General features: G+C 43.4%; 4 protein-coding genes and 2 long non-coding RNA genes across 9 annotated transcripts; 4 read left to right on the forward strand and 2 right to left on the reverse strand.

Annotated features, from left to right (window-relative positions):
- Positions 1 to 6,432: 6,432 nt before the first annotated feature.
- On the reverse strand, positions 6,433 to 17,949 carry LOC131512296 (uncharacterized). Its single transcript, XR_009262072.1, has 3 exons — positions 17,056 to 17,949; positions 10,691 to 10,917; positions 6,433 to 9,882 (listed from the first exon to the last, which is right to left on the reverse strand). It is a non-coding gene; the product is annotated as an uncharacterized LOC131512296 (long non-coding RNA).
- AHSG (alpha 2-HS glycoprotein) lies at positions 15,481 to 22,651 on the forward strand. Its single transcript, XM_058730780.1, has 7 exons — positions 15,481 to 15,784; positions 18,003 to 18,113; positions 18,486 to 18,570; positions 18,942 to 19,105; positions 19,953 to 20,054; positions 21,190 to 21,273; positions 21,929 to 22,651. Exons 1-7 carry the CDS (start codon positions 15,572 to 15,574, stop codon positions 22,253 to 22,255), a joined length of 1,086 nt encoding a protein of 361 aa, XP_058586763.1. The 5' UTR covers positions 15,481 to 15,571; the 3' UTR covers positions 22,256 to 22,651.
- Positions 22,652 to 51,386: 28,735 nt separating this feature from the next.
- Positions 51,387 to 62,868, forward strand: FETUB (fetuin B). The gene is made up of 7 exons (XM_058730784.1): positions 51,387 to 51,670; positions 52,007 to 52,120; positions 53,900 to 53,987; positions 56,157 to 56,320; positions 57,071 to 57,172; positions 61,163 to 61,246; positions 62,392 to 62,868. Exons 1-7 carry the CDS (start codon positions 51,446 to 51,448, stop codon positions 62,767 to 62,769), a joined length of 1,155 nt encoding a protein of 384 aa, XP_058586767.1. The 5' UTR covers positions 51,387 to 51,445; the 3' UTR covers positions 62,770 to 62,868.
- Positions 62,869 to 66,186: 3,318 nt separating this feature from the next.
- HRG (histidine rich glycoprotein) lies at positions 66,187 to 76,311 on the forward strand. 3 transcript variants are annotated; one of them, XM_058730782.1, is made up of 8 exons: positions 66,187 to 66,463; positions 68,379 to 68,495; positions 69,344 to 69,431; positions 70,073 to 70,239; positions 71,362 to 71,445; positions 73,453 to 73,554; positions 75,353 to 75,806; positions 75,867 to 76,311. In XM_058730782.1, the coding sequence occupies exons 1-8, from the start codon at positions 66,188 to 66,190 to the stop codon at positions 76,274 to 76,276; spliced, it is 1,698 nt and encodes a 565-aa protein (XP_058586765.1). In that variant the 5' UTR covers position 66,187; the 3' UTR covers positions 76,277 to 76,311. The 3 variants fall into 3 exon arrangements, with proteins under 3 accessions (XP_058586765.1, XP_058586766.1, XP_058586764.1); XM_058730783.1 differs by having other exon boundaries at positions 75,353 to 75,716; positions 75,807 to 76,311; XM_058730781.1 differs by having other exon boundaries at positions 66,188 to 66,463; positions 75,353 to 76,311.
- On the reverse strand, positions 67,962 to 68,442 carry LOC131512305 (uncharacterized). The gene is made up of 2 exons (XR_009262075.1): positions 68,354 to 68,442; positions 67,962 to 68,256 (listed from the first exon to the last, which is right to left on the reverse strand). It is a non-coding gene; the product is annotated as an uncharacterized LOC131512305 (long non-coding RNA).
- A 2,720-nt stretch (positions 76,312 to 79,031) lies between the features above and the next one.
- Positions 79,032 to 109,099, forward strand: KNG1 (kininogen 1). 2 transcript variants are annotated; one of them, XM_058730785.1, is made up of 11 exons: positions 79,034 to 79,430; positions 84,419 to 84,529; positions 85,524 to 85,608; positions 89,764 to 89,936; positions 90,819 to 90,926; positions 98,373 to 98,457; positions 99,324 to 99,496; positions 104,706 to 104,813; positions 104,930 to 105,016; positions 106,473 to 106,550; positions 108,869 to 109,099. In XM_058730785.1, exons 1-11 carry the CDS (start codon positions 79,236 to 79,238, stop codon positions 108,947 to 108,949), a joined length of 1,284 nt encoding a protein of 427 aa, XP_058586768.1. In that variant the 5' UTR covers positions 79,034 to 79,235; the 3' UTR covers positions 108,950 to 109,099. The 2 variants fall into 2 exon arrangements, with proteins under 2 accessions (XP_058586769.1, XP_058586768.1); XM_058730786.1 differs by lacking the exon at positions 106,473 to 106,550 and having other exon boundaries at positions 79,032 to 79,430.
- Positions 109,100 to 130,037: the final 20,938 nt, after the last annotated feature.

Below are 130,037 nucleotides of genomic sequence, written 5' to 3' on the forward strand. Positions count from 1 at the left end.
ATTGTCCCTGAGAAAATACATTTCCTCTCATTTCATTCGGGAATAATCTGATATGGATACCTTACTGTTTAAAAGTACTTTTCACATACATAATCTCTGTTGACCTCATGATTAAAAAGCCTTTGGTTTGTGTTAGGAATCAGGATTACCATTGGCCCTAAAAAATGCGTGTGACCTGTAGATTACTTTTGCCTCCCCAGGTGGCGTCTGATTCAGTGGCACATGACTTGAGTAGACTTGGTTTTTGAATCTCCTTCACTTTTCTGCAGCCCCGTCACACTACTTTTCATATACTTGTGGACTGCACAGTTCCATAGAGTGGGACAATTTCTGTTGTGTGTGCGGAGCTGCCTTCCAGCCATCCGTGTCGTTCCAGAAGCACTCCCTCCTTTGTCTCTTCAGCAGCCAGTGATACTATTTGCTTTTTCGTTGCATTTTGCCCCCGATTTACAAAAATGAGTGGAAAAGGGGAAAAAATGAAAACTTCATCAGCTCAGTACAGCTAACAAGGTGAGAAGCAGCAGCACACTTTGACAGGTACTATTTGGACCTGAGCACAACTGCATGTTCACTTGTGAAGGAAAAGGACAAAGTTAAGAGGCTTATTTGAAATGCTGGAGATCTTAGAATTCAAATGAAACCACATAAATACATATAAAGTTTAGTGGACTTTTGGTACATTTGATGTTCATTATGTACTGGGTTGTCCTAGTTGAGCATTTTTTAGGAATAAACATCAACATTTTACATTTTTAAAAATAACTTTTATTTATATTTTATTATTTTGTTATTAGTTTTTTTAAAAAATGTTATTTTGAGACAGCGCAAGCAGAGGAGGGGCAGAGAGAGATGGGGAGAGAGAATCTCAAGCAGGCTCCGCATTGTCAGTGCAGAGCTCGACGCAGGGCTCAAACTCAAGAACTGTGGGATGGTGACCTGAGCTGAAATCAAGAGTCGGACTCAACCAACTGAGCCACTCAGGCACTGCTCCCTTACACTTCTTAGCCCAAGAGAACTCCTGATCGTTATCTGCACTGGCTCATCCTCCTCTTTCTAAGATTTTTGCAAGAGTCGGTCACATGGTAAGAGCTAGAGTTAGTAGTCTTGGCTAGAAAGACCCCATAGAGATTGTGTTCTTGCTACAAATAATGTTAATGGGGCCTTGTCACACCTGTTAATCCATGGGCCAGACAGCCATGAATTGAGAAGCTAAAAAAGAATATTCTTTTATCATTTGACTCTGAGCTTTAGTTCACTTTGTCTGAAGCACCCTGTAATGTGGAATGATTTGTATCAAAGTTTCACAGATTTTCTTGTTACAAACCGTTGGAGCAGAATGGTGGAGGTAGAGATGTGGGGAGATCTTAAAACCAGGCTCCAAAGCCCGAGCTTTTAGCACTATGGTATAAATTTTTCCCAGACGTTAATGTCCCAAAATGTCCCTGAGACAGCTGGTTCCCTACCAAGTAGATAAGCGTCTATCCAGGAACGTTGCAGGGAGGGTTCTTAGGCTTGGGAGATTGTAGCAATCATATGTGTGCTGCCTTGAAACCAGAAGATTCTATGTATTACAGGGTTTTCAAGTGAAGAACACTGAAAACTGTCTTCTTAGCAAAAAATATTTATCGAGCGCTTGCTATGGGCCAGGTTCTGTTCAAGTACTTTATACAGATGAGCTCATTAATATGAAAGAGAGACTGTGACCTTCAGTGTCCAGGTGAGGAAGCCGAGTTACATCTCACAGCTTAAAAGTGGTGGGGCCAGCATTTGAACCCAAGCAGTCAGCTCCAGCATGCAGAGAACTTGATCAAAGGGGATGCAAACCCAAACTGTCACAAAATACCACACTGAGTTTTTCATTTCTCTGGTGGCCTTTGAAGCACAAACTTTAGGGTCTGAAGTTTCAAGCAGAGACCTTATCACTGTGGCTCACTTTCAGGAGGAACTGGCTTAACAGTAGCCATGGGCTATTAGCCAGGGGCATGTCATCCCTGGGATTTTGGTGCAGCATCTGAATCCAGAGTGATCATGGAATATCAGACTATCCGGCCAAACTCTGGCCAATTCCTAGAGTGCACAGATATCTTTTATTTAACTCTTGTTCTGGAAAGAGTTAAATTAATGACTGAGACTCAGGTCCAGAAAGAAGACACTTTGACTGATATGCCCCCACAGTTGCCCAGAAAGCAGTCTGTGAATCTGCAGTGTTCTAAGCAGTTTGCTCAAGTGCGATCGTGCTTCACCCCAAGTCTGCAGGTGTGAGTCCAAGTGTGGACTGCACAGTGAGACTTTGGATTCCCTGCCAATTAACAGCTCAGCTCTGTGACTCCAGACAAATAGCTTAACCTCTTTGAGCTTCAGTCTCCTCCCCTACCTCATATTACGACCATTAAACAACATGATGTATTTGAAACTTACCGCAGTACATGCTATGTAGCAAGCGCTCTTTAAATAGTAGTTATTGCTATGAGCTGAACGTGTCCTCCCCCCCAAAAATCCATCGGTTTTAGACCTAATCCCTAGTATGATGGTATTCAGAGGTGGGGCCCTTGGGAGATAATTAGGTCATGGAGGTGGAGCTCTCATGAATGGAATTAGTGCCCTTCTAAGAAGACATGAGAGAGAGACGATCCCTCCACCACAAGAGGACACAACGAGAAGACAGCCATCTGCAAATCAGGAAGCACGCCCTCACCAGACACTGGATCTGCCAGCACCTTGATCTTGAACTTCCCAGCCTTTAGAACTGTGAGCAATAAATGTTTGTTGTTTAAAGCGTCAGTCTATGGTAATTTGTCATAGTTGCCTAAGCTGACTAAAAGTTTTTATTGCTGTTCTGTAATATATGTGATTGAACTGTTTTTGAAGCAATTTGCATTTCTGGTAAAACGTATATGTTTTTTAAGTTTATTTATTTATCTTGAGAGAGAGAAACCGTGCACAAGCAGGGAAGGGGCAGAGAGAGAGAAAGAGAGAGAAAGAATCCCAAGAAGGCTCCCTGCTGCCAGCACAGAGTCCGACATGGGGCTTGGGCTCACAAACCGTGAGATCATGACCTGGGCCGAAATCAGAGTCAGATGCTTGACTGACTGAGCCACCCAGGTGCCCCAAACATCATATTTTTGGAACGCTAACAGGTTGTCTGTCCCCAGTGTCCAACAGGGTGAAACATTCATTGACCTGCACATGTGTGGATTTCTGGCCTTTGTGACAACCCTCTCCCCCCACATACACTCACTTTGGGAAAAAACCAAACAGGGCAACTGCCGAAGGATTTCTGCAGAGACGAAATGGAAACTGCCACTACTTTCTCAGTTGGCTCCAGGCACAGAAAAGACCGGAATGTGCCAGGAGGACATGTACTAAATATGAAAAGGGGGGAAAGGGAAAAGCAAAGCAACCCCAGAAACCCCTTAGTCTCAGGTGAACCAGTATGGTCGGTCGCCCTAAGGCCCAGCATTGAAGGGGCATCTTGCACAGAAGCCCCTACGGCCCATGTCATTTATGTCACGGGCCAGTGCAGAGGAGGACTGAAGGGGCTGGGAGGGCTAGGGCCAGGCTGCATCCTGAGAATGTTCCCTGAAGAAGGAATCCATGAGAAATGTGCATAGAGGCCCAGAGGAGCAGGGCCAAGGTGCAACTATTACATCGTATGCAAGGGCAGACCTTGGGATGCCACTCCCAGGCCTGTTCAAGATGGTCATGCATTTGAAAACAACATTCCACCTTTGACGATTATATAGGGAGACAGGGAGAAAGTTATTTTCTTTGGTAAAAGTTATATATTCACCTGAGCTATGACATTGTAGATAAAGGAATTATTGCATATACCAATGATATGATTAAATTGTAAACTTTGTGAACTTCGCTGTCTTTCATGTCACAGTTTTCCATTTCTTTTAATAAATAACTTTATCCGTTTATGCAAGAATATAGGCCACTTTTTTTTTAATATTTTTATTTATTTTTGAGACAGAGAGAGACAGAGCATGAGCAGGGGAGGGGCAGAGAGAGAGGGAGACACAGAATCCGAAGCAGGCTCCAGGCTCCGAGCTGTCAGCACAGAGCCCGACGCGGGGCTCAAACCCACGACCTGATCGTGACCTGAGCTGAAGTCGGATGCCTGACCGACTGAGCCACCCAGGCGCCCCGAATATAGGCCACTTCTATGGTGCCGGGCTTACAGTCATCTAAAAATCTCTTTTATATTATTTTTTCTGGTTGTATGTTGGTGCAATTCTCCCCCTTTTGATTGCTTTCTTCTCTTTTTATTTCTGTTTGTCTGGTTTTTGTTTGTTTGTTGTGGGGCTATTTGTTTTGTGGTCTCGAGCCAGGCATCTTCTTAAGACGTATATTAACGGTAATAAAATGCGTTAGCTGTTTCTGTGAATAGTGAGTGGTATTGTGTTTAGAATTGCCGCCTACTTCGTCTACTGACAGCAAGCCACGGCCAGCGAGCTGGTCTCAGAGGCCCAGTCACACCCCGAGTTTGCAGACGCAGATTACAAAAACTCTCCAGAGGGAAAGCCCAGCACCCGCGAGGCTTCTTTATTTCCACGGGAGGGCGCTGTGGCACTTCCTGAGGACTAAGGGGTTGCCTGCGAAAATTTGGACTGATGGCTGCCAGGTTTCCAGTTGGTTCGAGGGTCTTTTTAGCTCTCCGGCCCGGCCCCAACTGACCCCCAGGCAGGGGCCCTGTGTGCTCTTGTGAAGCCTGGGAAAAGCCCACTGGTGTCTGGTGTAGAGAGGGAGTGGGCAAAATTACGTTGAGGGAGAGAAAGAGCTGGATTGTGGAAGACTTCACGGACGTAATTTGGTGTAAAAACAATGAGGGCTAATTGCAGACTTTGTCAAAGGGAAACTGGAGAGGAAAACATTATTGATTACACATTTATTAAGCGGCTACCGTATACATGAACTTTGGAGGCCCTGGGAACCCAGTGATGGCCAGGGGCCAGCCGCTGCAGAAGGAACCCAGCCAGTGCAGGGTGGGGGTGCAGACTTGTTCCCTCCACAACACCCCCACGGACCCCTCAGCTCAGACTCTTTGCCAACACAGAGCTGCAGGGAGGCTTGCCAATCTAGTAGGGTATGGGCACGCAAGGAAGCACCTTGGGCCACCCCTGGTCCAGCGTTTGTTGAAGACGGTCCCGGTTCATGGGAAGACCCTTCCTAATGACATAATGACGCGCTGGATCCAGCGTGGAGCCATTTCCTCCACTCTTGGAGCATGGCCTCCATCACCTTCCCCCTCCCCATCCACACACCTTCTTTGGAGACGTTATGGTGCGCCTCTCCTGTGTGTGGCACAGAGCCAGACCCTGCCACTGCCTTTCATGGCACAAAAACTACCCCCTCGGCATCATGGCTATTCTCCTCACCCCAGCAGGGAAACTGGCCCCGGGGCGTTAGTGACACCACCAGAGCATTGGAGAGGAGGTAGAACTGAGGCCTGCAGGCACGTGTGGGTTACACTGCCACTCAGGGGCCGTTAGACCCCCTACCCTGCACCCTCCTGCTGTGCCTCAGGGTATCTGGTCAATAACTTTTCCCTGGACTTGTCTTTGAGCTCACGGACAGAGGACATATTGAATAACAAGCTGACTTTAGACCTACATTTTATTACATCAGAAAGTAAATCAACCTTGAACTGTTAGTTTTGGATTTTATACAAAAAGATAATGCTGCCACCCTCTCTCTCTCTCCAATCTCCCAAATTATGTGTGGTCTCTGTTGGTTTATACTTTCTGGGGTAACCGTTTCCTATTCCTTCTTAAATGCGATGCTCCCAAATTGCTTTCGTTGAACGTCACGTTCTCTGTTCTTGTCTCCAAATATACCCTCTATTAGTGATTTACAGTGAGTGGACATTGTTTTCTAACAGTGATCGAATGGGGGCGCGTGGGTGACTCGGTTGGTTAAACATCCAACTCTTGATTTCAGCTCAGGTCACAATCTCACAGTTTGTGAGTTCAAGCCCTGCATCGGGCTCTGAGCTGACAGTGAGGACTCCTTGGGATTCTCTCTCTCTCCCTCTCTCTCTGCCCCTCCCAGCTCTCTCTCTCTCTCTTTCTCCAAATAAACATTAAAAGATTAAAAAAAAAAAAAAAACAATGATCAAATGACATAGGTTCAATGACAGCAGTACCGCCTGCCCCCAGGCACTGCTGGCCCTCGTCCTGGCACCCCTAACTGCTGGACACTGCCCTCTCCCGCCTCAGCCATGGTTGTGGGGCACCTAGGGCCACAGTGACTTCTGTGCAGACAGTGGAGGAAGATCTCTTTGCTCTTCTGTGTTACAGGCTGTCAACAGGCATCAAAACAGAAATGCTTGAACTTCCTGAGGTCTTCTGGGGACAGCCTGTCTTCAGTTCTTTCTCATAATAGGGCTTAGATAATGAGTTCAAAGCAGGGCAAGGCAGGAGACAAATCTAAGTAACAGACAATATTTTATTGTTCCCTTTGACCACGGGGGAGGCTTTAGTACCAGGCAGGCCTTCCAGGCCTGGCTCTATTCCAGGGAGGTGGGTTCTGCCCCCGAAGGCCCCCCACCCCCTCTTGCAGATGGTGTCTTGGTGTCTGTCCAGCAGTCTTCAGACACACAGCAACACAGCCTAGGAGGAGGTCGAGGCTCTGGGACCACACAAAACCTCCTAGCCAGCTATGTAGCTCTGTCCCATTTAACTTAAGAGGGGAAGATCCAACTTTTATTTTTTTCCCAACTTTTAGAAACCACGCGACATTTGTTTTGGAAAAGAAAAATCACAATCATACATACATACACATATGAAAAATTAAAGCATGTTGACCAAGCAGCGAACTTTAGTACTTATGCAAATCAAGTTGCAATACAACAGAATGTATATTGGCATTGTCATTCATGATCCATGTGTCAACAGAAATAAAGTTTCAAATGCAAATTTTAGGACAGTAAGCTCGAGGAAGAGACTGTGAGATGTTCAAAAGAAAATTACATTTTTCCTTGCATGTTGTCCTTCATCTGTGTCGCCAGGGTATGACTATAGGTAATTTTCTAAGTGCCAACACCTGCTGGACCACTCTAGGCTTCTGGGTGGGGCAACCCACCACTATGGAATGAAATGGGGGGCCCATGGCCACGTGGGGTAGTGGGCAGAGGACAAGATGTGGACCCTGGTGAGAATTCAGCTTCCAACATCTGCCTGCTATGCAAATCCCTACACAAAATTTGCATTTAAAAGACAGAGAGGAGGCACTTAAGGGGATTCCAGATTGAATTTTTTCCTGGTCTATATTTGATCTATTATTTTACTTACTTAAGTATTTTTTTTAATGTTTCTTTATTTTGAGAGAAAGAGAGTGTGAGCGGGGGTGGGGAGAGCAGAAAGAGAGGGAGAGAAAGAATCCCAAGCACTGACAGTGCAGAGCCTGATGCAGGGCTTGAACCCACAAACCGTAGGATCATAACCTGAGCTGAAATCAAGAGTTGGATGCTCAACCAATTGAACCACCCAGACGCCCCTTATTTAAGTATTTTTATTTTTATTTCAATAGCCATACTTCTTAATTAAGAATTTCTATATGATGGGGCACCTGGGCAGCTTAGTCAGTTGAGGTCTGACTCTTGATTTCAGCTCAGTTTATGATCCCAGGGTCGTGGGATCAAGCCCTGCATCTGGCTCTGTGCTGAGCGTGGAGCCTGCTTAAGATTCTCTCTCTCTCTCTCTCTCTCTCTCTCTCTGCCTCTCTCCCCTGCTCAAGTGCACTCTCCCTCTCTCCAAAACAAAAAAATTATACAATTTTTTTTAAATTTTAAAAAGAGCCCCCATTTATTGATAGTTCACCGTGTACCACCCGAGGTGGAGAATTTGCAAATGTTCTCACTAAATCCTTAGCACATATCTACTAGCCAGGTTTTATTGCCCATATTTCACAGATGAAGAAACTAAGGCATAGCAAGATGAAATCTCTAGTTAGGTCACATAGCTAATAAATAGTGGCACCAGGGGTCAGTTCCGACTCCGAGTGTGGGGCTCCTACTCATGCTAAGCTGCTCCCATTCCTTCCTCCCTACCCATCCCGTCCCTCTCCATCTTACTTACCCTTACCTTCCTGCTAATATGCATCCTCACGCTGCCTCAGTCTCCATTAGAATCTGAGTCCTGGAGGCTCAATTGTTGCTTAATGTGCTGAATGATGTGGCTGCCTGTTGCACAATCCCAGCATGGAAAGAGAAAATTGCCCACATTACCTGCCCTGGCCCTGTGATTGGCACCCTCTCTATTTCAAGCTGTCGCCTTCTAATGTTCTAACAAGAACGCCAGAAGCAATGACGTTCCACATCCCTACATGTTTTCTAGAGATCACGTAACAAGTAGTGAAGACATGCTACCAGCTGAGAGCCTTGTTAGATTCAAGACGAATGGAGACTTGGTCCCCTCTTACTGGTCTTCCACTAACTAGCCTCATACATGTTCCCTCTCCACTTTTAAGAAGTCTAATCTATGGAGAAGAATGTTCTCTCTGTTTTTTAGTCTCATTGTAACTCCTTTTGAGAGTCCAGGTAAGTCTTTGGAAACCAGTAGAAATCCTCCTGTCCTATGAGTGGCAAGTGGCCTATGTCACTATCAACTAATTCCTGAATTGCCCTTCACCTGTGCATGTACAAGTTTGCCTCCACTCAGATCCCTGTGACCCCCAGTGACAAGATGATTCATCCTATTTCTAACCACCGGTGCTAGACTTGCCTATTCAATAAGATGATGAGGTGGTCTCAAAACTAAGACACCTGAGAAGTACCTGAAGAAAGAGATAACAGAGGTCAGAGAAGGGTAGCATGATACAACATGGATATCCCTAAATACCTACAGGCCAACATATAGACCAGAGAATTGACTTAGGCTATGTAGATCTTGAGGGGGAGAATCTGGGCCCATTTGTGAGGTTACAAGGTAGGCAGGTCTTGACTTGATGTGAAGGAAAGAGTGATTTAGCAATAGAATGGACTGCCAGCATGGTGGAGAGATTCCTGTATGTAAATGTCTTCAAGTAAACACCACACACACTGGAGGGGGGCCTCTGAGCTGAGTGGGAAGTTGCCCTAATGCCTCTCGGACAGCAATTGTGCATAGGGGCCCAATCTGCGCTGGGCAGGAGGCAGGTCCTAGGGACACAAGATTAAAAATAACATAGACACTGTTGTCCCATGAGACCCTTTCCAATTCGGGGCATTGTGTTCCTGTGGATTTAACGTCAGCTGAGGGCAGGAACCACAGCTTACACTTTTCTTGTGTGTTTATAATAACCAACATAGTGCTGTACAGCCAGACCCAATGTGACCATCTGAGGACAATCTTCCTTCTTGTCTGAAAGTGCCACTCACCTTGTTTTGAAGACATCAAAAGTTGATTACAGAGACCAGCAGGACAGATGGATGTGATTTTCTACATTGACTCTCATGCTCCTGGAAAACATTTAACCAGAAATAATGTAATGACTTACCTTTTATTTACCTTCTAAACCTGAAGTCAAGATAATTTCAACACCCACTGAGTCATCGCTAAAGTCAATAGGTCAAAGTCTCCTCTGCAAAATTGATTTCCAGGTATTTTCCACTGACTGAAATTATGTGAATAAATTAATTTATTTATTCTTTTAATTGTTAACCAAGCTCAATACATTTTTCTATTTTTTCACCTTTCTTCAACTATAGCACACAGCCATGTTTTCTATTATTAAGAATAATGATTTGCTCACTTAAAGGCAATGCACAGCAGTCAACCTTCTCAGCTTTCTTTGGGCCCTCTGGTCTTTTGGTTTGGGGTTAATAGAGAAAAAAATGATTGGGCTAAATCTAGGCTCCATCGCTGTGTGATGTGGTCAAGTTGCAGAACCTCTCTGAGCCTGTAAAGGAGGAAAGATGAGAATAATAAAGCTCCTGTGGAGTTATGAAGAAAACACAGTGATTTCCACAGAATAAGGAATCACTAACACGAGCTCCGGTGGTGACATTTTCCTGAGGAGGAGCTATTCCAGCCTCAAAAATCCTGATCTCCCCATTCTTTCTTTAACCCTATGGTGGTTCTAGCTTTTGCGAGACTGGACGTTTGCGTGGGTGTCAAGGCCACAGGGAATGGTAAGAACGGTAGGAAGTTTTCCCTCAAACAAAAGATAGTTTCTTTTGTGATCATGAAAAGCTAACCTCAAGGATTACTGTGTTCTTGAGGCAGATTTCACACATAGCATCACCAGCCAGAACGATTAAAGAACTTTCCTTGAAAGAGTAGAAAGATTTCTGTCCTGGGTTTAGATAAGGCCTCTTCTCCAGGGCTGGGACTAAAGTGTGACACAGGAGAGGCCTAGGGTACAACACTGAAGGAGATGCAACCCTGAGGATGAGCGACTCCTTAAATTTTACACCTTCACCCTGGCCCTTGCCCCGCCCTAGTCCAGGATTACTCTTCCCCCATCGATCCCCTCAAATGCAGTTTCTTTTTGGGGTTTAGATCTGCAGATCCAGGTCATGGTTATGGGTGAAGCTTGTGGAACTCTTTCCCCACCCAAAGAAAGGGAGTAATTAATCACCGCTGGTCGCTGTGACTTAATTTTTGCCACGCTGAGTTCAGCCCCACATCTCCCAATTTTAGTGTGTTGGCACTGAGTACAAAGGGCTTTTTCCAAATTATTTCCAGGGCAACTGGTGCTAAGTTACCTTCACAGAAAACCCGATTGGTCCTTGGACAAGGGTAGTTTGTATTCCATTGACCGATGTTTTGGATTAGAGAAATAAATTCCAATCTGTCATCACAAGACAAACATTATGATGATTTTGTATAATAATCTAGAGTTCTTAGCTGATGAGACGTTGCTGGGCCACGTGAGTCAAGGTGAGCTCCTTTACGGCAGATGGTGTCTTCTCATCACTCTACATCCAGGCACCTGACATCACAGATATTGGGTGTTCGATAAACGTTTGTTCCATGCCCATATGAATGAAGAAACACCAGGCTTACCAGAAATTAATACTCGGCCTTCTCTGGGCCGAGGCCCTTTAAGTACCAAAAAAGGGCAGAGCCAGAAATCCAGCCCAGCAATTAAAGCACCAACCCCTGCCACTTCCTCCCTGCGAAAACCAATTGTCCCTCTGCCTGCTGCTGACGTACACTTGTCGTGTTCTGTTGCGTGAGAGAATGGGTTGCTAGCTCTCACCTCAGTTCTCAAAGCGTGACTCGGTATTACACCCCCTTCTAGTTCTATCCTTCCCCTCTGAGGCCTGTGTCTGCTGGCAGGGCCCCGACACAGGCAAACCCCGGCAACTCTGACCCCATGATCCTTCTTCTTGTCTTGGCTCTTGATTGGTAACTATGAATGCAATATCTGCCTTGGATTGGTTCAAATGCATCACTGCCCTGGTGGGGAGCCCTACCAACAACTGCAGAGGACCTGGTGCCATTTTCAGCTGCCATCTTGAGAACCCTGCCATCAGCCACACGGGGGGGCTCCATCCAGCAAGCTCTGCCCAGAGCCCTGCTGCCATGTCTGGCAGGCTGTTGACCTTCTACTGGCCCTTAGGCTCTTGGGCCCGTTCTCCTCAACCAGCTTTCGCAAACCTCTGATAACCTCAGCACACTCAGACATGGCTTAAATGGAAAGAGTATTGTCTTAGTACAGTGATGTGGGCCTTACAGATAAATGCACAGATAAGTAGTTAAAACAATGAGACGAATGACCAGAAAGTGGCGGCGTAAATGCCCATCCCCAATTGGCATGCAAAAATGTTGGAGCCAGGTGGATGAAACGAACCCAAGATCACTTATAAGTGCATGCACCTGGCATGTGAAAACCTTCCCAAGTTTGAAATTTGTGCCATGAGACACAGTGGATACCTGTAGCCCTCCCTTTGACACCCTTGGCTACAAATTTCTTAGAAAACATACCAAGATATCATCTATTTTCATTTTCATTTTCATTGTCAGTAGGTAAATGGCAACACTTCTATCTAAGGAAATTGAAAAAAAAAATCAGGGACCATTTTATTCGGCTTGACTCTAAAGTATTTCAGTTTGTAAGCATTGGGGCGCCTGGGGGGCTCAGTTGGTTGAGCATCCAACTTTGGCTCAGGTCATGATCTCATGGTTCGTGGGTTCAAGCCCCGCATCAAGCTCTGTGCTGACAGCTAGGGGCCTGGAGCCTGTTTCAGATTCTGTGTCTCCCTCGCTCTCTGCCCCTCCCCCACTCGCACTCTGTCTCCCTCTGTCTCAAAAATAAATAAACGTTAAAAAAAATTTAAAGTATTTCAGTGTGTAAGTATTAGACATATGGAGTAGTTGCGATAAAACCAAAGATACTCATAAAATACGTTTAAAAAGGGTTCTGATGATTTTTCCCATTGCTGAGTTCCTGTAAAAGTCAGCATGGAAACAGTAGCCGAGGAAATGAGACAACACCCGACCTGACCTACCAGTCAAATGGTGGAGATATAAATCGGCATGGTCTTTCTAATAGGCAATTTGGGCATAAAAACTGAGAGCTTTAAAATTGTCCAAATTATTTGAACCAGTGATTTCACTGGTTAAGAATCCATCCTGCAAAAAGAACTAGAAAGCCAAAGATTCCTAAATAAAAAAGTTCATTGAAGCTTTCTCTGTGATAGTAATCAACTGAGAACAAAGTAAAAAAATACCCAACAATAAGCGAATGGTTACACTGTGATACACACGATGGAATCACAGGCACTCATTATGTTTTCTAAGTGTGTTTAATGATGTGGGAATATATTCAAATTGTAATGTTAAATGAAAAAATTAAGATAAAGTTCCATATGCACTATGATCTATATTATATTATTATATATAAAATAATTACATATAATTCTTGGCATAGAAAAAAAGAGACAAGATGGAAATGCCCCAAAACATTGCCACTGTTAAAAAAGAAAGAAAGAAAAAGAAACATTGAGCTATGTATCTCTGGATGATGAGATTATGGATGAGTTTTGATAGGATTGATAGGGTGCTAGGTGAGATATTAGTTGCTCTTTATTACATGCTTTCTTTTTCTACCATCAGTGAACCAAACCCATCCCTAGTGCTTTAGAAATTGTCACCCATGGAAGATCTAAGAACCAAGATACCAAAAGAAGTGCTCCAAATGCAAGAAAAAATGATCAAACTGAACATTTTTTTTTCTCCCTCCTCCCCACCCTCAGGTTGGGATGAGAGCTGAACCACCCCCGAACAGCGTGGAAATCCCAAATCAGAGACCCTGAACCTCATTTCAGGGGTGGGAGGCAGGGAAGGGGTGCATGGGTAGCACAAGGAGACATCACATCACGGAAGGAGTCCTGCCTAGCAGGATGGCACCAGAGCAGTGGTGGGGACATGACTGCAGTATCTAGATGGATGGGCTTAAAGGCAGCCTCGGGAAGCCCGCTACACCCTGGGTGGCCTCAATAGCCAAATTTTCCAAAGCTTAAAGAAGGGGGTAGTACTTAGCTGAAAAAAGGCCTCTGGTTTAGGAAGGGTCCCAGGGCAGAGACAAAGGGACGCCTGATCACAGGATGCAGGAGGGACATCTTGCTAAGGACGAGATGAGGCCAGCAGGACATTAGCTAGCTCGTGGGTGGACAGGCCAGCTGGCTGTGCCTGAGGACCAGATGAGATGGGTCACCTGGCCGAAGGGGCCAGCGCAGACCCTTACAGCACAGGCAAAGGTGGACACCCCTCTCTGCCCTTAACTAAAGGGTATTGTATAAGTCTGCCCCTCCCGACTCAGGCTTCCTCCTAACCCCGGGGGGCCAGAAGCAGCATAAGGGGCAAACCTAAATGGGACTGGGCTGCAACTAAGCAGCTGAGAAATAAGGCCACCTATAACTGACCGGGTTAAATTTCACAAAAGGGGGCTCAGACTCAGAAATTCCAGTGTGTGTGTGTGTGGGGGGGGGGGATACATTTAGATTTTATACACTCGAGCTTCTGACATATGAACTACGTACTCACTGCATATATTTTTCTGGCTTCCCAGTTTTTAGTGATGGCCGCATTTTGTATCTTGAAAGATTATTGAAAAGAAAAGCACTGCGCCCACACAGAGGTGCTCATGAGTCAAAGCCCTGAAGGAAATAGGGCAGAAGGTGGATGAAAGGTCACCCTTGGTCCTGAGGATCAACTTGCCAGATGACCAGAGCTTGTGTTGTGTCTCTAAGAGCCAGGACGCCGTTCTCGGAGAGAACATGGAGTCCCGACCACAGCTTCTGAGCGTTTGTCATGAAGATTCTACAGGATGGTGTGAGCACTTGGGAGGGAGTGTGCCAAAAGTCCTTACGGTTGCCTTCTTGGCCATGTCATATATCCCCCTTACTTACCTCCAAGCTCCCAGAAAATTGATATGGATAAGCTTCCTTGTAGAAGGTCTCCTTCTTTTTTTTTTCCCCCCAAGAAAATGAAGTGTTGTCCTCTGAAACACTACTCAGACAACTGGGTAAATCTGTCTACCACATAATGGTGACCTCTAAATATGTGAAGAACAGGTAGGTCTTCATGTTAGGGCTTCTTTGCTCCAGGCTAAACCCAGACAGGTCTCTCTGCGATATTTTCCAAGCCTCTCACTGCCGTGCCCACCCTCCACTGGGATTGGCAAGGGCCACTTACGAGCAGGGCCTGGAACACACACTGTGGCCCTGGGCTCTGGCCATCAGGACCTTAATTTGGCTAAGGCTGCGAAGGGCATCATGGAAGTGTTTGTATTCTTAGCTGCCCCCAAAGCAGCTCAGCCTGCAGCGTGGGACTCAAGCCCAGAGCTTGGCCAAGGAAGTTTCTGTTAGACCAGGGCTCCCCTCCTCACACTTGTGAACTGGCCGAGGCGCCAATGGCATCCAGCTACCCAGGGCCCAGGCCGTGCGTTCTGAAAGGGCAGCCCACCCCGCCCTGCTGCAGGGAACCCTCCTCTCACCCCTGTTCCACACTTCAGGCAGAAATCTTTCCCTTCCTCCCTTCTTTTCTTCAAGGACCTTACCCAAGGTCTCAGCATCTCCCAAAGCTCTCCCTGCTCACTCTAGATCACCTGTATCTTTGCTACATCTGTGGGCCTCGTTCTCCCTCCAGGAGGAGATAAGTCTCTTTCATATTAGACGACTTTATCACTTTGCTGCCGGGCCCTACTTTCCCCTCACGGGCCCCATGCCGTGCTCAGATCTCAGTAGAGGGCACTTCCTCTGCTGAACCCACAGTACTCCAGGGCTGGCTGTGCCGGCCCCTCCTCACCTTGCCTTGGTGCACACCTCCTCCCCTCTGTGTTCCAAGCTGACTCCGGAGCATCTCCCCACCCCCTTCCCCCAGCAGCATTGACTTTGGCAGATTTCTTGGGGACCAGAGATGTCCTAACCTGTTTGCTTTTCCGGGGCTGATGTTTGCAAGGGTTTACTTGGAACCAGAACAGAAATCATCCCACGTCCTTATGCAATTCCCCCGGCAGGTTCTGACAGATAAATAAAGCCTTTGGCCCTCCATTGGTCTACTTTTCAGAGCAGAGCCCCTGGGTTGGTCCTGAGGCTTCCAGCCATCTGCCCACCTGCTAGGGTCCCTCTGGAGCAGCCATGAAGTCCCTCGCCCTGCTCCTTTGCCTTGCTCAGCTCTGGGGCTGCCATGCTGCCCCGCATATACCAGGTCTGGTTTATAGGGAACTGGACTGTGATGACCCAGAAACAGAGCAAGCAGCCCTGGTGGCCGTGGACTACATAAATAACCACGTTCTTCAGGGCTACAAGCACACCTTGAACCAGATTGACAAAGTGAAGGTGTGGCCTCGGGTAAGTGAGCCTTCTGTGTCTGAGCCGAAAGAACCCATGTATGGAGCTCAGCTGGGAGTCTCAAAGATCACATCTCCCAACACAATGAAACTGCAGAGGGTCAAACTCTCTGATTTCTTCTCAGGAGTGGGGGAGGGGGCAAGTGGGGGAGCGAGACATTCTGAGCTGTGGTCATGGGTCTCAGAGGGTGCTGGATGGGGGTGAGGAGGTGTGTGGGACAAGAAGGGCTTCGAGGAATATTTTGAACAGCACATGTAGAAAGTGCGGCTTGCCAGAAAATTCGATGCACAAGATGCAGGATTTTGGCTGATTGGAAATCACTTCTCTTTCTTTGCTTCGGTTTCTCTGGATGAAGACTGACAATGAATGAAACTAGCATTTGACAGCCATCTACTGTGCGCCAGGCCCCTTCCCATACACGATCTCCTTACTCCCTCCCAGCCCCCCATCCTGTGTGGTAGGTATTGTCCTTGTCTTACATGAGAGAAACCCGAGCCTCTGACAGTAGGGCATTTTGTTGTTGTTCAGGATCATATAACTTGTAAACATTGGGCTGGGATTTGATTCTGAACCCATGTTCCTTCCTCTACATGAGTTACCTCCCAAAGAGAGGTGCCCACCTCTCAGAAAGAAATCTTGGCACGAATGGCGTTTACCTCTTTACAAGCTAGGCAAGTAATCGATGCAGTCTGAAGCCAGTGACAATAAAGATTAAGCTGGAAAATATGGCTTGTGGAACAGTCGAGAGATTTGGGGCAATGGGGAAAAGGTATATGTCTACTGCCTATTTTGAATTAGATTTTATATCTGATGAAGGATGATTCTTGCAGCAAACAATTGAATACAAGCCTTTCACGGGCAAGAACCAGTGTCACGTGCCATGAGAGATATTAAGCTGAACCATAAGAAATTTCTACTTTTGTATATTAAAACCAGTCAAATATTGGCATTTTAATGGTTCAGCCTAACATAAAAGTGAGAAAGACATAGCGCCTACAAGATATTTACAACCCAAAGGAGGGAATAAAGTAAGTATCTGGATGTCGGGACTAACCTCTGATCTCACGGTGGGACAAATATTTGACATCAGGATGGATTTTAGGAGGGCTGCAAATGTACTGACGCCCAGTGGTGGTTCAGAGGAAACACCCATGAGGTCAGGGGAAATAACACACAACATAAGCATTTGAGGGAAAAGTAAGGAACGGAGGTTGCAATCTTCACTAAAGGCAGAGCTTGACAGGTGCTTTCCTAGAGAAACCCAGGAGTACCTGCTTCTATTCCTGCAGCTGCGAGTGTCTTCAGGACGTTTAATTTGGGCACATCTGCACATCATAAAACACAGCTTCTCCTTGGCAAAGAGATCCCTAGGTTTCAGGTAGTAGCGAGTCAGGCAGAACTAAATGAGAGGCAATCAGAGCTGGGCTAAAAGAAAAAAAAAAAACATACTTGTATATTCTGGATTTTCCAGCCTTTGCAGAAAGGATACAGAAACAGATGAACTGGCAAGAATAACCACAAGGAGTTTCAGGGCTCCCCTATCTGCCTTCCTTGCTATTCCTTCTAGACGGTACCACCAACTCACAGCTTCCGCAGTCTCAGAGGGAGGCTCGCGCTTCCCCTTCGTCTCCAGCAGGGGACAGTAGAGGGCAGCAACTAGGCAAGCCCAATGACAAACCGCCAAGGACAATTTTTCCTTTAGGAAGGAAAAGAAAATGGAGAAGGAGGGAAATTAGATGATGAGAGGGAAAGCAGAAAGAAGCAGAGGGAGGGATGGAGCAGATACAGGAGAGACCATTAAGGTAAGATATTATCCTACACCACCTTTGCCACTGGATTGAGAAAAAACGAAAGCTGATTTTTTTCAAAGCGCCGATCGAAGCGTGAAATTTTCAAAGCGAAGTATCAGTGCTCACGTTAGCTTCCAAGTAGAGCTCAGGGTGATGACTGTGGTTCCATCAACCCGTCCAAGGCCACGGTCCCTTCTTCCTTGCAAACACCGTCTGAGCTCGCACAGCCGACAGAAGTAGACCTGAGAAGCCCTGGTCCCTGTCCTGCCCACAGGCCAGGTCAGAGCTCGGTGGAGGTGCAGACTAACAGTAGCAATGACCTGTCCCTCGCCTCTACAACAGGCGTTACTTCCAGCCCGCTGGGTGCTCACGCTCTCGCCCACGCAACGGGATCAGGCTGCTCACTGCTTCATTCTGTGTCTCCGCAGCGGCCAATGGGGGAGGTGTTTGAGCTCGAATTAGACATGCTGGAAACCACGTGCTACATACGGGACCCCACCCCCGTGGAAAACTGCACCGTGAGACAACTGATGGAGCATGTGAGTGCCCCGTTTAGAGTGACTGCAGGTGGTGCCCCAGCCAGGTCCCTGGTGGTTCTGCAAAGTGCAGGCCCCGTGTTGCCCAGCTCCCCAGCCTGCCTTCATGGCTAGCCAGCGTGCAGTCGCTAAAATTACCATTGGATGCTGCCTTCCCTGGGGCTGATTTTTACAACAGTTCAGCCCTCTTGTTGTAGCCCTTCCCCCACACCAGTGAACACCGTATGTCAGGGTCACCCGGTCAAGGCGATTTCATGAGGCTCATCTTTGACAACCACGTCTGAGGGAGCGCCCCACACCCCAGCCCCGGGATCCCAGTGGAAAATGAAAGGCCAGCCCTCCTTCTGAGGCTTCACTGTGGGTTTATTTCTCCAGGCTGTGGAAGGGGACTGTGATTTCCAGGTGCTGAAACAGGATGGCCAGTTTACCGTGTTGTTTGCAAAATGTGATTCCAGTCCAGGTAGAGATGATGATGATGATGATTGTTCTTATTTTTACCTTGTGGAGTGAGGAAAGGACCTGCGTTGTTTTCAGTGTAACTAGTTTGAGCTTCCTTGTTGGTGAGGAAAAGAAGGGGCCAAATCTCCTGGGATCTGGAATTGTAAAACTGTTTTTTTAAGGAGCTGTTGTCACTGGAGGTGGAAATTGCCCCTTGGCGAGAGGGGCTCCTGCTGAAATGTCAGCATGACAGGAGCCACCTGAAGGTTTAGTAAGAAGCAGAGAAAACACCTGAAGCCATTTGGAGCATGTCCTAGGCCTTGCAAAATAAGCAGAGCTGGGGTGAACGCTTTGGAGAATTACAACCCAGATTCGATTTCTCTCTGGGCCTAGACTCTGCGGAGGACGTGCTCAAGGTGTGCCCACAGTGCCCCCTGCTGGCCCCGCTGAACGACACCAAGGTAGTGCACGCAGTAGAGGTTGCCCTGACCGCGTTCAACACTCAGAGCAATGGCTCCTATTTTCAGCTTGTGGAAGTCTCCCGGGCTCAACTTGTGGTAAGACTGAGGCCCTCGGACAGACGGGGTGGTTTGGTGGCACTTGAATGTAGGTGGTGAAACAGCGGGGAGGGACGGAGCAGGTGCAGAGGCAGTGACAGGAAGGCAAGGTGGGTGGTGAGAAAAAGGAGAGAAAGTATCCTTAGGAGTATGAGCGATATGAGGACACCGGGTGTCCCGAGGACCCAAAGAACCCTCGGTACGTCACCCCTGCTGAGTCACTCTGACAGCCGCTGTCTGCCCTGGCTTCCTCAATACTAGCTAACACCAGGGCTCGCTGTGCAGCGAGTGGGAGTTTCGACATTATCCAGAAGCACTCGCTCTAAATTCCCAGGGCGCCACGTCTTTATCACGCCTGGCCACCCATCAGCCACGGCCCTCTCCTAGCTGAGACTTAGAAAGGTGGGCATGTAGTGGCAGGATCCCACAATGCCTTTTGGATCATGGAAACACACTGAACCACGCAGTGGACCGTTCAGCACACCGGAGCGCCACAGAATTCTGGTATTTGAGAAATGTGGCCTCCCGGCTGCCAGCCGTGGCATCCTTGGCAATACATGACAGGTATAGGTGGGGAGGCTAATTAACCGGAATCTGTGGTTCTCCCAACACCCCCACCCCAGACTACACCAAATAGCGTTATTTTAGCAGTGTGAGCGTCCCACGGTAACCGTCCTGGGTAAGCCACCGGGGCCATGTTTCCCGGCCACGCGGTGGGGTCTACGCCAATGTTGTTCCCGGGAGTGTGCAACCGCATAGCCCTGGCTGCTTCCCTCCGGCCTCTCCTTCCCTGCCTTTTCTGGTTGAGTCACGTGGCCTCACATGCATTTTCATTTGTTCCCATCAGCCTCTTCCGCCTTCCACGTACGTGGAGTTTGCGGTGGCTGCCACTGACTGTGTTGCTGCAGAGGTCACGGATCCAGCTAAGTGCAACCTGCTGGCAGAAAAGGTGAGCAGGCCGGGGGCCCGGGGATGGCCGAACTGGTTGTAGCACAGAGGATCCTGGGAGCAATTGGTGTTGGGGGGCTGGGGAGAAAGAGGTCACAGTGAAGAATACCCGCTCCCTGGGGGGCTGGGTCATGCCAGGCCCTCCTCTGTAACGTGGCCTTCCCCCTCACCAGCTGTCATCAAGTCATCTCACCCACTGGAGGTCCCTGGAGGTAGGAGAAAGGCAGAGGCTGTTTCCTAATGAGGCCGGGTCATGCCCAGCTGCCAGGAGTGTGTTGTAGATTTTCTAGATACACCTCTGATACACCTTTCAAGTCCACAATGCGGTAATGTCCACCTCTAGGAATTTATCGTAAAGAGATCACCAGAGATGTTCGCCAGGAATAGACCTAAAAAGATGATTCATCACGGATTCAAAATGACCCCCAAAAGACTCAAATGTCCAACAGGAGGGGATCATAGAACAACATGTAAATAGAAAATTATACAGATCTTAAAAAAATACGTTTTGAAAGAATAATGAATGATAGAAGAAAGTGTTATTATAGTGAGTGAAAAACGGGAGACAAAATGACATAGTCACAATGATCCTAATTTTTTAAAGTTTATTTATTTATTTTGAGAGAGAAAGAGAGAGAGAGAGTGGAGGAAGGACAGAGAGAGAGAGACGGAGAGAGAATCCCAAGCGTTGACTGTGCAGGGCCTGACGCAGGGCTCAATCCCACGAACTGTGAGATCATGCCCTGGGCATGATCTGGAAATCAAGAGTCAGATGCTTAACCTACCGAGCCGTTCAGGCGCTTCACAATGATCCTAATTTTTAAGTGATTTTTTAATATATCTAAAAATAAGTAGAGAATACATATATGTTAACAGAAGTTCTCCTGGGTCACCACTCCTTCTGGGATTACGGGTGATCTCTTACAATCTCAGAGCATACCTGTATTTCCAACCTTCTGCTTAGAGTTACGTACTGCCTATCTTCTAGAGACAGAAACTAGACTACTTCAGGGGAAAAAATGTTAAAAGATTAAGCATTAGTTGTTTCCCCTCTGACTTGGAGTGTCAGTGAAACTTGGGGGGAGAAAATCCGCTTTTTAAGCCAGTTCCAATAGCTTCTCTCTTTCTTTGGGCAGCAATATGGCTTCTGTAAGGCAACACTCACTGAGAAGGTGGGTGGGGAAGATGTTGCAGTGACCTGCACCGTGTTCCAGACACAGGTAAGGGCATCATGGATATACCTGCCCTCATCTTCAGAATACAGTGATGCCTTAACAGTTACGCAGTGTGTTAGTAATTACAGGGCATTTGCTGCCCTGCCCTTCTGAGCCCCACAGTATAAGTAGCTGTGGGGTATATGTAATCATCAACAAATGAAAGCGTGTTTTAGCCACGCCTCCCCCTCCCAGGAGCTAGTGGCTGCAGGGTAGAGCCCATCCTAGGTAGCGGTTGACACATGAGCCTTTCTATTTGCAGGGGGTGGGGGTGGTATTCTGAGCCGGACAGAAGAGGTGGCCAGATATGCCTGGAAGCTCCCAGTGGCTGCAGGTGTAGATGATAAGGAGGGGGACACCACTGGGAAAAGCTGTAAGGCAGGATGCTTTTGCTTGTGGGGTGGATGTGTGAGTCCACTGATCCCAAGATAATTGGTGAGAAAGGGGCTGGCTACCAGAGGCCAGTTACCTCTCCCTTGTGGCCCTGATGACAATCCTTTGCCCCTAGGTAGTTCTTTTTTTTTTTTTTTTTTTTTGCCAGATTCCTTGCAAATGAAAATTATTACTTTGAGAGAATTGGGTGGGATTCCATCCAGAAGCGTGGGGGGCCTTGCTTGGGAGGAGAAAGGTAGCTAACATATAGAAATGGTCCTCTCTCCAGCCTGTGCTCCCGCAACCCCAACCAGATGGCACTGAAGCGTCCCCTGTGGCAGACTCAGCTGTACCTGCACCTCCTCCGGCTGACCCCCCTGCAGCTGCCCTGGTGGTGGGACCTGTGGTGGTGGCAGCCCCCCAGGCACCCCTGCCGGGACACCGGACCCACTACGACTTGCGCCATTCCTTCATGGGTGTGGCCTCAGTGGAGTCAGCCTCAGGAGAAGCATTCCACGTGGGCAAAGTACCCAACGTGGCGCAGCCTAGCGTTCCTGTCGCTGCTGGTCCAGTGGTCCGTCCTTGCCCAGGGAGAATCAGACACTTCAAGATCTAGATGTCAGAGATGAAAAGATTTGGCCCAGGAACATAGCCACCATTATTGTCCAAGTCTGGGTATGGGTGGGGCCTCGTTTGCTATCAAAGCAGGTGCTACACTGGTCTAGATGAATATCAAGTCTTCAATCCCAACTCCTCTTCATTTTTCAGAGGATGGAAGTGGGGGCGGGGGGGAGGGGGTGGTGGCAGTTCTGTGTCATGGAAGGTATAAGGCTGGCAACTTGATCGTCATTGTTTTGACGCTTGGCCACTACCATTGTGTTCTCTGCCTTCTTTGACCTCACAAAAATGATTGAAACTGTGACTTTGAGAGGTGCTCTTGTCAGCCTAATATTAGCTTATAAATAAAAGTGACTGAAGGACCTTCCTTATTAGAGAAGGTTCTAAGCTGAAATGTGGTCATGATTATTGCCTATTCCCTCCAGGCTCACATGTGTGGTCTGTCTTCAAAACAAACACATCATGAATGTCCCTAAGCAAAATCAAAATGAAAACAGAAATAAAATGGAACAAAAATCAGCCATATTACTATGCACAAGAAAAATGATGAGACCAGGATCTGCTCACAGGTCATAGAACATGCTCATTTCCTTATGAGAAAATCATTCTTTTCATTTCATAAGAGTCAGAAAATGTTGCTAAAGGAGGACCCAGAGCCTGAACTTTGTACAAACCAACTATTGGTTTTCCCCAATATCCAGGTAAGGGGTGATCTGCAATTAACACAGGAGCCTCACTTTAAACATATCTCTTCATTATTTATTTATTTTTTTTGAGAGAGAGAGAAAAGGAGAAAGCACACACAAGCAGGGGAATGGAAGAAGGAAAGGGAGAGAGAGAATCTTAAGCAGGCTCCATGCTGAGCACAGAGCTTGACATGAGGCTGAAACTCATGACTGAGATCATGACCTGACCCGAAATCAAGAGTCAGACGCTTAACCAACTGAGCCACCCAGGCTCCCCTATCTCTTCATTTATGTTTAAAATAACTGTTGATGGTACTGTATCCACTTCATTCTGTGATAGAGGACTGGTCTTTCGAGCCAATCCATTCTAAGACTTCAAGTTAAAGCTCTGGTTTATAGTATGAATACAGGAGGGATACCTGGACAGGTAAATCCAGTGAATGTTTGTAGATACTATCCAAGTGCTCAGATTGCATAAAGGAATTAACAGTGCATATAATAGAATGGTGTCTAGACAATTTCAACATTTTGTCTACCACCATTAGGTGGTTCTGCACCACCTAAATAATAGGCCCATCCAGACATAATTTTAAAGGGGAGATTATACTTCAATAAAAGGTGCTAAGGACAAAAAAACAAAGAGTTGAGTTGCTTCCCTTGAACCAGGAGACTGGATCAAGGGCTGATACCATATTACTCTTGCCTAGAGGTTTTGCCAATATTCCAGTAACCAGAAGGAATGGCCAGGAAGGCAGGAAAACCACTACGTATTTCAGAAGCCTGGGAAGATGAGGAAGTTATGGTCAACTGGGCTGAATGCTGCAGAAAGAGCAACAAGAATGAGGACTGAGAAAAATCCACAGGTTAGTTGATGATTTGGAGGTCATGGTGACCCCTGGCAGATGTGGTTTCATTAGGAGGATGAGTGTCAAAGCCTGCCTGCAGAGGGTTGGCTGGTGGGATATGATCAGGAAATAGAGGGGCACGTGCATTCTCCTCTTTCAAGCAGTTTGATGGTGAAGAGTGGGAGAGATAGGATGTAATCCAAAAATATAACTGGGTCGAGGGAAGATTTCCTTTTCAGGAATGAGGATTTTTAAGCATATTTAGGGCACACTATGGGAAGACAGGGAAGAAGAAAGACAGAGATGATGGGGCAGGGTGCCAGGAGAGAGATTTAGTAGAGAGCTGGGAACAGGAGGGTTCGAACAAGTCTGCCAAGGAGTCTGGTCCTTCCTTAAGGGAGCTTGCAAGAGGATCCTGAAAAGGCACCTTTCACTCAGTACCAAAAGAGACTCATGCGCTTTCCGCCCTTGCTACACAGGTATTGCTATGAGGGAGCACATGGAGAACTAGTGTTTTCCAGGGCAGGTGGTTGATACCCAACCCAGCATAAGTGAAAGGGGAATGTTACTGCGCTGGGTGCTAGGAATTCAGATGGATGAGTCCTACCTAAGGCACAGCCGGGTCCAGTGGTTCAAAAGATACCATCTCTCCCCCGCCTCCATGACGCTTTCAGTCATAGCTGGGATGGCTCCTGTCAGCCTCACACCTACAACAGCATCAGTGCCTAAGCCTGAAGAAAGAGAGAGGGCTAAAGGAGGAACTCTTCGGGGGAATAGTAGGCACAAAGGCCTAGAGGCAGGAAATAGGTCTATGTGGCCCTGGATGAGAAAGGAGGCTGGACTGAAGCAGTTAAGAAGAGGAAGAGGGCTTTAGAAGATGAGGGTGAAGAAGTGGATGGGGCCAGATCATGAACAGCTTTGAAGTCCCCAGAAGGAGTCGGAGTGTTGTTGTCAGTGCAATGGTAAACCACTTAAGGTTTGAAGTAGGGCAGTGACATAATCTGATTTATGTTAAAAGACCCCCCCAGGCTCTGTGGCCCTCAACCTGGAGCTGGGTGAGGTGGAGCTGAGGGGTGTCACCTTTCCCCCAGAGGGACATTTGGAAGTCAATGGACGCATTCACCTGGGGTGCTACCGGACAGAGGCCAAAGATGCTACACATTCTGAAATGGACAGGTCAGCCCCAATAATGAATCATGTTGTTAGATGCTGTAGGGAAAAATAGATTGTAGCTGGGCCAGAGCAGCCACAGGATAGGGAAGGACTGGAGCTTTCTAGGGCAGAAATAAGTGTGTACCTCAATGTAAGGTGGTGGACAGGAGAGGTGAAACTAGGATATAATTTTCAGGTAGAAATCCTTGGAGCGCCTCATGGATTTGATATGGGGGTAAGAAAGGGGGTGTGTGAAAGATAACTCCTGGATCTGTGGCTTTGCAAACTGGGTAGATGGTGGTGCCATTCACTGAGGCAGAGGGAACTGGTTCATTTCATGTGAGTTACCTCCTCTCTATGCTTTCCTCTCTGTCCTGAAATTGTGCCCTTGATTTTTCTGTGTCAGGCTAATAATGCCTCAATCTCATGGCTCTCAAGGAAGCAGTGAATCTGACAGACCTGAGTGACCTGGGCCAAGCTGCCTTACCTTTCACCCATCACTGTCCTCGTCCTACAACCAAGTGTATACAGCAGCCTGGCAGGGTGATAGGATTCAATGAGATGCTGGAAGTATATGCTTAGAGCCTTCTTGACATGTTCTAGGTTCTCAATAAGTGTCCTCCCTCTCTGCTTCCTCTTGCCCGTCCTCTGAATTTGGTGGCTTCCGAAGATTATGTTCTTGACCTTCTCTTAAATGTGTACTCTCCCCTTGGCAAGTCTCATGATTTTAAACTCTCAGTCTTGCATAGGTAACATCTCACTTTACAGCTCCAGTATAGGTCTCTTTTTTGAATTCCAACACTGCACTTCCAAATGTCTCCAGGATTTCCTCACTTGAATTTATCAGGAACAATTTCTTACGTGATTTATTTTATCTAACGGATGCATACCTGAAGATTCAGCGTTACTGAAAACGTGCATATTCCAGAAAAAATTTCTTCGCAAAAATAAACATAATTTAGAGAGGATGAGTTATGGAGCTATTAAGTCTCCTGCCCTGATAGCACATTTCTTGCATTAATGATGCTGTCTATATTCTCTCTTTATATATCATCTTTAATATGTTGCAGAGTGCTCACTTCTAAATTAATAGCACTACATGTGTCTCCCTTCCTTGCCTTCTTGGTGGCTTTTTAATCACATCTAACTCATGTTCCAAGGTTATTGAATTTCAGGTATATTTTTCAGTACTGTGCCACTACCACTAATTGACAATATTTGGCGAGGGTTAGGATGATAGTAAGATTGAGAGCCATAATAATGGCAAACATTAGAATAATTGACTAGCAGTCATCAAAATCTCCCATCAAAATTTTGCTGCTCATGAAAAAAAGGGTGCTAGGTATCTCTTCCATGGGGCAGTCATAGAGCAATGTCATAAACAAGGTTTACCGGTACTTACTTTAAAAATACTCAATCTTTGGCTAATTTTTAAAATTTGAGGAATTCAACGTTGAAAAAAAAAAAATTTAAAGGGGCACCTGGGTGGCGCAGTCGGTTAAGCGTCCGACTTCAGCCAGGTCACGATCTCGCGGTCTGTGGGTTTGAGCCCCGCGTCAGGCTCTGGGCTGATGGCTCGGAGCCTGGAGCCTCCTTCGGATTCTGTGTCTCCCTCTCTTTCTGCCCCTCCCCTGCTCATGCTCTGTCTCTCTCTCTCAAAAATAAACATTAAAAATTTTTTTTTTATTTGCATGGCTCAAGATCATACAGCATGACTATCATAAAATATAACTATTTTGTATGTGCAAACCTCAACTGGCCTGTTTATCTTCCAAACTGACTCCCATCCCTGAATCTTTCCCTTTTTGGTTCGTAATACCCGGTCACCCAACATTTAAAATTTTATTCATCACAGGGTAAATTCTATTGTTTTAGTCTCTAAGACTCAATGCAAGAATATGTAGCCTATATAATATAGCATTTTTCCATTGTTTCTCAGTTAATTGTTTGCATAAAATATTGCTGGTACCAGCATATACTGCCCTTCCAGCCTCTAGCCCTTTCCCTACCCCCCGACCCAGGTCCCCAAACCCCCAAGCACCACTAGGAAAATGTGAAATACATGCTGATGTAACTAGCATTCTTATCACTAGAGATACAGAGAAAACATGAAATGTCCGTTCAGTAGGTGGTGACCCTGACCCTCCTTTCATGGCCTTCCAGAGTTAAGAGTGTTTGCAGCGTTTATCACAGCATTATTTGAAAGAGCAAAAATTGTAAACAAGATAAATTTTGGGGAGTGATGACTGACCAAATTTCGTTACATCCATTCCGTGGACTGCTACACAGAAATTTAAAATCACGTTACAGAAACGTAGCAATTCATATAGGAAAATATTCAGAATATATTTTCAAATGACAAGGTCCTAACTTTGTATAAGCATATTCATATACACACACACATCCAGGCATGAAAACTACACTGCACAGAAAGGAAAATACTAAAATATTGACAGTGATTTATATCTGAGTTGTGAAATAATGAGGAGTTGTTTGTCTTTATTGTATTAATATTTTCTGTATTTCCTAAACTTTCTATAATGCTCATGTATTAGTTTTATGGAAAAAGATTTTTATTTTGTTTGCTTAGAATGGGGGTTATTAACAAACTTCTTCTATGGTCAGATAGTAAATGTTTTAGGCTTCGTGAGCCCATATGGTGTCTCCCTCACCTCCTTGACTCTGCTGTTGTAGCAAGAAGTAGCCATGGACGATACATAAACACATGGGTAGGACTGTGTCCCAGTAAAGCTTTATTTACACAGTTAACAGTGAGCTGCATCTGGCCTTCAGGTAGTAGTTTGTCAAAGTGTCCTAGAACAGTGGAAATAAGGAGAAATGGAATTGGGAGGAAAATGGTGGTCATAGAGCAAGGTGGTTCCGTGTTGGATACTGGTCTCTGGAGTAAGAGTGGTCAAGTAAGAAAGAAGCTAGACTGTTGCCATAGGGATGATGCATTTGTCTGAACAACAGCAGAGGGAGGGTGGAGGGCAGATGTGTAAGCCTGGAGCGAAACACTTTACAGCTGAGAGGGAGTGACCAGAAGGTCAGAAGAGGGCAATAACCGGAAGGGGAGACTGATACAACCATGTGTCATGACCTTCAAAGAAACAGGTTTTATGCAAGCATAGAGGCCTAAACTTCTTGGAAATAGCACTGGCAAATGGGGAGGAAGCCAGTGTTACTAGGTGTCAGCATCTGGTCAAAAGTTCTTAGGGAGAAGTTGTATCCTGGGGGAAAGCCAAGCTTGACTTGAGCCCAGGAAATGACTAGGTTAATAAGATGGGCAGGTTTATTAACTAGGGAAAGGGGTTTCAGAAGGCACAGTGGAAAGAAAGATTTGGGCAAAAGAGGGATGCTTGGTGGTATATCAGTTTGCAGGCGAGGACAAAGAGAGCACGAAGAAGAGGAAGGACGCTGGTGAGAGAGGACAGAGTAAAAGGGGTTTTGCTGGAAGCACGAGCGGCCTGCAGGGATTTATGTAGGGAATGAGTAGGCAGAAGCCTGTGTGGATTGTAGTTTGGTGATTCAAGGGCAGCCAATGGTGTTAATTCATTCCCGGGCCCTCAATACAGGAAACAACAGTAACCTCTGCAGGATGCGAGGCTTTTTCCTAACTAGGTCTCATCATCCCCCCCTTCCCCGAGTGTCACCTTACCCAAAGTCATTCAAGATGACATTGCCGTTGACGTTGCGTTGGTCCCCACTTAGAAGAGCCCAGATGTAACTGGACTGGGCAGTAATGTTTTTCTCATCTCTAGCGCATCCTCCATTGTATTCCTTTTTATGTTTTTCACCTCCTCTTGGTGCATTGCCTGGAGGAAGAGTGCAATGAGTAAATAAAAAAAGAATGACTTCCTCCTAACTGATCTCTCCAGCTCTTCTCCTTCCAGCTGCCTCCTACTGGGCTGTCAGATGCACAAGGCCCAGATCATGGTACTATCCTACAAAGGGAGGATTCATACGATCACAGGTCTCCTAAGTAGGGGGTCGAACCCCAGGGAATGCACAAGATAAATCACTGGCTTGTGGGGGAAAGCACCAGAAATCCATTTCTCCAGTTTTTAATATTTTACTATATTTGTTGGCTGCATACATCTGATCATGTGACAATGAGTTTTCCTTTTAAAAAATAGCCTTTGGGTACCGGGGTGGCTTACTCAGTTAAGCGTCTGACTTCGGCTCCAGTCACGAGCTCATGGTTCATGGGTTTGAGCCCCATGTTGGGCTTTATGCTGACAGCTCAGAGCCTGGAACCTGCTTCGGATTCTGTGTCTCCCTCTCTCTCTGCCCCACCCCTGCTTGTGCTCTGTCTCTGCCTGTCTCTCAAAAATGAACAAACGTTAAAAAAAATTTTTTTAATAAATAAATAAATAAATAAATAAATAAATAAAAATAGCCTTTATGTTTTGGAGCAGTTTTAGGGTCACAGCAAGACGGAGCAGGAAGTACAGAAATTTTTCACATACCTCTGTCCTGCGCAGGCACATCCTCCCCCATTATCAGCACCCCTGACTAGAGTGTTATGTTTGCTATCATCAATGAACCTACATTGTTATCACCCCAGTCCACAGTTCATAGTAGGGTTCACTCTTGGTGTCCTACATTCTGTAGGTTTGGACATGTGTATAATGACAAGTGTCTACCATTATGGTATCATACAGAGAAGTCCTAAAAGTTCCTCTGTGCTCTGACTCTTCATCCCTCTCCCTACTCCATCCCCTGGCAACCACTGATCCTTTTACTATCTCCACAGTTTCGCTTTCTCTAAAATGTCATATTATTGGAATCATACAGTATGTAGCCTTTTCGCATGGCCTTTCTTCACTTCATAATATGCAGGTACACTTCCTCCATGTTTTTTTTAGGCTTGGTGCCTCAGTTTCTTTTGGTGCTGAGTAATATTCCGTTTCTGGATATATCACAGTTTATTTGTCCATTCACCAATGGAAGGACATCTTGGTTGCTTCCAAGTTCTGGAAATTGTGAAGAAAGCTGCTATAAAGATCCATGTGCAGGTTTTTGTGTGGACATAAGTTTTCATTTCATTTGGGTAAATACCAAGGAACACAACTACTGGATTATTTGTATGGTAAGAGGATGTTGAGTTTTGTAAGAAACTGCCAAACTGTCTTCCAAAGTGACTGCCATTTTGCATTCCCACCAGGAATGAATGAACACTCCTTTTTCTCTCCACTCTCACCAGCATTTGGAGTTGTCAATAGTTTGGATTTGGGCCATTCCCAGAGGGGTGTAGTAGTGTCTCGTTGTTGGTTTAATTTGCTTTTCCCTGATGACATATGATGTGAAGCACCTTTTTATGTGCTTACTTGACATCTGTATCTCTTCTTTGTTGAGGTTCAGGTCTTTTATCCATTTTTAAATCATGTTGCTTATTTGATTGTTGAGGGTTTTTTTAACTTTATTTATTTTGAGAGAGAGAGAGAGAGTGGGGGAGGGGCAGAGAGAGGGAGGGAGAGAGAGAAACCCAAGCAGGCTCCACGCTGTCAGTGTAGAGCCGACTCGGGGCTCAATCTCATGCACCATGAGATCATGACCTGCGCCGAAACCAAGAGTCAGACACTTAACCCACTGAGCCACCCAGGCGCCCCAAAAAGAAATCTATTTTTATTTTTACTTACAAAGAAAGAAATTAAGCTTTGCTAATATTTAACATATTAATTATTGATATAAACATATGTACTAAATAGTCATATGCATATTGGGGATGCATATTCAAACCGTTTGTTACTAATAGGGTGCATGATTTAAAAATTAAAAATCCCTACTACATGGAATAAAGTCTAGATTCATTACCTTAGCATTCAAGTCCTTACAAAATCGGCTCCCACCCCTTCTAATATCCTGTCTCCTGTACAGACTATGCTCTAACCAAATTCAGCTACTAGATCTCGTCTGAACACGCCCTGGGATTTCTTGGTCATGTGCAACTCACGCTACTCCCTGTCTTCTCCCCAACGCCCCCAAACCATATGTGTAAGTGCTATTCCAAGACCCATCTCAAATACCCTCTTCTTCAAAAAGCCTTCCCTAAGCCCCAGCTGTAAAACCCTGCCCTTTTCTGGACCTGTTTTATGGCACAGAGCCCTTTCTATTCTATTTTGTGGCCATTCGTTTGCATGTCTCAGATTGTCTGGTTCATTTTAATTCACCCTCTTATTCTTGAGCCTGCATAGAACATTGCCTTGTTCTTAGAAAGGCTCAAATAAAATCTTTGTTGAGATGAGACATGGTAAGTGACATCACTTCCCTCCCACGTCTTGACCCTCAACAGACTGAGACTCCCAGTTTCCAGATAAAATAAATGTTCCCAAGTGAAAGTTCCCTCCATTTCCCTCTGGTACATCTCCAGAGTTGCCTGTTCTTACCTCCTCTCTTGCTCAAAGTAAATGTCTTTCCCCTCTCTCAAACTCCTCTGCCCACCCAATCCCCAGGTCCCCATCTCTGATTACTGTCCTTCCTGGCATCTTTTCTCTCCCAACATCAGCCTCACCCTTTCCACTGACCACAAATACTCTCAGATAATCCCCATCCTAAAAACCTACTCCCTTCTCTCAAGCCACTTCCCTATCCCTCCCCTTCCCTTTTACCACCAAACCTCCTTTTAACAAATGCTTACTTACATTTTTTTTTTTAATGTAGGGGTACCTGGGTGGCTCAGTCGGTTAAGCATCTGGCTTTGGCTCAGGTCATGATCTCGCAGTGTGAGTTCGAGCCCCACATCGGGCTCTGTGCTGACAGCTCAGAGCCTGGAGCCTGCTTCAGATCCTGTGTCTCCCTCTCTCTCTGCCCCTCTCCCACTCATACTCTGTCTCTCTTTCTCTCAAAAAAAATATTTAAAATGTTACACGTTCACTAAAGAAAATTTGGAAAATACTGGGAAACTGAAAGAGTAAAAATAATGTCTCCTGTATATAGTCCTGTATCTCAGATACAGATACTGTAACATTTTTCTGTACTATGTTCATGCTATCCACCCCACGCAGAGGTGCTTTATAAACACCATGTGATTACCCTGTAGTTGCAGTGGTCTAGCCAGTCTTTGTAATTTAACATTGTAACATAAACATTTTTCTTTGTTACCACGTTTTTCTGTGTTATAGGGTTCACAGATGTAATTTGTAATAACTAAGTCAGTAGTTCAGCAAATGGATTTACCATAGTTTACTTAATCCTTCTCTCTCCTTGAACACTTAGGTGGTTTCCACCCTTTCACAGTTATAAGCGGCCTGACAATAAACATTAGTATGCATAAAATCTTCCAATATTTATGAATACTTTCTAAAGGTAGAGTTTTAGAAGTAGAATACTCCAAAATATGATTATTTTAAGGTTACTGACATTTATTGCCGAGTTGTTTTCCAAATAGATTTTACCCATCTGCACCCCCAAGACACGAGAGCGCCCACTTACTGAACTTTTGCCATCACTCACCATGATTGCTGTTTCTCCCACAAAGTGCTAACTTATATCTGCCTTAGTAAATAAAAGATAATTTATTATATTCCTATCAAGTCTCAATCCACTATACTTTGACTATACTATTGGTGTGAACCAATAGAATGAAATTACTCTGGAAAAGAAGTTGCCAACAACCTCCTTATTTGCCAAAACCATGGATGCCCTGGTTTGTTTTTCCTTCTTTCACTGTTTAATCTGTGTGTGAGGTTGTCATCTGCCTCCCATTTAGAGTTTGTCTTCTGTCTCCATCTCCTTGAGCTATCTCCAAAGTGTTAGCACCCCGGGACTTTTCTCTCAACTCTTCCTATCTTGTATGCTCTGCCTGGCGAGTTCATCCACAGGGTCAAGTGACTGAGTGGCCTTATTCCAAGGTTTCCCACTTCTGCTCTCTTTCTAACCTCTCCTCTCTAATGGGCCTGTACCACCACAAACATACTCAAATCTTTCCCACGTTTTAAAAAGCTCGTTCTCAATCCTGTATTCCTCTTTCTCATATGTTGCTTCTTTTTTTCTATGTACAGCCAAGCCTTTAAAGACAATGGTCCTGTCTCAACTTCTTGAACTCCCGTCTATTATTTTACTGAAAGGTGGCTTTCACCCCCATCACCCCACTGAAACTGCCATCAACAATGGGTGCGAGGGACCTCCTGGGTGCTGAATCCAGTGGACACATATTTAGCCCTTTATTTGGTTTAAGCTCCTAATGGCATCTGATCCTCTGACCCCCCTTTCTTTTCTGAATTTAATCCTCCCTTATTGATGGAATCCAGCTTTCTCCTCTGTGGCTTCTCAGTCTCAGACTTCTGTGTTATTTTTTTGTTTGTTTTGTTTTGTTTTCAGTTCATCTTCCTCTGCTCCTTCCCTAAATATTAGTATTTCCAGAATTCCAACCCAATTCTTACCTTATTACCTTATCTGCCTTCCCAGAGTGAACTCACCCACTCCCATGGTTTTACCTTCTATGGGGTTCTGATGATGGTACTGTTCATCCCCCACAAGCTGCAGGCATGTATCCAACACCTATTACAAATCTCTCTACTTAGAGACTTGTCAAGCCTTCCCAATTTAGCAGTCCCAAACTCAGGTCTCCAGTCCTCCCTCCCCAATCCGCCCCCCCCCATGCAAAATCCCTCCACACAGTCACCTCACCTGAAACCTCTGGGCTCATTCCTGACCCCCTTTCCTCCTCCTCACTGCCATATTTGTTGGGTTGCCAAGTCTTGATTTCCTACGTCTTTAATATAGCTTAGACCCATCCCTTCTCCTCTGTGTGCACTGTCACTTCTGTCTCTACAGCAGTGTCATCTCCAATAGATCTCTTTTTGTTCATGATTGTATCGGTCAGGGTTCAGCCAGAGGAGCAGAGACAGTGGGAGGTATTACAGGGAATTGGTTTGTGCAATTATGTCCCCCCTTCTTGTGGGGGCTGAATAAACAGTCCATGTAAGACTGTGTTCATATCTGCTCCTGGAGCCTGAAGTCCACAGGGCAGGTGTTCAAGAATAGAAGATCAATTGTCAAATGGGGGGATGGAAAGCAGGATGGAACCCACAAGCATGAACCCCATTAGGATGGATGGACATCCGAGTTATTCTTTTGCCTCTGACGGTGACACGGGCATCCTGAAGAAGCTGGATCACTGCTACCTTGAATGATCTTTATGAGAACCAAGTTCTTAAAACCCTTTTAAATTAGGAAACGGCTTAATCCAGTAATTCCATTTCTAGGCATTTGTACTAAGAAAATAATTAAGGGTGTGAACAAAGATTTACTCACAAGAATGTTAATTGTAGCATGTATATAACAGCAGCAAATTGGAAACAATCTGCATATCCATCAAAGAGAATTGGTTTGAATAATAGAATCAACTGCCAATGTTAAAAATTAAGTTGTGCAAATGGGCTTATCTGTACGTTAAAATGTTCATGATTTATTACTGGACTTCAAAAGCAAGCTACAATATAGTAACTCAGTATTATGTTATCTGTCTATAAAATGTGTATTCTATGTATATAGAAGAAAATCTAGAAAGATATCCATCAACTATTAGCATGCAGTAGGATATTGTCATCTTTTTAACTTTTCGCTCTTTTGAATTCCTCTATAGTGCACATGAATTGCTTTGTTCATATTCTTTTGATGAGAAAAGGGTTTAAATAACTTGTGAGTTCTCTAAGCCCTTGACTCAACTCCATTAAAAGGCATAAATGCATTTGAGCCAAAAAAAAAAAAAAAGGAAGAGGAGAAGGAAGAGGAGAAGGAGGAGGAGGAGGTGGAGACAAAGGAGAAAGATGCAAAGAAGGAGAGGAAAGAGAAGGAGAAGAAGGAGAAGGAAGAGAAGGAGAAGAAGGAAGAGAAGAACCAAGTATTAAGACTTTAAATTGGCAGAGCATGCATCCACATGCATGATCTCATTTAGTCTTGGAAAATATACATGTTGTCCCCATTTTTAGTGAAGAGAGAACTGAGTATGGGAGAAAATAGATTGTACCTGTGCCCCAAATCATGCAGCTATCATGCAGCTAGTGACAGATTCCATCCAACAGACCTACCCAACTATAAGCCCTGGGCCTTTCTACCATATTGCACAGCAGAGGCCCCACTTGGGAGCACCCATCCCTGAAGCCAGTGACCACACTGAAGGTTGAAAATGAAATTGCTCCAGAGGTCATTGTCCTTTGATAAAAGCCCATCAGAGGCCAGGGGACCTTGTATTAACAGAAGCTGGATTGAAGCTGTGGGGTGTATATTGGTTTTTCCCTGTAGTTAATGGATTAATATTCTGAGTATTTACTCAACCAGATTCATGATGAAGGAGAACAACAAACACCACCCACTCACTGAGGAAAGCACTGGCTTGGAGGGTTTGGGATTCAATTCCTGGCTGGATACATGATCTTGGGAAAGTCATCTAATTTCTCAGGATTGTGGTACGTCATTGAAAGAGAATGGTGGGTAGCCTGCTCAATATCTGAGAACACTTCAATTCTGTGAGATATATATATATGTATATATATATATATACATATATATATAATTATCACACAACATGTAGGAAGGTCATCTTCCTATAGGAAGGGAGACAGGAACAAACATTTCCAGTGTGTCTTAAAGACCCCAGTTTCACCAAACATCACAGAGAGATTTTCCTATTCTTATTTTCAAGAGGAGGAAACTGGTTCTTTAAAAAAAGTTACAGGGACAATTTCTTAAGCTTTTGAGCAGCTTCCTGCATAGAACTTCATACGCTTTCTTCCTCTCCCCACCCTTTCCTTGTTCTTTTTAAGAATCTGTGATTGTGATAGCTTCGAAGTTTTCAAGAAAAGTAGTGAAGGACAAATTAATGCTTTTGCTGCCAGAGTGGCAAAGGGCTAACACATCTTTTTCCTCTGATGGTCCCACCGAGGTCTCTGCCCAGCTCAGCTACACATCCTTTAGCCTGGTTGAGGGCATGCAAGACAGAGCCTTGAAAGGGACATACCTCAAGGCTAATTAATTATTTACTTATTTCCCAGAAATAAACTCTGAGTTCTGCAGACTATTGTCTCCTCCCAGGGATCTCTAACATTCTCTATATTCTCTATATGCTTTGAGGACCTGGATCCTGAGAGCTCATCAGTACTGCCACTGGCACTGCTCAGAATCCCCCAAGATTTCTCAGCTGCATTTTGAAAGAGAAGGAAACTTAACCAAGTCTTTGAACACTGCAAAATGGCAAGGTGATGCTCATAATTTAAAAAGAAAGAAAACGACTTCAGAAATGTTGTTCCCCGTTCAGTCCCTAGCTGGAAGGTATTGGTGCAGTGGAGAAGGGGTGGGAAATGTAAAAAAGAAAAAAAAAAAAAAGTGGACCCGTTCCCTCCAGATTCAGGGTAGAAGTTTTCAGTCTTCCCTCCTTCTCTGCTAACCCACCCCTGTATTCTCATCCCTCTTCCCTGCTGTCTTCTCTGCCCCCTCTCTCCCACCCACGCTTACTCTCACAGCACCAACAGGAACTGCTCAGTTGAGCGAGTTCATGGTAATTACCAGCAAGGGGCATAATTGAGGTGTTCCATCCTGGAGGACAGAACCCTCCTCCCTGCCTCCAATGTGGTGGTGAGATAGCTGGCTGCCTGTCCTCCTCTGTGCTCCCATAGCATTGTGTCATCATGTGTGAGAGACAGACACACACAGAGACAGACGGAGGGAGTCAGTCTTCATTAGGTGCAGATTCTGGATTTGCGAGTCCACCTACTTCCTAATCCTCATTTGTACCCCCAAATTCATACCCATCCTATTTTCAGGGTCACCCCTCGGCGTGTGCACAGTGATGAACAAGCTGGGTCTCCTGAGGCAGCTGGAGGTCCTGGCTGATGTCAGACAAGGTGACTGCTCCTTGGTGCTGCTCTCGTGCTGTAACTCAGTGTACTTTTCACCGTCTATTTAGTGCCCCGTTTTTCACAATGTTGTGCTTTTTGTTGATTCTGCTGCTTGACACGGCCCCCGAGCATAGTGCCGGTGTGCTCTGTAGTGTTCCTAAGAACAAGAAGGCCGGAAATGCATGTGTTAGGTAAGCATCATGCAGGCAGGAGTCATCGTGTCCATGAGTGCAATGTTAGTGAACTAAGTGTATATGAAATAAGACGTCTTTAAACAGAAATCTGCGAAAACAAGGTTATATATTATTGATCAGTTGATGAAAGTGTTGTGACCAGAGGCTTACTGGCCACACACACACACACACACACACAGACACACAGACACACACACACACACACACACACACACACACACGAGGTACTGTATTTTCTCCTTACAAATGTCTGTTCTCCTATAGGCTATGTGTGCTTTAGGGATTGCGCCTCTGTCTTATTCACATCTCCCTCTCCCCTGCTATTTAGTACCTGGACTAAACTCCTCAGGAGGAGTTTGATGAATGAAGCACAAATGACCATCTTCTAAAGCTGTTTGAACCACACTGGAAAATCCCCAGTTCACTGGACCCCTCCCACAGGCCTGAATCCCCGTGTGGGTAGTTTCCGTAAGGTGATTCACGTGGGAAGCATTGAGATAAACTCATTTGTAACATAACCAAATGAATAAAGCCAATGCCACCTTCATTGTTTTAATTTTGTGCCCTGTATACTGCCATGGCACAGATTAATTATGGCATGAGAAAGCCTGGGTTCTCTTGGCCTCACTGGCCCTGGGAAAGTAAACACTGTCAACTTATATATACGATGGGATGGCATCGTGTAAAGAATGAGTCCTTCTTACAAAAGAATGAGTCTTTTTCCATAGAAAATTATAGAAATGAAGTAGGACTCTGACATCCAGTCTGTAAAATCCCAACAGAGGTAGTGTGAACATTCTGTTCTTGACTCCTGCCCTAAACTCAGGCCTGGTGGCCTTATCGACCCTTGGGGCTTCTACTACCAACTCCAAGAGGCTATCTTTCAGTGCTCTTGCTCAGTTGGCAAACTCTGAGCAGTTGCCGTCTGGCAAATGTCACCTGGATATCCTGCCAGCATATTTAACCCAACATTTATTCCAAAATTCAGCTCCTCATCACTTTCCCATCTTTCCATCGAAGCTATTCTTCCTTCTCATACATCTTGTCTTTGGCAGTCCTTCCTCATGTTCTCCACAGATCACACCTCTGCAGCCATTTCTGGCCCTCCTTCGCCCTTGTCTCCATCGGCTGCTGGCTAAGGCCCTTCACACAGCCTGCACGTTGAATGAATGAACAAACTAAGGGAATCAGTGACTCAGTCCTAGGTTTAAACTGTTGAAACCTTTCCTCCTCGATAGTATCAGGATCTAAAGAGCATGAGGCAGAGATTATAAGAAGCAATGGTAAGGAGGAAGGCTCAGGGCCCAAGGCTGGTCAGCACAAGCAGCATCAGGCTTCTTGACCCAAGGCTCCAGAACTGGCGCAGGGATCCCTTGTGTGGCAAGTGACTTGGTAGAAAAATGCACATAAGCAAGCGTGCAGTGCTGGTGGGAGTGTGACCTGGGCACCTTGGGAATCCACGTGTAATGCTGTTGTTGGGAATGTTGTCTCAAGGTACAAGACTTCAGTCGTCTCATTGGGAGAGCGCTCGGGTTTCCTGTTACTTAGTGCTTAGTCAGCTACGGCTGCTCTCACAAATACCAGAGACTGAGTGGCTTAAACAGCAGGAGCTCACTTCTCACAGTTCTGCATGCCAGACGCCCAAGATCAGGGTTCCAGCGCAGTTGGATTCTTGAGGAGGACTCTCCCTGGTTTGTAGACACTCCCCTCCTGGTTGCATCCTCCCATGACTGAGAGAGTGAGAGAACTTTGGTCTCTTAAACCTCTTCGAAGGGCACCAATCCCATCTTGAAGGCTACACCCCATGATGTCATCCAAACCCAATCACCTCCAGAGTCCCTACCTCCAAACAATCCTGTTGCTGCTCAAGTTGGGGATTAGGGCCTCAGTATATGGATTGTGAAGGGACACACACCTTCAGTCCACAGCCTCTGGGCATTTATGCTAAGGACAGTAATTTCCTGCTTCCTAGTCATTACTTGGTATTTGTGTAGTTAGCAAATTTTAATCTTTATTGTATTTCTTGCCTTCAAAATTGCAGAAGAATTACAAAGTACCATATGCCCTTTGTCCAGATTTACCAACTGTTGGTATTTCATTATTTTGATTTTTTTTTTGATGTTTCTCTCTGCCCCCCACCCCGCCTCAACACAATCTAAAAACTTCAGGTCTGTTTTCTAAGAACAAGCACATTTTCTCACATAATCACAGCATAGTTCTCAAATTCAGAAAACTTAACAGATACAAACGATTATATAACTTACATTCCATATGCAAAAAATTGCTATGTCAGTGGAATTCTTTAGAGCAATCTTTCCTCCTTATCCCGAGATTCAGTCCAAGGTCACATTGGAAGCACACATTGCATTTAGTTCTAACTTTTTAAAATTATTTTTATTATATTTTATTAAATAATCTCTATACCCAACGTGGGGCTCAAACTCACAACCCCTAGATCAAGAGTTGCATGTTCCACTAACTGAGCCAGCCAGGCACACCAGCTATAAATTCTTTTTAATCTCCTTTAGTCTAGAAAGAACAGTTCTTGAGGCTTTCTTTGTGTTTCCCGAATTGTCATTTTGGAAGAGTACAAGCTAGTTGTTCTGTAGAATGCCCTCCAGGTTTGGGTTTACCTAATCTTTGCTCACAATAGATTTAGTTTATGCTTTCCCCTTCCCCCAGGAATACCAGAGAAGGGATGTTGTGTCCTCAGTGTATCACATCAGAAAACATATGGTATCTACTGGTCCCATTATTGGGGATGTCAATTCTGATCCCTCGGTTAAGGTGATGTCTTCCACGTTTCCCTGCTGTATAATTATAATTTCCCCTTATAATTAATAAGTAGCTTATTAATTAATAAGTAGTCTGTAGGGAGATACTTTAAGATTGTATGGATAATCTATTCCATGTAAAAATTTTCACTTGATAGTTTAATATACACTGATGGTTCTCCCCTCAGTTCATTATTGCAACAATGGTTACCATGTTGATTTTCCGACCCCATGGTTTCATCTATTTTTAGTCATTGTCATTTTATTGTAAACAAAAGTTGCACCTTTTTCCTTATTTAGTTAGTACTAGTATGGGATCTCTATTTCATTCTGTAGATTGTAATTCACTACCCTCATCATTTGTTGTAACGCTCAGGTAGTGCCAGATTTCTTGCAAATGCCTTCTTTTCAGAGGCAGTCTGTCATTCTTGAGGGCTTCCTTACTTTTCCACTTTCCCTGGGATCAACCATTACTTTGAGGAGCTTTGCTTGCTCCTAGTGGGGAATACTACTTAGAAAGCAAGACCCGAGCACTGCATGGGCTGAGTGCTCTCGCTTCCAGGACTTCACAGTGGATGAAGTTGCAAAGAATAGTCATTTCATCGGGTCCAGCTTGCACTCATGCAGTCTACATAAAATTATGAATCTCGGGCCTCCTGGGTGGCTCAGTCAGTTAAGCGTCCAACTTCTGCTCAGGTCATGATCTTGCAGTTTGTGAGTACAAGCCCCACGACAAGCTCTGTACTGACTTGAGCCTGGAGCCTGCTTCCAATTCTGTGTCTCCCTTTCTCTCTGCCCCTCCCCACTTGTGCTCTGTCTCTTTCTCTCTCTCAAAAATAAGTAAACATTAAAAAAAATTAAAAAAATAAAATTATGAAATTTGTACTGCTCCCTCTATCACGGATCCAAACTCAGAATGTTCCTTGTCTTTCCCTATTCTTACTCTCCTCCTGGGGGAGAACCCTTGTTGCCAAACAGCAAAACATTTGCTCAATACTGAAACACACAAAATAGTTTCAGGAACTGCTACATCCATTCCGTTAAGGAAAACCAAACCTACTAAGTAAAGTTCAAGATTTGTCTGTGTTTCTTTTTTCTTTACACTAATGATATGTAATTAAATAATTGTGTTCAAAAGTTGCTTGGATTTCTCCACTTTTCCCCTTTCACTGTGTCTGGTATTCATTTGAAACACAGACACATGTGTTTCAATTTGTACTCGTTTTTCGATTTTCGTTTTCTGCCCCCAGCTTTATTGAATTAATTTTATTGTTTGGAATAATTAAAATATTAGCATGATTCAAAAAGTCAAACTCTACAAAAAGGAATATTTAGAAAACGGTACTGGCAATTTTGAGTAATTTATTTTTTGCCTCATTATATTTAAAATTCTCTTTTAATTATTACCAGATATGTCTCTCTTCAATAGGATTTGGTGAACACCCTGGAACACCCCTCCTTCTTGTTCCACTCAACTTTAGCCACCCTATATCCCTTTTCTTTCCAACTTCATCGAGATATAATTGACATATAACCTTATAGTAACGTAAGGTATACAATCTGATGACTTGGTATTTGTGTATATTTAGAAATGATCACCACAATAAGGTTAGTTAGCACATCCATTGCCTCACATACTTACCTGTGGGTTTTTTTGTTTTTTCCTTTTGGTGGGCGGCATTGGGTTGGTGAGAACATTCAAGATCTACTCTCTTGGGGCGCCTGGGTGGCTCAGACAGTTAAGCGGCCAACTTCGGCTCAGGTCATGATCTCTCGGTCCGTGAGTTCGAGCCCTGCGTCAGGCTCTGTGCTGACAGCTCAGAGCCTGGAGCCTGTTTCAGATTCTGTGTCTCCCTCTCTCTGACCCTCCCCTGTTCATGCTCTGTCTCTCCCTGTCTCAAAAATAAATAAAACGTTAAAAAAATTAAAAAAAAAAGATCTACTCTCTTAACTTTAAGCACATAATACGGTATCGTTGACTAGAGTCACCATGCTATACATTAGATCCTCAGAATTTATTCATCTTATAACTGGAAGTTCATACCCTTCGATCACCTTTGCTCATTTTCGCCACCCTCAAACCCATATCCTTTTATTTCTTCATCAGAATCTCCTTAACCTCAACCATTCAAGCCAAATCCAGAAAACAAACAACTGAATCATAGCTGAGCTTCCACTGAAAGAAAATGTGCCAGAGCGGCCACCCCTCCATGAGAATGTGTCCTGTGGTCAAGTTCTGGTTCTGTTAATCTGGCAGGTGTTACCACACATGGGATATCGGAAAGGGCACATGATTTGGGGTGATACAGTCATCAGATAGGGATAGAAAGATCTTCCAACAGAGTCTGAGGATGGAGTGTAAGACCTGCCCCTCAACAGTGCTGGCATGAACCAAGCACTCAGCGGTATCAATGCCCCTTCCCTTCTTTGGTGAGAGTGTGAGTGGTCCTGGTCAGGGTGGAGTCTGCAATCAAGCCATCCACGGGGAGTGAGACCCATGAGAACCAGCACTTCTGGGTAAAGGAAGCCATCTGCAGAGTGGCCGCACCCTCCAAGCTGGCTTGTAAAGGTGTTGGTGAGGTAATTTGGGAAGTCCCAGGTCCGAGCAAGGTGCTGGGCGGCTCCTCAGAGAGAAACTGTGCCTAATTAAAGATGAGCCTTCTGCCCCCAGCTCTAATTCTGGAACCAGGGTGTGTGCTTGGCAGTGGAAGCCAGCTAATGAAGGCTGCGGCTCAGCCAAGTGTATGGTTGCCTAGCATTCTGAAGTGACAATGAAGTCTGTTCGCAGGATACAAAAGGGTGATCAGAGGGGAGAAACTTGTCAGTGTTGGTCCAGCCTGCTGGGGAGATGCTGGAAAGGCATCCCTCTCCAGTGTAAATTAACCAGTGGGCTTCTGATTTTTACATAAGCTGCTTGTGCGTAGGGTCAGTGTGGGTCAGCCTCTAGATCTCAGTGACTCTGGATCCTTAGGAAAGCCTGAATGTGTGATCTGCTCTGTTGACATGTGCTTGACATCTCTTCATAAACCAGCACTGCTCCCTCCAACCTCATTCACAACCGTGAGTAGGAGATGCGGGTTTGGAGATCCTACCTGTGTTTCCTGAGGGTGCCTTCTTACCTTTTAGAATCTCCTTGGTGAGGAACGCCTGGGTGGCTCAGTTGGTTAAGCATCTGACTCTTAATTTCAGCTCAGATTGTGATCTCACACTTCATGAGATGGAACGCCAAGTTGGGCTCTGCAGTGTCAGTACAGAGCCTGCTTGGGACTCTCTCTCTCTTCCTCTCTCTCTGCCCACCCCCGGTCTCTCTAAATACATAAATAAATAAACTTAAAAAAAAATCTCTTTGTGAGGTGTCGAAGGAAAACTGTATGCCAGGCACTTTATTTGTGTGTTGGAACCCACCTGACCCTCTACATCCCTCCTGTGGATTAACTGTGGCCTCAATTTATCAGTGAGGAGGTTGAGATTCAGAGAGGGGGAGGAACCCCTCTTTGGCCACACATCTGATGAATGGTAGAGCTGGGATTCCAACCCAGGCTTGTTTGGGCCCAGATGTCCTCTTGGCTACAACACCATAGGGGTTCTTAGAAGACATCTCACTCATGACACTGTAAGGCAGATTTGCCCTAAGAATATTTTTGATACTAGGAAACGTACCCCAAACATTCTGAATTTTTTTCAAACATTACCTAAATATGATTGATAAAAGTAAGGGAGAGGAAGATGCTCCCGATGTAGGGTTCTTTGGGAGCTGGACTGCTAAAAGGTAGCTCGAGGCTATTGGGTGGGGTGGTGGGGCAAACTATGTAACTCACATTTTATTTTTATTTATTTTTTCAATATATGAAGTTTATTGTCAAATTGGTTTCCATACAACACCCAGTGCTCGTCCCAAAAGGTGCCCTCCTCAGTACCCATCACCCACCCTCCCCTCCCTCCCACCCCCCATCAACCCTCAGTTTGTTCTCAGTTTTTAAGAGTCTCTTATGCTTTGGCTGTCTTCCACTCTAACCTCTTTTTTTTTTTTCCCTTCCCCTCCCCCATGGGTTTCTGTTAAGTTTCTCAGGATCCACATAAGAGTGAAACCATATGGTATCTGTCTTTCTCTGTATGGCTTATTGTGGTTTATATACACAATGGAGTACTACGTGGCAATGTAACTCACATTTTAAAATTTTTACTGATTCCTGCTCCCACTTCCTGGGGCTCCCTTCATGCCTTGTCTATCAGGAGTACTTTTCTTCATTCTTCCCGCCCCAGACAGAATGTTACCTCCTCCGGGAAGTCTTTCTTGACTTCCCCAGCAGAGCTAGTCTCTCCCCCTGTTGCTTTCCTAGTATCCACTCAGGAGGGCTTTCCTTTCTGAAGCCATATTGGCTAGATGCAAACCCTAACCGCAAGGCTTTGGGCAACCCACTACATCTCTCTCTTCCTCAGTTTTCCTTGTCTGAATAATGAGAATAATAGTAGCACCTACCGCCCTGGGTTGGTCGTGGACTTTAAGTGACAGAAGGAATGCACACTGTTTAGCACAGGGCTGGGCACATACCGAGAACTCATTAGTGTCGTCTGTTATTTATAATGCTGGGCGTTGGCAGGATACGGAATATGCTGGAAGGATATTCCAGGCCTTCTCAAGCCAAGACTTGGTACCTGTCTAACTCTCCAGAGACCCAATCCCATGCACCACGCCTCTCCCAGCTCTGCAGCAAATAATGTCCTGCCTGTCTGACTGCTTCCTGCTCCAGAACAACAATCCTGAATCACACCTGTGTTGGGAGGCGGGCGGATGAGGAGGAGACGTGGTACCGGCCCCTCCTGGCTCAAGGCAAAGCAGCCCTGTTTCCTCTAACCCGACTCACCTGTTTCTCCTATCCTAGCCTACTTGCTGGTGACTCTGTTCAGGTGGATCTGGAAAAGGCGGCCAGCAGAGTCGAGTGGGATCCTCACTGAATGAGACAAGGTGGGGACACAAGGAACTTCATGGCACTGCGAGCAGACGTTGTCCCCTGGCGCCCTATGTGCCAGTGCTTGACAGACACCTTGCTCACACTTCCCTGTCCCTTCCCAGTCCCGTCCTGAGGACAGCCTCAGGAGGTGGATGATCCAGCCGCCTTCCTTTGACAGGGAAGAGCCTGTATGGCCTCATCACGTGGCCACATCGGACCACTGGGCACCTTAAATGAGGTATGCTGCAGTGTGGAACCAAGAGGGAAATTTATCTCCTTGCTCACTGTTGTATTCATTTCAGATTCAAATGATAACGTCTGGACCACATTGGGTGAAGCAAAATATTACCATTAATTTTATCGGTTTCTTTTTACTTTTCAAACATGGCCATTAGAAAATTTAAACTGCCATGTGTGAGTGGGGTTGTGTCTGCGGAGAAGCACTGGATTAGGCGATTGCCCTAAACCAGAGCCGAGATGCAGAGCCCGGCCGAAGGTATGCTCAGCCTTGCCTTTCACTCTTAAGCTGCAACCAAACTTCTCCGCTGACACTAAACTCGTCCCCACACGCGATGGGAACCAAACACAAATATACCTGGGCGGGGGGGTGCTCCTGGGGACACCAAACACGTTCCCTTCTTTCTCCAAGTGGGTGCAACGTTGTGTGCGCGTGCGCACGTGTGCACTGGGCGTGGGGCTGTTTCGCGGAGAAAGGAACTAAATGCTACGCACACGCAGTGTCTGCGTGTCCCGGGCCCTCCACCGTGCAAAAGGCAGAGGTGGAACTGAAGCCCAGGTCTGTCTGACTCCAAAGACTGGCCTCTTCCCTGCTGTAAAATCCTAATCTGAAAGCCTCCCTCCAGTCTTGTTTTTTTTTCTCTTGCAAGAAAGTACCTCTGATATGTGTATGGGTTTTTCTTAACAGAAAGTTTAAGATGATATTTATGTTTTGCAGTTTCGATCAGTAGTAACTTCCTGAACCCCAAGCAGAAGCTGAAAGAAACAAAGCAAGAGTGCTGACCAGGGTATTACTGACTTTCCAGCCCACCTCCCAATCATTAGCTGTGTTTTCTTTATTGTTTTATGCATGTCCACATAAGTTTATTCTTTTAATTCTTTTAAGTTTTTATTTTAATTCCAGTTAAAATACAGTGTAATATTAGTTTCAGGTGTACAATGTAGTAATTCAACACTTCCATACGTCACCCGTGCTGTCCTTAATCCCCATCACCTATTTCACCTCCCCCATTCTGTCTGGTAACCATCTCTGTAATTAACAGTCTGTTTCTCGGTTTGTCTCTATTTTTTTCTCTTTGCATGTTTGTTTCTTAAATTCCATATATGAGTGTAATCATATGGCATTTGTCTTTCTCTGACTTATTTTGCTTAGCATTATATGCTTTAGCTGTATCCATGTTGTTGCAAATGGCAAGATTCCGTGCTTTTTTAAGGCCAATATTTCACATATATGTATCTGTGTGTGTGTGTGTGTGTGTGTGTGTGTGCCCCACAACTTTTTTATACATTCATCAGTTGATGGACACTTGGGCTATTGTATCTTGGCTATTGTAAATAATGCTACTATATACATAGGTAGGGGTACATGTATTCCTTTGAATTAGTGTTCCCGTATTCTTTGGGTAAATACCCAGTAGTGTGATTGCTGAATCACAAGGTAGTTCTATTATTAACTTTTTGAGGAACCTCCATACTGTTTTCCACAGTGGCTGTACCAGTTTGCATTCCCAACAACAGTGCATGAGGGTTCCTTTTTCTCCACATCCTTGCCAACGCCTGTTGATTCTTGTGTTGTTGATTTTAGCCATTCTGACAGGTTTGAGGTGATTTTGATTTGCATTACCCTGATGATGGGTGATGTTGAGCATCTTGTCATGTGTCTTGTGGCCACCTGTATATTTTCTTTGGAGAAATGTCTATTCATGTCTTCTGCCCATTTTTTAATTGGATTATTTGTTTTAGGAGTGTTGAGTTTTTTTAAGTTCTTTGTATATTTTGGATACTAAGCCTTTATTGGATATGTCATTTGCAAATATATTCCCCCATTCTGTAAGTTGCCTTTTAGTTTTGTTGATTGTTTCCTTTGCTGTGCAGAAGCTTTTTATTTTGATGAAGTTTCAATAGTTTGTTTTTGCTTTTGTTTCCCTTGCCTCAGGAGACATATCTAAAAAGGAGCTGCTACAGCCGATGTCAAAGAGGTTACTGCCTGTGTTCTCTTCTAGGATTTTTATGGTTTCAAGTCTCACATTTAGTTCTTTAATCCACTTTGAATTTATTTTTGTGTATTGTATAAGACAGTGGCCCAGTTTCATTCTTTTGCATGCAGCTGTCCAGTTTTCCCAACACCATTTGTTGAAGAGACTGTCCTTTCCCCATTGGTTATTCTTTCCTGCTTTGTTGAAGATTAATTGACCATATAATTGTGAGTTTATTTCTGGGTTTTCCATTCTGTTCCATTGATCGCTGTATATTTTATGCCGGTACCATACTATTTTGATTACTACAGTTTTGTACTATAACTTGAAGTCCAGAATTGTGTTGCCTCCAGCTTTGCTTTTCTTTTTCAAGGTTGTTTTGGCTATGTAGGGTCTTTTGTGGTTCCATATGAATTTTAGGATTCTTTGTTATAGCTCTGTGAAGAATGCTTTTGGTATTTTCATTGGAATTGCATGAAATGTGTAGATTGCTTTGGGTGCTATAGCCACTTTAACAATATTTGTTCTTCCAACCCCCTGAGCATGAAATGTCTTTCCATTTTTCTGCGTCTTCTTCAGTTTCTTTCATCAATGCTTATAGTTTTCAGAGTATAGGTCTTTCAGCTCTTTGGTTAGGTTTATTCCTAGGTATCTTATTATTTTTGGTGCAACTGTAAATAAGATTGTTTTCTTAATTTCTCTTTCTACTGCTTCATTATTGGTATAGAAATGCAGCAGATTTCTGTACATTGATTTTGTATCCTGCAACTGTACTGAATTTAACAGTTCTAGCAGTTTTTTGGTCTTTTGGGGTTTTCTACATAGAGTATCATGTCATCTGCAAATAGTGAAAGTTTTACCTCTTCCTTACTGATTTGGATTCCTTTTATTTCTTTTTGTTGTCTGATTGCTGTGGCTGGGACTTCCAGTATTATGTTGAATAAAAGTGGTGAGAGTAGACATCCTTGTCTTGTTCCTGACCTTAGGGAAAGAGTTCTTAGTTTTCCCCATTGAGGATGATGTTAGCTGTGGGTTTTGTTGAAGTATGTTCCCTCGAAACTTACTTTCTTAAGGGTTTTTTGTTTTTTTTTTATCATGAATGGATGTTGTACTTTGTCAAATGCTTTTTCTGGATCTATTGAAATGATCATATGGTTCTTCTCCTTTCCCTTATTAATGTGATGTATCATGGTGATTCATTTGGGAATACTGAACCACTTTTGCAACTTGGGGGAAAAAAATCCCATTTGATTGTGATGAATGATTTTTTAAAAATATATTGTTGAATTTAGTTTGCTAACATTTTGTTGAGGATTTTTGCATCTATGTTCATCAGGGATATTGGCTGTAGTTCTCTTTTTTTGTAGTGTCTTTATCTGGTTTTTGGTATCAGGGTAATACTGGCCTCATAGAATGAATTTGGAAGATTTCCTTCCTTTTCTATTTTTTGGAATAGTTTGGGAATGGATTTTAACTCTTCCTTAAATATGTGGTAGAATTTGCCTGTGAAGTTGTCTGGTCCTAGACTTCTGTTTGCTGAGTTTTGGTTGTTGATTCAATTTCTTTGCTACTAACCAGTCTGTTCAAATTTTCTATTTCTTCCTATTTCACTTTTTGTAGATTATATGTTTCTAGGAACTTATCTATTTCTTCAAGGTTGTCAAATTTGTTGGCATACAACTCTTCATAAAATTCTCTTATAATTGTTTGCATTTCTCTGATGTTGGTTGTTTCTTCTCACTCTCATCTGTGATTTTATTTCTTTGGGTCCTTTCTCTTTTCTTTTTTATAAGCCTGGCTGGAGGTTTATCAATTTTATTAATTTCTTTCAAAGAACCAGCTCCCAGTTTCATTGATCTCTTCTATTGTTTTCTGTGTTTTTTTTTTAAATGTTTATTTTAAAAAATTTTTTAAATGTTTATTTTTAAGAGAGAGAGAGAGAGGAGGAGGACAGAGGATCTGAAGTGGGCTCTGTATTGACAGTAGAGAGCCTGATGTGGGGCTCAAACTCACAAACCATGAGATTAGGACCTGAGATGAGGTGAAGTCTGATACTTAACCGACTGAGCCACCCAGGCGCCCTGAACTGTTCTATTGTTTTTTTCGTTTCCACATCATTTATTTCTGCCCTAATTCTTTTTTTTTTTTTTTTAATTTTTTTTTCAACGTTTTTTATTTATTTTTGGGACAGAGAGAGACAGAGCATGAACGGGGGAGGGGCAGAGAGAGAGGGAGACACAGAATCGGAAACAGGCTCCAGGCTCCGAGCCATCAGCCCAGAGCCTGATGCGGGGCTCGAACTCACGGACCGCGAGATCGTGACCTGGCTGAAGTCAGACGCTTAACCGACTGCGCCACCCAGGCGCCCCTTTTTTTTTTTTTTAATTTTTATTTTATTTTATTTTATTTTATTTTATTTTATTTTATTTTATTATTTTTTTTTTCCTAATTCTTTATTATATATTCCCTTCCTTCTGCTGTCTTTAGGCTTTATTTGCTGTTCCTTTTCTACATCGTTTAGGTGTAAGTTCAGGTTTTTTATTTGAGATTTTTCTTGCTTCTTGATGTAAGCCTGTATTGCTGTATGCTTCCCTTTTAGGACCACTTTTGCTGCATCACAGAGGTTTTGGACCATTGTTGTTTCATTTGTTTCCATCTACTTTTTATTTCTTCTTTTATTTCCTGGTTGACCCACTCATTGTTTAGTAGCATGTTCTTTAACCTCCATGTATTTGTGGTCTTTCCAGATTTTTTCTTGTGGTCGAATTGAAGTTTTATAGTGTTGTGGTCAGAAAATCCTTCTTGATTGTCTCCTTCTGTTTAGATGATCTGTCCATTGATGTAAGTGGGGTATTAAAGTCTTCTGCTATTATTGCATTGTTATTGATTAGTTACTTTCTATTTGTTGTTAACTGTTTTATATATTTGGGTGCTCCCATGTTACATGCATAAATATTTACAATTATTATATTTTCTTGTTGGGTTATCCCCTTTATTATTATATAGTGTCCTTCTTTGTCTCTTTGTTTTAAAGTCTTTGTTTTAAAGTCTATTTTGTCTGATGTAAGTATTGCCACTCTGGCCTCCTTTTGACACCCATCTGCATGATAGATGTTTCTCCATCCCCTCACTTCGAATCTGCAGGTGTCTTTAGGTCTAAAATAAGTTTCTTGTAGGCAGCTTACAGATGGGTCTGTTTTGTTTTGTTTTTTTTTATATCCATTCTGTCACCCCATGTCTTTTGATTGGAGCATTTAATCCATTTATGCTCAAAGTTATTATTGATAGATATGTATTTGTTGCCATTTTATTACTTGTTCGGTGGTTGTTTCTCTGATCCTTTCTTGTCTTTTTCTCATGTCTTGCTGATTTTCTCTAGTAATATATTTGGATTTCATTCTCTTTATTCTTTGCATGTTTATTAGTGGTTTTTGGTATACGGTTACCATTATTTTGTACATAACCTCTTCTGCAAATAGCAGTCTATATTCAATTGCTGGTCATTCAAGTTTGAACCCCTTCTCTCCTCCTCACATCTTAGGTATATGTTGTTATAGTTTATATCCTTTTTCTTGTGTGAGTCTCTTGACTGTTTTTTTTTTTTTTTTGCAGGAATGTTCATTTTTACTGCTTCCATGTTTCCTATGTTTATACTGTCATTTTTGGTTTCTCCTTTTTACTCAAAGAGTCCCCTTTAATATCTCTTGCAGGGATGGTTTAATGGTCATGAACTCCTTTAGTTTTAGTTTGGGAAATTCTTTATCTCTCCTTCTATTCTGAGTGATTACCTATCTCTTCTTAACCACAGTGTGTAACGAGTTTGCTTCCATACAGATCCATATCCAGAGAGGTGGGCTTGAAATATGATGCAAGAACTATTGATGTACCATCCACTTCTTTTTTGTTTTCTTTGCTTAAATGCAGTATTTGTTTTAGAAAACTTAAATAAGGTTAAATAGAACACTTTCTAGCCACATCCCAAATTGCTTTAGGAATGTCACTGGTGCTTCATGTAGGTGATGTGATCTAACAAGAATGGTGAATATGGGAGGTCACGAAGGAAATCTGAACTCACTGAGTACCATTGAGATCAAACCCCGGGTTCCATACCGGGGATAACTATTAGTGTAGCCCAGAACATCAGCTGGAGGGCAAGTGCTAGGGGAGAAGGGGGAAGATGACAGTCCACATATTCTGATTCAGGTGGACCCTGGACACAAACCAGAATTCATTCATGACGTCCTACAAGCCTTGACCCAAGTATTTATTATGGCTTCTTAGGAAAAGGTTAGGAAACAAGTTTGTTTACATGACCCATGACTGTGAGGTTGCTCAGGAGTCCAAGGTTAGAAACATTGGTAAATCCCAGGCAAAGTACTGACTCAGGGAAGTCCACCCTTAGAATTCAAGGAGATAAAATGGGACACTGTGTTTCAAATCTGATTACCAGTTCAAAGTGTGATTACAAAGAGAGCACTATAAACAGCCCCGTCCCTGTAGCTCTACCCATACTGGGCCTTGTTCCCCACAGAATGGGTCTGCTCTTACCGGTGGTGCTCTGTGCACTGGCTGCATGCTGCGGGGCTAGATCTCCACCCCTGCCGCCCCTCAGATTCTGGCCTCCCATCGCCCGCAGCTGCAATGATTCAGGTATTCTGGAATTGGCAGGCTTTGCCCTGCAGGACATCAACAGGGACCGAAAGGATGGCTACGTGCTGAGCCTCAACCGAGTGAGCGACGTCCGAGAACACAGACAGGCAAGTGACAGTCCCCTGTCCAGGGCATGTGCTTGCACAAGCTGAGGAGAACAACCAGGGAGGGGGGACCCAGGGACACATATTGCCAGGTACTTTCCGAATTGGAAACCCTGCTAAGAACGCTCCCCTCTCCTCTGCCAGGGTATGCTCCACACCCCTATTGTTATTGTGCTAATAGTTATCGTACTCTGACCCTTCTCTACTGTCCCACGGGTTGTCAAAAATCTTCACAAACATCACAGACTTTGGCTGTACCATAACAGAGACTCTTTGGCCAGTCTTTAGGGGTTTCTGCTTCACGTGGGACACAATGCATTTCTCAACCCCCTCCAACAGGTTAACAGCCTGGGATCTCTGTTCTATTTCACACTGGACGTGTTAGAGACTGACTGCCATGTACTCAGCAGGAAGGCATGGAAGGACTGTGGGGTGAGGACCCTTCATGAATCGGTAAGTGCTCGTGTCCAGGAGCTCTGGAGAAGCTAGGTGTCCTCTGAGCTGAATGAAGATTGCTCGCTATGTGCCACTCTTTAATGTTCTTCATTATAATCTCTTGGGCACAATGCCCATGTCGTTATTCCTGCGCTGTAGACCAAAGAGCATCTAATTGAAGCAGTTTCTGTGAGTCCCAGTGGGAGCCATAGCCCCAGAATTGATGTTGCCATCAAATTGTTTCCTACCTCCAAGACCCTCCTGTAGTCTCTGAGCTAGTGTTCAAATTGTGAGAAAAAAGATCAGAGATACAGTGCTGTGGACATGGATCTAAGGAAGACTGTAGAAGCAATGGAGGGAGAGCTTCTTTGTTGGTTTTATTTTGCTTTTGTTTCAGTGAACACTGATATGAGACATGGGGCTGGGGAGAGGGAGGGTTTACAGTATGAGAGCTCCCAGAGGTGCCATGGAAGGATTTCCTGGATTCCTAGAACCTAAAGGGCCTCAGAATCCATCCTTTCAAAGGAGACTGTTGAAGAGGCTTGAAAATAACATAGCTTTCTTTTGATTCTCAATTATCCTGAGGTTATTTCCATTAACCGATATGAAACTATATTTTGAGGGCAGGACTGTGTTTGGAAGTAAAGTACTTTTCTAATCATTTAACCAAATTTGTCAAATTGCACCTATCTGATTTTGATGAGCAAAGAGTGTGTTTACCCTGTTATGAATTATATTTGTTAAGGTGACACTAGCTGCTGTAATACATGCCCTAAAATGGGTTACCTGGGTGGCTCAGTCGGTTAAACACCTGACTTCAGCTCAGGTTACAATCTCACAGTTTGTGGGTTCGAGCCCTGCATTCGGGCTCTGTGCTGACCGCTCAGAGCCTGGAGCCTGCTTTGGATTCTGTGTTTCCCTCTCCCTCTGCCCCTCTCCCACTCATGCTCTGTCTCTCTCTCAAAAAAATGAATAAACGTTAAAAAAACTTTTTATAATACATACCCTAAAAAGTATATACCGATTCCAACGTGATAGCGGTTTATTTCTCACTCATGTAAAGTTCAAAATAGAAATTCCTGATGAAGAGGACACCCAAGTTCCTTCCACATTGTGGCTCCAGACTGCCACCTTCAACTTGTGGTTTCTGTGACTGCCATGGTCATCTGGATAAGGCTATGGAAAGAGCATGGTGGGCAGGCCACGCATGGCAGAGCTTCATGGCCCATGTGGAAATTGTTACAGCCACTTCTCACCTTCCTGTGGTTGCAACTCAATTATACACAGTCACACCTAATCTGGAAGGAGGCTGGGAGATGGGGTCCAGCTGCGTCTCAGAAGAAGGTTAAACTGTTTGTTGATTTGCTGGTGATTTCTCACACTCAAAACTGCCAAAATTGATCTTTGTTTTTCATTATTGAAAAATAAAGCATCCAGTCTAATTTGGGGGCTATGTTTTTATTATTATTTATTTATATATATTTTATTTTACTTTTATCTTCAACTTAGTTAACACACAGTGTGGTCTTGACTTCAGGAGTAGAACCCAGTGATTCATCTCTTACATATCACACGCAGTGGTCATCCCAAAAAGTGCCCTCCTTAATGTCTGTCACCCATTTAAGCCACCCTCCCCACACACCGCCTCCAGCAACCCTCAGTTTGTTCTCTGTGTTTAAGAGTCTCTTACTGTTTGCCTTCCTCTCTGTTTTGATCTTATTTTTCCTTCCCTTCTGGGAAATATTTTTAAAAGTCAGTTTTTTCTACGACGTCATAAAATGTGTTTGTCTGTTCCAGGTTTATGGTCAATGCAAAGCATTATTTTACGTTAACAGGCCAGGAAGAGTTCTCTATGTACTTGCTTACAACTGTACTCTTCGCCCAGGTAAGAGAGCCCTCTGAATTTGTTCATTTTAATAAAATATGGAAAAAGAGCATGAAATAGGGCTATGCCTAGAGTATACAGGGTTCTCCCACCCTTATTTCCTATTCATACAAAGGCCACATTCTTCTATCCAGTATTTGCCTCTCCCGTGAAGTCCAACTTGCACTGCTCCTCTTCCCATGATGAATCTTCTTAAATCACCTGCAATCACTTATTAGTGAGGACTGCATTAAACCCTGAATTTTCAGTCTGATGTAAACGGCATAATCTCTATGCAGGTCCCCAGGCTCCCTCTCTAGCTCTCTCTGCTATTATTTCCCTGACCACAACCACTCTGCACTTCTTGTAGCTGGATCCTTCACTATTTTCTGAACACACATTGCACTCTCCAATCTCCACATCTGCCTGTCCCTCCTCCTCCACGGAGGATGCCCTTGCCTGATACCTTCTGCCCTTAGAACTTACACCCATTCTTTGCGGACCCCTGCCAATGCCACTTATTCTACCATGTTCTCTATTCAAGAAAAGAAAGCTTCTCTCCTGTTCTCATTCCTATAAAACTTGAGCCTAGGCGCTCCTGGAACACAACATACTGCCTTGATTTGATTCTCCTATCTTACATCACATAGAACAGGTAATCCTTCTTCCTTCCTGCCAAAGCCCTCCCTGGGTTCCTATCAGGTGTAAGGAGTCCATAGTATTGTTGAATAAATGAACTGAGAATGGGGCTGAAACTAATGACATTTCAAATACGCATATGCATTTATTCTGGATCCTTCTTTGGAAAGCAAGCATCCAAGGTATGGGAAAATAGGATATGGCTACTTGTCAAACCACTATGCGCCTGTGACTCCCCGGGTGGGTCTTGTTCAAATGCAGATTTAGATTCTATAGATCTGGGGTATGGCCTGAAAGTCTGCATTTCTAACAAGCTCTAGGAGATAACAATGTTGCTGGTTCCTTTGGGAGATAAGACAACAGAGCAAATAGTTTCTTAGCCATGGTTTAAGCTTCCTGGTTGTGAAGATGAGTCTTACGTAAATAAGAGAACAGCTAACAAGGCAGATGGGAACTGAAAATGGAAGTCATAGGTGCCAGAGGTATGGGAGGTCAGGAAGTGACACATGGGGGTGGTGCCAGGAGCAACAAACTGAGGAAACTGCCTCACAATATGCCCAGATGCATGCAAATGAACACGCAATTGATCAAAACAATGCGTTTGCTCTACAAAAATAACTCCCAGAAAAGTTCTCTTACCTGACATTCATATGAGTTTTGCCACCTCCAGGTCCTCCCAATCAGAAATTCTGGCTACACCTTAAGCCTGATTATTCTATCCAGTCCACAGTGATTTGACCAATATTTGTTTCTGGCTCATTTGTATTTTTTAAAAATTTTTTAATGTTCTTATTTATTTTTGAGAGAGACAGACAGAGCATGAGTGGGGAAGGGGCAGAGAGAGAGAGAGAGAGAGAGGGAGACACAGAATCCAAAGCAGATCCCAGGCTCTGATCTGTTAGCACAGACCCCGACATGGGGCTTGAACTCACAGACTGTGAGACCATGACCTGAGCTGAAGCCCGACGCTTAACTGACTGAGCCACCCAGACTTCCCCTCACTTGTATTTTCTTATCTGGGAGGGTGTGCTTCTACCTTCCATATGTCATTCACTCATCTGTTCATTCAACAAGCATTTGGTAATAAGCACTTACAATGCAATAGACCTTGTGTTAGGTGTTGGGGACTTAAAGGTGGATTAGACGTGACAGTGATGAAATCCTAACATTTTAAGACACTCAGTCTGCCTGACAGAGGCAACGATGGTGGAAGATACTAAACTAACTGGGAAAAAGGTTTTACATCAAAATAAACACATATATTATGTATTTTTGAACAAAATTCCTAGGGTAAAAACCTTTGAGGTGAAAAAAAATCTTGCTTTAATTTTTGTGAATAATGAAAGTAATACACACTCATGGCAGAAAACCCACAGTTGACAGCTTTCTTTCCAGATAATGCCTTTTCTAGTCCATCCTTGTCAAAACGATTATCTTTTTGTTTTGTTTTTTTTTTTTTTTTCAATCTCTGTCTCTTGCGGTCGTACGATTTGTGGGATTAAAACTCACTAAGAAATTTTATTTTTCAACTTCTCTCTTTGGCGTCAACAGTTTCTCGAAGAAGTATTCACATGACGTGCCCTGACTGCCCCAGCCCCTTTAAGTTGTCAAATCCCAAGGTTCTGGAAACTGCTGCCGAGTCCCTTGCAAAATACAACAAAGAGAGCGCATCAAAGCAATACTCTCTCTTCCAAGTCACGCGGGCTTCTGGCCAGGTGAGGTTGAAGAGCTGTTATGCCAGCAATGTGTCTCATAACACTTGCTGTCCATGCTTAAGCTGAGACGTGGATATCAAGGCACTCCTTTTAGTTCGCACTGGAAAGCCTTTTCTTCATTCTCTACCTCAGTAGGCCTGATGCACAATTCAATCATGTGTCAGTTTCTGAAACTGCCATGGGATTTCCACCAGAGTCGTGGGACTGCATGTCACCTCATTCGCCTTAAGGCTATAAGGGAAATGGATTCCTAGTCTCCTTGGCAATTCTACGTAGGCTCACTATTGGCTGCTACGTGCGCATATTTGATTGACTGCTACGTGCGCGTATTTGATTGACCACGGACCGTTTAGCAAGTCAGTTTGTGCTGCATCTTAAGGTCCGGAGTGGATTATGAGCTCCACAGAGTAGGGAAAATGGCGGCTCATTTGTATTTGGATCATGTTGAATGAATTATATAGACAAAAAACTAAAAACAAATCTCCAGTGAGGAAAAATAAGCTCACCTAAGGGAAGGTTTTTAGAGCCCTTTCAAATCCTTAAGAAGGGAAGAAAGTATGTTATGTTCTTTAAGGAACAAAATCGCAGTACTTGCTTTGATCTTGATGGGGATACAGGGTCAACAGGAGGCCTGTGTTGACAATGATGCTGAGGATGTACAGTTCCCATAAATAAAATGCTGCCAAACCCAAACCATTTCTCCATGTGGTAAGATTTGATTTTTATTTCCCAACTCTTGTCTCATACCAGTGGGTGTTTGGCTTTGCCTTCTTTGTGGAGTACTTAATCAAAGAGTCACCGTGTACCAAACAGGAGGCCAGCAGCTGTGCACTTCAGCCCCCTGACTCTGTGGTAAGTATTCCTGAACATCTTCAGAAATGATTTAGGATTTGCATTCACAAGTCATCTCTATATGTACTTATTGAGCATAAATTATTGCATGAGGTGTTACAATCCATAAGATGCTTTTCTTCCCCTCAAGGAACAATTGATAATGCTGTTTAATTCTTCTTATATGTTGCTGAATTCAGTTACCAGTGTTTCTTACAGGATTATCCTTTTATAATCATAAGAGACATTAATTTATAGTTTTCTTGTATTGTCTCTGCCTGATTTCCTAAGAGTTTAATATTGGCTTCATAGAATGAGTTGGGCAATTTTCCCTCCTCTTTGATTTTATTTTGGAACAGTTTGTGAAGGATTGGTGTTAATTCTTCTTTAAACGTTCATTAGAATTCACCAGTGAAGCCATCTGGGCCTGAGCTTTTCTCTGTGAGAACTTCTTGTTTTTGTTTGATTAATAACTCAGTCTCTTTACTTGTTATAGGTCTATTCAGATTTTCTGTTTCTTCTTGAGTAAGTTTTGGTAGTCTGTGTCTTCCTAGGAATTTGTACATTTCCTCTATGTTACTTCCTTTCTCAGCATACAGGACGATGTTCATAGTATTCGCTTCTTATTTCTGAAATATTAGATTTAATATCCCCTATTTAATCCCAATTTTAGTAATTTGAGTCATTTTTTTTCTTGGTCAGTCTAGCTAAAGTTTTGTCAATTTCGTTTATCTTTTCAAAGAATCAACTTTCAGTTTCAGTTTTTGGTTTTTTTTAATCATCTAGTTCATTTATTTCCTTCCTGCTCTTTATTATGGCCTTCTTATTGCTTACTTTGGGATTAGTTCTTTTTTTTTTTTCTAGTTTCTTAAGATGGAAAGTTATGTAAATGATTTGCTATCAATTTTTTTCTTTAAAAAATTTTTTTTCATGTTTATTCATTTTTGAGAGAGAGAGAGAGAGAGAGAGAGAATGAACACGAACAGGGGAGGGGCAGAGAGAGAGGGAGACACAGAATTGGAAGCGGGTTCCAGACCCTGAGCTGTTGGCACAGAGTCCGACATGGGGCTTAAACCCACAAACCATGAGATCATGACCTAAGCAGAAGTCGGATGCATAACTGAACCAACCAGGTGCGCCTCATTTTTTTCTTTTTTAAAAATAACATTTACATCTGCAAATTTTCTTCTACGCAATGTTTTAGCTGCATCTAAATTGCGTATGTTTTGTTTTGGTTTACATTCATCTTAAACTATTTTCTAATTTTCTTTGTGATCTCTTCTTTGACCAATTGGTTATATAGGATTATGTTGTCTAATATTTGCAAAACTCCTCAGTTTTTTCTGTTATCTACTTCTAATTTTATTCCATTGTATTTTGAGAATATACTTGATTTGATTTCAATTCTTTTAAGCTTATCAAAGTTTGTTTTATAATTTAACATAAGGTATATCCTGGAAAATGTTCCTTGCACACTTGAGGAGAGTGTATACTTTGTGCTTGTTATTAGGTGGAGCATTCTGTAATGGTTGGTTTATAGTGTTTTTCAAGTCTTCTATTTCCTCGTTGATGGTCTGCATAGTTGTTCTATCCATTATTGAAAGTGAGGTTTCCAGCCATTATTGTTGACTTGTCTTTATCTCCCTCAAATTCTGTCAGTTTTTGCTTATGTTCTTTGGGGCTTTGTTGTTAGGTACATAAATATTTATAGTTGTTGTGTCTTCCTAATAAATTGAACTTTTTAGCATTATAAAGTGTTTTTCTTTGTCTCTACTAACAATTTTTGTCTTAAAATCAATTTTGTCTGATATTTGTATAGCCATCCCAGCTCTCTTTTGGTTATTGTTTGCATTATTTTTATTTTTTTCCATCTTTTAACTTTCAACCAATGTGTGTCTTTGAATCTAAAGTGTATGTCTCAAAAGCCTCGTGTAATCAGCCAGGTGAATTTTCTCAAGGAATAATTGGGAAAACATCTTCATCCTATTCTGTAGGGTCTGTCTTTCTCACTTGTCAATAACATCTGGGGCAGATCGCATAATTTTCTGTTCATTTTCTGTAATAAGAACACTTTCACTTAGGTAATTGAGATTCACTCTGGGGTATGAATAAAATCTGTTCAATCAGTTCTGAACTAAAACTTCTATCTTCTACCCAATGCAAAGCTTTTTTCTCTCTCTGTAGCTTCAGCCTGACTTAGAGCTTAGGACCTGATGTGAGAAAGGGGTCAGGTCTATTCTCTCAACTTTTCTTCCCCTTTCATAATCTTTTGTTTAATTCTGGCTCATCCAACTTCCAAGAAGAATGAGAGACAATAAGAGAAAAAAGTACAAAGTCTTTTTTATATAGCTGAAGTTGTAGTTTTCTCTTGATCTCCATAAAGCAAGTTCCAGACCTGCTTCTCTCAGGCGATACAGGTGTGGGTTTGTACAGAGGTCCTTTCTTGGCAGGATGATGTATTCTCTAGCTGACCCCTTGGAACCACCCCTTCTCAGATTCAGCCCCCACAGGTTTTTACTATTAAATGCCCCTTCTCTGGAAGATTGTCCCTTGAGTAGGTACTTTCAAAAGAGCCCTACCTATGACATTTGCTTAGCCCATGGAACCCTCACACATTTTTACTGTTCCAAACAGTGTGAACATCCTTCTCTTTTCTCTCTTTCTCCTTACCCTACCATAGTAGGATCTTGCTTTAGCCAAGATCCTGCCTTCAGAATGCTCTGAGAGAGAAGCAGATACCAATATTCATAGCCCATATGTCCCCAAACTCTAGGGTTCACAGGTTAAGCATGCCCACAAACTCCCTCTTAGTGGTCCACTCTAGTTAGAGCACCAGGTAGGACTATGAATTAGAGTAACTCAGCAAATCTTAGAGTGGGAGTGACCAGGCTCTGCTTGGTACAGGTAACTGCAGTGTCTCCAGAAGGTTCTCATAGAGCCCATCCCCTATATGGTTTGGTGATGAATTGGAGAAGGAAGAAGCTGAAGTACCATTCTCCAAGGACTTCCTACATTAATAAATTTTCCCATCTTAAGGAATTTCAAATCTTCTCTTTGCGTATTCTGGAAATGAGTGATAGAGTAATATTCAGGCAAGCCATTTAGACACATTTTAGTAAATTCCATGTGAATATTCTTAAAAGTTCTTTAGAAATCGAGGCAACATTTTATTAAAATATTCTATTTGTGCTCGAATATATGTACACTGTATGACTCTAAAATTCCTCTTCTAGGAATTTACCCAAAGGGAGTAACTAAGAATTTGTTAAGTAATGCAGAGGAATATTAGGTAGCGATTATAAAGAAAATCACAGAAGACTATTCAGTGCCATGAAAGGATTTTCACAATATATTATTAAATGACAAAAGAGAGTTATAAAATAAAATATGTAACATAATCCTGTTTATCTAGAAGAAAATATGTATGCAAAGGAAAAAAGGTCAGAAGAAACCAAATCATTGTAGGAAACAGTTAACTTCCATGCAGTCACAGGTCCTTTAATTTTCTTTTTGTTTATCCATATTCTAAATAACTATTATTACATTTATATTAAGGAAATGAAATTATTTCATTTCTAAATTTTAAAAAAGTCAAAGGAACTAAGAGGAAGTTTATGTGAGAAGAGAAAACTCGGGTGGAACATACATAAAAGGCTACCATTACATGAGAGATGAAAACAGGTTTTCAAAATGACTCAAGGGTAGAAGTAAGTCCAAGAGGTAGATGTTCTATAGACACAGATTTCTGCTCAATACAAAGAATTTTCTAATTGGGTTTGTTCCTCAAGAAATCCTTAGTTTCACATCACTGGAGGCGATTTAGCCTAGTTTGGGTGATTATTTGGTAAAAATGATCTAGTGAGAACTGGCTCAGAGTCTGCCCATAACATGATAAGAACATAAAACTGTTGATTGCCTGTGTGTCTACACAAGCAGAAAGCTAATGGATTTCCATTTATAGTCATTGATAATCATAATACTCACAGGACATTGTGTTTTCTCTGTCTTTAGCCTGTTGGTCTTTGCAAAGGTACACTGACTGAAAGAGAATTACAAAAGTTTGTCTCCGTGACTTGTGACTTCTTTGAACCACAGGTATTTTTCAGTCTAATTGTTTGTCTTCCTGTGAAGAGAGCAGATCATCTAAATCCTATGGGCCCCTACCCCACCCTCTCCTTTCCATTTCCTAAAATCTGTGATCACCACTGTATTCAGGCTGCCCCAAGGCCACACCCTGAGGGTGGCTAAAGACCTATCACACTATTTTTTTTAGTCACAAAGAGGTCCTATACAATAAGTAAGACTCCTTCAGAAACAGGAACATCCCAGCTCAGATGGCTCAGGCTTCTGAACACCAAAATCCAGTGGATTTCTGACACTGAAATCCAGTGTCCTGAAGAGCCTTACCCTGAACTGCAGGTAGAAGTTGTTTCACTGGAAATATCCAGTCCCTTTCCAAAAGTATTTATTGAGTGTTTACTATAAGGCAGCCAGCTGTAGTTGAGAGGATGATTGACACAGGACACCTGGTCCCTGTCCTTTCTGCCACCTGCGAGCTGTGTGACCCTGGGCAAGTTCTTACCTGTCTGAGTCTTGGTTGCCTTGTGTGTAGAATGGGGTTGCAACACCCACCTCATTCGGATCCCTATGGGAAACCCTAAGAGGAATTGGAGGAACGGCCCTGTACATGGCCTGGCAATGAATAAGCAATCAATAAGATGGCTGGGGCTATACTTACTACTGAGAGCAGAGTGGTGGTTCACCAGGGACTTGGAAGAGACCATTTAACCTCCCTGAACCACTGTTTAGCTCTGAATTTGTGAGGCTTGCAGTCAAGCTTCTGTTATCTGGTTTTGCTTTTTAATCCTGAAGTTCATCCCTCTAGCTGGTCTCCCTTTGTTTTTGTTTTTCTTAATTTTTTATTTTATTTTAGAGAGCTGTGGGGAGTAGGTGAGGGAGGGGCCAAGGGAGAGAGAGAGACAGAGACAGAGAAAGAGAATTTCAAGCAGGCTCCACTCTCAGCACTGAGCCCAATGCAGGGCTGATTCCATGACCCTGGGATCATGACCTGAGCCGAAATCAAGAGTTTGACACTCAACCAACTGAGCCACCCAGTAACCCTAGCCAGTATCTCTTTGAAACGTTCCATCAGAAAGTCTCAGAACAGCTTAGTTCCGTACCAGGTATGGCAGGAGGTTTTCCAGGGAATGTTCCCTTATTTGAAAATGTTCTTATTTCAGGTTCCCGCCCCTGGAGGAGAAAACCCTGCAGCTAACCAGGGACCTGCGGAACTCCCCACAGTGGAAGAGTCCCAGCAGAAAATCATAGCCCCTACTAACTCGCCCTCCAAAGCCGTGCCTAAAGGATCTGTCCAGTACCTCCCCGACTTGGATGATGAGAAGCCTGAGGATACTCAGGAAAACAGCCCTGTTGAGGCCTTCCCTGTGCAGCTGGAGCTCACCACAGATCCCCTGGGAGAAAGTCTGGATGTTTCCTTCCTCTTCTTGGACCCTGAGGAGAAGAAGGTGGTTGTCCTGCCATTCCCCAAGAAGGAACAACGCTCTGCTGAGTGCCCAGGACCAGCCCAGCAGGCCAACCCTCTTGTTCTCCCACCTTGAGAACCACGTAGAGTTCTCATGCCTCAGGTGAAGGCATGGTCCCCTGTAGGAGAAGTCAGATGTACAGAGTGACTCATAAAGTATATCTTTTTGACTCTTCTCGGTTTCATAATGTTATCTGGAAGTGGGAATTATGAGGCTACACTCTACTTGTACACTGGGCTGCATCCCTTCTGAACCATCCAAGGCCTCATATCATGTTCAGATGCCACTGTGCCTCTCATGTCTTCAGCCTCTCCTTCTGCAATCTTACTGACTTTTACCTAAATCTCTGATACAGGGCCTGCTATACTTAGGTATGCCCTCTTCCATCTGGGCAAGAGCACACTGATTCTTTTGATCAAAATGAGATAAAAATTGAAGGGTATCAAGAAACTGGGATTCATCAGAGTTTCATTCTCCCTTTATTCCATAATTATTTCAGCAGCAAGTATTGGTCAGATATTGTCTGCATAGCCTTCGGCCTGAGGGTGGAATCTTGTTTCTTTCTTACCTGTTTGAATAGTCTCCACTCCCCAGAACTTGATAGACTCACTTACCTTCACTGTTGGAATACAGAGTCTGTGGCCTATGGCTGAGCCTGGAGGGAAGCAAACACTGCTCCAAAGATGGGAAGCTTTCTGATTCCATTAATAGTTTTGCTCAGAGTGGAAATCAAGGGCCCAACAACATTCATTCTCAATTTTTTCACTTAAGAAATAATACATGTAGGGTAGGGGTGCCTGGGTGGTTCCAAGTTACCCAGTTACCCAGTCGGTTCAGTCGGTTAAGCGTCCAACTTTTGACTTCAGCTCAGGTCATGATCTCACAGTTGATGAGATCAAGTCTTGCATCAGTTTCTGCACCGACAGCACCAAGCCTGATTGGGATTCTCTCTCTCCCTCTCTATCTGCCCCTCCCCAGCTCATTCTCTCTCTCTCAAAATAAATAAACTTAAAAATATGTATATAAAATATACACATATATGTATATTATGTGTGTATATACGTTTACACAAATATATGTAACACCTGCATATACATATACACACATATCTTTTGAAGTTTGACAGGCGTTAATGGGTTGAATTGTTTCCCCAGCATTCACATACTGAAGTCCTAACCCCCAGTACTCAGAACGTGATTATATTTGGATATAGATCTTTAAAAAGGTAACTTTGTTAAAATGAAATCATTAGGGCGGGCCCCAGTCCAACATGACAGGTATCCTTGTAGGAAGAGATCAGGACACAGATGAGCATACAAGCAAAACCATGTGGGGACACAGAGAAAATGTGACCAAGGAGAGCTAGGCCTCAGAAGAGACTAACCTTGACCTTGGACTTCTAGGCTCCAGGATTGTGAGAAGATCAATTTCTGTCATTTAAACCACTCAGTTTATGGTACTTTTTTATGGAAGCCCTAGCAAAGCTAACACAACAAAGAATTTGCAGAGTAACAGTTGTCTTCCATCCCGGCAGGTGTTTCTTGGAGAGTCACCTCTGTGCCTTGACAGCATTTGTTTAAGAGCAGTAGACAATATTCACATGCTGTTACTCTTAGCTGCATCCTTTAGGAAGGAAAAACGATTAAGTAGAGGCATCATTTGGAGTCTTAGACCCTGTCTCAATCAGGGTCTAGCAAGAAATACAATGTATCACCAGCATTGGATAACTCTTTAAGGTTCAGTGAAGGTGGGGGGAAAGGATGTCCGCTGCTTTCGTGAGCATGCCTTAATCTCAGCAAAACTACTGTAGGAAAAGCTTATCCTCATTGTGGGGGCCTTTCCACGTCCTGCCTTTCCCTCCACCAGCATTTAGCTCCCTGAGGGCACTCCATACTGGGGGTGGCCAGTACAGCAAGAATAGAAGCCTTAATGAAGGAGCTCGGCTCATTGAAACATACGTTTTTGTGTTCATCGATAGACTTCCCCCAGCCCCACCACAGGTTAGAGCCCCTTAGTAACACGTTGGCCAGATTCCAGACTATTTCTGTCATTCTACATTTCATTGAAGAGGTCCTGTTTCGGTATTCAAAAGCTAGGGTCGCTAACATTAAAAGTTCAATGTCAAGCATAACTCACAACGGGTTTTTAGTATCTTGCTGAACCAACCTGGGACTCTGGGAAGTGAGGCCTTGCTTTTCACATACCCTCTCCCTTCCCTCTCTCTCTCTTTCAACTCTTTCTCTCTATTCAGGATCTGTTTAGAGCCCAGTGGTTCTCAACCGTGAATGCACATTGGAATCACCTGGAAGTTTTCAAAGCACCAGTACCTGGGTCCATTCCAAGAGATCCTGATTTAATTGCTCCGGGGAGAGGCCTGAACACAAGGATTTTTAAAAGCCCCTCAGGTGATTCAATTATGAGAACTATTACTATGGCCTTTACGGACATTCCCTGCAGAGGGAGCAGAGAGTGGGGAGCTTCTGTTTAAGGGACTAGTCTCAGGAGGGAACCTCAGCTAAGTCCCTCTGGTCCTTTCTGATGTTGGTCAGCTGCTGGTAAGAAGAGTGCATACAGCTACATTGTTTCTCTGGAGGGATGGGGGCGCGATATCAGCTTAAGGCCATTCTGAGTCCCTCCCAGGTATAGCCCACCCAACCCCTTCTCAGAGATGGGCATCCAATTGCTTGACTACTACCCTCACGACCATTCTCTTCCACATGAACCAGTTCTCTTTAGCACGCTTAGGGGGCCACTGAGAACCGTGAATGACAAGTTGGGGCGTCCCCAACTTCTTCTCAGACACACCAGTGGTAATAATAACAAGACTACGTAGCATCATGCATTCAGTACCTGAATCTGTGCCAAGACGTGTCGTGGTTCCTTTATCTGTGTTTTCTATTTAAGTATCACACGATCCAGCCAAAAGGGATGAATCCCCATTTTGTAAATGAGAAAATTAAGAATCAGAGAGGTTTTATAGCTTACCCAGCATCACACACTAAGAGTAACAGGGCAGGTTTGAACTTCAGATCTGACTCCAAAGTAACAGCTGTTTAATCCTTCCATCTTATTCAGAATTCAGTTCCTTTTATGGTATTAGGAGTTTAACGTGTTACCTCCCTTAAATAATGCAGCTGCATTCTACTGAGGACATTGGGGACATAATCCGAACAGGGGAGCGATGGGGAGATTTCTGGCGGCGATCGGCAGGCAGAGGAAGGAAACCTGCTTTACTTCCAATCCCACCCACACACCAAGGTAAACAGTGCCTATGCACCAAAACACGCTCTGCCTCTATTACTACTAGAAAAATCCAGATTTTGTGCAGATCACAAGTCCACCCACCCACCAGTGGCGTGTCTCGACTTTCTGTCCCCAGGACCCACTAATCATTTACAGCCTGTTGGCAGGTATTTTAACCAGGGGTCAAGGTGACTCTCCCCGGTTACACAACAGAAATACATAAACACTTTGTTTAATCAATTGTGTGTGCATGTGTGTGTATCTTCAGAAAGTCTGTATAAAATTCTCTGCTGGGACATACTGTAGCAAGGGATGGTTTCCACGTTTTAACAAGATGAGAGCCTTCACCACAGCCCTGCTTCTCATCCCCTTCTTCACGCTGCAGAATTCCTGCGCTCTGCGTCCCACAGACTGCGACGCTACTGAGCCCTTGGCCAGGAAAGTGCTAGACCTGATCAATAAAGGACGGTGGAAAGGCTACCTTTTCCAGTTGCTGCGGGTCGCTGATGCCCATTTGGACAAAGTGGTGAGGAACTGCCTGTGGTAGAGCTGAGTTGGGAGACCAGGCCCCAGGGGCAAATGTGGTGTCGGGCCCCACGCTTACTGCCTTGCACAATGAAATGTCTCTGGGTAGGGTTTCTGGTTTCGTTTCTGCTGCTCCTCCACACTGTTGGGTTTTTTTTTTTTTTTTTTGGGGGGGGGTGTGCCTTCAAACTAACATTTGCTATTAATATCTCCTTAATTATGAATCAGTCTGTAAGTACTTATAAGCATGTATGCTGAGCCAACTCAAACAGTAAGTACCAGGAGAGAAGAATTAGAATAAGGTGTCGGCAGGACCCTCAAGGAAATAATCATCAGCTCACGTACACACACAGGCAAACTGTTAAGACGGGACACATTCTAGCAATCAAGTGGTATAGACGCAGAAGTAACCTAATGGAAGGAGAGCTTTTAAAATTGGTTGGGAGAAGGATGTAGACAGGGAATGAGGAAGGAGAGTGTCAGGGAATAATTGAATGCAGCGGGAATGGAGTGTTCTGGAAGTTTTTTGTGGGCCTTGGAGCAGTTAGCAGGTCAGAAGACTGACTGTAGGCTTATCGTGAAGCAAAGAGAGCCTACTGTTTTCACTTAATAAGATTATATGCTTGTTTGGAGTGGATCTGAGGCCTTGAAAGAGATTAACGGAAGAAGGGCTCTCTCCCCACCCCACCCCACCCCCAAAAAACCTACCCTTTGGTGAAACCACTGAAATCTAGGAGGACAGACTATGGGGCCCCACAGAAGCAGAGAAATTTCCACTTGTTGCTGGTATGAGAGGCACCACAGGTTGCAGAGAACAAGAGGGGTTTCAGGAATTTAGGGTCCAACCGGCAATTTAGTGACCGTGAGTCCCGTTCCAGGCTCTCTGTGACACATGCAGGCACAGGACAAATTGGCACAGTGCTGCCTCTGAGTGACAGCAGGAGGGTGCGTGGGTGGGTGAGGAAGGGGGGGGGGCGGTGTGCCTGGGGAGATGGACACAGGAGACATGAACTAGGAAGCCATTTGTGCTCAGGAAAGAGGCAATGAGGACCAGCCCCAGGCAATGGAAATCAGAGCAGGGAGAATGAAGAAAAGACATGAGACATTTCAAAGACAGGCCGTTGAACACCTGGCTCCTGGAAAGTAAAAGCAAAGGAAAGAAATCAAGGTCACCCTCACATTTCTAAGCCAGAGACTACGGCAATAAGTCATTAATGACGCCTCGGACAACAGGCAGGGGAAGTTGAGAGAGAGAGACAGCTTGTAGGAGAAGACAGTGTGTTTAAGCTTTGGGCAGGTTGAAATCAAGGCAAAACAATCCAAGTTCAGGAATAGAGCTGGGCAAGAGGACACAACTGCACATACAGATCGGAGGCTGTCATCACTTATAATTCTGGGCCTGCACCTTCAACACCTCCACCCAAACCCACACTGCTGCTCAGTGGTTGCTTTTTAAAGCTCGTGGGCAGAAGCAACATCATGACCAGTGAAAAAGAACATTTGGAAGTAACTCTTTGAAGCTATTTATTCAAAAGAAGTAGATCAAATGACACAAAGGTAGGACATCTGTGATGATTTGGAGAGAAGCAGGAATTCTCTTTAAGAAATAAAGAGATTGCGGGTCGCCTGGGTGGCTCAGTTGGTTGAGCGTCCGACTTCAGCTCAGGTCATGATCTCGCGGTTCGTGAGTTCGAGCCCCGTGTCGGGCTCTGTGCTGACAGCTCAGAGCCTGGAACCTGCTTCGGATTCTGTGTCTCCCTCTCTCTCTGCCCCTTCCCCACTCATGCCCTGTCTCTCTCTGTCTCTCAAAGATGAATAAATGTTAAAAAATAAAAAGAAATAAAGAGATTGCTTTTATTGAAAAAGCACTAGGCTCCCACATGCTACTCACATGTTGTTCTTCTGGTATTCCTCAGGAATCTGCAGCTGTCTATTATTTAGTCTTAGATGTGAAAGAATCAGACTGCCCAGCCCTATCCAGGAAACACTGGGATGACTGTGACCCAGCTCTTTCTAAGCGTTTATCTGAGATTGTAAGTAAACAGGGTACTTTGAACTTGTATCATTCTAGACTTCTGTCTATTTTGTTTACTCAGGGCAGCAGCATGCCTGCGCTAACAGAGTGAACAAGGAAGGGCAGATCCTGCCTCTTGACTCGTGAAGACTATGTTGACCTTGAGTAAAGTCTCTTGGGAGTCATTCCTGGGATTCCCAGTTCAGGCTGAGTCACTGGGGATTGTGGTGCCTTGGGATAACATGCCCAGCTGTGAGACCTTGGGAAAATCACCTCATGTGTCTAGACTTTTGCCTCCTCAGCTGTAAAATAACAGGAGGGGTTTGGGGTACCTGGACTTTAAGGGTTCAGGCCCTGAGAGTCCGTGTGTCTGAGAACATATGAACCTGTGACTGTGCCCTATGAAGACTGGCCTCGTTGGCAGGAATAGCCATGGGGAGTAAGTGTAGTTGCCTTGAGGAACAGGGTCTCGTTCTCCATATTGCACGTGGGTACTCAGATGCCAGGTTCTCCGCCACAGGAAGAGAGCAAGAAGACGAATAAGCACGTATATCAAATTTCAGTTCTAGAAAATAAGACGTTTACCTACCAAGGAGTTTCAGCACTGTTTTCCCTTGAAAATGTTTGGGATATGGCCGTGATCTGTTTAAACAGTTTCTCCCTGGCTCTCGTGAGGGTTTTAGATGTATATAGCACCCAGCCCACAGAAACAGACTAAGAAAATACAGGTTTTGAGAGAGGACTTGGTGAGAGAAAACTAAGGTGGATTCTCAGTGGATAGTAGGAGTATGTGACATCACTTTTTGTCCCCTCACATTCAACCCGACAAAGGCAGTGTGCGATGACATAATTCCCTCTTTCTTACAGGTGATCGGACAGTGTAAGGTAATAGCTACATATTTGAATGAATCTCAGGATCTTAGACTGAATGATTTTAACTGCACCACAAGTTCTGGTATGGTCATATGTTCAAATGCTAATTAATTCTAAATTAATGTAGAATTCAATCATACTGTGGTATTCACCATATAATACTAAGATGCACATATCAGGAATGGCCCCCGCCCTCAGAAAATCAATTATTATTTGCTCTCTGTGGAAGGAAAAGCAGAGGGTTTTCTTCTGTTATTGGTATACCTTCCTTTAAAGAAATTCAATATATAAGATTTTCAATATGATTCAATATACAAAAATTCAACAGTCAAGCAACCCCTTTAAGAGGTCACCTTGAAGAAAGGGTGATCTGTATCTTCTCTCTCTGGGCAAAAACTATGTTAATGATGCCTCTCCCTCCTGGGTGAGACAGGAGGAGTTTAGTGAAATATGAACACTTTGTGAGTGATGGGAGAGGTGTCTGAATGGAGTCACAACAGAGACATAAGCATCAGAAGGATCTGGTTTTAAGTTCAGCCCTGCTGTTGATGGGCTGATTTGATCTTGAGCAAATTACTTTGCTTCTCCAACCCTCAATGTACCCATCTGTAAAACGGAAGCTATTGTTTTTCTTGCCAACGTGCTTATACATATGAAGTCCCAGTATTGACATTGCTATTTCCGACCCTCTGGTAATGGAAGGTTGCCATCTTCTTTCTCCAGTCTCTTCGGCACTGGCCAATACCAAAGACAGCCCTGTACTCTTTGACTTCTTTGAGGACACTCAGTCTTATAGAGACCAAGCCAACAAAGCCTTTGAGAAGTACAAAAGAGAGAATGGAGATTTTGCCTTTTTCAGAGTGGACCGAGTGGAGAGAGTTGCCAGAGCGGTGAGTGTCCCCTCACGTCAGCTGGCGTCTGAGGGCCCAGCTCCGGCCTGGCAGGCGCAGACCCAGGGGCCCTGGCCCTCTCCACTGGCCTCACGTGTTGCGCTACTTTCAAACTGAGGTCTCTGTTGCAGCTTTCCTGCGATTTTTTTAATTTTTGGAGTTGTGGGGAGTATGAATAGCTACTGAATGGAATGGAAGGAATGGAAGGAATATAGCACAATTACTAAAGGGAATGTCTTGGATCCATATGCATTGGGAAGAGTTTCTAAGGGGAAAAGCAAGTTAGAGACAACACTTAGACTCTGAGCCCATTTATGTTAATTAGATATATGGGTACATGGGTGACATATTTAGGAAAAGGCTACGAGAAACCCATCAAACAGGTGGTAGTGGTACCTTTGGGAAGAAGAGATCAGGTACAGGAAAGGTGATTTTTCACTATGCTTGATTGTGTCTATATTATTTGCCCTTTTCAATGAAACAGTATTTTTTGAGAGAGAGAGAGAGAGAGAGAGAGACTGAGACAGAGAGAGAGAGAGAGAGAGAGAGAGAGAGAGAGAAAGCAAACCCATGCTTGCTCACACTTTAGCAGGGAAGGGGCAGGCTCCACACCCAGCTTGGCGCTCAATCTCATGAGATCATGACCTGAGCCTGAAATCAAGAGTTGGACGCCCAACCAACTGAGCCACCCAGGCACCCCTTTAAAAATATATTTTATTGGGGCACCTGGGTGGCTCAGTCAGTTAAGTGTCCGACTTCGTCTCAGGTCATGATCTCACAGTTTGTGAGTTCGAGCCCCGCGTCGGGCTCTGTGCTGACAGCTCAGAGCCTGGAGCCTGCTTCACATTCTGTGTCTCCCTCTCTCTCTGCCCCTTCCCTGCTCATGCTGTGTCTCTCTCTGTCTCAAAAATAAATAAACATTAAAAAAAATTTTTTTAATAAAAATATATTTTATTTCTGATAAATTTTTTTAAAGGCAGTGGTCATAAGAAAAATAGCACATGTTGGTGATTTTGAATCCCCACGGTGCTTTATAGCATATTGGAGAGCAGGTATCTACTGCTTTTTTTTTCTTTTTTAATTTTTATGTTCCTGAAACTGCTTTGATCCAATTTGTTCTAGAGAGGAGGGGAAAGAACCAATTACTACGTGGACTTCTCTGTGAGGAACTGCTCCAGTAGCCACCATTTTCCCAGGCACTATAATGTGAGTATAATACATGTCTGTGAAATACTAGGTAACATTTAGAGACCACCTACTATGTGCCAGGAACCTGTCCAAGTGCTTTACACATACGTTATTAACCCCCCAACCACTCAATAAGGTAGATCTTATTTTTATCTCTGACTTAGAGATGGAGAAACTGAGGCACAGAGGAGTTGAGTGAATCATGAGACTGTGATTTTACAATATACACCACACTTAAACTTAACACTGAGGTCTTTTCTAACCCGTTAGGATTAAAGACTTAGCTAAAACTAATAACTGGCTTATATTAAGAGCCTACACATCAGTGGGTGCCTGTGTTCTCTTCATCTCATTTATTCCTCACAGTGGCCCCATGTGACAAATGTGGAGGTAACTGAGGATCAGCAAAGTGTCTTTCCCAGTGTTCCTAACCAAGCTGAGATTAGAATCCAGTTCTCCTAAGGCTCAATGCAGTGGGCTTTTTTCTCCTAATCACTTATAAATGGATACTCCTGTATCTGCTGAAATATCTTATTAATAATACTCAGCATTTGTGTGTAGTTTACATGCATACTATTGCTTCATTGGATCCCTGTAACAACCCTGCTGAGGAGAAGCAAATGCCTGCCTCCATTTTCCTGGGACAGAACAGCCTAGAAGTTTAACCACTTTTTTTAAAATTTTTTTTAAAGTTTTTATTTATTTTTGACAGAGAGAGAGAGACAGACAGAGTATGAGTGGGGGAGGGGCAGAGAGAGAGGGAGACACAGAATCCAAAGCAGGCTCCAGGCTCCGAGCTGTCAGCACAGAGCCTGATGTGGGGCTCGAACTCACGAACCGTGAGATCATGACTTGAGCCGAAGTCGGACGCTCAATGGACTGAGCCACCCAGGCACCCCTAGAAGGTTAACCACTTAACCTCAGGGCACTTAGCTAGAAAATGTTAGGACACAGAATTTTAACAATGGCCTTCTGATTTCAAGGCCAGGATAATCCTGAGGTTTAACAACAGGCTCTCTAGGGTCAAAAGCAAGGAAGCATTCATTCATTAGTTCCTTTTCTGGCTGTTCAACATTCCTGCCTGAAGCAGTTCTAGAATCTTGCTTAGTGGCCACCAGAAAAGACACCTCCCTCTCCCAATCCCTTCTTAACAAATTCTTAACAATCTTGTTGTGGGTGATGCCATGCAGAAACATGGCAGCTGGAAAAGAGGGGTCTCAATGTTAAGTGTTTTGCAGCATAATCTCATTTAATGAAGCCCTCCCACATCCTGAAGATAGTATTGTGCCCATTTTACAAAGACTGGATTTTAGAAATTTTAAGTAATTTGCCTAAACTCACACAACTAATAAATGGTGAAGCCAGAATTAACATAGGTCTGTCTGACTGCAAAACTATTCTCAGACCTCAGTGATTATCCGTCTCTTCTAGAAAAGCATTTCTTCTTGTCCTAGTCTACCTTTGACAGCTGGGTTTAGGAGACTCTAGGGCATAGGGGTGCAAGCCAGCGGTAGCCTCTGTACTCCCAGTAAGGCCAGCGGATGGTTACTTTGACAGGGTCCCGCAAGCCATTTTCATACTGGTTACTTCCTTTCCAATACTTTCCTTCAAGGGGCTGGATAAAGTTGTACACAAATCCCTCTTCTACACCACTCTTAATTCTCTCTAGGCACAGGCAATTTGGGTCTTCGGTGCAGAAGGGTTGGCCTAAGGCAGGGCATCAATGATGTAGTTTCCTCACTGACCCCCGTGGGAAAGCTCAGCACTGGTCACCACTCAGGGAAGAAAACCACAGCAACTTGAAGTGAGACACTTTGGAACCTGCACTTTCTTCTAGGAAAGATTATTAAATAATTAGTGGAGAAATTTGATAATAGTACCCTGATTATTCTAAAGCTCCTTTTCTTTCCCAAATGTCTGAAAGTTTACAACTATAGCTGGGAACCTTCATACCAGCTGCACAGAAATAGACACTCACACGAATACACACATACACACCCTAACAGGCTTCTCTCTTCTTTATAGGCCTTTGGATTCTGCAGAGCAGATTTGTCCTATGATGTAGGAGTCTCAGACTTGGAAACCCCAAATGACATTGCCATAAACTGTGAAGTCTTCAACTTGGAGGTGGGTTGCCTAAGGAGTCCTTATCAGAAGCAGGCCAGACTAAGAAATATTTTCAGACACAGAGTGTATTTTGTTGTTATAGCTCTGGGGGTGGAGGGGAGAAAGAGAAAGAGAGAAGCAGAGAGGTGAGAGGTGGCTGAAAAGAAATACGGAGAGAATAGGTCCCTGGGGAAGGGGTACTATTGCTGGTATGACACAAAAAGCATAAAAAAATTCCAAGAACTGGGGAGAGGTAAGATTCGTAAAGTAAAAATCATAACCAATTCAGTCACCCTTTAATGAATATGAAAATGGCCCTTATGGTTAAGGCACCAGTGCTGAGACTTAATAATTTCTTGGGGCGCCTGGGTGGCTCAGTCGGTTAAGCGGCTGATTTCGGCTCAGGTCATGATCTCGCGGTCCGTGAGTTCGAGCCCTGCGTCGGGCTCTGTGCTGACAGCTCGGAGCCTGGAGCCAGTTTCAGATTCTGTGTCTCCTTCTCTCTGACCCTCCCTCATTCATGCTCTGTCTCTCTCTGTCTCAAAAATAAATAAATGTCAAAAAAAAACCTTAAATAAATAAATAAAAATAATTTCTAACTTTTATTATTAAGCATAGAGCCTAAGGGGACTGAATTAGCCTCAAACATATTATATAAAGATACATAAACTGAGGCACAAAGCAATATTTCACATCTGTCCCAGAAGGCTTTGTTCTTTACCAAGGCATTCATTACAGTGCTTTTCACATCAGCAAAAAACCTGAAAATAATCCAAATATCCATATGCCAGACCAAAAAACAAAATGGGGGAGGGGCGTGACAGTTTTGTCACCATGAACATGGGTCCACAGCTTTAAAACAATTTTTTTTTAATGTTTATTCTTTGAGAGAAAGAGCACGAGCAGGGGAGGGGAAGAGAGAGGGAGACACAGAATCTGAAGCAGGCTCCAGGCTCCGAGCTGTCAGCACAGAGCCTGACGTGGGGCTCGACCTCATGAACTGTGAGATCATGACCTGAGCTGAAGTCAGATGCTTAACTGACTGAGCCATCCAGGCATCGCATCCACAGATTTTTTTTAAATTAAAATCTGAACAAGGAGGAGAGGGAAGAGGTGAAGTACTCATCCTTTAAGACTAAGAGATGCTTATACCATAAAGCCTCAGAACTCTGTTGAGGATATTAAGTATAAGGCACTAGTTTTCCAGATGTTGATCTACAGATGAATACCATCTAGAATATAATTTCACCATTTTATGCTGAAATGAGAAAAATGGGGATAATAAATACTGTTTCCTAATACAGCATTTATTCCATCTGAAGAACCACTCTTTACTCTGAGATTATCTTTCTGACTCTTGTGTTATCAAAATATTACTATTGTGAAATAATGATGACGGTAGATGATAGTCTTTGTATTTCAAGTGTCAACTTGGGGGGATAAAAGCTTGAGAATACTGTTTTGCTATCCTATTTTTAAAAGTGGATTTGTGGAATACAAAAGTCTGCAGGGGCGCCTGGGTGGCTCAGTCGGTTGAGCGTCCGACTTCGGCTCAGGTCATGATCTCGCGGTCCGTGAGTTCGAGCCCCGCGTCTGGCTCTGTGCTGACAGCTCAGAGCCTGGAGCCTGTTTCAGATTCTGTGTCTCCCTCTCTCTGTGACCCTCCCCGTTCATGCTCTGTCTCTCTCTGTCTCAAAAATAAATAAAAACGTTAAAAAAAAAACAACAAAAGTCTGCAGGCCCTAGACCTAAATCAAGTTGTGCATCTAACTTCTTTTGTGTTCTGTAATAATATTCACTTTTCTGTATCCTTTAATAGGATGGTAGAAACATCAGTGGCATACAACAGCATTTCGGCCATCCCCTCCACTCTGGGGGGCATGAGCATTCTCTTGCTGGCAAGCCTCCATTTAAGCCTGATGAATTTAGAGATCACGACCATCCCCACAAGCCACATGAACTTGGATGTCTTCCTCCTCTAGAAGACAAAAATCAATCAGACAGACCACCATTTCAGGCAGAAGCCCCCCAAGTTTTGCCCATTCCAGAGTTAAAATGTCATCATCCCCATTTTGGCACCAATAGGACCCACGGACACCCTCATAATCATAGTTCCAGTAAGCACCATCCCCATGGACCCCCTCCTCATGGGCATCACCCCCATGGACACCATCCTCATGGACCTCCTCCTCATGGGCATCACCCCCATGGACACCATCCCCATGGACCCCCTCCTCATGGGCATCACCCCCATGGACACCATCCTCATGGACCTCCTCCTCATGGGCATCACCCCCATAGACATCACCCCCATGGACACCATCCCCATGGACACCATCCCCATGGCCATGATTTCCTTGACCATGGACCTTGTGACCCACCACCGCATAGTGAGGATCCCCAAGATCACCATCACCACCATCATGGCCCACCATCTAGGCACTCAGAAAAAAGAAGTCCAGGTAAGAGACACTTTCCCTTCCACTGGAGACAAATTGGATATATTTACCGACTCTCTCCACTAAAGAAAGGTGAAGTTCTTCCTCTTCCGGAAGCCAATTTTCCTAGCTTCTCATTGCCAGACCACAGCAATGCTCTAAACCCAAAGATTCAGCCCTTCCCTCAGTCAGCCTCTGAATCATGCCCAGGGATATTCCAGAGTGAGTTTTCACACGTCTTGAAGTTTTTTGCATATACGCTTCCAAAGTCTGATTTCCTCGACGGGGAAAAATTAATGTTCTGAATTAGAACCATAAATAAAAAAAATGTGACCAACAATGAATGTGAAATTCAAGTTATTTTAATCTCACTTTCATACTCAGGGTGGGGCAAAATGTGGGTAGGGGAGGAGATAGCATGAGAAGAGAGAGACAAATGGAAAGGAAAGATCTCAGTGCTATAAGTCACTGGCTCCCAAATCCTTGTAACAAATCTCCAATCCTCTTTCTTCCCTGGACTTAATTCTTTTAATTCTAGAGTCTTTCCTCTATGAGTACTTATGCTATAGCTGGTGTTACCATAAATTCAAGTGCACAAGAAACATCACTTTATTTTCAGAACAAAGTAATTTTCATTTCATGCCACCATCCTAGTAGGCTAATTAGGAAATTTTAAAAAATGTTTATTTACTTTTGAGAGGGATGGGGGGAGAGAGAGAGAGAGAGAGAGAGAGAGAGAGAGAGAACACAGTGGGGGAGGGGCAGAGAGAGGGAGATACAGAATTTGAAACAGGCTCCAGGCTCTGAGCTGTCAGTGGAGAGCCTGACACGGGGCTTGAACTCACAAACCATGAGATCATGACCTGAGCTGAAGTCAGATACTTAACCAACAAAGCCACCCAGGCACCCCAAAATATCACCTTATTTTCAGAACAAATTAATTTCTGTTTCAGTCTGCCATCCTAGTAGGCTAATAGGAAACTTAACCTCAGTCCTTCTTGGACTCCCCTGACCCCACTACTCTCCACACAAAGTCGTGCCACAGTTCTCGAATTTCATGTAGTGCCCAGGTGTTTGGGTGGTGGGCACAAGAAGGAGGTCTGATTCTTCATCATTGGTTCACCAGTTCTCTCCTGCTGAGGAATTCCTCCAAGCCTGTTCCCATCCCTCTCTGGGTCTAGTTTATCTCATACTGCTGTATCAAACTGAGGATATAAGGGTCTCTGCAAGACTGCTAATGAACATGACTGCCAAGAGATACTGTATGGCTGTTCTCTCCCTGGAATCTTGCTGCCTTCCAGGTTGCATGCTCAGAAAGCAGGACAGAGGTGTTCTCTGCTTCAGGAATTCCAGGGCCCTCTGTTTTTCTCCTATCTTCTCCCTGGGCTAGGGAGGCTCTAGTTTCGGGTAACTTCTCTTTATTCATTTTGGTGCCGGAGGACTCTTGTTTTCCGCACTCAAGTCCTCTTTCTTTTCCTTTCTTCCCAACTCAGGGCTCAAGCATTTAGATACAGGCTAGTAAGACTTCAGGCTTGGGGCGCCTGGGTGGCTTAGTTGGTTTAAGCGTCCAACGCTTGATTTCAGCTCAGGTCATGATCTCATGGTTCGTGAGATCCAGCCAGCATCTGGCTCTGTGCTGACAGCATGGAGCCTGCTTGGGATTCTCTCTCTCCCTCTCTCTTTGCCCCTCTCCCCCTTAAAATAAATAAATAAACATTTAAAAAATAAATAAACATATTTTTTTAAAGGGCTCTCTTCCTGACTTACTGAAGCAGTTTCAGCTGTGTAGTAATGGCAGAAGGTAGGTTGGTGTGTGTGTGTTGGGGCAGGACGTGTATAGTAAAAAAACAAACTAAGGCTGAAAGAAACATGGGTAAGTTCTTAGGTTGAGAAGAAGGAGGGGCCCACAAAGATGCTGAGGCTGGGAAAGTGAGGACATTTCTAATGGTGCACAATCCAGGAGTAGTTGGAATCAGAATTTGGAGTTGATCGGAAAGTTTCCTTAGGCTTGATGAGTAGACATCCATATCCACCATATCAGAAACAAGAAGCAAGGTGGCCACCTGGCCACCTAGATGCCTCAGTCAGTTGAGTGACCAACTCTTGATATTGGCTCAGGCCATGATTTCACAGTTTGTGGGATCGAGCCCCGTGTTGTCCCCTTATCCAGCTGTGTGTTGGGCTATGCTCTACCAGTGTGGAGCCTACTTGGGATTCTTTCCCTCCCTCTCTCTGCCCCTTTTCTGCCCATGCACTCGCTCTCTCTCAAAATAAATAAACTTTAAAAAAAGAAATAGCGGGGCATCTGGGTGGCACGGTCCATTGTGTGTCCTACTTCATCTCAGTTCATGATCTTGCAGTCCCTGAGTTCGAGCCCCGTGTCGGGTTCTGTGCTAAGAGCTCAGAGCCTGGAGCCTGCTTCAGATCCTGTGTCTCCCTCTCTCTCTGCCCCTCCCCTGCTTGCACTCTGTCTCCCTCTCTCTCTCAAAAATAAACATTAAAAAATTTTTAAAAAACAAGCCAGGATAGGGGACACAGGACTTCACTCAATTCATCTCTTCTTGTGCTTCTCTCCTGTCTCCTCCACCCTTGGGAGCATTCTTCTTTCCGAAACCAATGCAACTGAGTGGAGACCTGACCAGAAACCAGATAGGATACACATATTTTATTTTAAGTTTTGCCAGTGTGCTGGTATGAGACTTATCCCCATGTGCATGGGCTCCTCAGACATGCCATGTGATTGGTAGCAACATGCTTTTTGGCAGCTAGAAATCTTGCAAAGAAACTATTGAAAGGTATCTTTGCATTGTACTCATTGTTGCATTGTTGTCCCATGTAGTGACCTTCAGAAACAGCTTTGGGAAAGTCATTTGGGGCAGGGAATAACAGATGTGGTTGGTGTTTTCTCCTCCTCCTTCATTGCTTTCTGTTCTGCTTTGGAATACAACATTGTGCAATCACCTGGAAATGTGTTCTGTGCTCCCACGTGCTTCTTGAATGCAAACAAGCGGGCCAATAACCTCAGTGTTGCAATGTTTTAGCCTGAAATCTGCTTGGATAACCAACCCAACAGAGCCATTTGTCCTTTGGAAATAGGGCAGATAGTATAGGAAAGCAGGAGTTCACCAGGACCCAGAGTGCTGAGGCAGAGAGAGGAAAGCACAGGGGAGATAAAGGATTGAGAATAGCTAAAATCACCATTCAAGTTGGCGCCCGGATCTTGGTGAAACCATCCCTCAGCTCCTGGAGGGAGACTGCTAAATCATGAAATTAATTGCTGTGCTTTTCCTTTGCTCTAGGCTGCTACCAAGCTTAACCGAGGAGTCCTTCTCACAAGATATCGATTGCAATGATGAAGACCTATTCAAGGCTGTGGACACTGCTCTGAAGAAATATAACAGTAGAAACCAAAGTGGCAACCAGTTTGTGTTGTACCGTGTAACTGAGGTCACCAGGACGGTGAGTAAGCTGTGCCTTACCTTGAGATCATTTGAGATTTGTGCTGTCACTTGGAGCCCAGCCCCCTTCCCCCACACCACACACACACACACACACACACACACACATACACACACACCAACAATCGCCAAAGAACTGACAAGCAGAGGTAGAAGCTTACGACTCTTTGGCCCGGGAGTGCAGGGCAGGGTATGACTCGTCCTGGGCCACCAAGCTTGGGTTCCTGGGTGATCAGAGAAGCAGCATCCTCAGATGAAAGGAAACAAAAGTAAATGGAGTCATTTGAAAGAAACTATGCAGACTAGGAGAATCCAGGAACTCAGATTGCAGCAAAAGAACTTCCTAAATGACTAGCTCTAGATTAAAATATAAAGACCTCCAGGGACACCAGGGTGGCTCAGTCGGTTAAGTGTCCAACTTCAGCTCAGGTCATGATCTCACCATTTGTGGGTTCGAGCCCCGCATTGGGTTCTGTGCCGACAGCTCAGAGCCTGAAGCCTACTTCAGATTCTGTGTCTCCCCTCTCTGCCTCTCTGCCTCTCACACTCTGTTTCTCTCTCTCTCAAAAAAAAAAAAAAAACATTAAAAAACAACTTTTTTAAAGATTTAAATAAAGACCTCCAGATCTCAGGTGGGGAGGGGGTGCTTAAGGGGAGATGTATAACAAATACCATATGATCTCATTATGCGTGGACTCTAAAAAGGTCTAACTGACCAAAGCAGAAAGCAGAAGGGTGGTTACCAGAGGCTGCGAGGTGAGCACAATGGAGGATGCTGGTCAGAGGGTAGAAGTTTTCAGTTATAAGATGAACAAGTCCTGGGGCGCCTGGGTGGCACAGTCGGTTAAGCGTCCGACTTCAGCCAGGTCACGATCTCGCGGTCCGTAGTTCGAGCCCCGCGTCAGGCTCTGGGCTGATGGCTCAGAGCCTGGAGCCTGTTTCCGATTCTGTGTCTCCCTCTCTCTCTGACCCTCCCCCGTTCATGCTATGTCTCTCTCTGTCCCCCCAAAAAAAAAAAAAAAGTTGAAAAAAAAAATTAAAAAAAAAAAAAAAAGATGAACAAGTCCTGGGGATCTAATGTACATCATGGTGCTTACAGTTAATAATACTGTATTGCATACTTGAAATTTGCTAGAAGACTATATTTTAAGTGTTCTCACCATACGTATATACACACAAAAGGTGAACTACATCAGATGATGTATATGTTAATCAGCTTGTTTGTAGCACTTTACAACATGTGTGTATATGTGTGTATGTGTGTGTATATATATATATATATAATCACATTGCACACTTGAAATATATGTAATTTTTATTTGTCAACTATACCTCAATAAAGCTAGAGGAAAGGGGAGTTATACCTAAGAGGAGGCAGAAATGAGATTAACATGCATCAGGCCAAATATCTACCATGAAGTCTGTATGGCTGAATGCGTCAAGGGTAACAGCAATGTTCTAGGTGTTTTCTAATATTTTTTATAACAAATTGGTGCACTCAGGTTGAAGACGAATCTTGACAGTGTTGTGATTTAAAAAAATACAGATCTTTCAATAATTTGTCCAAATGAATTTCACTATAAAACTTTGTGCCTGTGATAGTTATGTAACTGTTTACTTTGGCAGAGGGGGGAAAGCTAGTCATTTGACATGATCAGGATAAAGAAAAAAGCCCAGTGGACAGAATTTCTTTTTTTTCCTGAAAGTAAATTTGAGCCCTTCTGGTTCACAAACTAGTGTAATGCTGTAGATATGTGGTCCTGGCACTCTCAAGCAGCAGTTGATTAGTGTGATCTTCATTGGCTGACATCCACGGCAAATGTGGGTTTTTTCGTTCTAAAATGTCCATAGAGGGACGCCTGGGTAGCTCATTCACTTGAGACTTCCACTCTTGATTTCAGCTCAGGTCATGATCCCAGGGTGTGACTGAGCCCTGCATTGGGATCTGTGCTGAGTGTGGAGCTTAAGATTCTTTCTCTCTCCCTCTGCCCTTCCCCCCTTCTCTCTCATAAATAAATAAATAAGCAGCCTATAGAATCCTGCTTTACTTTGCCATGTGAGCACTATCTATATACCACCACAGCCAACATCTTTTTTTTTTAATTTTTGCTTAATGTTTATTTATTTTTGAGAGAGAGAGAGAGTGCAAGCTAGAGAGGCGCAGAGAGAGAGGGAGACACAGAATCTGAAGCAGGCTTCAGGCTCCGAGCTATCAGCACAGAGCCCGACGCGGGGCTCGAACTCACAAACCACAAGATCATGACCTGAGCCTAAGTCTCGGTCACTTAACCAACTGAGCCACCCAGGTGCCCCCCACCTACTTCTTTATCAAAATCTGAGATCTGGAAGGAACTTTGGAGACTATCCTCTTTGACTTAGTCATCCCAGATGCACCTAACACGACTCCAGCAGGCTCTGAGAGTCAGGAGACTTGGGATCTGGGGCTGCCTCTGCCTTTCCAAGGTGTGGGGACTGCTTCAGCCATGCCCATCTACTCAGGGCCTCCTTTCTCTCACCTGCAAAGTGTAGGGTTGGACAAAATCACCTCTCCGGTCCCTTGCCGCCTGAGATGTCAGGACTTTACATCTGGAAAGCTCTCATCTAACTCAACACCTTTGCACTTTTTTCTTTTCTTTTCTCTTCTTTCTTTTCTTTTCTTTTCTTTTCTTTTCTTTTCTTTTCTTTTCTTTTCTTTTCTTTCTTTTCTTTTTTTATTGAAGTATAGTTGACACAACATTACACTAGTTTCAGGTATACAATATAGTGATAAGTCTACACATTATGCCGTCCATGTTACACATTATTATGTATGACTACCATCTGTCACCATACAATGCTATGACAATATCATTGACTGTATTCCCTATGCTGTGCCTTTCATCCCTGTGACTTATTCATTCCATAACGGGAAGCCCGTATCTTCCATCCCGTTCACCGGTATTGCACAACCTCCTCAGCTCCTCCCCTATAGCAGCCATTGGTTTGTTCTCTGTATTTATGATCTGTTTCTGCTTTATGTTTGTTTATTTGTCTCAGTTTTTAAATTCCACATTTAAGTGAAATCATATGGTATTGTCTTTCCCTATCTGACTTATTTCACTTAGCATATTACCCTCTAGCTCCATCCATGATCTCAATCTTTTGTATGGCTGAGTAATATTCCATTATATATATGCCAAATCTTTATCCAGTCATCTATCAATGGATGCTTGAGTTGTTTCCATACCTTGGCTATTGTAAATAATGCTGTATGAAACATATAGATGTGTATATCTTTTCACATTAGTGTTTTGGGATTTTTTGGCTAAATACCTGGTAGTGAATTGCTGGATCATATGGTATTTCTATTTTTACTTTTTTAAGGAAACTCCATACTGTTGTCTAGAGTGGTTGCACCAATCGACATTCCCACTGACAGTGCAAGGGATTCCTTTTTCTCTACATTCTCATCAACACTTATGATTTCTTATCTTTTTGATTCTATCTGTTCTGACCGGTGTAAAATAATATATCTCATTGTGGTTTTGACTTGGATTTCCCTGATGATGAGTGATGTTGTGTGTCCTTTGGCCTATGTGTCCTTTGGCCATCCATTATATTGTCTCCAGAAAAATGTCTATTCAGGTCCTCTGCTCATTTTTTAATTGGGTTATTTCTTTTTTGCTTTTTCTTGTGGTGTTGGGTTGTATCAGTTCTTTATATATTTTGTATACTAACCCTTTATCGGATATGTCGTTTGCAAATATCTTCTCCCATTCAGGAGGTTGCCTTTCCATTTTGATGATGACTTCCTTCACTGTGCAGAAGCTTCTTAGTTTGGTGTATCCCCAGCAGTTTACTTCTGCTTTTGTTGCCCTTGCCTGAGAATGTCAGAGAAAGGGCCATGTCAGAGGAATTACTGCCTATGTTTTCTTCTAGGAGTTTTATGTTTTCATGCCTCACAGGTCTTTAAAGCACCTTCACTTTAAAGGTTTTATCTATTGTGGTGCCTGGGTGGCTCAGTTGATTAAGCGTCCCACTTGGGCTCATGTCATGTTCTCACGGTCCGTGAGTTCAAGCCCCACGTCAGGCTCTGTGCTGACAGCTCGGAGCCTGGAGCCTGCTTCAGATTCTGTGTCTCCCTCTCTCTCTGACCCTCCCCCATTCATGCTCTGTCTCTCTCTGTCTCAAAAATAAATAAACATTAAAAATAAATAAATAAATAAAGGGTTTATCTATTATCTCATGACATGCCAGAAAAAAAATAAAGCAAATAAAAATACTAAAGTTACCAAAAATTAACGCACCACTCAGAGATAACCATTAACATTTTTTTTGAAAATGAAAAAAAGGCCTCTTGTTTTCTTGGTGTAAAAGAAATATATGTTTACTTTTTAACAAGACAACTCATAAACGTTTGTTTAGAAAACAAAGTGAGACAGGGGTACCTGGGTGGCTCAGTTGGTTAAGCATCCGACTTCAACTCAGGTCATGATCTCCTGGTTTGTGAGTTTGAGCCCCGCATTGGGCTCTGTGCTGACAGCTCAGAGCCTGGAGTCTGCTTCAGATTCTGTGTCTACTCCTCTCTCTGTCCCTCTTATGCTTGTGCTCTGTCTCTCTCTGTCTCTCAATAATAAATAAATGTTTAAAAAAAGTTAAAAAAAAAAAGAAAACAAAGTGAGACAGCTGTACCTGCACCACTGAAAGACAAGCATTTTAACAGCTTTACTTTATAACTTTCCAGACTTCTAAAAGTCCTATGTATACCTATAAATTGGTTTCCACAAAAATGGGCTAATACTATGGATAATCTTGTAACTTACAAATACATATTTGTAAATACATTATGAACATTCTTCCAAGTAAATATTTATAACTTTCAGTGTTTTTAATAAATGTTTTGTTCTTGTTAAATCAAGATCGAATATTCATATCTGCATTGGGTCCCACACAAAGTATTTGTTGGAGCATTTGGATGAACCCTATGTGTCTTTGGTTGCTTTTTTTCAGGATGACCCTGAGACATTTTATTCCTTCAAGTACCAAATCAGGGAGGGAGACTGTTCTGTTCAAAGTGACAAAACATGGCAGGATTGTGACTACAAAGAATCTGCACAAGCTGTAAGTAGGTTGGTTGATGGTTCCCGAGCCCCCAGTTTTCTCCACCAAGACTGTCAGATTTTTCTTTTTTTAGAGCTAGAGATGTTAGTATTGTTAGGCCTCTTTGTAAGGAATGCATGTAAACCCTCCAATGTGTACAAAAGTCAGATGCTTGGTGTCTGTGTTCCCGTTCTCTGTATCAGAGCATGGAGACGCCAGCAGTTAAACAAAGAGAAAGCCCTCCATGAGAAGGGCACTCTAATGACCAATTAGGACAGCGGGCCAGTCCCCAAAGACACAACAGATCAACATTTGGGCCAAGATCAAGGGCTGGTGAGGGGAGATCACGGGTGCTTTACTTGCATCTGCCTGAGTGTAAATCCTCCTCTGCGTCCAACTAGCTGACCGCTCAGAACTGGTGTGCTGCCTCGTAAAGGGCAGCTAGCATTGCCTGCATCAGGTTGTTGGAGCATGAAATGAGATACAGTATGCAAAGAACCTTCTTTAATAGCCATGGCTATCTTCACCAAATGCCGAAGTGCCTGGCACAGCACGGCTTGATCGCTTGACCTTAATGACGGGGGAGTACGGACAGTGCCCAGAAGCAAGCCGTTCTCTCCACAGTCCCAGGATTCACCCCTTCATGTCACAACACTGGCGTCCTGCACATCATTTCAACGCTGAAATTGAAAGGGAAATCAAGAGGAGAGCTTAGGCTGGTTCTAAGGCACTGCATACATTTTGGTGAAAAGGAAACGTACTTCAAAACCTTGCCTTTATCCTGCCTCTCCTCCAACATCTCGTGATTTCAGTGGCTTGTAAAAATAAATAAATAAATAATCGTTAGGCTACAAAAGCTCTCCTTCTGGTGCCTCAAAACTCATTAGAAAATTTTTGGGGGCAAGTTTCAAAAAAAAGGGAAAGTCATATTGAGCCATAGTACTAGGTGTACTTCTCCATTTGAAAGATGAAGATAAATGGTCTCTCTCTCTCTTTCTTTTTCTTTTCTTTTTAGGCCACAGGAGAATGCTCCGCAACCGTCGGGAAGAGAGGGAATACAAAATTCTCCGTGGCTACGCAGACCTGCCAGATTACTCCAGGTAGCTGGCTTTACCTGGGGGGTGCTAGCCAGGGAGGAAATGAACCCTGTCAGTGTGGTGCCAGGAGCACAGCCTAGAAGAAGCCCCCTCCTGGTGGATGGTGGCAGCCTTGGGGGTGGGGCGGGGCCAGGGAGCTGCAGAGTCCAAGGTCAGGGCCAGGATCAGGCCAGTCATCCCCTCAGCACATCCCGACTCCCCTCCCGACTGCAGCATTGTATCCTCTGTGCGCAAAGGCTCTGAGAAGGGCTGAGAAGGCACAAGGGCTGCCTTCAATTATGGGCAAAGAGGGAGGGAGAAAAACATGGGCTTTGAGGTCAAACTTGGCCAGGAATCTTTCTGAGTTCTTCACCTTCTTGGCTTTCCTCTTCCATATCCAGTTCTTACAAGAAGTTGCTTTCAAAGAAAACCAGTCCAAAAGCAGAAAAGAACATACAAGTAATTAAAATCTTTTTTTGCTTGTTTGTTTGGAGTAGGTTTTGATTACGCAGTTTAAGGACTTTATCTCGGAGCATCTGGTTGGCTCAGTAAGTTGAGCGGCCAATTCTTGATTTTGACTCAGGTCATGATCCCAGGGTTGTGAGATCGAGCCCCCTGTTGGGCTCTGCACTGAGCAGGGAACCTGTTTCAAAATTCTCTGTCTCTGTCTCTCGCCCTCCCCTGCTCTTTCTCTCTCTCCCTCTCACTCTCTCAAAAAACAAAAAAAAACCAAAAAACAAAAAAACAAAAAAACACTTTCTCTTGTAAGCAAACTTTATCATCCAGTACACGGCAATTGTATATAGTGAGCGGCAAAGCTTAGCCAAACATTCAGAATGTACTTCTCGGTCCACATCCCTCATCTGAAACCTTTGTAACCAGATGTGTTTCAGAATCAAAAGTCACAATCTTTCTTTTAATTTTAAAAACCTCTCTCTAGAAATGTTGGGGCAGGGTGGAAAATCACTGGGACACAGAAGAGACTCCACTTCTCTCCAGCCCCCCATTAGTCTCCCCTCCCCACCCCCAGTCACAGCTGCCCCAGAGGAGGCCGACCCGCCTCCTCTCTTCTCCATCTCCTTCTGCCTCTTGTTCATTGTTCTTTCTTCTTCCATCACTAGTTCTCTCCCCTTTCCCCTGTATTCCAGTTTTCTAACTTGCCCACCACTGTCACCATAACTGGGGGTCGCCATGACTACTCAGCGGGGAAGTCTTTATTGGGACACACACACTTCCAGAGAGACCAAGAAACAGTTGCAGGGACGGTTGTGTCCACCTGCTAACGATGGAGGACGGGCTGTAGAACACCGCCCACCCGGCCTCCTGATTCTGTTCTGATGGCACTCGCTTGGGCAGGGAGAGCCCACTGGGCGAAGGGGCCTAGGACAGCCCCATGGCTCTTCCCCTTTCTACAGTGGGAGCTTCTACTAACCCATGGGTTAGGGCTATCTGTTAGGAACACTACTTTGTAATTTAATACAAAAGTACTTCTTTTTTAACATGTTACATTGGTTTATTACAATCCCCTCAGTGGTTCCCCATTCTCACAGCAGACCATGCTTAACCAAATTTAGAGGGTCTGTGAATACCCTGAAATTACGTGGAGAGCATTGTGAGTACGCGCATTTTCCTGCAGAGGGGCCGGGTTTTTCATCAGGCTCACGAGGGAGCCCAGGGGACTGGGAATATGGTTAGTAACCCTTGGCCTCCAAGGTGGGGCTTGGGCCCAGTAGCAGAGGACTCTCCACTGACTGTTCTGACCTCCATAGGCCCCCACTCCCCCGCCCTCCTGCTTTAAGCCCTGGCAAAATGTATATACACCATGTCCCACTCTGCTGTCCCTGACTCAACTTGCTTTCTTGGGAGCTATCCTTCCTTCTCAGGCTTTATTGCTCATGTTGCCTGGTTGATCTTTTTTTTTTTTTTTTTTTTTTTTTTTAGTTTATTTATTTATTTTGAGAGAGAGAATGTGCACAAGCAGGGAAGAGGCAGAGAGAGAGGGAGAGAGAATCCCAAGGAGGCTCTGCACTGTCAGTGTGGAGGCTGATGTGGGGGCTCGATCCAACAAACCACAAGATCATGACCTGAGCTGAAATCAAGAGTTGGACGCTTAACCGATTGAGCCGCCCAGGCGCCCCTACCTGGTTGACCTTGGCCCCTCTTGGCTCGGGCCTGTTCTCCTCAGGAAAGTTTTACTTGAGCTCAGTCTGGGCTCCTGACTTTCCAAGTTGTTGCCAAATTATATTGACATGGCCCATCTGCAGTTCTGACTCTCTCACTCAACTCCTTCACAGCAGTGACCATTACTAACGAATCAACGTACTCACGGTGCCTAGCTCCACACCTGGCACTTGACAACAGGTGCAAAACACCTTTTTTGCATTGAGTTGATACAAAATGTATTATATACCCTGAGCCAAGCTTCAAGGAGTTGTGATTAATTCTTAAAAAATAAATAAATAAGATGTATCTGTAATGTTTTACTTTTTATAAGAGTATAAATTCATGTCACTCTTTTATTTTATTATTTTTTTTTTACATTTATGTATTTTTTGAGAGACATAGAGAGACAGAGCACAAGTTGGGGAGGGGCAGAGAGATAGGGAGACACAGAATCCGAAGCAGGCTCCAGGCTCCGAGCTGTCAGGTCAGAGCCCGACGCAGGGCTCGAACTCACAAACCATGAGATCATGACCTGAGCTGAAGTCGGACGCTTAACCGACTGAGCCACCCAGGCGCCCCTCATGTCACCCTTTTAAAAAATGTTTATTTATTTATTTTTGAGAGAGAGGGAGAGGGAGAGAGAGATGGAGATGGAGATGGAGAGGGGGAGGGGCAGAGAGCAAGGGCGAATCCCAAGCAGGCTCTGCACAAGCAGAAGCCGGATGTGGGGCTCAAACCCACAAACTGAGATCATTATCTGAGCCCTTAACTAAGAGTCAGATGCTCAAATGACTGAGCCATCCAGGCGCCACTAAATTCATGTTACTTCTATGATTTAAAATTACTTTTGGGGCGCCTGGGTGGCGCAGTCGGTTAAGCGTCCGACTTCAGCCAGGTCACGATCTCGCGGGCCGTGAGTTCGAGCCCCGCGTCAGGCTCTGGGCTGATGGCTCGGAGCCTGGAGCCTGTTTCCGATTCTGTGTCTCCCTCTCTCTCTGCCCCTCCCCCGTTCATGGTCTGTCTCTCTCTGTCCCAAAAATAAATAAAAAACGTTGAAAAAAAATTTTTTTAAATAAAAAAATAAAAAAAAATAAAATTACTTTTAAATAGGGGCACCTGGGTGGCTCAGTCGGTTAAGCGTCCGACTTCGGCTCAGGTCACGATCTCACGGTCTGTGAGTTTGAGCCCCGCGTCGGGCTCTGGGCTGATGGCTCGGAGCCTGGAGCCTGCTTCCGATTCTGTGTCTCCCTCTCTCTCTGCCCCTCCCCCGTTCATGCTTTGTCTCTCTGTGTCTCAAAAATAAATAAAAAACGTTAAAAAATTTTTTTAAAAATTACTTTTAAATAAATTTAAAATAAGTGCACAATAGTATGCATGTAAGATGTTCCTAAGTAAATAATATAGGTTTATCTCTCTGGCTAAAAAGCGGTCTTGCATTCTCACTTTTTTTTTTTAACATTTATTTATTTATTTATTTATTTTTGAGAGACAGAGAGAGGCAGAGCATGAGTGAGGGAGGAACAGAGAGAGACGGAGACACAGAATCTGAAGCAGGCTCTAGGCTCTGAGCTGTCAGCACAGAGCCCGACCCGGGTCTTGAACCCACGAACTGTAAGATCATGACCTGAGCCAAAGTCAGATGCTTAACTGACTGAGCCACCCAGGCGCCCCTCACTTTTTTTTTTAACTTTATTTATTTATTTTGAGAGAGAGAGAGGAAGAGAGAGCAGAGGAAGGGCAGAGAGAAAGAATACCAAACAGGACCTCTGCTGCCAGCACAGAGCCCAACGTAAGGCTCAGTCCTATGAACCGTGAGATCGTGACCTGAGCTGAAATCGAAAACCAGTTGCTTAACCAACTAAGCCACCCAGGCGCCCCTCGCCTTCTCTTTCTTTAATGTATACTAGGATTTACTGGAAAGTTTACCAGGGCCTTCTAAGTTATCTTATTTAGGGAAGCATATGTGAACGAAGGTTTCAGTCATTAATGCTGCCCTTTTGCCTGCTCTTTGTCAAGCCGAGGGTCCTGTGGTGACAAGCCAGTATGACTGCCTTGGCTGTGTGCACCCCATATCGACTGCGAGCCTTGACCTGGAGCCCGTTCTCAGACACGCCATTCAACATTTTAACAACCACACTGGTCGTTCCCACCTCTTTGCTCTTAGAGAAGTCAAGAGGGCCCACAGACAGGTTTGTTCTTTAATTTTTCATTCCGCACGGTAGTCAGTATTACATGTTCTTTGTAGAGACAGTGCAGTGGAAAAGCCATTCTGTCCTTAGGGTCTTAAGAAAACCTTATTAATACCTCACTACCATGAGGCATACTTGGCTCCAAAAATTAAATTGTATCTAAAAAGATGGCCCAGCTTTCTGGGTACCCTCTAAATCATAGGTTCCGTACCATCAGGAAAAAAAGTAAATACTTGTAACTCTGGTCTTTTCGTTGCCTCCATTCGTTAAGCCTTTAGTGACGGTCGACTGGCTCCCTTGCATTTCAGCCTCTAATTACGAAGGACTCACTTTGGTCGGTAACATTCCCTGCTTTTAATCGACCTTCCAATTTGCTTTCATGCAATACATGTGTTTTGCTCAGTTATGTCCATAGCCAGCTATCAGGGTGCAACGGGGCCCAGATAAAGCAGGAGAAATCTCATTGCCTGGCAGTCTGGGAACCTGAGGACCTACTGGTCAAAGTCACCCAAGTTCCAGAGTTTTCTTCATCCATCTAGAACAGCATTATGCATATTTCACAAATTCAGTGGAAGACTTTCTTCCTGCCGCCTAGCTGAGGAAATACTGCTAGGTCTTACTTAAGGAAATACGGTACCTCTGCGTGTAGATTGCATTTGGTTGTTTGATGTGTAGGAGTGTGGTGCGTGCGTGTGCATATGTGCGTGCGTGCACATGGGGAGGGAGTGAGAGTCATAAAGCGCTCAATATTTATTCAGAAATGCCTTCTGCCTGGTAATAATCATCGTTCATATTTTTGAGCCAGGCAGAGCCTACACTCGTCATAACACTGTGAGTGATGTTTAAAGTGCCCTTTAAATATTCAGTCCAAAACTGTTTCAGGTGGTGGCTGGATGGAATTATGAAATTACTTACTCAATTGTGCAGACGAATTGCTCCAAGGAACATTTTCTATTCTTAACTCCAGACTGCAAGTCCCTTTTGAATGGTGTAAGTAGGCAAAAATCTAATTATAAAGTTCTTAGCATTTTGTGTCCAGTATTTCCAAGCGTGGAAAGTCTCAGCTGTGTGGGAAGACTCAGTCACTAAAATGTTAGGTGACATTCACCGGTTCACATTCCCTTGGGGATTCTGAAGCTCTCAGCATGGTCAGGCTGCCTTACCTACCCGGTCAGAGAATCTGCACATCTAGCAATAGCCCTTACAGATATAAGCAGGGAGTAGGAAGAGCCTGAGACAAAATAATGCCATGATCAAGTTTGTCTTTTCACGCCTTCACTTTCCTATCTTCTTTTCTTCCCCATGTGCTCAATGTCCTGACTCCAAGCTCTACCCAGAACAGTCCCTCATTTTCAACTTGTCTCTGCTTGTTTTCTCACCCTTTCTCCCCTGCTCTGATCTCTAACAAACACATCCCGAGTCTCCATCCCTTACGGACCCTTTCTGGGATGATATCTTTTGGTCTGAACCAAAATTATGTTAAAAGAGATCATCTCAAGGTAATCGTCATTAGCACATGTTGAGATAGCTAAGTCTGCTTCCGATTCTGTGTCTCTGCCCCTCCCCCGTTCATGCTCTGTCTCTCTCTGTCTCAAAAATAAACGTTAAATATATATATATATATATATATATATATATATACACACACGTATATATATACACATATATATATATACACATATATATATACACACACATATATATATACACATATATATATATACACACATATATATGTATGTGTATATATATATATATATATATATATTAAAAAAAAGAGATAGCTAAGGCATGAAGACCTCCCCAAGGATATTGGCATTTTAGCCAAAGACTGCTTTAAGCAATGGATGACTTAAATCCAGTAACTTGACTTTTAGGCTTCTAAACTATGGGAGGAAAATGAGGAATCCAGACAGCAAGGTGTTAATTTCAGCCTTATTATTAATAGAAAAACATTGGAAGTAACATATCTTCAGCAGTAGGGAATGGTTAAATAAATTATAGTAGTATATCCATATAGTAGAGTATGTGTGGCCATTAAGATTCTGTTTCAAGTTTTTAGTGACTTAGTGAAATGGCTATAATATGTTAAGTAAAAAAAATAAGGTAAAGAACTATATAGACAGATTCATTCAAACGTGTAAAGGAAACATAAGTATCAATAGTGATGAGAAACAAATATGCCAAAATATAAAATATCATTAACCTTCAGGTGGGAATATAGGTGTTTTTTTCTGATTCTTCATACTTTTTGGAACTCTTCAGTCCTTCTCAATGTTTCTGTTGAAGCATATACTAATTTCATAATTGGAAAATTCCCAGAGTGGGAGAAAAAATTTGCAAATCACTTATCTGATAAGGGGTTAGGATGAAGACTATATTAAAAACCTCTACAATGTAACAACAAAAAGACAACCCAATTTAAAAACAGGCAAAGGGATTAAAAAGATATTACTCGGGGCGCCTGGGTGGCTCAGTCGATTGAGTGTCTGACTTCGGCTCAGGTCACGATTTCACAGTTCGTGGGTTTGAGCCCCACGTCGGGCTCTGTGCTGACAGTTTGGAGGCTGGAGCCTGCTTCGGATTCTGTGTCTTCCTCTCTCTCTGCCCCTAACCCACTCGCATTCTGTCTCTGTCTCTCTCAAATATAAATAAACATTAAAAAAATTTTTTAAAGATATTTCTCTAAAAAAAAACTATAAATGGCCAATAAGCACCATCAGAAGAATGTGACTACAAACCACAGTGAGATGCCACTTCAGATCCAGAGGATGGTTATAATTTTTAATCATTGGAAAATAGCAAGTAATGAGGCAGCTGTGGAGAAATTAGAACTTTCGCATATTCCTGCTGGGAATGCAAAATGATGCAGCCACTGCGGAAAACAGTTTAGCAGTCCCTCGAAAAGAAAAACATAGAGTTACCATATGACCCAGCAGCTGCACGCCTAGGCGTATACCCCAAAAGAATTGAAAACGGGGACTCAAACAGTTAGTTGGATGTCAATATTCATTGTAGCATTATTCCCAATAGCCAAAAGGTGGAAATAACCCAAAGGTCCATCAACAGATGAATGGGTAAACGAAATGTCATCTATGGATAAGACAATGGAAAATGTTTAGCCATAGAAAGGAAAGAAGATCTGATACATGCTACAATGTGGATGAACCTTGAAATCATGCTAAGTGAAATAAGCTAGACACAAAAGGACAAATGTATGATTCCACTTATATGAAATACCTAGCATAAGCACATTCATAGAGACAAAAAGTAGATTAGAGCTTATCAGAGGCTGGAGGAGGGAGAATGGGGATTTATTGTTTAATAATTGTTTATTGAGGTGATGAAAATTTTTGGAAACAGTGGTGATGGCAGCACACGACTGAATGCAATTAATGCCACTGAATTGTACATTAAAAAAAATTTTTTTTAACGTTGATTTATTATTGAGAGACAGAGAGACACGGAGCGTGAGTAGGGGAGGGGCAGAGAGAGCGGGAGACACAGAACCCGAAGCAGGCTCCAGGCTCTGAGCTGTCAGCACAGAGCCCGACACGAGGCTTGAACGCACAAAACGCAGGATCATGACCTAGGCCGAAGTTGGACGCTCAACCGACTGAGCCACCCAGGCACCCCTGAATTGTACATTTTTAAATGGTTAAAATAGCAAATTTTACACTGTATCTATTTTACCATAATAAAAAAAAAACAGTAAAAAGAGAGAGGAATCTTCTAAAAAGATATGTTCTCACTACTATTTAACTTTGCCAGTTTGATTCAAGTCTGACGTTCAAGCATCCATTAACACCTCCTGCTTTTACATTTAGTTAACGGCTTGAGGTTACATAAGCCTACATCCTTTCTAGCTTTAATCTTTCTATTTGTGAGGCCTCAATTTAGTTTTCTATTTGCAACACAGAGAGACACTCAAAGGCCAGTTGGAGCCACAAAGCCAATCAGATTTTTGGTTCAGCCTCTCTGGGCCTCCACTTCCTCATTTATAAAAGCGTGAAGAACACAGTTGGTTAAGCGTCCAACTTTGGCTCAGGTCATAATCTTGCAGTTTGTGGGTTCAAGCCCCAAGTCAGGTTCTGTGCTGACAGCTCGAGCCTGGAGCCTGATTCAGATTCTGTCACTCTCTCTTTCTCTCACTCTCTCTCTCTCTCTGCCCCTCCCTCATTGCACTCTCTTTCTCTCTCTCTCAAAAACAAACATTAAAATAAAAATTTTAAAAGAGTGAAGAACAACACCTGTCTCACAGAGGTGTTAGTATAGCTTAAGGGCATGGAATAGAAATGAAGTGTTCTGGGGGCGCCTGGGTGGCGCAGTCGGTTAAGCGTCCGACTTCAGCCAGGTCACGATCTCGCGGTCCGTGAGTTCGAGCCCCGCGTCAGGCTCTGGGCTGATGGCTCGGAGCCTGGAGCCTGTTTCCGATTCTGTGTCTCCCTCTCTCTCTGCCCCTCCCCTGTTAATGCTCTGTCTCTGTCCCGAAAATAAATTAAAAAAAAAAAAGAAAAAGAAATGAAGTGTTCTGCCCACATTGGTATAGTTTAAGGCCTTGCTGTTCAAAGTGTGTTACAATGACCAGCAGCATCAGCATCACCAGGGAAGCTGTTAGAAAAGTAGAATCTCAACCACCCCCATGCCTTCTAAATCAGAATCTGCATATTAACAAGATCCTCAGGTGATTTGTTTGCATACTAAGGCTTGAAAAGCACCACATAAGAGGTTTCATAAGTAGTTCTCAGGCCATGCTGCATATTAGAATCACTCAGCTAGCTTTAAAAAATGCCTATTCCCAGGCCATTCCCCCAGACGTTCTGATGTAATTGGCCTGGGTGTGTCCCTGGAATCAGAATGATCTAAAATCTTCTCATGTAAACTAAATATGCCGATAGAATTGAGAACCTTTGGGCTACTTCCAGCTTCCTCACCCCATCCAAAATTAAGATATCGTAAATGTGGGGGCGCCTGGGTGGCTCAGTCGGTTAAGCGGCCGACTTCAGCTCAGGTCATGATCTCACGGTCCATGAGTTCAAGCCCCGCGTCCGGCTCCGTGCTGACAGCTCAGAGCCTGGAGCCTGCTTCCGATTCTGTGTCTCCCTCTCTCTGACCCTCCCCCGTTCACGCTCTGTCTCTCTCTGTCTCAAAAATAAATAAACGTTAAAAAATAATAATTAAAAAAAAAAAGATATCGTAAATGTGGTGTTCGCTGTATCTTTAAAAAATATGACATTATATATATGTTCCTTTATTGGAAATATACATATATAGAAAACTTTAAGAAAATGCAGAAACATAGAAACAAATACCACTGAATCACACATTCCCAAATATCCAAAGATAACTTAGTATATTTCCCTTTTTTGTAGGGGACATGGACAATTTTTAGTGATTTTTTTTGTCTGTATATATATCTAGAATATTTCTCACTAATGATAATCCTAGATTCATTTTGTTTTTTGTTGCTGGTTATTGCTATTAGGAATTAAATCCTTATGTTTGTATTGTTTCTCTTTTAAATAAGTTATTATATATACAACTGTATCAATTTTTATTTATTTTTCTTATATTCAGCAACTTCACTGAATTCTTATTAGCTCTAACAGCTTCTCATTGATTCTTTTCATCCAGGCATACAATAATATCTTATGCAAAAAATACCTTTATTTTCTTCTTTCTGATGCTTATTTTTTTGTTCTATATCTCAATGAATTGACCCAAATAGCCAGAGATAATTTTTGAAACAATGGTGATTACACACTGTCATGTTTTAGGCCTGATTTTATTTGAAAAGCCTCTAGAATTTTGTCATTATTTTGCTGTGGGTTCCAGGCAGACATTCGTTGTCATGTTAAGGAAGCATCCTTACATTCCTGTTCTTTAAAGAGTTTTGTTCTGTTTTGGTTTGGTTTTAAATAAGGAATTGGTATTGAATTTAGCTTTAGAATAGATGTTAAAATATGATATTAAATTTTTCTAATTTTAATCTGTTATGTTGTTTTGACAGCTTTCCTAACAGCGATCTTTAGATTCTTAAACTGAACTCACTATGTGTTTAGTGTTAATTATTATTTAAATATGCTTCTGGATCCTATTTCTAGTTTAGAAATTCTACATCTATATTTACAAATGAAAGTGGCTTAACAGTTTCTGGGTGTGTGTTTGTATGTGTGTTCTATTTTTTTAGGTTTTAATATCTTGATTACAGTTTTACAGAATGAAAATAGTTTGCCACTATTTTCTTTTTTTTTTTTTAAGTTGATTTATGTTATTCTAGTAATCTCTATGCCCATTGTGGGGCTTGAACCCATGACCCTGAGATCAAAATTCATCTGCTCCACCAACTGAGCCAGCCAAGCACCTCTGCCACTATTTTCTGTATTCAGAGACAGTTTATATAACATGGGAATATATATACCTTAATTTTTGAAATTATTCATCCATAAAACATCTCTGTTATTTGGAGGTGGAAAGTAGAATGGAAGTTTAGACTAGGAATAGCATTCTCTCCTTCTTCTCCAGTCATTGGTCTATTCAAGTTTTCTTCTTGTTTTTAAGTCAATATTGGTTATTTATAGTTTTTGAGGAAAGTATCTATTTCTTTGGGATTTAAATGGTCATATACTTGTTTATAATATTCTCTTATATTTTTATACTCCTCTGTATACTTTGCTATGTTGCCTTTCATATACATTTGATTTTTTTCCTTACCTCAAGAGTGATCTTTTGGATTTTTTTTTAAATGTTTATTTATTTATTTTGAGAGACAGAGGGAAAGAGAGCAAGCAAGTGAGCAGGGAGTGACAGAGAGAGAGAGAGAGGGAGAGAGAGAATCCTAAGCAGCTTCCTAGTTATCAGCAGGGAGCCCTATGTGGGCTCAGTCTCACAAATCATGAGGTCATGACCTGAGCCAAAATCAAGAGTCAGATGCTTAACTGAGCCACTTAGGTGCCCCTGGATTTATTTTTTAATGCTAGTGCTTTCTGTTTCCTAACTTATCAGTTTTGAAAAGTTTATAATCTGGCTTTATCTTGTTTTCTCCTTCTTATTTTCCTTGAGCCTATTTATTATTGTTTCCTTTTTGAATTTTTTGAGAGAAACACCTACATTTGGAGTTGTTTTGTTTGTTTCTCTTCTCCCTTTTTTTTTTTAAACATGTATTTATTTTTGAGACAGAGAGAGACAGAGCATGAATGGGGGAGGGTCAGAGAGAGAGAGGGAGACACAGAGTCGGAAACAGGCTCCAGGCTCTGAGCTGTCAGCACAGAGCCCGATGCGGGGCTTGAACTCACGAACCGCGAGATCATGACCTGAGCCGAAGTCGGACGTTTAACCGACTGAGCCACCCAAGCGCCCCTCTTCTCCCTTTTTAAATTACAAAAGCATATAAAGCCACAAGGTAATTCTAAATGGTGCTCTGGCAATATGATGTGGAATTCTCATTTTTCTTCTTTCGTCTCTCACTTTTTTCCTTATCCAAGGAACCCTGCCTATTTAGGCAAATGTGTTTATATTTCCAAGTTGTTTATTTGTTTCAATTTACGTCATTAATTTTCAGGGAGTTTTTTTTTTTTTTTTTCTTTTTGGTGCTGAGGCCAAAGAACATGGCCTGTATTGTTTTTGATTTGCTAAATTTATTGAGCCGTTTTTGTGACCTAGAATGGAAGCGATTAAAAATTTTGCATCATACTTATGAAAGTGTCACTTTAAATCATGTGTATTGTATGAAATTATGATTTAAATAAATCTTTATTATGTTACTCAAGTCTTCTGTGACCTTATTTATTTATTTATTCCATTTGGCCTGTCTTAGGTTTATACTTGTACATTAAATTTTCCCACCACAATGATTTTTATCCATTTCTATTCCTATACATTTTCTGCTTTATGTATCTTGATCCCATGCTTCTAGACTGTATCTTTTACAAAAATAAAATAATCTTTTTTACTACATTTGTGAGGTTTTTTGTTACCTTGAATTTTACTTTTTCCAATATTAATTATATTTTAGCTCCTTTTTTTGTCATACTTGCCTCCTATAGCTTTGCTCATTCATTATATTTAACCTTTCTTTTTTTATGATCAGAAATTATACTTGAAGATGCAATACATTAATTTTGTTTTTAACTTAATCTAAAAACATTTGCCTTTCTAAAAGAAAATTTTATCCGTTCATTTATATGGTTATTATTTCTATACTAGGTATTCTTATCATCTCGTTTCATGTTTCTGTGGGTTTGTGTCTACTGTTCATTGTTGATGCTGTTAACTAATTGTTTTTTATTCTCCCTTTGCGATCAGACTGTGTTTCCTTTTGGTTCTCTATGTGATGATTTGTAAAGTCAATATACTATTTTTAGTATACTAGTTGTTTATTTAAAGCTTCTTAAACATGTGTTTACTTTATGTACCTATGTCCTTTTTAAAAACCAGGATATCGGTGAATGTACAGATCATGCACACGTGGATCTGCAGCTAAGAATTGCTTCTTTGTCGCAGAAGTGTGAACTCTATCCAGGTAGGAGCTGATGCGTGCTAGTGCTCTATGCTGCATGTTGGTCCCTGACAACTAGCTAGGTCTTTTCACAGAACTCGTGCTTTGGTGTCTGTCATTTGCCACAAAGTCTATATGACCAGCAGGTTTACTGAGAACAACTTAGCCCATCTCTGCCCAGCAGTATGGCGGTAGGCATAGGGGAGACTGCTCTGGAAGTAGCCGGGAGGGAATGTGGTGGCAAAAGGGGAAATTGCTGGCCTCTGGGTACAACACCAGCCAGTTTCCTTGTACAAGATGTCCCTAAAATCAGGTGCTGTAAATGGGGAAAGCTGCATCTCATTTTTGACCACTCAGAGTAAAAATAAGCCTTTCAATTAAAGATTTTTTCCCCTACATGTTATAATGGAGGGAAAGGGAAATACTGCAAGATTATGGCCAAGTCCTTATTTCTTATGTCAAGCGTCAGTTTTTCTCACCCTCGGAAGATAGTTGTATACATTTCCTGATGAGAAGCATGACTGAAGCTGCCTGCTCCCCGGAAAAATAGGACTTACATTTTTCCCACTAGAGAATCTTTCCTTTAAGTTAAGCATTGCTTTTTGCAGTTTCCATGACAAATGCAAAAACTTAGGAAAAGTACAGCATATCAATTGAGCCACTAGTGTCTCCTGACTGAATGTTTCCCCTAAACACACTTGGCTCTGAGAAGAGGAAAAGAGGAGAGGCAGTAAGGTGAAGGTCAGACAGACAACCTCCACCCACTCACTCCTGGGCCTTGGGCTGTCATGTGATCCTCTGTAAATGACCCTGCAGGTCATGTGCAGGGGAGGTAGTAGGATACACTTCTCCTTCAGTGACACGCTGACTTAAAAGCTGATTTTTTTCAGGAGAGGATTTTATAGAACCGCCTCCCAGTATTTGCCCTGGCTGTCCCAAAGAGATACCTGTCAACAGCCCAGAGCTGGAGGTGGCTCTGAATCATTCCACTGCAAAGCTTAATGCAGAGAATAATGGAACGTTCTATTTCAAGATTGACCACGTGAAAAGTGCAACAGTACAGGTCTGTAAATTATGCTACAAAAATAGTGATCTTATAGCCGATGTGTGAATGGCTTACTAATTTTACCACTGTCCTTGGCTCTGCATTGAGAACCAGTGTCACGGTGAACAGGATTTGGGAGATTTGAATTTCAAGTCCCAACCTCGCTGCATTCTTTGTGAGTGATCTTGGAAGAGTCACTTAGAACATTTTCTCCATTTTCTCTCTGTAAACGATAGGGGTGAAGATCAAATAAGAACATATATGTCAGTCACTTTTCAAACTCTCAATCGCTCTCTAAATACTAGCAACTATTCTATAATTAACAAAATTCAGTGCTAGGAAAAGCAAGAGTCATTCTTTGCCTTTCTGGACTCATCTCTCACTGTGGCATCACTTTGTGCCTTGGGCTCAGCCCCATCATCTGTCACTGCCCAGGCTGTCTTCACCCTCTCACCTCCAAGTCATTTCTCCCCTACCTGGGGGACCCTTCCCTCCTACAAATGTACCCTCTGGGGATTCATCTCTCTTTCCATGCCCTGTCAATAGAGACAAAGGAGTGTCCTGGTCCAGGGGTTAAGAGACCCAGCTTTACCACAGCACCACCAATGTCCTCAGCAACCCCACAGCCAGCCACTCAGACTCACTCAGCCCTTGTGTTCCCATCTGAAAATCGAGTGCCTGGATTAATAGATCCCAAATTCCTTCCACTCCAGCAACCTATGACCAATGTATTCATGAACAGAGTCCTATGGTAGACCTCAAAACTGGCTTCTGTAAATACCAGCTAAAGAAAAGTCATCAAAATAAAACCAAACTGTTACAGCAAGCCAACATGATCTTTATAATCTGGTGAAAGAAATATCACTAAAAACGAGCTCATACTTTTGACTTAGTAATTGAATTTCTAGAACTAGAAACTAGAAGTCGTCTTTATGTACAATGATATTCGCTGCAGCTTTAACAATAAAAGCCAAAAAGAAAAGGTAAACTGTCAAAATGATCAATAATACAGAGGTGATGAAATATGTCTGGCATACCCTTCAAATGGAGCAAATAAGCAGCAGCTTAAAGTATCTTTCTGAGGCGCTCTTGGCGTGTGGGCAATGACCCGTGTTAAAATATGCAGTGGAAAACAAGAAGCCATAAAACTGAACACACATTCATCTTTGAAAAAGTACAGAAGACAGGGGCGCCTGGGTGGCTCAGTTGATAATGCGTCCGACTTCGGCTCAGGTCATGATCTCACGGTCTGTGAGTTTGAGCCCCGCATCAGGCTCTGTGCTGACAGCTCGGAGCCTGGAGCCTGCTTCGGATTCTGTGTCTCCCTCTCTCTCTGCTCCTCCCCTGCTCACACTCTGTCTCTGTCTCTGTCTCTGTCTCTGTCTCTGTCTCTCTCTCAAAAATAAATAAACATTAAAAAAAATTTTTTTTTAAAGTACAGAAAACAATGCTGAAAAGAAACAGGTGCCTCACGCTATTCACAGTGGTGGTTTTTAGGCGACAGCCCAATGGGCTATTTATTTCCATCCTTCTAATTTCCTGTTTTAGTTTTTTTTTATAACCGGAAGAAAACCCCTAAATGAATGGTATTAAAGTGACTCAAACCTGACCCTTTGATCTGTCTCCTACTCAGGCACTTATTCCTGCCCCCCCCCCGCCCCCATGTCATTACCCTCTCCCTGGTCTCGCTGGCACGTGACCCACACCGAATTCACTTGGGGAAGATATCAATCTGTGCTACTCCTGTTTGTCACCTTTCCTTTGCAATTTACATCTCTGCTCCCCTGTGAATGTCCCTTATTCGTAATGTTGTCGTAGTAGCACCGTCGTCTGCCCTTTATTACATGCCAGAGGTCTGCTGTCAGGGAGAGAACCACTAATTCCCAAGCGCGAATATATAGCCGTCTTAGTTGTTACAATTCTCTCTGTAAATTAGCACATCAACCTTCTAGCGTGTATGCGCTAGATGTATGCAAGGATGCCAGGGAACACCACCAGGTAATGCTGTGAATTGAAGGGATCCCACATCCCTTCTTTTGCCAGATCAATCGGGAATGTTGTGAAAATTTCAAACTTACTTGTAAGAAATTAATCTTTGTTGCTGTTTGCCTTGAAAGAGAAGAATTTGCTCGTAGATCTTCGAGGTACAGCCTTGATGGAAGCAGCCAATTTACTAAAACCCAGTTTATCATTAAGATGACGTTGCAGGGGCGCCTGGGTGGCGCAGTCGGTTAAGCGTCCGACTTCAGCCAGGTCACGATCTCGCGGTCCGTGAGTTCGAGCCCCGCGTCAGGCTCTGGGCTGATGGCTCGGAGCCTGGAGCCTGTTTCCGATTCTGTGTCTCCCTCTCTCTCTGCCCCTCCCCCGTTCATGCTCTGTCTCTCTCTGTCCAAAAAAAAAAAAAAAAAAAAAAAAAAAAAAAAAGATGACGTTGCTAAGAGCCAACCTCCAAATGACCAACCTGCCAAGTTGCTAGAGATTTATTTTACGGTTTTAGTCTTGCCTTGGCTTTGCATGTTTAGTCCTGTTTGAATGCATGTCCATTTCAAGCTGGTGTCATATTTCAGAAACTGAGAACTTCTTAAATCCTCTATTTTTCACATGTGAATGGCTGTGGTTTCTGTCACATGCTGTTTGTTTTGCCTCACCCCTGCTGCCGCTGCCATCAGTGTTCCTCCCTGCCTCTGCTCAAACGAATATACGTCAAGGATCTGTGTGTGCACATTAAGGAACTTCTCCTTTGACAAAGTCCTAGAAATGTCAGGGGATATGTATATGTCTAAGACGAATCAAATTGCCAAATTACAAAAACATTGGCAATTTTGCCAATTTACATGCGCATCAACTGGGTATTTAGACACTGATTAATGGTCTTGAATTCTACTCCTACCAGCAGTAATTGAGGCTGCATGTTCCCCACACCTGGCCAACACCAGGCATCATCGCTGGTTTTCATCTTTGCCAACATGGGAGATTAAAAACGATGTTGCATTGCTTTTTTAAGGTGCATACCCTTGGTTACTAATGAAGTAAATGTTTTTTTTCCAGGACATATGACCATTTTAACTTCTTTTCTGAAATATCTATTCACGTCCTTTGCACATTGGTTTTGGCGCTGGGCTTTATATCGATCCTACATCATATTTTTTCCCAGTTTGCCTTGCTACTTTGCTTACTGTGATTTTTGAGAATCAGTTTTCATTTCTGTATAATCAAATTTAGACATTTTTTTCCTTCCTTTAGGTTTCCTTCCTCTGCTTTTCACCTAGGAAAGACCTTCCTCATCCTGAGATCTGATGAATATTTACTTATATCTTTCTAGCTTGTTAATTTAATTTTTAAAATGCATATGGAACTTATATTGCTATATAGCGTTCTCCACTTTAAGAGCAAAACTTGGGCAGGATGGATTTAAGCAGGAAGACTTCTGATAAGAATGATACTTGATGATGATGGCAATATGGATGTGACCTTGAGGCCCTCAAACAGAAGGTCCTCCCCTCTGGACCCTGAATAAAGTTGGGTCTACAACTGTGGTTTGCATTATATGTTGTCAGCTTTCTAAGGCAACATCACACTGATCAACCCTAAGGCTAAAAAATTGGATCAAAGTATACTCTGAAATGAGCAAGAAAATTAATGACCACCAAAGCATAGACTCTAACACTCTTAGAACCTTCTTCACCACTTACACATACACTTGGAGTTTTAGAAGTTAAATATTATATTCGTCTTAAGATTTTAACCATGCTTACCCAGCAAGACCATGGCAGGAAAGAGGGAGGAGGAGCTTTAGTTCTTCCTACAATTCTGCTTTCCTCACCTGCCTCCCATCATGCTTTCCCCATGTTTTTACAAAGTGTAAGGAGACAGGGAAGCTGTTGACGTTTGCTTTTATAAAAATTGGATTGTACTATCAGTCCATAACTTCATTTTTTTCACTAAGGGTCATCCCTCCAGGTCAACAGATATGCATGATGTATTCTCTTGATGGCTACATAATCTCTCTCTCTCTCTCTCTCTCTCTCTCTCTCACACACACACACACACACACACACACACACTTAAATACTAGAATTAAATACCAAATACCTTGGTCTAGAAACCACACCAACTTTTCAATACCTAATAAAAACATTTTTATGCCGTGTATTTTTCAAGGATAGAATAAGTATAGGATATGACATTTTAAAATGACCTAAAAAGCCACACTTGGGACTTGGTTAAAGTCAGAGTGGTTTAAAAACATGATTTTATTTTGTAAATAAATTGTGCCTCTCCTAGACTGAAAAAAAATTGGGGCCATAAATTGCTTAATGGAAGACAGCATTGTGTAATGACTAATGCTGTTGATAGAGATTAAAACAAATTCTTGGGGGTGCCTGGGTGGCCTCAGGTGGTTGAACATCTGTCTCTTGGTTTTGGGTCAGGTCATGATCTCATGGTTGGTGGGTTCAAGCCCTGCATTGGGCTCAACACTGACAGCGTGGAGCCTGCTTGGGATTCTCTCTCTCTCCCTCTCACTGCCTCTCTCTCAACATAAATAAACAAACAAACAAACAAACAAAAATTCTTAATATCAAAAAGAAAGAGAAGGAAGCTCAAAAATGCAAATAATTTTTCTAATTCCATAATTTCTATGGTGGTACTAACTCAGTATTTCTCAGTATTTTCAAAGAAAATGTTTAAGTTTTTCTTCCTACTTTTCTTAGATTCCATTACAACTTGCACCCTTGAGTCATTCATGAATTTTGCAGCAGTTGAACAATAAAGCTCAGAAAAATATAAAAATAGAAATTACAGTTTGCTTCCACCCCCCATTAGAAAAGGAAATGAGGTCCGACTTCAGCCAGGTCACGATCTCGCGGTCCGTGAGTTCGAGCCCCGCGTCAGGCTCTGGGCTGATGGCTCGGAGCCTGGAGCCTGTTTCCGATTCTGTGTCTCCCTCTCTCTCTGCCCCTCCCCCGTGCATGCTCTGTCTCTCTCTGTCCCAAAAATAAATAAAAAATGTTGAGAAAAGGAAATGAGACTAGCCATTAGCCAAATATTTTTCACATGCATACAGATTGAAAGTTTTGTTGTCAAACATTTGTACTTTTCTGTGCAACTCTCATTTGGTCAGTATATAATTCAAATGGCAATATTCTTCCCTAAAAGTCCTTAGGGTAAAAACATATGATTTATTAAACAATATTAATCAGGCTCCTCCTTTGTGCTAATCTTCCAGGTGGTGGCTGGAAAGAAATTTTCTATTGAGTTCACAGCCAGGGAAACCACGTGCTCCAAGGAAAGTAATGAAGAGTTGACAGAAAGTTGCAATACCAATAAATTTGGAGTGAGTAGTAACACAACTGTATACTTGTTCCTTGGAAACCTTTTTGATGTGTTATACTTGTTTAAGCATCTCATGAATAACACTGTTCTCTCTTTTGACTTCTGTTTCATGGATAGAAAATTCTAGACTGTAAAGCTGAAGTTTATGTGATACCTTGGGAGAAGAAAATTTACCCTACTGTCCACTGTCAATCACGGGGAGAGGTATGATTCTCATTACAGTCAGCTTGGGTCAATGTTGCTCATTCTGAAGTCCTATTTGGGGGTTGGAAATAAACCATTATTTAAGTGAATTGGGAAACTATCTTCTTAAAATGGGGAGAACTCTCACATTTCTGTGCTGATCTCTTTATGGCTAGAAATGAGAGCAGCAGCCCTCTTAACTACTTGTCACGCATTGTCAGCATCCCATTGTCAGTGCGTACTCTCTTGGCAAAGTGCACACCCTGCTGGGAGAGTTGACACAAGCTGTGTACCTTCGAGGAGAGCCTGAGACGAGGCACAGCTCTCCAGTGCCCACTGCTAATGTCCAAGGAGCTCTGGAGAAATGCAGATCTCAGCCCCACTCCACATCTACTGACTCAAAATCTGCATTTAACGTGATCGCTATAGGATTCATACCCATGTTCAAGTTTGGGAAGCACTGGTTTGCATCGTTTTTTTAATTTGTAAAAGATCCCTGGGAGGTAAGTGAGACTTTCCCCGTTGTCAATGTTATGATACTAAATATTACAAAGATGCTGAGGTCCTAAGGTGAATAATAACAGTATGAAGTGCATCTCTGTCCCAGGCTCTGTAGTGAGAGCCTCACACATGTTTTCCTCCTGACACCTCTATGAGGCAAGTGCTATTATTATCCTATTTACAGATGGGAGAAGTGAAGCCAGCGATGCTTGGATTCAAATCTAGATCAAATAAGAACCCACGCTATTCACTGTCATGCTGATAACTAGTAGGGTCTGACTGGTGTGACGCCCAAAACCATGCTCTTTGCACCGCCAGACATTGCTTCCAATCATCACATTCTCACAGGTAGTGAAATTGTAGGTAGAAATAACCCACAAGTCCGTATCTTCAATGCATTCGGCCTCTTCTCACTCTTTTTCTGACTTAGGTTTTTGCCATGTGTATGTATGTATATAGCCTAACACAAACATTATACAAAGACTGCATTTCAAGCTTGTGAACATGTCCTAATGTGTTTCAGTCCAACAAAGTAATTGTGGATATACGCTCCCTAGATATTCAGCTCATAAAAGCCCACATAGGACCTTTTAGGATAAAGACAGTAATTGTGCTAAAAGAAACAGTATCGATAAATAAATAATGTGTTGTGGTGTATATAATCGTAGACTTAGAAGGTACGCTAGAGATCATGTAGTTCAACCACCCAACTTTTCCAGATGAAGAAAAAACTCTCCAGCTTAGATTATACCCACAATCTAATCTAATCTACCCACAATACCCACAAATTATAAAATCAATCAAAAGAGGAAAAAATATTCATTTCATCCTCTTTTCAATATTAATATAGTGTTTAAAGTCTGGTAGACTTGCCCCACTGTAAACCAAGATAGCATTGCCAAGATTCAGTCCCTTCTGTCTTCATTGATAGTATGGTTTTCACAGTAATGCATTCATCTTAATATTTCCTGTTTAGACCACATTGATGAAAAGGCCTCCAGGTTTTTCACCTTTCCGATCAGTACAAGTGGAGAAAACAAAAGAAGGAACAACTGTAAGTCCACCCCACACTTCCATGGCATCTGTACAAGATGAAGAGCAGGATTCAGGAAAAGAACAAGGACCCACTCGTGGGCATGGCTGGGGTCATGGAAAGCAAATAAAACATGGCTTTGGCCATGGCCATAAACATGAGCATGACCAAGGCCATAGGCACAATAGGGGACGTGGCCTTGGCCATGGACATCAAAAACAACATGGCTTTGCCCATGGACATCAAAAGCAACATGGCTTTGGCCATGGACATCAACAGCAACATGGCCTTGGTCATGGACATCAACAGGAACTTGACTATGATCTTGAACACCAAGGGAGACATGGCCTTGGCCATGGACATCAAAGGGGACGTGGCCTAGCCCATGGACATACCCATGAGCATGGTCATGGCCATGGAAAATATAAAAATAAAAGAAAAGACAATGAAAAGGACAATGGTTGGAGAATAGAGCATTTGGCAAGTTCTTCTGAAGATAGTACTACCTCTTCTGCACAGACACAAGAGAAGACAGAAGGGCCAACACCCCTCCCTCCCCTAGCCCAGCCAGGTATAGCAGTTACCTTGCCTGACTTTCAGGACTCAGATCTCATTGCAGCTGTGATGTCTAACACACCACCAACTCCCACAGAGATTGATGATGATTGGATCCCTGACATCCAGATAGAAAAAAATAGCCTTTCATTTAACCTGATACCTGACTTTCCAGAAAAAACCTCCCCCAAATGTCCCGGACGCCCCTGGAAGCCAGTTAATGGAATGAATCCAACTGTGGAAATCAAAGAATTTCATGATTTTGATCTCTCTGATGCTTTGTATTAATTTATGCAGCCATGAGTCTTTCTTTAGCATGTCAGCATTCCTTCCCTCCACTGTCTAAATATCTTGATACAATGCACTGAGAGCCATGAAGCTTCAGAACAGCCTAGAAAGAAGGGGTGAGACTCCCAGTGGGGACACCGTCAATCTCTGGATGACATAAAACTGTGTGCAGAACCCTAAATCCTCTCTGGGACTTCCTCAGAAGTTTTCTTAACTAGCACAGAAAATGGACAAACTGATGTGCCTTATGGCCTGTGGCAATTTGCTTTTCTGATGACGAGTGTGTACCTTAAAATGCATGCCATCGATTTTCATACAAAGATTCGTGACATTCTGAATAAAGTGTGGCATCTGATCCCTGAGCACAAGTGCAAATAAGGGAAGTCAAGAGACTGAATGCTGAATTTCTTAATGGGAAAAAAATAAAAATAATAAAACCTCCAGAGGTTATAAAGAGGGACAAGAAAGAAAGCCAGCGTGGCCAAAGAGAGGATAGGGCGGAAGTAGATGAACTGACTTTCTGTTTCCAAAAGGGCTAGTTACATTACTCCCACATGAAAAAGCTGTCCTGATAAGTCTCTTTCTGGGTGACAGTGTTTCCTGTAAGCCCATAATCTCCGTTTAGTCATTAAGGAGCCTTTGCAACAAGGCTTTCAAATAGGAGTTTTCTGCCTGTTTATTTGTTGTCCAGACCACATCGAGTAATCCTTAGTTGTTAGCAGCTCTGAGTTTATTTTATTTTTTTTTATTTTTTTTATTTTTTTTTTATTTTTGGGACAGAGAGAGACAGAGCATGAACGGGGGAGGGGCAGAGAGAGAGGGAGACACAGAATCGGAAACAGGCTCCAGGCTCCGAGCCATCGGCCCAGAGCCTGACGCGGGGCTCGAACTCACGGACCGCGAGATCGTGACCTGGCCGAAGTCGGACGCTTAACCGACTGCGCCACCCAGGCGCCCCAGCAGCTCTGAGTTTAATGATAAGGATGGAAAGCAGAAGAAGGAATATAGAGGCAGGCTTGCCAAGGAAAACCTTTTTTTAATCATTGACAAGGGAATATCATAAGATGTGATGCAAATTTCATTCAGAAATTTTATGAGGAAATTCCTCTCTGGCCTCCCTTTATGATCAGATCATCTTTTTGCTGTGACATTGAAGGTACTGATTTTTGCAGAGGAGAACAGTATGATCAATGTGATTGTCTCCAAGTGCCTTATACCACGAGGAGGCATTTATTTTCTAAGCCTTGCTATGCCTTTGCCTAGGGAGACAAGATAGGGGTTTAAACGGCTGCGCTTACTGCGGATGAATGTGTCCCTGCTACTTCGATTCATTGGATGCATTTGAGCCTCCGAGTTCTTATTTCATTTCAAATATCATCTGTGCTTTTAAATAAAGAACCGATGATGACAGGAAAAAGTCTCGTCTTGTCAACTGGTGGCTTCACCTTTCTTTTACCGAATGATAGCAGATTAACAGAGTTTTACTATACTTACAGAGGCATCTAAGGCCCTGCGAATACATGGGCCGACCTCGGGAGGCAGGGGCCGAGCCAGCAGCTGGGAGTGAGGTCTCTTGACCAGTGGGCAGAACCTTCACGCCTGGCCCAGTAGCCCCAACAACCCCTATCACCAGCCCTGCGTGGAAGGACAAGAAGATGGGATACAATTTACAGAGAAGAATGCCATTTTACTGTTCTGTTGCTGGGTGAAATAAAGTTCAGTCTTGATGCTCTCGTTCCTGGTGGTCTTCTTTTGTCCTCAGCAAAGCCCAGTGGGTGGGAGAGCCAGTGCTACGGCTCTGCCATGGAAACTCATAGCCCAACTCTAGAGCGTCCTTGCTAACCGGGGCAGGAATCCTTTAAGTGAGGCTTTGCTAACCAAGACCTCCTGATGGGTGCTCAGTACAGGGTTAGCGGGTCAGGTTTCTACCAGCAATCTGAGGACTCTCTCTCAGCCTTCCCTTCCTCCTCCTCCTGATTCCCAGCCTAAACCTAAAGGTAATTTCATTTTATTATTGGTTTTTATGATCCAGATAATTATCAAAAAAGAAAGAAAAATCTTTTGTTAATATGCTACCAACTTCTTATCAGAAAATACCTAATTTCAAACACCTTTTGAAGAAAGGTAAAATTATCATTTTGGTCTGAGGAAAGGAGAAAATGGGAAGCCAGTAGAATAAAAAGTGATAAAGGGGCACCTGGGTGGCTCAGTCGGTTACGCGTCTGACTCTTGATTTTGGCTCGGGTCACGATCTCGTGGTTTGTGGGATCGAGCCCTGCATTGGGCTCTGTACTGACGTTGAGGAGCCTGCTTGGGATTCCCTCTCTCTCCCCTCCCTTTCCTGCCCCTCCCCCACTCATGTGCGCATGCTCTCTCTCTCTCAAAATAAACATCTTTTTAAAAAGCAATAGAGATTTTAAATTTTCTGTACTGAATGGATCGAATGCCTGTTACAGCCATTTACTGTGCTAGACCATTTCCTTTTGGTGTGACTTAATCCTCATGACCACTCTGAGGTCCCCGTGATCACCTTTCTTTCACAAGGAGGAAACTGTAGCTCTCAGTGCCCTGCCCAGGGTCACACAGTCAATATGTGACGGAACTGGCATTCAAACTCAGAGCTTTTGAACTGTGCTACACCATGTTATCAGGAGGCCTTATTATCAACATTGTCATTATAAAAAACCACACGAAGATACCTACTGATTCCAAGATGATCACTATCTCAATTCCAAACCCCTTTTTAACTACTTCACTGTGGCAGGTGCTGTTTGGAGTCAGGTGGCAGGCCTTGGCCGTTTTCCACATGTTTATCATGAGGTCCCAAGAAGAGAAGTTTTAAAAGACAAATCCTTTCCCTCAGAGAGCGTACAATCACATTGGGCAGTCAAGACTAACGCACATAGAACAGACATTTAATCCAAGCCACGATAACTTGGGGAGCAAGGCAGGAGCTTGACTAATGTGATAGGAAGCCGTGCGGAGGTGGAGAGGCCAACGTGGACAGAGAAAATGAAGCCCGGGTGGGAGTTTCAGCGAGGTCAGCCATGGAGTGCCTTTTACATCTCTTGAGCTGAGATGGGCCGAAGAGTGTTTAAGACCCATTATTGGGAAGATTCTGGAGTGCACAGATCAGAGCGAGACCAGCTGGACTCAAGGCAGTCCCCCAGCCATCTCTAGTCTGCCATGCCGTAATGCAAGAATGACCACTCGGGGCTGTCACGTAACGCCTACAGTTCTCACTTTACTCAGCAACATCAAGTAGGTCCACTTTGGACATTTTTAAAGATAAAATATTCATGAGTTTCCTGTGACCCAGCACCGACCTTTTACGCTTTTTGAAATTTCTGCGCCTTCCTCCCACTCCTGAGCCAAAGGCACACCCACGTTTTTGACTTCGGCTCTGGAACCACATGCTCTTTGGCGTGGGAACTTCCTCTTGCCCAGTCCACCTTCCGCACGTTGTCTAGGCCTAGCAGCTCAGGCAGGATGCCCTTGTTGGCTTTTTACGCCATCGCCCATTTCCTGCTCAGCCTCGTTCCAAAAGACTTAAGGCTGGCTGGTCTCATCCCAGGATGTCCTGCACACATGCTCCAGCCCCTGTGCTGCTGCTCTGTGCCCTCGCCTCGTGGGGAAGGCCAGACCTCCCCAAGGCCCCTGCGAGGAAACGTGAGAGGATCCAGTAGACATGATACCAACCCACCCTTTGAAAAGTCCCGGTGTCTTTCCCTGGAGTAAGTCCCTCCAAAAGCAAAATAGTATGTCAACACCTTCTGTTAGGTTATTTTCCTTCAGCCTTCATTTTCCAAGAATCTCCATTTGAGCACCATTCTGTCTTTTGCAAAAGTTTAACTGGAGGGATTGCCCAGTGTATTCACATGGGAGACAGTATGCAAAGCGGTTAAGGATCAGAGTCACGCAGTTAGACGGCCTAAGTCCAAAAGCTGCAATGTATTCAATTTCTCAAGACCCCAGTTTCCTTATCTGAAATATGATGTTAATAATACCCTCACATCATAGATGTGTGGTGAGACTTAAAGCAGCTCATTCCTTTAATTGGCATAATGCTCAGCACTTGGCAAGCACTCAATAATGGGCAGCTCTCAGGGGCACCTGGCTGGCTCAGTCGGCAGAGCCCGCTGCTCTTGATCTCAGGGTTGTGAGTTCGAAACCCACGTTGGGTACAGAGATTACTATAAAAATAAAGGGTAACTATTATTGCATTACTAGGGCATACACAATATATTATTTTTAGAGCTTCCCTATGGGGGAAAATGTTTTGTCAGACAATGAGGGGTGTTGAACACAGCATACATCCCTTTCTACCTTTGCAGCCATAGCCAGGATGCCAAAGTTGTAATCGACTCATATCAGGTGCCTGGTAATATCTAGTCTTTCATGTCAGATTCCCCAGGTTCTGAACCTCGGCTTCATGTTAGAATCACCTGGGGAGCTCTAGACAATATAAGCCCAAATCTCCTGAGTATCACCATTTTTCATAAGTTTTCCATTGATTGTAATGCATCCAATGGTAAGGACAATTGATTTAGGCCCTCTCTGTTCTCTTTTTAATCTTAATTATCCAGCTTTACATTGTTCTACTTTATTAAGTCTTTTAAATCTTTTTGAAAACAGGAGGGTTATGAAACCTACAAGGGATGGATGGATGGATGGACGGACTGATAGATGACTGTAAGTATTATATACACTAGGATTGTCACAATAAGAACAGACAGTTCAAGATGGGTATAAGTGGCATCTCAAAAACTGACAAATTACTTACTAAGTATGAAGAATGAAGGACAAGAATAACTAAAAATGACAAAAAGTTTTCCAGTCTAGCATGCCTAAGGGGATGGTAATGTCACTGAGGGAAGTAAGGAAATGGGGAACTGGTCTGTGGTTTCCAGTAACTCACAAAGAAATGGACTGACCCAAAAGGCACATAATTTAAGATATTTCAATCGCTGAATAAAGATATGAAATCAAGGGGTGCCTGGGTGGCTCAGTCAGTTGAGCGTCTGACTCTTGATTTCGGCTCAGGTCATGATTTCATGGTTTGTGAAATCCATGATTTCAGCGCTGACCGTGTGGAGCCTGCTTGGGATTCTGTCTCCCTCTCTGCACGCCCCCCGCCGGCCCCCCCCCCCCCCCGGCTCAAGCGTGTGCACTCTCTCTCTCTTTCAAAATAAATAAATAAACTTCTAAAAAATCGATGAAATAGGTACACTTATGATGAACACTAAGGTGTAGAATTGTTGAATCACCTGAAACTAATATAACACTGTATCCTAACTATCCTGGAATTAAAATTTAAAAATTTAATAAAATAAATTGGGGCGCCTGGGTGGCTCAGTCGGTTAAGCGTCTGACTTCGGTTCAGGTCATGATCTCATGGTTTCGTGGGTTCGAGCCCCGTGTCGGGCTCTGTGCTGACAGCTCAGAACCTGGAGCCTGCTTCGGATTCTGTGTCTCCCTCTCTCTCAGTCCCTCCCCTGCTCCTGCTCTGTCTCTCTCTGTCTCAAAAATAAATAGTTTAAAAAGCTAAAAAAAAAATTTAAAAAGTAAAAATATTAAAGAAATAAAAATTTAATCAAAAAATAAAACTAAATTAAAAAAAAAAAAACAAGATCCTGCCGCTCCCACACTTAAAACTTTACGCCGGTTTCAGTTTACAAAAAATAATACTAAAACCCCATATCGTTGTCTCCAAGAACGCCTGTAACCACCTCTCATATCTCAAGCCACTCCCTTCTTCATTCACAGTGCTCTAGTGACAAAGGTCTTCCAACAATTCTCAGAATTGAACACACTCTTTCACACGTTAGATCCTTTATACTTCCTAGTCCCTTTTGATTTCATGAGTTTCCCCCGCTCTAAGCAAGGCAGCTGCCTTCCCATGCTTTAAGTCTTAGTTATAATTTCAGAGAGACTTTTCTCTGACAGTCCTATTCACCAGCCCCCACGTTCATTTTGTCTTTAAACACAACACCCCCCCACTATTTTTCCCTTCAGAGCATCTGGGACTATCTGTTAAGATTTTGTGTCTTTATTTCAAATAACTACTTGTTAGTGTTTGATTGATTGATTGATTTTATTGTTCAAAAATGTCAAATGCCTGCTATGTTGCTTTGCTCTAGGTCCTAGAACAATAGCAGTGCATGTCCTCATGAGCCTTACTTTCTAGCGGGAGAGATGGCAAATAAGGGAAATGTAGCAGAGTTAGAGAACGTACAGTTGGGAGAAGGTTTGACTGGGTGAGTAGGATGGGGTTTTCTAAAGAAAAGAGACTTAAGCGTAGACTTGAATGACACAAAGGAAAAGTTTGGAAGCCCTGAAGGAAAAGCAGCCCACGCCGTAGATTAAGGGCTTGGGTCCTATATCTGTGATATGCCTATAAACACCAGGCGGAACTATTAGTAAGTAGCTGGGCATACGTGTAATGCCTAATGGGAGATATGGAGAAGGTGTGGCAGTCAAGCGTAGAAGCAGTGTGGTCACTGAAACTGAGTGTAACTTGCCCAAGATAGTGTTTCAGGGGTGGGGGTGGGGGGTTCAGGGAGGGATCTAGCTGAGGGTTTTTGTTTGTTGCAGAAATGTTAGAGACCAAGTGGCCATACAAAAAGTATCAATCGGTAACTTCCTTTGTGTTTTGACTTCAAGTCTCTGACACTTAGGATTCTCACTAAATGGAAGCATAGGGTTAACTGGCAGAACTTCCCAGCATTGACAGTGAGGAATTTTTATTCTAGTATTTATGGCTTTGCTCTCCTTCCAGAATGAGTCATACCTTCTTGCTTTCATTCTTACATTTATAAGACTCCTCAACCACGGACTGTGTTCAGCTTTATGCCCATCACATGGTTTTTCCTTAAGGAACTTGCCAGGCGTTTAGCATGGGCCATCTTTGTCTGAAAGGCACCTACATGAACAGTTTTTAAAAATGGTTATTACTCTAAACAGACCACAACTATTAACTGATATTTGGTAGCTAGGGTAGTGGGGACATGGAGGTGAACAATATTATCAGTAAAGTTGAATGTTTGGGGGGCGGGGGGGGGAATGGATGAAATAGCAGCCCTTGGGGAAAAATGCAAGTGCCAGCTTTTTAGGGAGGGACTATTGACGAGCTGGGTGGTTTAGTACCGTGTCAACTCGGCTACGCAGGAAATATGCTGCCGAGAAACCCCTTCCTTATATGGTTCTAGGTTAGAATTGCTCAAAAGAGCAATGGGCGTGTGATGAAGGTGGAGTGAACCACAGCTGTCTGTCTGACGCCATGATCAGGCGTCATGAGTGTCCATGAGTGAGGACACAGGGGCGCTGCAGGGCTCCAGCCATCCTCCTCCTCCCTGCCCCTCCCCTCCTCCTGCTTTGCCTGTAACTCTCTTCCCACCACTGAACAGGTTGACCTTCAGCCATATCAGGCCAGCAGAGCAACGGCCTTCTCCAGATTTCTTCACGGACTCCCCTTCACAGGCCCTCTGCGGCTGGAGGCGCTCATCCAGATTTTCTCTAAGAGCTCTGATTTGTCCAACAGCGCAGAGCCTGAGGAAGCCTCATCAGTGACTTTTCTCTCATCCTCCAGCTTCTTTTCCCTGGGTGTTCATTTCCCTAGTCTCTCCTGCTAGGGTGTAAGGTCTAATCCCTGAGATAAAACCCTTGTACCATAATACTCATGGTGGTTCTGTTTCCCTGATCAACCCTTGACAGACAAACCCACCTTTTTTCTTCTATCATTGTACATTGGGGGAACACATTCCATTGCTTCTGAATGCAGACCCAGGCCCAGCAATGTGAATGCTTTTGAGCATGTCCTAAGACAATGAGTACAGGCTGTTCCTGCCCTAAGGGGATCAGGTTAGTGGGGGGGACACAGACATATAGGAATATATATCAATCAGCATAAAAATTACAATGGTAGGTAGAGGTGTGTTTTCAGGAGAGTGAGATCCAGAAGAAAGAGTCAAGTCCGAGACCGTAAGCAAGCCGTAGGGCAAGGTCCCATCTTGTACAGCATCATATTCCCAGGATCAAGGCATCGTGCCTTAACAGAAAATTAGGGCCCCAGAAACATTTCTTGGGGCGCCTGGGTGGCTCAGTCGGTTAAGCGTCCAACTCTCGGTTTTGGCTCAGGTCATGATCTCATGGTTTCATGGGTTTGAGTTCTGGCAGTGTGGAGCCTGCTTGGGATTCTCTCTCTCTCCCTCTCTCTCTCTCTCTCTCTCTCTCTGCACCTCCTTGCTCACACTGTCTCTCTTTCAAAACAAATAAACTTTTTAAAAAATTTCAAAAAAAAAAGGAAACATCTCGATTTGACTTGAACTAAACGGAACTCAATTTGCATATGGTGCAGCATTAAGCCCGTGAATACGGCACTGAACAAGACAAACACAGCTCACACCTTCAGCTCACAATCTAACGCAGTGGTTCACAAATGCAAGCATGCAACTGGATCTCCTGGGAAGCTTGTTAAAACCCAGATCGCTAGGGCCCATTTTCAGAGTTTCTCACCCCACAGGTCTGTGACGGGGACCTGGAGCCGAGTTTCTAACAGGTTCCGGAAGAGTCCAGGGACCACACTTTCAGAGCTGCTGTTCTCAGCCTGGCTACACATTAGAATCACTTGGACAACTTTTAAAAATACCTCGCTACAAGCATCCTCTCAGACCTGGTAAATCAAGTTTTAAGAGCTCTGCACATGGGGCTCCTGGGTGGCTCAGTCGGTTGACTCTTGATTTCAGCTCAGGTCATGATCTCACGGCTCATGAGGTCGAGCCCTGCATCGGGCTCTGCACTGAGAGCATGGAGACTGCTTGAGATCCTCTTTCTCCCTTTCTCTCTCTGCCTCTCCCCTATTCATGCTCTCTCTCTCAAAATAAATAAATATTTAAAAAAAAAAAAGAGCTCTGCAGGTGATTTTAACCTGTAGGTCAGGGTTGAAACCACTGATGTGCCATATGGGAGTAGTTACCATTTATTACCTGCCTGCTACGGGCTAACATCTGAAGATCGCATACACAGGATCACATCAATGAATCCTATTTTGCAGGTAAGTAAACCAAGTCTCAAAGAGATGAGATGACGCTGGCCAAGGTCACAGATCAAGTGTAGGAGGGGAGGCAGGACAGAACCCAGGTTTCTCTGACCCCGGAGTCCACGCTCGTAACCACCAATGACCGTGCCACACGAGCCTCACAGAAACAGTGCACCTGGTTTGAATATTGGATGATGAGTAGAAGTTCTGAGGCAGACAAAGGGGGAAGGGCATTTCAGGCAGGAGCACTGAGCTCCACATCTTTGGAGGTGCTGAAGTAGAGGCCGGAAGTCAGAGGTATCCGGAAGCATTTCTAGCCGGGCAGGAGGGTGGGACAAGATGACAGCTGTGGCCCATTCTCCCTAAGGGTCTAGAGTTATGTGATGGGGGCGCCTGGGTGGCTAGTTGGTTGAGTGTCCGACTTCGGCCCAGGTCATGATCTCACGGTTTGTGAGTTCGAGCCCCGCGTCGGGCTCTGTGCTGACAGCTCAGAGCCTGGAGCCTGCTTCGGATTCTGTGTGCCCCTCTCTCTCTGCCCCTCCCCTGCTCATGCCCTGTCTCTGTCTCAAAAATAATAAAAATATTTAAAAAAAAAGAGTTATGTGATGAAGCCATCTAGAACCTGATGGACCAAGAGGAGAAGGAGAAAGATATGAGTGATAATTTGCTCAGAGTTGCCCTAAAAGAATATTTAGCAGATGCCTCTGTCCTGTATTTAATCTCTCTAGTTTGAACGGCTACTACTGCTCAGTTCTGAAATGATATCCACGCCCAAACAACTTGATGCTCCAAATATGTGCCACATCAATATTAATAAGTAAAAGCCAGGACGTATGACAGGAAAACGTAGGACTAAGATTGAGGCCATTCATATTTAAATATTCATTTAAAGGTTGAAATCCCCGATTAACGTCTCTTTCAGGTACGTGTGTTCTTTCTTTTTATGTATCTTGTGGTATATCGTACTTTAATGTTTCACGTGGGAAATTTAGAAAATACAGAATGAAAGGGGCGCCTGGGTGGCTCAGTCGGTTAAGCGTCCGACTCTTGATTTCAGCTCAGGTGATAATCTCACTGTTGGTGGATTTGAGCCTTGTGTCCGGCTCTGCATTGACAGCGCAGAGCCTGCTTGGGATTGTCTCTCTCTCTCTCTCTCTCAAAAATAAATAAATAAACTTAAAAAAAAAGAAAAAAGAAAATACAGAATAATGTAAAGCAGAAAACACAAACTATTGTAATCTCACCAGCCAGATGAAACTGCTGTAGAAATTTCGGTTATAACTCTCTAGAAATGTCTCCAAATGTCTGTAGGTGTGGGTATTCCAAAAACAGAATCATGCTGTAAATGTAGTATATAATCTCTATTTTTTACTCAACATATATTATGACCATTCTTTATGTCATTAGATTTGATTCCCATAAATTCTTTCCTAATTATACTAAAGATATGAATATCTTTCATTTTTATTTTTTATTTAAAAAATTTTTTAATGTTTATTTTATTTTATTTTTTTTAATTGTTTTTTAGTGTTTACTTATTTTTGAGACAGAGAGAGACGGGGCATGAACAGGGGAGGGTCAGAGAAAGAGGGAGACACAGAATCCGAAGCGGGCTCCAGGCTCCGAGCTGTCAGCACAGGGCCCGATGAGGGGCTTAAACTCACGGATGGTGAGATCATGACCTGAGCCGAAGTCAGACGCTTAACCAACTGAGCCACCCAGGTTCCCCTTTTAATGTTTATTTTTAAGAGAAAGAGTACAAGTCAGGGAGGGGCACAGAGAGAGGAAGACACAGAATCCGAATCAGGCTTCAGGCTCTGAGCTGTCAGCACAGAGCCTGACATGGGGCTTGAACTCATGAATTGGGAGATCGTGACCTGAGTGGAGGTCAGACACTTAACTGACTGGGCCACCCAGGCGCCCCCCACCTCCACATCTTTTAAAGATGTTTTTATTTTTAAGCAACCTCTACACCCACATGGGGCTCAAACTCCCAACCCAGAAATCAAGAGTCACATGTTTCCCCCCCACACACACCAGCCAGCCAGGCACCCGAAATACACAAATACCTTTTAATGGCGATACACTGCCCAAAACTTGCAGTGGGTTAGAACATCCAGTAAGTGTGGTATTTGTTGTTGCTGTTACCATACTGACCTGCGGATAATGGTAAAAAAGATGGACCCGTAAAATGGGTGGAGACCCTTCTGTTAGTCCCTTGACTCAGAAGGAGAACCAACAGTCTTCACTTTTTGAACCCTTGAGAGGTGATTCAGCTTAAAAGGTGATCACTTAAAAGGTGATTCAGCTTTTTCTGGTGAGTGAGGATTCTTTGCGAGATTCCAACCTCGGCAGGAAGCAGGTTTTCCCTCACTGGTGAAATGAGAAGCGGAGTGAAGAAAGGCTACGGCCCAAGCTCTTTTTTCCAAGGTTATGTTTCTTGCTTTACAGGGAACTGCTGCCCCCCAGAGGACAAACACGTGGCTGAAGGTCCTTCTAGGAAACCCCAGGCCGCTGGGAGGCGGCTTTCTCAGTGAGTACATTTCTATCCCTTTTTTCCTTGTTCTTACCGAGTTGCTGTACAATTTCCACTTGCCTGAGAGTTTCCTAATGCCTTTTGTTATCTGGCTATGATCTTCCCCCATGTGAAAGTCCATATGTACCCAGGAAGATGTGGGACTCAGGAAGGGACTCTAGCCTTTTTTTTTTTTAATGTTTATTTATTTTTGAGAGAGACAGAGCGCAAGTGGGAGAGGGGCAGAGAGAGACACACACACATAATCCGAAGCAGGCTCCAAGCTCTGAGCTCTGAGCGGTCAGCACAGCGCCCAACATGGGGCTGGAACCCACCAACTCGGAGATCATGACCTGAGCCAAAGTCGGAAGCTTAACTGACTGAGCCACCAAGGCGCCATCAAGGCCCTTCTGAAGCCTGTGGCAGGAAAAGGTATCCATTCCTGGAGGGCTGGTGTGGATATGCCACAAACACCAGAGAACAAGAGGCTCCATTGGCAGAAGCCTTAGAATTATCTAAGATAACTCAACCATGGAGGAAATTAGAAAATAATTTCCAGTAAAATATCTCTTATTCAACGAGGTGCCTGCAATTGGTCTCAAAAAACTGCTAAGACTTTACACAAATCTAGCAGAAAGGATCCTAAAGTTTCTCAAGAAAAGTGACCCATTGGGGCGCCTGGGTGGCGCAGTCGGTTAAGCGTCCGACTTCAGCCAGGTCACGATCTCGCTGTCCGTGAGTTCGAGCCCCGCGTCAGGCTCTGGGCTGATGGCTCAGAGCCTGGAGCCTGTTTCCGATTCTGTGTCTCCCTCTCTCTCTGCCCCTCGCCCGTTCATGCTATGTCTCTCTCTGTCCCAAAAATAAATAAAAAACGTTGAAAAAAAAATTAAAAAAAAAAAAGAAAAAAAAAAAGAAAAGAAAAGTGACCCATTAAATCTGAAGGAACAAAATTCTCCTGGCTGGGAGGGAAGGCAAATAAATGCTTTTCTGTGACTCTGTCGGTGCCCGGCAGTAAAATTACACTGTGTGGCTTGTAGAAATGCATCGAGTAAGTTAAAGTTAGTCTTCAGAAGACAGCAAGTTAAAAGGGATTTTTTTTTTTTCTGGGAGAAGGTGACTTCCAAGTGGATAAGTTTAGGTTTAGATGAGAATTAATATTACATCTGATTAAAATAAAGGTAAAAAACATAAATTATGGTATTAAGATAACTAAAGTATTAATAAAAGTTTAAACAGTATATCAAGTGTTTTCTAATATGAAAATCAAAAACATTTTTAGATGAGAAAAAGGAAAACTTAGCTTTCATTGAATGACCTGGTGTCCCTTTCAATTATAAAATAAAAAATAGAGATAGGCAAATTTACATTGAGCCAACAATTGGTAGTTATGAAAAGGGAATGAAAAAGACAAATTCATTTGTCTTTTCAGGAGACCCATTTCATTTGTAAAATATTAATCATAGACACAGCTTCCAATTGAAAAGACCCTAAGAAATCCTTTTGACTAAGATTTATAGGGTTTTCATTTTACTTTTAAAATATAAGAATAGGGGTGCCTGGGTGGCTCAGTCGGTAAAGCGTCCAACTTCAGCTCAGGTCATGATCTCACGGTTTGTGGGTTCGAGCCCCCCGTTGGGCTCTGTACTGACAGCTCAGAACCTGGAGCCTGCTGCAGATTCTGTGTCTCCCTTTCTCTGCCCCTCCCCTGCTCATGATCTGTCTCTCTCTGTCTCTCAAAATAAACGTTAAAAATTTTTTTAAATAAATGAAGTATAAGAATAAAAAGTAAATATAAGCCAAGTTTATGTAATACTACTCAACTACTTGGATAAATCATGTTTTAAAATATTCATTTATTTTGAGAGAGAGAGCAGGGGTGGGGGGTAGAGAGCGAGAAGGAGGATCCCAAGCAGACTCTGCGCCTGACACAGGGCTTGATCTCACGAACTGCAAAATCATGACCTGAGCAGAAATCGAGAGTCAGATGCTTAACTGACTAAGCCACCCAGGTGCCCCTGTCTTTTTATATATTCTGGATGTGAGTGATAGCTATATATTTTCTCCTGGTTTTGCCATTTGAGAAAGAAAAATTAAAAAACGTAACATGTAATTTCATGCGAAAAGTTTAGCATTTTACAAAATGGCAAATTAAATGCAAGTTTCAAGATTCCAAACACTCAGCTTATAAAATAATGCTTACACTAATATTTTAAAGTGTATAAAGATAAACATGGGCACGCAACTGGGTTTCTCCGTGTTTATTTGAATACCAGGTATAATCAGAAACCAGTCTCATAGACCTCAGACAGCACTTCAATTTATGAGAACTGCAGAGTTCCTCTATTTACCCTTCATGTGTAAACTTAGAAGATATGACACCTCTGTGATAAAAGTGTAAAAACAGTATTATAGCGAACTTTCCTGCCAACTTAATATTTTTTTCTAATCCACAATTGTCTTTAGAACCTTGAACTACTACACTATTGAGATACTTAGCTAATCCTCAACATTTCACCTGGAGACTTTAAAAAATGTTAGAGTTCAGAGCGCCAAGAACTGAATAATCTAACATTTCACTCCAGTTTCAAGCTAACACGTTAGCCTCCATAGTTCCATGATCCTGACAGAAGGTATAGGATACCTGGATCAGAGACGATATTACACAAAGCCACCCCTGCAGTTCACAGGGTGACACAAAAGGGGTCAGCTGATCGCCGCATTGCACGCACGGTGGATTGCATAGCAGGAGAGGACCCCCAAATTTTAAGAAGACAAATATTTTATAATAAGCAGTAAGCCCACCTGACCTTTGTGCTGGAAGGAGACATTATCTTTATTATAATGGCCAGTAAATAAAATTGCCCTTTGCTCAGGAAGGAGACACAATCTCTACTCCCAGGGCCGTTCGTTGTACAAACATCCTTGAAAGATATTCCAGACCTAAGTTAGCCATTGCCTCCGCTCTTAAGATGTGCAGAATTATGAGAAACCCAGGGAGGCCTGTCTCTGAACAGAGAGAAATAAAATATAAAATGTATAGTTCCTACATAACACATAACATGTTTTTTATAGATGTATTCTTATTTATGCATAAATATTTTTTCCTTCAGAATCCCCAATTAAGACAAAATAAACATCAAATTATGTATTTGATAAAGTTGTTTTAAAACCTAGAGTTTTAGGGGCGCCTGGGTGGCTCAGTCGGTTGGGCGTCCAACTTCGGCTCAGGTCATGATCTCGCGGTCCCCCCGCGTCGGGCTCTGTGCTGACAGCTCGGAGCCTGGAGCCTGTTTCAGATTCTGTGTCTCCCTCTCTCTGACCCTCCCCCATTCATGCTCTGTCTCTCTCTGTCTCAAAAATGAATAAACGTTAAAAAAAAATTTTAAACCTAGAGTTTTAAAGCTTTAAGGGGCGCCTGGGTGGCGCAGTCGGTTAAGCGTCCGACTTCAGCCAGGTCACGATCTCGCGGTCCGTGAGTTCGAGCCCCGCGTCAGGCTCTGGGCTGATGGCTCGGAGCCTGGAGCCTGTTTCCGATTCTGTGTCTCCCTCTCTCTCTGCCCCTCCCCCGTTCATGCTCTGTCTCTCTCTGTCCCAAAAATAAATAAAAAAAAAAAAAAAAAAAAACGTTGAAAAAAAAATAAAGCTTTAAGTATTGTCATTTACATTGATATGACTATCTAAGTGTATGCACGTGTACATATCAGAGCATATCAAGGTTAATGAATTTTTTTAAAATTATTTACAAAAGAGGAGAGAGGACTTCCAGTTTGGAAAAAGAAATTGGTCTCTGGGTATGTCATCTGCTATCAACATGAAGCAGGTAAAACTTCTTTGCCTGAACGGTGTTCCCACACAGTAGCAAAAGTTGTCACACCTCTGGGTGTATACTCTCACTTCTTACAAGTGTGCCAGTATTTATCCTGATCCCTGCGATGTTTTTCAGTACTTCATGACCATACATGAGTGTGAAAACAGCACAAGTCCCTTGTGCTAAAAGGGTTATATGTCTACTGTTAACCTCCGAGTGGCTGTTATAAAATATCCATTCAAAAATTTCAGTTACCTTTTTTATTATTTTATCAAGTGCGCAGCCCCTTAGGGCTATTTTTTTATATATCATCCATTTCTACAATTTGACCCCAAACTCAGAAGCTCTGGGCACTTACAGGATGTCCCACTGGCCAAGGATCTTGTAAAAAAAAAAAAAAAAATGGGATTAAAATGGCCAGAAATATCGCCCCATAGCAAAGAGCTAAGTCGCAATGGTTACCTCGGGGGAAGGCAGCTGGAAGGGAATGGAGTATGAGAAAGACTACTTTGTAACCACTCACCCTTTCTTTGGACATTTTGTACAAAGTGTATTATTACTTATCCAGAAGTGCATGTAATAAAGTAACCCTCTTCTAAATGACAATTTCACACACCTGCCCCTTGAGTCCGGCTTCTCAAGGACAGATCTGCACATGCGCAAATGATGATGGTGCGGGGCTGTTCGGGCAGCGTTGTGTGTACAGCAACAGGTGCGAAATGTGTACGTGTCCGTGGAAGGGGATCAGTGAAATGAACTGTGTGACCATACAGTAGAATGCGGACGGAAGGAAGGATCAAGATTATGTACGCATATGGAAATAGTATCTCCAAATATATTAAGGAATAAAAGAGAGAGAGAGAGATGCAAAAAAGTAAAGTATCTCTCATGTTCCGTAAAATAGATATGCATTTCCTTGCGTGTGTGTTAACAAATATATCTAAAGGATACAGAAGGAATTAACATAATTGGTTGGATTTGAAGAGAATAATTAGGTGGCAGTGAGACAAGAGTGAGAGGGTGACTCTTCACTGTATATACTTGTATATCTTTGACACTGTAAATCTTGGGGCACCTGGGTGGCTCAGCGGGTTGAGCGTGAGGCTCAGGTCGTGGTCTCACGGTTCCTGAGTTCGGGCCCCACATCAGCCTTGCTGTGCTGTCAACACAGAGCCGGCTTCGGATCCTCTGTCCCCTTCTCTCTCTGCCACTCCCCTGCTCAAGCTCTCATGAGAATCAACATTAAAAAAAAAATAAAAAATAAACTGTAAATTGCATAAATATGTTACCTATTCACAAAATGAAAATCAAAATTTTTAGAAGAGGAAGATAATAGTGAAACGTTACCAATTTCAAAAAAGCTCAGCAGTGTGCATTTCTACAACTCCACCAAAGTTCAGTTGGTGTCCCAATAAAGTCCATCTACACTGTCTCAGAATGGATCCTGAGATTGTGCCAAGTAGAAAGAATTGAGCTTTTCTGTAGCAATAAATGAGGAAACTCAGGTGGTTTTTTATACATACTTCTTTAAATGTGTGAATATCCAGCTATCACAGTGCCCTTCTTCCAATGAGCTTTTCCAAACTTCTAAAATTGTGACATGAGTTTAGACTGACAGAAGAGTTGCAAAAATAACAAGATAGCTCTCGTATCCCACCTTTCACCCAGTTTCCCCTAATGTTAGCATCTTACATAGTGCAGTTATCAAAACTAGGAAATTAACACTGTATAGTATAATAAAATAGTAGATATCATACACTATAACACAATATAATACATAGTTATAAGACTACTGACCACACTATAACTTTATTCTGATTTCCTGTGAGCTTTTAAATGATGTTTCAAAACCTACTTGATTCAAAAAGCAAGCCATTGTTTCTTTCCATTCACAGCAAAAATTTGTTTTTGTTTTTGTTTTGGGGTTTTTTTTTTGTTTTTGTTTTTGGTTGGTTTTTTTTTTTTTTTTTTTTTTGTCCTCAGGTCTTAACTTTTTGTCACAGATATTTTTGCAAACGTTCAAAATAGCTAAACTGTATTCTGAAGATGTTTAAATTTTCACATGTATGTACTAGAAGGCACATTTGTATTTGTAATGAGAAAAAGCAGGATGCTACAGAATTGTGGATTTGCCTCAAGGGAGTACTTAAATTATGGCCGGAGGGAGCTGCTTCTCTGTTTCATTGCTTGATCACATTTCACTAGTCAACAATTCTGTTAATTATCCAGTTAATTGAAAAAATTTCAGTTCCATTCCTGAGTCTACCATCAAAAGCAGTGGTTCTCAAAGTGTAGTCCCGAGACCAGAAGGTCGGCACCACCTGGGAACTTGTTAGGAATGCCGATTTCCAGCAATCTGTGTTTTAGAAAGCCCTGAGTGATTCTGACGGTTAAACTTTAAAAGACTCTGATGAAAAGAATTGTTTTGATGACTAAAGGGAGAAGAGGGAGGGAAAGAAGAAACTAAAACAGAAATTCCCACTGGGACATTTAACCTGTCTGTTCGATCATAGAAAGGTCTTTGTTCAAACTTTTTTTCTAAGAAATTAGATTGTATATACTCTCTCTCTCTCTTTTAAGTCAAATTTTATTTTATTTTAATTTTTTAAGTAATCTCCATGCCCAATGTGGGGTTCAAACTCATGACCCTGAGATCAAGAGTCCCATTGCTCTAACGGACTGAGCCAGTCAAGGGTCCGTGTACTTGGTTTCTCTTAAGTACGGACACACTTCCCCAGGCACCAGGCTTTGACCTTAGCCACCTTTTGACCTGAGTGAACTAATTCCAAAGTAATTAACTTAGAACTTCTGTATCGATAACCTCTTCTGCCAGAAACCGATTCGATCCTATTCTGGACACGAAATGAGTACTGGCAATCATTACTTGGCACAAATTTCAGCAGCAGCAGTTGAGTTAAATTAAGACCAGTCCCTCAACAATATGGTGCAAATTGCAGTTACCATGGTATATTACCTGTGAGTAATTACATAGTACAAATTTCATGGTTCTGCAAACACCAGGGAAATAACAGACGTGCATCGTGATTAGTGGCCAATTTCATAGATTCCTGTTGACTCCGCTGATGGTTCGACACAGCACATTTGTTACTCAGTTCACGCAGTCTGCCAAGGTGTGTGGTTGCTGTAGAGGCTGCTTATAGGCACCAACTTGAACAATGGAAACCTGAGTAAGGTCGAAGGACGCACAGTGACCCCCAACCCCCGGGCTGAATACAAACAGGCCCATCAGGCGACCCGCCTCAAAATAGCCACAAGCCCTAGCTGACCAATTGGTTACTTACACCCAGATGCAGGTACCAAAAAAGGAAGATTCCATTGGTTTCCATACTTCCTCACCTTCCACACTTAACCACAGCTCCCCCCAACCTCACGGCAGTCTGTGCTTTGCTGTTCCTGCCTCCTCCTCCCTTCCCCGCCCCCAGCTTCCTTGCGGTGTATTCAGGAAACTTGTATCTCCCTTGTTCTGTCTTGGGTGAATTCTTTCACTGCCTGTGCTGCCTTCTTCCACCGGATTGGATTGCCCCCCATTTGGTGGCCCCCCATCCAACTGGGAGACACCAGAGTTGCCACTGCGTCTCCCAGTGATAAACCCACATGACGTTTTACAAAAATGGATGATGAAAAGAAAGAATTGTCCAACACAAATGAAAGTGCAGCTAAGAAAGGAAAAGTGGTGTCACTAGGAGGGAAATTGGGTGTGATTAGAAGTTACTGATGGGCTGGGGCACCTGGGTGGCTCAGTCGGTTAAGTGGCCATCTTCGGCTCAGGTCATGATCTCGTGGTCCATGGGTTCGAGCCCCGCGTCAGGCTCTGTGCTGACAGCTCAGAGCCTGGAGCCTGTTTCAGATTCTGTGTCTCCCTCTTTCTCTGACCCTCCCTGTTCATGCTCTCTCTCTCTCTGTCTCAAAATAAATAAACGTTAAAAAAAATTAAAAAAAAAAAAAAAGAAGTTACTGATGGGAGAATGTTGATGAATCTGCCCATCTCCAGACTCCAGGTATACAGCCGGGGGATTTCGTGAAGAGGAACTCACTGGTAGAAACACAAAACTCAATGTGACACGAGGGATGAAGATGTCCCAGTGAAAGTGAGACTTGCAATCCCTTCGCATCAGAGGACCCTCCGGGGTGTTTTATAACACTAAAAGCACGAAGGATAGAATCTTGTAAGCAAAAGTAAGCTGCCAAATTAAATACTCCCCTGAGAGCTGGGACCTGTATAAATGTACTGGCAGACTCAGGGAATTAGGGCTGGAAAACTGTATAATGAGTTGGAAAATGATAGTTCAGAGACTATTGCCATGGCTTGTGTAAGTTACTCTTTTTAATGTTTATTTATTTTTTTGTATTCTGAGGGGGGAAGGGCAGAGAGATTGGGAGAGAGAGAATCCCAAGCAGGCTCCATGCAGAGCTCAATGTGGGGCTTGATCCCAGGACTTCGAGATCACTACCTGAGCTGATATCAAGAACTGGTCACTCAACCGACTGAGCCACCCAGGGGCCCCTCGTATAAGCTACTTATATCCTCTAAAGTTGGATTTCTTCCTGGTTGTTATTCTTAGCAACTTACTAGTCTGGTTGTAATATTTAAATTATTGTCTCTTTTTTTTTCTGAAAGATGTAAATACTTGTGATTTTGTTTGTTTGTTAAGCTAGAAAAGGATTTTTGGCTCTCCTCCTGCATTTGTGGTGGTTAAAAGAAGGAAGGAAGGGAGGGGGTGAGAAGGGGAGACAAAGAGCAAAGAGGAGCCCTGTTCTCCACCCACCTTCTGAATTGTTCTCCCTTGTCCAGTGTCTCCTTCTCTTCTTAGGGACTCAAGTCATCTATGTATTAGTCATTTTACATGTTCTTATTTCACATTTTCTTTCAGATAGCCTTTCCATTATCTGAAGTTCATGACCACTGAATTGCTTGTTTTAAGTACACTCTCGGGTGTGGTGCATTGTTTTCATGTGTGTCCATGTTTTGATTATGAGCTCATCTGTAGCAGAGATTGCTTTTTCCCCAGAGAACCCATTGTGCCCCGGGGTGAAAAACAGTCCTGGCAGATCCATTCTCGGTTGATTCTGCCAAGAGTCTTGTGATGTCACTGCATTTGACGGGTTCTTATGTTCAAGTCTCAATTTGGGGTGTGGGGGACTTCATTGTTGAAAGAAATTCAAACTCCAAACCTCTCTGAGGAGCTCGACTCTGGAGATTTTAACAATGGGGGAATCCAGGCAAGGGGTATGCACAGGAACTCTGTGTGCTAGCTCTGAGACTTCTCTGCTGACCTAAAATTAGCCCAAAATCAAAAGATAATTTTTATTTTTTATTTATTTAAAAAAATTAAAAAAAAATTTTAATGTTTATTTATTTTTGAGACAGAGAGAGACAGAGCATGAATGGGGGAGGGGCAGAGAGAGAGGGAGACACAGAATCGGAAGCAGGCTCCAGGCTCTGAGCCATCAGCCCAGAGCCTGACGCGGGGCTCAAACTCACGGACCGCGAGATCGTGACCTGAGCTGAAGTCCGCTGCTTAACCGACTGAGCCACCCAGGCGCCCCTAAAAGTTTTTTTAAAGTCTATTTATTTATTTTGAGAGAGCGAGAGAGAGAGAGAGAGACGTGGGAGGGGCAGAGAGAGAGAGGGAGAGAGAGAATCCCAAGCAGGCTCCACACTGTCAGTGCAGAACCAGAGGTGGGGTTTGAACTCACGATCCATGAGGCAATGACCAGAACCGAAACCGAAAGTCAGACACTTAACTGACTGGGGCAGCCGGGTGCCCCTAAAAAGTTAATTTTTAAACAATGAAGCCCCCAGGTAAACACTTAGGTAGCTGTGGAGTCAGCTTGTATGCTTCCTGGTCCCATTTTTACCTCCTTCTTCCTTTTGGGTATCTGCAATATCCTTTTATCCTTCCAAGTTCAGCTATGAATTTATTTTTTTAAGTGTATTTATTTATTAAAAAAAATTTTTTTTAACGTTTATTTATTTTTGAGACAGAGAGAGACAGAGCATGAACGGGGGAGGGTCAGAGAGAGGGAGACACAGAATCTGAAACAGGCTCCAGGCTCCGAGCTGTCAGCACAGAGCCCGACGCGGGGCTTGAACTCACGGACCGCGAGATCATGACCTGAGCCGAAGTCAGACACGTAACCGACTGAGCCACCCAGGCGCCCCTCGGCTCTAAACTCAAAATAATCTTTACTTTCATTTATCTAGCATTTCTGGGAGTTGTCGTAGGTGGATATTGAGACCCTATCAGCTCACTACGTGTGGAATCTTAACTCCCTAGTTTCTCTTTAATCCACACACGTCAAGCTTTTAACCCTACCCCTGAAACTGCTCTGGCCAATCTTACCAGCAGCGTTCCATCTGGTAAACAAGTGGTTGATTCTTAGTCATGAACTCCATCTTCCATCAGCGTTTGAACCGTTGTACGTGACTTCCTTGAAACCCTCTGTTCCCTTGGTTTGTCGCACTCTCTTTTTTTCTCCTCCTTCGCTGGCGGCTCCTCAGACTGCTTGCCGGACTCTGGTTCCTTGGCCGACCTTACGTCTTGAGTGCCTCTGGACTCAGTCTGCCACCCAGTCTCTTATCATTTTACCTCATTCCCTAGGTGATTCTGTTCAGTTCAATGATTTTAAATGCCATACATATGCCAGTGACTCTCACATTGAGATCTTCCGACCTGATTTCTTGTGCGCCCACCCCTGGGTCCCCCTGGACTCATGTATACGATACAACTGCCTAGCCAGCATCCCTACTTGAATATCAGACAGAACTCTGGATTTGGTGCCAACAGTCACAAAATAGGTCATCCACCATATGCCTGTGGTAGGCCTGGGCCAGGCCTAGTCATGTGGCAGCAAAGAGAACTGAAAAATTAACCCCTATGGCACAGCAAAACCCTCTCTGTCAGGTAGTAGGTAGACCTTTGAGTGTGAACGTGGCCCTTCCCCAAGCCTAACAGTGTAAGACCATAAAACCACGGTTCTCTGCATTAACCCCCAAATTTCTAGTGTACCTTCAGGAGGACCCTCAGTTCAGAAACCTACTACTTCATTATATTTGAAGTCAAACCTCTAAATTAGCCAGCATGAAGGAGGGAAAGTTGCCCAACTACTACTAGGGAAGGAATTCCTGAAATCTGCTTTTTCTTTTTTCCTTTGTCCTCACTCAATGAGTTCTCATTGCATTGGGAAGGGGAAGAGTTGTGAGCACGTAGAATTGTTCTGTTCCATTGTCTTTCAGACAGAACTGGGATCCAGGTTCTAATTTTCTTTTAAGTTCAGGATCTG

This window comes from Neofelis nebulosa, chromosome 5 (genome assembly GCF_028018385.1).
Source record: "Neofelis nebulosa isolate mNeoNeb1 chromosome 5, mNeoNeb1.pri, whole genome shotgun sequence".
NCBI classification, from domain to species: domain Eukaryota; kingdom Metazoa; phylum Chordata; class Mammalia; order Carnivora; family Felidae; genus Neofelis; species Neofelis nebulosa.

Coding starts and splice junctions, on each gene's coding strand:
- AHSG (XM_058730780.1), top strand. CDS start 15,572: ATGAAGTCCCTCGCCCTGCTCCTTTGCCTTGCTCAGCTCTGGGGCTGC. Junction 15,785..18,002: donor AAGTGAAGGTGTGGCCTCGG/GTAAGTGAGCCT, acceptor GTGTCTCCGCAG/CGGCCAATGGGGGAGGTGTT. Junction 18,571..18,941: donor AAAATGTGATTCCAGTCCAG/GTAGAGATGATG, acceptor CTCTGGGCCTAG/ACTCTGCGGAGGACGTGCTC.
- KNG1 (XM_058730785.1), top strand. CDS start 79,236: ATGAAATTAATTGCTGTGCTTTTCCTTTGCTCTAGGCTGCTACCAAGC. Junction 99,497..104,705: donor TGAAAAGTGCAACAGTACAG/GTCTGTAAATTA, acceptor CTAATCTTCCAG/GTGGTGGCTGGAAAGAAATT. Junction 105,017..106,472: donor ACTGTCAATCACGGGGAGAG/GTATGATTCTCA, acceptor TTTCCTGTTTAG/ACCACATTGATGAAAAGGCC.
- HRG (XM_058730781.1), top strand. CDS start 66,188: ATGTGTGTGTATCTTCAGAAAGTCTGTATAAAATTCTCTGCTGGGACA. Junction 69,432..70,072: donor TAACTGCACCACAAGTTCTG/GTATGGTCATAT, acceptor TTCTTTCTCCAG/TCTCTTCGGCACTGGCCAAT. Junction 70,240..71,361: donor TGGAGAGAGTTGCCAGAGCG/GTGAGTGTCCCC, acceptor AATTTGTTCTAG/AGAGGAGGGGAAAGAACCAA.
- FETUB (XM_058730784.1), top strand. CDS start 51,446: ATGGGTCTGCTCTTACCGGTGGTGCTCTGTGCACTGGCTGCATGCTGC. Junction 52,121..53,899: donor TGAGGACCCTTCATGAATCG/GTAAGTGCTCGT, acceptor TGTCTGTTCCAG/GTTTATGGTCAATGCAAAGC. Junction 57,173..61,162: donor TTCAGCCCCCTGACTCTGTG/GTAAGTATTCCT, acceptor CTCTGTCTTTAG/CCTGTTGGTCTTTGCAAAGG.